Source organism: Antechinus flavipes, chromosome 2, assembly GCF_016432865.1.
Source record: "Antechinus flavipes isolate AdamAnt ecotype Samford, QLD, Australia chromosome 2, AdamAnt_v2, whole genome shotgun sequence".
NCBI classification, from domain to species: Eukaryota; Metazoa; Chordata; class Mammalia; order Dasyuromorphia; family Dasyuridae; genus Antechinus; species Antechinus flavipes.
The window spans coordinates 507,177,504-507,321,682 of NC_067399.1; the positions used below are offsets into that span (position 1 = coordinate 507,177,504).

General features: G+C 35.3%; 1 long non-coding RNA gene and 1 pseudogene across 1 annotated transcript; one reads left to right on the forward strand and one right to left on the reverse strand.

Annotated features, from left to right (window-relative positions):
- The first annotated feature begins 6,904 nt into the window (after nucleotides 1–6,904).
- On the forward strand, nucleotides 6,905–65,042 carry LOC127547078 (uncharacterized). The gene is made up of 4 exons (XR_007950064.1): nucleotides 6,905–6,995; nucleotides 49,195–49,414; nucleotides 64,016–64,094; nucleotides 64,920–65,042. It is a non-coding gene; the product is annotated as an uncharacterized LOC127547078 (long non-coding RNA).
- Nucleotides 65,043–143,489: 78,447 nt separating this feature from the next.
- LOC127547079 (vesicle transport through interaction with t-SNAREs homolog 1B-like) lies at nucleotides 143,490–144,159 on the reverse strand (annotated as a pseudogene).
- Nucleotides 144,160–144,179: the final 20 nt, after the last annotated feature.

Sequence of the window (144,179 nt, forward strand, 5' to 3'; positions counted from 1 at the left end):
GCTTTACATATTGAAATTTATGAGTTTGTTGATGTTTGTCAAGTTCCCAATATAAAGAAAGCTTTATTTTAAAGTTAAAAAAGATTTTTAAAAAGCATATGACCACAAAAAATCATGTTAAAATGCTGGATCTGATGCTTATAAACTATGGTGTCCAGGGAAACCCATTTAAACTCTCTGAAACTATTTCCTCATATATAGCATGGGGATACAAATATTCTTTACAACTTTCCTCACAGAGTTGTTTTGAGAAAAATGCCTTGAACCTGAAAGTGCTATATGAATTTGAGCTTTTTCCTTCCTTCTTTCCCTCCTTCCCTGTCTCCTTCCTTCCCTGTCTCCTTCCTTCCTCCTTCCTTCCTTCCTTCCTTCCTTCCTTCCTTCCTTCCTTCCTTCCTTCCTTCCTTCCTTCCTTCCTTTCTTTCTTCCTTTCTTCCTTCCTTTCTTCCTTCCTTCTTTCCTACCTTCTCTTTTTCACTCCCTCTTTCTTCTTTCTTTCCTTCCAAGTGCAAGTTGTGTTAAGTTTTATGAGGAGACAGAAGTATAAGACAGTATTGCAGCCCTTAGGAATTTGGAAGCACAATCTTTAATGATCCAGTTGCAAGTCAATGATAACTTGAACCAGGACTGGAAAAAAACATTGTGGATGTAGATTCAACAGGATTTGGTGATGTATTGAATATGAAAACTGAGGAATAAAACATTACTGGGTTTCCAGCATTCCAGTTGCCTGGGAGAACAATGTTACCACTTTATAGATGGATTAGAATCTCAGAAAGGTGAAGTTACTTTCCCAGTGAGTCAAGAGAGACAAAATCCAATGCTTTTTTTCACTACATTCAGCTGCCAGAAGCCCAGGGATGAGCTAGAAGGAGAACTAAAAAGGAAGTGAGAAGAGGAAAATGTGGAAACTCTGGTACTGGACTGGCCAGACCTTTGTCATCACATCTTGGGAGAATTGCTTTTGGAAAATCTTCATGGGAAGAGAAAAAAAAAACATGTGATTCTCAGATGAATCAGCCTCCTTATTCTCTTTTGGGAATATTGGAAACCTCTCTTCCACATGGGCCAGCCTTTTGCCTCTTGGGAAAATTTCCAGAGTCATTACACACCCGAAAGTTTGAAACAACCTCAAATCATTCTTATTATAGTTCTTTGAAGCCTGATTAAAAGTTTCTGCTTTCTGTCATTCAACATACTCTAAGCAGCAGGCAGTGGGGTTGGAGGTAGTGGAGGCAGTAAAAGAGCATGAGATTCAAAGTACTTGGCCATTTATTGCCTGTGTGCTTCTACATCACTGCATCTCTCTAGGCATCTGATTCCTCATTTTTTAGATGAGAGGATTAATGTAGATGACCTCAGAAGTCCCTTCCTGCTGGAAACTGTATAGGATTCATTTGCCTCTGTCCTTGAAAATCTCTGTTGGTTTTATCTATAAGTAAAAGAAGCTGATCTCTTTTTTCAGAGCGGAGACTCAGCCAGTTTTGTATCTTAGACCCTAACTTTTGTCAGGCTGGTAACTCCTCAGAACATTATTTTAAAATAATTTAAACTTTATTATTTTATTTGTACTATTCATAATAATATCTTATTACTTTACCTTAAAGTAAAATAGAATTAATAAAGGAAATCAATTATATTGAAATTCAGTTACAAAAAATATATAAAAAAAAAAAAACCAAAACAAAACAGTTTATGGATCCAGTTAAGAACCCTGGCTTTAGAGGAAGGCAGACTCTGAATCTTTCTCAGGGGGGGTCTTTGTACTCTGCATTACAACCATTCTGGTCTATCCTCTACTTGCCTTTGGGTTTTCTTGCATGGTGGTCATGTAATAAAAGTGAAAGGAATGAGTTTAAGTCATGGTTTTGCCATTTATTGCATGACCTTGGGCAAAAAAACAAAACAAAACAAAAAAAAACCCAAACAAACCAAAACAACAACAACAACAACAAAAACTTCTTTCCTTATCTTTAAAATGAAACTGTTATTTGTTTATTTAGAAAAAGTATTGAATAGACTTGATTTTCTTTGCCTTCAGGACACATCCAGTGTGCTTTCAAAGGTGCAAGGTGATAGGAAGAGATTGATTTTGGAGCCTGAACCCTGGCTTTTGCCAGAGCTCTTTGCATTCATATACATCCACATCATCTGTCTACCTCTCTGTACTAAGCACTAAGTACTAAGTAAGTACTAAGTACCCCTGCTTGAGGGGTACTCAAACTACAGCCCGCGGCCAGATGCAGCAGCTGAGGACGTTTATCCCCCTCACCCAGGGCTATAAAGTTTCTTTGTGAAAAGTTTTTGTTTTTACTCTAGTCCGGCCCTCCAACAGTCTGAGGGACAGTGAACTGGCCCCCTGTTTAAAAAGTTTGAGGACCCCTGTAAGAGCAAAAGTGACAAGGAGACATAGCAAGTTAGTGACAGAATCAACTAGAACCCTCTTTCTATTTCACAAGTGAAAGAAGATTGGATTTGGACTCCGAGGACCTGGATTTGGATCTAAATTCTCTTATTAGCTCTCTGTGTGACCATGGGAAAGTCACAATAACCACCTCAGTTTCTACTTCTGCTTATAGGAGGTTTGGCACTGTATATGGTATGTGCACTGTATCTGTACCAAGGTGGCGAGCCCTTGTGAGTGGGAGCCCAGCGAGCTGCCTAAGGAGGGGCAAACTCTCTGATCAGAAATGGAGCTGGACAAACTTCCATGGCAACCAGCAGTGGGGTCAGGAGCGTGAGTGAGGGCTACGCTAGCCCCTGTGAGATTGGGCGGCACCGCCTAAATAAAATATGGATCTTGGAATAGACTCTTTCTGAAGTTTCTCTCCCCATCTCTCCCCCTGCCCTGACAACACCTTCATTTCCAAATACATCTTTCCCATCTCCTCTAATCATGGAACTATTCCTTGTAACAAAGATTAAAAAAGAGAGAGGGAAAAAGGAATTCAGCAAAACCAACAATGCATTAACCAAGTTTGATCACATAAGCAATGATCTATACCCATAGTCCTTTATCTCTGTAAAGATGAAAGGGAGCTGTGTTTTCTTATCCTTTTCTTGGAACTAAGCTCGGTCAATATAATTACCAAAACATCATTCAGTTTTTGTTTTCTTTCCAATTACATTATTGTGGACTAGACTCTAAGAAGTCTATAACTCTATGACCTTCTAGTACAGGCATATGTAAGGCCAATCTGTTTCAATTTGTAATTTCTGGCCTTCATTTGAGGAGCAGCAACCAAGTGCCTTGAATATCCACAGCTCCCTGTAAAGAAGTCGGCATCATCAATCTACAAATGATCTGTAGTTCCTCCAGAACTTGGAAGACCCATCAGAGTAAATGCTCATCTAACTTCAGAACTAAAGTTCACTGGCCCCAGTGTTTATTAAAAACCAACTTGCATCTAATACCCAGAGCCTAATGAGCCTCAGATGGACCGGGAATGCCTCCAGATCTGTATTTTCAGGGTTATGTAAGAGTATTTCCAGCAGCTCCACTGTAGCTGGCAGGAGGGTGGAAGCAGGGATAGGGAAATTCTTCACCGGGACAGCTTGAAAATCTACTGCTAAGATTGACATTTAGTTTCACTGGTCATACAAACTCGTTAGAACATTGCAGTTTTTGAATCCTAGAATGTCTGGCCTAAAAGGGTTCTGGAGACCATATAATTCGATGCCCTCTTTACTGAAGCCTAAGGAACAGGTGACTGGCTAGGGGTCACTTAGTAAGTTTATGGCAGAGCTGGATTAAGGACCAGTCTGGTCTTCTTTCTACTCTATCGTACTTATCATACCCACACCTTCCTCCTTCTCTTGGACAGATTGGGAAAGAACCCGGAGTGAGAAAGTGACTTCATAGAGTCAAGGAGTTGAAAGATGACATTGTAGGTGATCTAAGTCAACCTCATCATTTTTCAGATGAGAAAATTGAGGCCCAGAGAGGGAAGTCCAAAGTCACACAAGTAACGGAATCATCATTTAGACGCAGGTACTCTGTCATGCTCTCCCTGGCTTGCATTTGGCTTATGTAAAGTCCAGATATGGACATGGCAGCCATCTTTCTGGTCATTGCCAATGGCATTTGAAGGTTTTCAAGGGAAGCATATTCTTCCTAGTATATCTTAGATCCCTCTACTGGCTGGTCTCTCTCTGTCTCCTCTCTCTCTCTCTCTCTCTCTCTCTCTCTCTCTCTCTCTCTCTTTCTCCTCTGTCTCCTCTCTCTCTCTCTCTCTCTCTCTCTCTCTCTCTCTCTCTCTCTCTCTTCTCTCTCTCTCTCTCTCTTCTGTCTCCTCTCTCTCTCTCTCTCTCTCTCTCTCTCTCTCTCTCTCTCTCTCTCTCTCTCCTCTGTCTCCTCTCTCTCTCTCTCTCTCTCTCTCTCTCTCTCTCTCGTCTCCTCTCTCTCTCTCCTCTCTCTCCTCCTCTCTCTCTCTCTCTCTCTCTCTCTCTCTCTCTCTCTCTCTCCCTCATTCTCTCTCCCTCCCCTTCTTTGTCTCTCCTTCCCTCCCCTTCCCTCTTCTTCCCTCATTTGATCTGCACAACAACCTTGTGAGATAGGTTCTATTATTAGCTCCATTTTACAGATGAGAAAATTGAGCATCAGAGAAGTTAAATGACTATCCTGGATTATGTAGCTAGCTAGTATCTGAAGGATGATTTATACTCCATTCTTTTTTATCACAGTGTCTGGTACACAAGAGATGATTAAGAAATGCTTTTTAATTCATTCACTCTTGATTACAAGTCCAGTTCTCTATTTGCCACACTAGAGTTGTCAAACATGGCATCCATGCACAGCAATCATCTTAAATTAGATTAAAATGTAACTGAGAAATAATTAACAAAATACATAAAATAGAAGAAAACATACATAATGTTAATAAGTAGTTTTCTGTGTCAATATGCAGCCTACAGACATCTGCTTGTATGACTTAATGGTCCCATTTCCATTTTAGTTTGACACCACACACCATACCATACTTTTCCTCAATAAGATTAATTACACATAAGATGATTTTCTTAGTATAGAGCTGAGTTATAACAGGTGTCCAATAAACATTTTAAAATTAATAAATATTGACTCTATCAGAGAAAAATTAAATGGTAATGGGAAAAGGGTTAGACTTGTCTTCAAATTTTACCTCCAACAAATAAAATCTGTGTGATTATGAGCAGATAGTGCAATTCTTTCTTGAAACTCAGTTTCCTTATCTATAAAAATGTTAAAAGGAACTCATGTAGTCCCTAACTTCCTGGGTTATTATAAAGACCAAATGACATCAGTCTGTAAGGTATTAGGTAAAACTCAAAAGCTGTCATATAGCACTGACTCTGTGGTAGGATTTCAGATATAGGGGAGCTAAGGATACATTGGAGCAATACAAAACAGTTTCCTCCAAGAGATGGGCTTTGAACTGAATCTTGAAGGTTGATTTGGGACTCCTTAATCCTGGGATTAGATGGGTAGTGACATTAAGGTTTATGAAGCTCATCAGCCACAAAGATTAAAATGTCTTGAAGAAAAGTAGATCCAAATCCATATTAGAGAAAAGAAATTTAACTTTTCCACAAATGTTCCAGTGAAGCCTTCTCCTCAGAAAACCCAAATATATTTCTAAAGAATTTTCAAAGTATGAACATTAAAAAAGAGTCCATATGCTTCAGAAATGACTGCCCACACCCTCTAGCAACATCTGCTACTGATTAAGTATCAGTGAGTTCATCCCTAAACACTTGGAACTTCATTGGCTTTCATAATTTCCAAATAAATTATTAGAACTGAAGGCACCTTCCATGTTTTCTTGCAGCCAATCCTATAGGGAATCTGGCCTTAATCTCTTTTTCTCCAAAAGACTCCTGATGATCCCCATTTCTCTGGTTAAGTGTCTTCTGCTTGCTGAGCATCCAACGGTTAAACATAATTTGGAACAAGTTTCCTGAGAAATATTTAGTCAATTAACATCTTTCTCACTCTTTTAATAATACAGCTAGCGTCCTATAGGTTGGCTTTCCTGTGCCTGGTATGTGTTAATGGGATTTCTACTGTCAGATCTGCGAGCAAGCACAGGGGTAAAGTTTGATGATTTCTGGGAAACTTTGTTCCCTTTTGACCTTGTTTTTCATCCAGAGAAACACATCTCAAATTGGACTCATTCTGTTGCAACTGACCCTAAGACAGAACTGTAGGGCATTAGAACTAAAGTCCTCCTTCGAGATTAATCAAGCTAACTCCTTCATTTTACAGAGGGTCCCAGAGAAGGAAAGGGACTTGTTCAAATTCATTGGGTCAATTAATGGCACAACTGCCCTTAGAGGCTAGGATTCCCTGATTGCTAATTCTTGCTGCCACACTCCATGAGAAGGGGTAGGCTGAGTGGGGAGATCTCTTCTGTGAGGTCAGGAGGTGGAGAGGTGCTGGCCAGCGCTTCCTCAGCAGACAATGCAGCTGGGACTCTGATACAGATTTTCCAGCCTGCCTATTCATATTGCCCCTGACCTGATCCCACTTAGAAGCTGCTGAGGGCAGTGCATGACTCATAGGAACAGAGTCTGCATAGGAATGACACTCTAAACAGAAACTGGAACCAGCTGTCATCTTAAGCCTCTGAAAGGCTACTTTTCTACTAAAAAGAAAGAAAGAAAGAAAAATCATTTACATAGACATTCATACCTGCCAACTTTGCCTAGAATGTTTAACCCTGAGCCCTAGGAAAGGCTGGGGTTGTATCTTATAAACATGTATAGGAGGAATACCCTTGGAGTTTGAAGATTGAAGAAACTGAAGCCCTGGCTGGAGTAGATAACATATGGAGTCAGAATCAGAGGGGTGAATAGAATTCAAATGTTTAGACTCCCAGGCTTTCATTGTTCTATGTTGTCCCTGGAGAGAACAATTTAAGAGAATGCATCCTCAGGTTCTAAAGATGGATTGGGGTTGTCTGTGAAGGCTTCAAGGAGAAGATGGGATTTGTGAATAGGAAGTGGATTGGAGTTGTGTGAGTAGAGAATTAGTGTCCTGTAGTTGATAAGCCATATCTTCTTATGGAGTTCTTTCTTAAAAACAAAACAAAACAGGGAAGAATTTAGTGATTTATATACCTTTATATTCCATATATTCTATATTTACTTTTGGTCTAATAGGAAAGAGAAAGAATGTCATGCATTGATCCCATTGTTGCATATTGTGTTTCCATAGGATATCACGTAGTTTCAGGGGGAAGTATACTTCAGGTAGGCTGCCTTTCTATTGAGAGTGTACTTGCCCAGGAGATAATTCAGTAAGAATACACTAAATGCCTACTATGTGCAAGATATGGGGGATAAAACAAAACAAAAGGAGCTTATATTCTACTATATAGAGAAAGAAAAATAAAGGGCTCCTGGAGACAATCTTGAGATGATACTCTTAGAAGATTCCCCCCCCCCCAACTGCAGCTCTAGGAAATGAGTCATTCTCAGTTTTTACCCTCTTTCTCTCATGAGACCTTCATCAGGGAGGTGTACTAACCTCTGAGACCCTCAATGATCCTTTCCAATGCTAGATTTTAATGGCCTATAGATATTTTTGATAAGATCCTAGAGAGCAGCACCATGATATCCCTTTGGAACAAGGGCAGTTGGTGATGGACTGAGACTGTCCTAGAAGGGGCTCTTCTCCAGGACTAGGCATAGTTTCACTAGGTGGTGCTAAAGCTTTGATTTTTCTGGAGGCTCATCTCCCAAAAAACTCACTGAAAATCTACCAAGTACTTCTTGTATTCCTGAGTAAGCTCCTTTTTTCATTTCTCATGGCACTGTGCCATCATATTAGCCAGCATGGCATGATGGAGAGAGTCTGGAATTGTTAAGTTAGGTGACTCAGGTTCAAATTCAGGTTCTAGCAGCAAGTTATCTTCTGATGTTGGTCTTTTCCTTCTTTGGGCTTCAATTTCATCATCATTAAAATGAGGCTGCAAGACTAGATGAAAATAAAGTCCTGTCCACTTGTAAAATACTTTTGTTATGTGGCATGCTTCTTTAACAACTAGAACATAAGTTTCTATATGGGCTTCTAATGCTTTTTATTTAGTATAAATTGGGTTGCAGATACTTAATAAATAACCTTTTATATTTGCATAACATTTTATGCTTTTCAATATGCTCTTAAATAAAATTATTATTTTCTTGTTAGAATATAAACTCCCTGAAGACAGGGATTGTTTCTATCTTTCTACCATCAGCACCTAGGACAGTGCCTGATGCATATTATGGCTTGTTGATTGAAGGTTCACTATCATTTATATTTTACATATTAAAAATTCACACCTATAGAAATAAAACTGCAGGGGCAGCTAGGTGGTGCAGTGGCTAGAGCACCTCCTGAATTCAGGAGGACCTGAGTTCAAATCTGGTCTCAGACACTTAGCACTTCCTGGCTGTGTGACCCTGGGCAAGTCACTTAACCTCAATTACCTCAGGCCTCCTCCCTCCCTGTCCCCTCCCCCCCCAAAAAAAAAAAGAAAGAAAGAAAGAAAAAAGAAAGAAAGGAAGAAAACTGCACCCAAAGTCACATAGTAGTAGAACCAGGGATATAATAATGTAATATAATATGTCAGACTTACCTGGTTTATACTATGGTGGTTCTACTACTTGGCCCTGCTTTTGCATAGATAGATGATGTGATCATCAAGTTACCTTTTAATATTTGCCACCAGAGACAAGTGTTTGACCCTTTGGAAATAGATTTGCCTTTAGCTTTTGGATCAGTAGGAGCCAAAGACTTGGGAAACGTAGGTTGCTTTACTCAGTAGCTAGAAGACCCATGCCAAAAAATTGCTGTAATTTATCAGGTCATTGCCCAAGGTTGGTGCTTAATAAATATTTATTAACCATGAATATAAATTCTTTAAGATCAGGGATTTTCTCTTTGTTTCTTTCTTTCATCTGTGTATCCCTTGTGCTTATGCTTAGCATAGTACCCAACACATAATAGGTAATTAATTTCATAAGTGCTTGAATGATTGATTTGCTAAATTGAGTGGCTCTTCCCATTGATCAATGAATGACATTTTTAGAAAACAAAATTTCCCTTCAATATAAGATAAAACTTTTTTTATTAAAAAGTTTTATTAACAAAAATTTATTTTTTCTCTTTTTCATATCTCTCTACTCCTTGGGGGAAAGAAAGTCAAATAATTCTTGAACAGCTCATGTCTGAAAAATATAAAAACAATCAATTTATCAATGATAGTTGTCTAAAACCAGAATAGGCAACTAAGGAAGTAGCTCTAGCACTTGTGATTCACAAATGAAGGCTGCCAGTCAGGCATTCAATAGTACCTAACATAAGCCTGGTGCTTTGTTAAGTGCTGGGGATACAAATATGAACAAAAGAAAGACTGTTTCTGTCTCCAAGGAGCTTATAATCTAATAGGAGGGGGGAGGACAATCCATGAAAAGATTATAAAAGGAGAATGTGGGGGAAGTATCTAATACAGGGTGTGGTAAAATCCAAAGAATTACAGCCAGATAACAAATGAAGAGGTTACTGGCCCACACCCTTTTTATTTTTATTTGTTTATTACAGCTGTACCTCATTTATTTATTTTTACAGGTTTATAGTTATTTTAGAGTTTTTTACCCTCAATAGCATTTTATTTTTCCAAATACATGCAAAGATAGTGTTCAACATTCATTTTTGTAAACCTCTGTGTCTCAAATTTTTCTCCTTCCCTTTCTGACTTCCCTCTTCCCCAAAGCAGCAAACAATCTGATATAGGTTAAATATGTGCTATTCTTTTAAACATATTTCCATAATTGTCATGTTGTATAAGAAAAATCAGACCAAAAGGAATAAAAAACATGAGAAAGAAAAAAACAAAAACAAAATGTGAAAATATGCTGTCATCCATATTGAGTCTATATAGCTGTCTCCCCTGATGCAGATGGCATTTTCCATTCCATATCTATTGGAATTGTCTTGAATTATTGTTGAGAATAGCCAAGTCCATCATACTTGAAAATCACATAATCTTATTCTCAGTATGTGCAATGTTCTCTTGATTCTGTTCACTGTTCACTTAGTATAAGTTCATGTAAGTCTTTCCAGACTTTTCTGAAATCAGCCTGCTCACCATTTCTTATAGAACAATAATATTACGCTACATTCATGTACGGTAATTTATTCAGTCATTCCCCAACTAATGAGCATCCACTCAATTTTCAGTTCCTTATTGGGCTCCTTAAGAGCTCCTCTCTGACAGATTGTACTCAGTGTGCTAATAAGGAGCGAGTACCTTCATTCCATTTCCTAGTATCTTTATCTCATTTAATTCCTTGTCCAGCCTTTGTCAGAGATGATGTGGCAGGGGACTGTGTTCAGATAGGAGTTGACTTAGAAGTCCTTTGAGGTTGGGTCCAACTCAGATTCTGGATTCTATGTATTAAACAGGAAAACCAATTCCCCTACTAGGGAAATCTAGAGAAGGAGGTGTCAATTTCCATTTTGGTCTTTATACCCCCATTGTCTTGCATAGTACCTGGCAATTGTAAGCACTTAATAAATGCTTGTTGAATTTAATAGAATCAAATTACTTGTCTGGTTTTCTTCCCTGGTGTTTAATAGTAGGTGTGAAACTTTAGCTAGGCCTCCTAAGCTTACTTGCCAACTTTTCCTGTAGTGGAGGTAGAATTTTCTGCCACTTTATTGGTTCAGTGACAAAATTCTGGCTTTCCACTGTGAATGAAGACTTAAACCTGAATTTTGGATTCTGTTTTAGCTCCTTGGTTTAGTCTTAAAAGGTTGATTCGGGATCTTCATTTAGATTGTAGAGGATGGCTTTGCAGTGTGAATGGGACAACGATAATAGAAAATTGATAGAAGTTGGAACTATTGAACTTTTATTTTGTTTCTATTTGTCTTCTAAAAGAATGAAATTTGATTGGTAAAGATAGAAAATATAAGCATCAAAGAGTTGAGATCCAATATATAAGTGAGGAACTCCTAGATGAGTCTAAAGCACCAGGATGGAACAAACTACATCCTGCTTTATGGAAAATGGGCACAACTACTAACTGTTTTCAATGATTTTTCTTTCTTTCTTTCTTTCTTTCTTTCTTTCTTTCTTTCTTTCTTTCTTTCTTTCTTTCTTTCTTTCTTTCTTTCTTTCTTTCTTTCTTTCTTTCTTTCTTTCTTTCTTTTCTTTCTTTTTTCTTTCTTTCTTTTTTTTTTTTGTTGAGGCAGTTGGGGTCAAGTGACTTGGTCAGGGTCATATAGCTAGCAAGTGTTAAGTGTTTGAGGCCAGATTTGAACTCAGGTCTTCCTAACTTAAGGGCTGGTGCTCTATCTACTGCACCACCTATCTGCCCCTGCTTTCAATGATTTTTGCAAGAGTGTGTAAATAGAAGAGAAACTGCAGAATTGGAGAAGAGCAAAATTTTCAATTATCAAAAAGAGAATAGAATTTAGTTCACAAACTATGGAATAGTGAGCTACACTTGAGTTTGGGAATTCAGCAATGATAGACCATAAAATTCTATTTTGTTATTATGTTGATAATAACACCAATAATATCAGTAAAACTCATTGTAAACATTTAGAAAGAGAAATAATAGTGGTCATCAAGAAACTACATGGCTCATTCAACAACAAGTCATATCAGATTAACTTCATTTTTTTTTAATTAATAGGGTTACTTGACTGGTAAATCAGGGAAGGCCATAGACATAGTATATTTAGATTTTTTCCTATGTTCACGGACACATCAGAGATGATACAAGGTAGATGATAGTGTTATTTGGTAGATTCACAATTAGATGAATAATCAAAAGAATGGTCTTTAATGGGTAGAGGTCAGCTTAAAGAGAGATCTTTAATGAATAGCACAAGCATAATGTTGAATATTCTGTATTATTCTATGCTAGAGCAGTTGTTTTGTTTAAGCCCCAGTGAAGGGTGGAACATAATAAATGCTTGTTGAATTTAATAGAATCAAATTACTTGTCTGGTTTTCTTCCCTGGTGTTTAATAGTAGGTGTGAAACTTTAGCTAGGCCTCCTAAGCTTACTTGCCAACTTTTCCTGTAGTGGAGGTAGAATTTTCTGCCACTTTATTGGTTCAGTGACAAAATTCTGGCTTTCCACTGTGAATGAAGACTTAAACCTGAATTTTGGATTCTGTTTTAGCTCCTTGGTTTAGTCTTAAAAGGTTGATTCGGGATCTTCATTTAGATTGTAGAGGATGGCTTTGCAGTGTGAATGGGACAACGATAATAGAAAATTGATAGAAGTTGGAACTATTGAACTTTTATTTTGTTTCTATTTGTCTTCTAAAAGAATGAAATTTGATTGGTAAAGATAGAAAATATAAGCATCAAAGAGTTGAGATCCAATATATAAGTGAGGAACTCCTAGATGAGTCTAAAGCACCAGGATGGAACAAACTACATCCTGCTTTATGGAAAATGGGCACAACTACTAACTGTTTTCAATGATTTTTCTTTCTTTTTTCTTTTCTTTCTTTCTTTCTTTCTTTCTTTTCTTTCTTTCTTTCTTCTTTCTTTCTTCTTTCTTTCTTTTTTCTTTCTTTCTTTCTTTCTTTCTTTTCTTTCTTTTCTTTCTTTCTTTTTTTTTTTTTTTTGTTGAGGCAGTTGGGGTCAAGTGACTTGGTCAGGGTCATATAGCTAGCAAGTGTTAAGTGTTTGAGGCCAGATTTGAACTCAGGTCTTCCTAACTTAAGGGCTGGTGCTCTATCTACTGCACCACCTATCTGCCCCTGCTTTCAATGATTTTTGCAAGAGTGTGTAAATAGAAGAGAAACTGCAGAATTGGAGAAGAGCAAAATTTTCAATTATCAAAAAGAGAATAGAATTTAGTTCACAAACTATGGAATAGTGAGCTACACTTGAGTTTGGGAATTCAGCAATGATAGACCATAAAATTCTATTTTGTCATTATGTTGATAATAACACCAATAATATCAGTAAAACTCATTGTAAACATTTAGAAAGAGAAATAATAGTGGTCATCAAGAAACTACATGGCTCATTCAACAACAAGTCATATCAGATTAACTTCATTTTTTTTAATTAATAGGGTTACTTGACTGGTAAATCAGGGAAGGCCAGAGACATAGTATATTTAGATTTTTTCCTATGTTCACGGACACATCAGAGATGATACAAGGTAGATGATAGTGTTATTTGGTAGATTCACAATTAGATGAATAATCAAAAGAATGGTCTTTAATGGGTAGAGGTCAGCTTAAAGAGAGATCTTTAATGAATAGCACAAGCATAATGTTGAATATTCTGTATTATTCTATGCTAGAGCAGTTGTTTTGTTTAAGCCCCATTGAAGGGTGGAACATAATAAATGCTTGTTGACTTATTTTTTTCTTTTTCTTTTTTTGTCAGAAGGTGTTTTCCAAGTTGTATAATTCTACAATCATTATTACCTAATTCATGTCTTTCTATCTTTTCTGCTTAAGAAAGCATGAAATTTTATCAAATCTTTTAATAAAATATAGGTATACTATTTCTATAGAATTTCCCTGATCTAGCTTAGTCACTCTATAATGAAACAAAAAGAGGTCAATCCATTATTGTCTATACTTGATGAAGCCACATTGTCTGGTCACTGATGTCTTTTCTAATGTGCTCCCTTTAAAAAGATATTCTACAATTTTGCTATCAAGAATTGAGGTCAGGATCATTAGATTATAGTCTTCAGATCTTGTTTAAAAGAATTATTGGGATAACATTTGCCTCTTTTTAATCTGTGCTGTCATTCCTTTTCTCACTATTATTTCTTTCTTTCTTTCTTTTTTCTTTTCTTTTTTTTTTTTTTTGGTATTTTTTAAAATAACTTTTTATTGACAGAATCCATGCCAGGGTAATTTTTTACAGCATTATCCCTTGCACTCACTTTTGTTCCGATTTTCTCCTTCCCTCCTTCCACCCCCTCCACCAGATGGCAAGCAGTCCTTTACATGTTAAATAGGTTACAATATATCCTAGATACAATATATGTATGTAGAACTGAACAGTTTTCTTGTTGCACAGGGAGAATTGGATTCAGAAGGTATAAATAACCCGGGAAGAAAAACAAAAATGCAAGCAGTTTATATTCATTTCCCAGTGTTCTTTCTTTGGGTGTAGCTGCTTCTGGCCATCTTTGATCAGTTGAAACTGTGAGATATCTTTGTTGAAGAGAACCACTTCCATCAGAATACATCCTCAAACAGTATCGTTGTTGAGGTATATAATGATCTCCTGATTCTGCTCATTTCCCTTAGCATCAGTTCATGTAAGTCTTGTCAAGTCTCTCTGTATTCATCCTGCTGGTCATTTCTTACAGAACAATAATATTCCATAACGTTCATATACCACAATTTACTCAACCATTCTCCAATTGATGGGCATCCATTCATTTTCCAGCTTCTAGTCACTACAAACAGGGCTGCCACAAACATTTTGGCACATACAGGTCCCTTTCCCTTCTTTAGTATCTCTTTGGGGTATAAGCCCAGTAGAAACACTGCTGGGTCAAAGGGTATGCACAGTTTGATAACTTTTTGAGCATAGTTCCAAATTGCTCTCCAGAATGGCTGGATGTATTCACAATTCCACCAACAACGTATCAGTGTCCCTGTTTTCCCACATCCCCTCCAACATTCCGCATTATCTTTCCCTGTCATTCTAGCCAATCTGATAGGTGTATAGTCGTATCTCAGAGTTGCCTTAATTTACATTTCTCTGATTAATAATGATTTGGAGCATATTTTCATATGTCTGTAAATAATTTTAATTTCTTCGTCTGAGAATTGTCTGTTCATATCCTTTGACCATTTATCAATTGGAGAATGGCTTGATTTCTTATAAATTAGAGTCAGTTCTCTATATATTTTGGAAATGAGGCCTTTATCAGAACCTTTGGCTGTAAAAATGTTTTCCCAGTTTATTGTTTCCCTTCTAATCTTGTCTGCATTTGTTTTGTTTGTACAAAACCTTTTCAATTTGATATAATCAAAATTTTCTATTTTGTGGTTAATAGTGATCTCTAGTTCTTCTTTGGTCATAAATTCCTCCCTTTTCCACAAGTCTGAGAGGTAAGTTATCCTATGTTCTTCCAATTTATTTATAATCTCATTCTTTATGCCTAGGTCATGACCCCATTTTTGACCTTATCTTAGTGTATGGTGTTAAGTATGGGTCAATGCCTAGTTTCTGCCATACTAATTTCCAATTTTCCCAGCAATTTTTGTCAAATAATGCATTCTTATCTGAAAAACTGGGGTCTTTGGGTTTGTCAAACACTAGATAATTAAAATTATTGGCTGTTTTGTCCTTTGAACCTAACCTGTTCCATTGATCAACTAGTCTATTTCTTAGTCAATACCAGATGGTTTTAGTAACTGCTGCTTTATAATATAATTTTAGATCTGGTACAGCTAGGCCACCTTCATTTGATTTTTTTTTCATTAATTCCCTTTAAATTCTTGACCTTTTGTTTTTCCATATGAACTTTGTTATTATTTTTTCTAAGTCATCAAAACCTAGTTTTTTGGGAGTCTGATTGGTATAGCGCTAAATAAATAGATTAGTTTAGGTAGTATTGTCATCTTTATTATATTTGCTTGCCCAATCCAAGAGCATTTAATATTTTTCCAGTTGGTTAGATCAGACTTAATTTGTGTGGAAAGTGTTTTGTAGTTTTGCTCATAAAGTTTCTGGTTTTCCCTTGGCAGATAGATTCCTAAATATTTTATACAATCAGTAGTTACTTTAAATGGAATTTCTCTTTGTAACTCTAACTGTTGGGTTTTGTTAGTGATATATAAGAATGCTGATGACTTATGTAGGTTTATTTTGTCCTGAACTTTGCTAAAGGTGTGTATTGTTTCTAATAACTTTTTAGTAGACTCTCTGGGGTTCTCTAGGTATACCATCATATCATCAGCAAAGAGTGATAATTTGGTTTCCTCATTGCCTATTCTTATTCCTTTAATCTCTTTCTCAACTCTTATTGCCAAAGATAGCATTTCTAATACAATATTAAATAGTAATGGTCTCACTGTTATTTCAAAGATTCTCAATAGTGGTGCAGTAGTCCTACCTGACACACTTCTCAATATTTAAGGATGTAGTTCATCTAAACCAAATGACCCAAATACCTTGAGGCTTGTTTTCTATTTTCTAACTTGTCTCATATTGAATTTCTGTTACCATTGTCCCTGTCATTTTCTATTTTGCATCATATTTATTTGTGTATATGCTGTATCTACTCCACTGCCTCCATTAGGCTTGAAACTACTAAGATTGCAATTTTTTTTTCTTTTTGAATTCTCAGTCTAGCACAGTGCCTTGCAGTTTCTCAAAAAATTCCTGTTCAATTGAATTGAACTGAATGAAGTGAATCAAATTGACATTACTGATATGAGTCCGGAGAGTTGTTCCCCTTCTAGTCAGAAACTTTGTAGACAGCTGCCTACATGGTCCTGTTTTTGAGTCACCAAGAAGGACTATTGTCTTTCAAATTAACTTCTTCAGGTCTTACTGATGCATGAGATTCCTCTAAGAGGACAAAGATTTCCTGTAGTGTTCTGTAAGAGGCAAGGCTGCAAATCCACTCTCTGAGGTTTGACAATTTCACACTGAAATAGAAAATGATATATATTTAAAATTTCCAATGAGCATGTTTGCAGAGGGTGAGAGGGAAATGGAGCTAGATGCATTAGGAACTTGAAGATAGGAAAAAGAATACTTGAAAAAAAGAAAAATGGGAGAGAAGAATGTTTAGGAGCTTGGAGAATAAACTTTATGCCTTTATGCTTTTGTTTTCCATGGACCCCATTGCTGGGGTCCTTGAAATATGTCTCCAGAAAACTTTCTCTGTCATGCCTATGCTACACTTCTTGGGTGTTTTTTTGGGTTTGTTGTAACTTAAAAAAATATACCAAGGACATCAAGATTGAATGCAAGGGCAGAATAGCAATAAATGGTGGGAGCTGAGGCCAAGTAAAAGTTGTCTTCTCTTATAAAAGTTGGAATAGTATAGAACTGAAGAGGTCCTGAAGGAAGAAAATCTTAGGGGAGTCTTCTAGTCAGTTCCTCTTTCTTTAAGCTTCTAAACTATCCCCTATGGTTTCTGTTTTGAACAGGTTCTAAACAATGAAATCCTCTAACATCCTCTCTGAAGCATATAATGCTCAGAGTCTAAAAGGTCCATTGAAGTAGAAGGAGGTGGGGGATTTTAGGATTTGCCTTTCTAATCAAGAAAACAGAAATACCCACTCATGTGGTAGCTAAATGGGAAGATGAAAAGTTCTTCTCTGTATCCCAACTCTAGTTCTTTCTTCAAGAGCACTGAATATGGAGTAAGAGCCCCTGGCTTCTAGATCTGACCTTGTTATTAAATCCCTGCATTCATGATTATGTTAGTGACTGGATAAGTCACTATCCCGGGGAATCATTTTTCTCATCTTTAAAAGAATATAGGTTAATCTACAGGACAAAATGAGATACTATCATGAAATCTCTTTACAAATTGTAAAGTGCTACATAAATGCTAGTTATTAATTACTACTATTACTACTACTACTACTGCTACTACCATCACTACTATTATTACTACTACTACTACCATTACTACCACCACCACGACTACTACCATTACTATTACCACTATTACTACTACTACTATTATCACTATCACTATTACTACTAATACTACTATCACTATCACTACTTCTATTACTACTACTATCAATACTACTACTACTACTATCACTACTACTATTACTACTACTATTATCACTATCATTATTACTACTACTACTACTATCACTATCACTACTTCTATTACTACTACTATTATCACTATCACTACTTCTATTACTACTATCACTACTATTACTACTACCACCATCACCTATTTCTACTATCAATACTACTATCACTTCACTATTACTACTACTACTATTACTATCACTACTACTATTAGTACTACCACTATCACTATCACTATTATTACTACTATTATTATCATCACAATGACTACTACTACTACAATCACCACTACTACTATTACTACTATCACTATCACTACTTCTATTACTACTACTACCACTTTACTACTATTACTACTACCAATACTACTACCACTACTACAACTATTATCACTATCACCACTACTACTACTACTACTACTACTACTACTACTACTATTACTACTACTATTACTATCACTACTACTACTATTAGTACTATTACTATCACTATCACTACTTCTATTCCTACTACTACCACTCTACTACTACTACTACTACTACTACTACTACTACTACTACTACTACCACTACTAGTACTTACTGGGATGTAGCTGCTGTGTATGCTACAACTTTTTGGAGCCACAGGTGAGTGTTCGTTGTATCAGATGGACCCCAAAGGTGAATGAGTAGTCCTGAAAAGGGCTCAGCAAGCATAAGAGTTGAGAACAATTACAAGTCTCAAATCCATTGGTGAGTTAGGGGGACATCTACCCCAAGCATGTGAAGACTTTCCAGTGGAATGGATGAGTGAGAACAATTTGTTCCAATAGCCACAAAGGTGGCCGGAGCAGGCACTGTAAAACATTTAGAGCTTGACATTGACAACAACAAGGTCATTCACTGCATCCTTAGTCATTGCCAGTCATCTTGACTTTTGTCCTGCCACAGGGCTTCAAGGACTCAGGAAGAGAGAGAGGTTAACGACTTAGTGCAATTCTGCCTCACTTAAATCCAATTTATGCACAAGACATTAATCAGTGACATCATTGCTCCTCTGTGAAAACAAAGGAGATACAATGGCTTCTCTCCTTTTCTTTTAGAGGTGAAACACTAGGGGTGCAGGACACAGCATAAGATAAACTTTTTCAATTTGTTTGTTGTGATGAATGCTTCCTTTCCCTTTTTAAAATTCTTTCTTAGAAGTGGTGTCTTTCTAGGATTAGATAAAAGAAGAGAGAGAGGTAAATTGGGGATGTAGGTAGTGTAAAAAAAAGAAATTAATGAAATTTATTTATTTATTGTGCTCAATAGAATTGTTGAAATGAAAGTCTCTGCCTTGAATTATGATACTGCCCACCTTTCTAGCAGGCAGAGTTGACTGACATGTGATTTATTGATCATCAAGGACATAACTTTTAAATACAAAATAGCAATGGGTAGCCATGGCTTGGCTTGAAAGTTTTTTTTTTTTTAAAAACCTAGATCCCTCTTGACCCAAGGAGCCTTCTGATCGTGTCACCTCTGTCCCCAATGGGAGTCTGTTCTTTGTGTCTATGCTTCTTTCTTCTTGACCTATGATCCATTAATTGAGGACACTCAAACGTGTCCCAAATTAGATGAAGGAACATGTTCTTTCCCCCACCCCACTAGTACACGGTGTTCTTCCCCTTCCATCTGTTACTGGTTAGCTACAACTGCAGACAATTTCTTTCTCCACCACCATATTCTCAGTGCCAACACTTGATACTGTGCCTCTGGTGAGCGGTAGAAAAGAATGTGTGTGCGTATGTGTGTGTGCGTAGCAAGTTTCCAGTACTGGGTCTGATTTCTCTTCTGAAGTCTGGGGCCCAGTGAACCCCAAATCAGTCTCTGGAGACAGGCAGCTTTCTTCTAAGTCACACACACATACACACACAGAAACACACAGATAAATTCCTATTAAGCCTATTCTCTGGCTTGGCCATGGCTTTTCCATCACCCTCCTCCTTCTTTAATGTGTGTTGAGTGCTGACAAAATTTTTGGCAACTATGTGCATGTGTACACAAGACATATAGACTAAGGGAGGGACTGGGGGAACCAGGGTTGCTAAATGAATATAATTTATATTTGGAATCTTCTAGCCAAAAAAACCAGTTAAAATACTAGAGCTGAGCTATAACTATTCATAATCAATCAATTAACCAATAAACATTTATTAAGTGCTTACCATGTGCCAGATTCTATGAATGTAGAGACAAAAATGAAACAGTAAGCTCTCAAGGAGCTTACTTGGAGAGATGTCAGGGACACTTAAAAGTACATACAAAATACACAAAATCATTATGAAATTCTGAGGCATGTAACCCACAAGATGCAGAGTTAGACATTTTCTCTGATCCTCATGATATTTCAAACTTCTTCAAAATAGAAATTATTCACCCAAGGTAAACCATCTTCAGTTATCTCTACGATCTAGGATACTTGAAACCCTTAAAAGGTTAAAAAAACAAACAAACAAACCATGAAATATATCCTGGCCTCACACATCAGGACATTCCCATTGCTCACCACGATACTGGCAGTGAGACTTCACTAAATGACTAAAGTACCTGACCCATATGATTGCAACAAAATCCAATCCTCTACCCTGTTAGACTCCTTCCCAATTCTCCATGCTATCACAGATCTGGTCCAGGCTATGAAAGTTTATTAGCGCCTCAGTGGTCAGTGCCATGGCAACATCTTGTGCTGCAAAAGATCTATGAGGACAGCAGAGGAACAGAGGGAATGGGCAACAACTTTTAGACTTATGGTTGAAATTGGGCTCAACCTGATGTCCCAACATCACCTAACTCCTCTCAGCCTTGGAGACACAAACTCCAAATGACAGAAATTATGCCTGCCTATAGTGGGACCAATATAGCAGTGTTTTAAATTGCTACGCCAGAGAACTGAGGAATAGGACAGGATACCATGAGTTGGGGGCTATGTGGCATTATATACCACTCCAATATGCCTGAGGAAAAGATCTTAGAATCCAATTGAGGCCAGTTCTATCCCCTCAAAAATCCTTTGGAGATAGATCCCAAAGCTGGTGAACCATGAATTGCCCAGAATAAAAAAAGGTTGATATGCTTGAAAATTTAGCTCCTGGGGAGCCCACATCAATGGGGAGGAACCCAGAATTGAGAAATAGGCGGAAATAAAGGGAAAAATAAATATTTAAATTCCCAAAAATCTTAGGAAGAAGAATTCAAAGACCTTGACTATAAGCTGATAAATCAACAAGGAAATCATTGACAGCAGAAGGAAATATGTCCTCCAGATCTAGTAAATGAGTCCAATCATTTATTGAACTCCATCCATAATATCTAATATTAAACACTATAAAACAAAGGAAAATTATCCATTGCTTGATGAAACAAAGTATCCTATGATTTTGAAGAAAACATGGAACCACAGCATCTACTGTTCCCAAGTACTTTAAAAGAGAAATAAGACTTATAAGAGCAAATTTTATGACCTACATAGCAGGAATAATTGGCAGAATAGAAACCTTGGTCTATGACAATTTCTCATTAAAAATACACCCACACCCACAGAATATTTTATTGGAAATAGAAATACACAGAAAGTGAAAGACAATTTAGATGAGAAGCAAAAAGACAAGAACCAAAATTGAACCCAATAACATTAAAGTAAAACAAAATCTCTATACAAGAAAATATAATGATCTCAAAAACAAGACCTGTAGAGACAACTTAAGGACTATAGCTTTCCCAGAAGAAAGCAAGTTAAAAAAACCTTGGACATCATAATACAAGAGATAATATACGGAAACTGCCCAAAGAGTCTGGACATGGAAGATGAAATGCCACTCAAAAGAATTCATATGTTCTCTCTAGAAACTTGCAAGTTCTAAGAGAGATAGTGGTTAAATTTAACAATTCAATTCAAAAGCAACAAGTTCTGCCACCAAGAGAAACTACTGGATGAAATTTGAATGAAAAGATGTTTGAAAAACATAAGATTATTTGACAACTATTAGAAAATGCAGAAGGGAATGGAAAAGCATGCTCCAAACAGTAATAGGAGTTTAGGGTGTAGTCCAAGATGATCTACCCTGCAAATCTGAACTTTACCTGAAATAGAAAAAGATGGATGTTCAATAATAAAGAGTTTTTGATGCATTTTTTAAAATTTTTGAGAGGCAATTGGGATTAAGTGAATTGCTCAGGGTTGCACAGCTAGGAAGTATTAAGTGTCTGAGGTTGTTTTTGAACTCAGGTCCTCCAACTCCAGGACCAGTGCTCTATCCATTGGCCCATCTAGCTGCCCCTCAATGTATTTTTATAGAAAGAAAATCTGATCTAAAGAAATTAATTGCTTCTCAAATACTATAGACAATAGAAAATGATGGAGAAGTTAATGAATGCATGGAAGTGAGGTAGAGTATTCAATGAAGGAGTTAAGGGCAGCAATAGCAACAGAGTGATAATAAAGACACCAGTAAGAGTCTTCTTTTTAAATTTACCCAGGGGTTGGAGTGATGATGGAAGTTGCGTAGTGGTATTAGTGGAGCCTTGAGAGTTATGGACAGAATTCAGAGATAAATTGTGTAGAAGTAGATTAAAGTGGCTTTTTTTTTTTTGGTGGGATTACTTTACAAAGTGGGAAAATACATGTGGTGGGAAAGAGAGTAGAGGAAAAGAGAAATATATGATAATGATTCATATTGAGGGCTAGTGGGGAGGAAAAGGTGACTCCTGTAATTTTTTAGGAAGAGAAAAATCTGGACAGAAGTAGGTAAAGAAATGAGGGAAGGAATGTAAATAGAAAAGAAAGGAGGTGTTTCTTGTTTTGATGGCAGAAAAGAGTTCCACTAATGAATGTTCTTATGGATGAAGACAGCTTTTTGTGAAAGGAGATGGGGACATTATACTGGGTATTGTCTAGATGACTTAATGTCTTAAAACAGTATTTATCCTATCTCATGAGTGAGGGAGTTGGAACTTCTAAGGAAAACTGCCACCTAAAAAAGTTAGAGGACATAGACCCAGGTAGGAATTTGAAGGTAATGAAGAATAAAGTAACTAAAGGAGAATATAGATCAATGGCAGAATGAATAATCAGATACATGAGGAGAGGGTGAACTACTCTCATCCTATCATTTACAGGAAATGGCATTGTTCTTAGAGTGAGATATGATGGAAAAGATGAATCCATGGAGCAAACACTATAACACAATGGCAGAAACTATCTAGAGGAGAGAGTTCAAAATGAAGGGATACAGATAATAGAGAGGAACTAGATAATTGTAGGAGTCACAAACTAGAGAATGAAAGTCAAGGATAAAAAGAGAGGATATAGGAGAATAAAATGAGGAGAATCCTTTCTTAAAAGGGTTGCAAAGATAAAATAAAAAAAAAAACTACTAATAAACAGGATTAGTTGAAAGAGAGAAGGGGGAATCTGTATAACTGAGAGAAAAAAGAAGGAAAGAATTAAATAACCAAATCAAAATAGGAAAGAAAAAGGAATTATTAAGGAAATTCCAAAGGAAAATGTTGGCGAAAATTGGGGGATTGGGGAAGAGTTACAGAGGGAATAGAGACATCTTGAAAAAAGATTAAGTTAAAGTAACTGAATCTAATGCTGTATTTATAATGGAAGAAGGAAAATAATAACTTAAAAACTTAACATTAGAAACAAATGGAGGAAAACATAAATCCAACTGTAACTTTAAATGTGAATGGATTAAACAATCTAATAAAACTAAAAAGAGTGACAGATTAAATAACAAATAACCCCCTACAACTTGTTGGGGGGTTATTTGTTATTAAATAGACATCTGCAAAATAAAACTGAGGGGATAGAAAAAATATTATGCATCAAGTGAATTAAAAAAAAACACAGACATTGTAGTCATACTGGCTGTCAAAGCAATAGCAAACATTTAAAAATTAAAAAAAAAGATAAACAAGGAAACTACATTATGATTAAAGGAAACATAGATGACAAGTAAACATCATTAATGAACTTATATACTCCAGATGCCTTGGCATATAAATTAGCTGAACTACAAGAAGATATAGACAGTAAAATAATAATGACCCAAAACTTCAATAACCCTCTCTCAGTTTTGAATAAGTAGAACTGAAAGATAAATAAAAGGAAAAATATGGAGTTCAACAACTTGTTGGAGAGACTAGAGTTAATTAGAAGAGTTTAACTTTTAAACTAAAGGTAAAAGACATTTTTAAATGTGTAAGCAAAAGAAATTAAATATTTCTCAGTAACACATAGAGATTTTACAAAAATTGACAGTCTTGGGGAATTGAGATATTGTAAACAAATGTAAAAAGGCAGACATAGTTCTTTTAAAACCATGCACAATATAAATAGTCATTGGTTCACGGACCACAAACAAAAGAAACAGACCCAAATGGAGATTTTAAAACTTCTATATATCTATCTATCTTTCTATCCATTCATTCATTTATTTAATAAATGTTAATTTAAAAAATTTTGAGTTCCAAATTCTTTCTGTCCCTCTACTCCTTCCTTTACCCATTAAGAAGGAAAGCAATATGATAGTCATTATCCATGTGAAATCACATAAAATATATTTCCATATTAATTGTGTTCAAAAGAAAGAAAGAAAGAAGAAAAAAAAGAAAGAAAGAAAGGAAGGAAGGAAGGAAGGAAGAAACCCTATAAAATAAAGTGGCAAAAATATTTTTCAATTTACAGTCATGTTTTATCAATTCTCTTCCTGGAGGTTGATAGCATTTTTAGTATTAGTATGTTTTCAAGGATTCAAATTAACTGGGTCTTTCACAGTTGTTCATTGTTTCAGCATTGCTATTACCATTCTCTTAGTTCTGCTCACTTTGAATGAGTTTATATGTCTTCCTAGATTTTTCTGAACCCATCCTACTTGTCATTTCTTATAGCATAATAGTATTCCAACACAATCATATGCTACAACTTGGGCATTCCCTCAATTTACAATTTTTTGCTTCCACAAAGAGAACTGCAATAAATATTTTTGTACATATAGGTTCTTTCCATTTTTACTTAATCTTTTTGGGATACAGATATAGTAATGGCATTGGTATAAAAACCATAGTAATGGTAATGGTAATGGTCAAAGGTGTGCTAAGTTTTATTGCCTTTTGGACATAATTCCAAATTGTTCTCTAGAGTGGCTGGACCACTTCACAGTTCCACCAATGATATATAAGTGTACCTTATTTATTTACATTCCTTCTAGTATTTCTTATTTTTTCTTTTCTTTTATGCTAGTCAATTTGATAGTTATGAGGTGATAGCTTATAGTGTGAAAAGTGTTAGATCCTATGTGTTTGGGCAGGTAAAATCCCAATGCTGCTCAAAGTTATTTTGAAAAGGATGCATTCAGCAATATTACTACTGGGCTTATATCCTAAAGAGATTTTTAAAGAAAGGAAAGGGACCTGTATGTGTGAGAGTGTTTGTGGCATGTGCAAGAGTGTTTGTGGCAGCCCTCTTTGTAGTGGCCAGAAACTGGAAACTGAGTGGATGCTCATCAATTGGAGAATGGCTGAATAAATTGTGGTATATGAATAATTATGGAATATTATTGTTCTATAAGAAATGACCGGCAGGATGATTTCAGAAAGGCTTGGAGAGACTTACATGAACTAATGCTGAGTGAAATGAGTAGGAGCAGGAGATCATTATATACTTCAACAACAGTACTATATGATGATCAATTCTGATGGACGTAAGAGGAACCAAATCAGTTCCAATAGAGCAGTAATGAATTGTACCAGCTACACCCAGAGAAAGAACTCTGGGAGATGACTATGAACCACTACATAAAATTCCCAATGCCTTTATTTTTGTCCGCCTGCATTTTTGATTTCCTTCACAGGCTAATTGTATACTATTTCAAAGTCTAATCCTTTTTATACAGCAAAATAACTGTATGGACATGTATACATATACTGTATTTAACTTATACTTTAACATATTTAACATGTATTGGTCAACCTGCCATCTGAGGGAGGAGGTGGGGGGAAGGAGGAGAAAAGTTGGAACAAAAGGTTTTAGTTGCAAGTCCAATTTATTGATCTTCTCTTTCTCTATTTTATACAAGTAAGCTTCTAAAGATATAAAATTTCCCCTTACCACTTTGGCTGCATCCCACAAATTTTAGTATGATGTCTCATCATTGTCATTATCTTGAGTGAAATTATTGTGTCTATAATTTGCTGCTTCACCCAATCATTCTTTAAAATGAGATTATTTAGTTTCCAATTACTTTTTGGTCTATTTACCCCTAATTTTTTGTTGAATGTAGTTTTTATTGCATCGTGATCTGAAAAGAAAGCATTTACTATTTCTGCCTACCTGCATTTAATTTTAAGGTCTTTATGTCCTATTATATGGTCAATTTTTGGACAGGTTCCATGTACTGCTGAGAAGAAAGTATACTCTTTTCTGCCACCATTCAGTTTTCTCCAAAGATCTATCATATCTAATTTTTCTAATATTCTATTTACCTCTTTAATTTCTTTCTTATTTGTTTTGTGGTTTGATTTATCTAATTCTGAGAGTGCAAGATTGAGATCTCCCCTATTATAGTTCTGCTGTCTATTTTTTCTTACAACTCTCTTAACTTCTCCTTTAAGAAATTAGATGCTATACCACTTGATGCATATATGTTTAGTATTGATATAGCTTCATTGTCTATAGTACCCTTTAGCAAAATATAATTTCCTTTCTTATCTCTTTTGATTAGATCAATTTTTTCTTTTGTTTGATCTGAGATAAGGATGGCTACCCCTGCTTTTTTGACTTCACCTGAAGCATAATAGATTCTGCTCCAGCCTTTTACCTTTACTCTGTATGTATCTCCCTGCTTTAAATGTGTTTCCTGTAAACAACATATTGTAGAGTTCTGACTTTTGATCCAGTCTGCTATCCGCCTCCTCTTTATGGGAGAGTTCATCCCATTCACATTTACGATTAAAATGACTATATTTCCTGCCATCCTAATATCCCCAGATTATGTTTTTCTTTTTTCTTGTCTCCCCTCCCCCCCCATTTACCCTCTTCCCTAGTATTAAACTTATGGGTCCCACTTGCATCACTCAGCTCTCCCTCTTTAGTATTCCTCCCTCCTCCCTTTGAATCCCTTCTTCTTTCTTGTACCCTTTCTTTATTACTCTTTTTTCTTTTCCCTTTTCCTCTCCCAATTTTTAATGAGGTGAGAGAAGATTCTTTGTAAAACAAATATGCCAATTATTTCCTCTTTGAGCCAACTCTGATAAGAGTAAGATTCACACAATGTTCCTCCCCCTCTCTAAGTTCCCTCAGATATGATAGGTTTCCCTGGCCTCATTGTGGGATGTAGTTTCCCTCTTTTTATCTCCCCTTTTCCCTCTTTCTGACACTATCCCCTTTCCATTTCTACTTCCCCTTTTTACGTTATATCAGTAAAAATCAAATTATCCATGTGGTTTTTATGTATATCCATAACAGAAATACACTTCTCAAGAGTTCCTTTTATCTTTTTCTGCTTCTCTTGAGTCCTATGGTTGGAGATAAAAATTTTTGGTTTAAATCTGTTTTTTTTTTCCTTAGAAACAAATGGAATTCCTCTGTTTCATTAAATGTCCATCTTCTTCCATGGAAAAAAAATGCTCAGCTTAGCTGGGTAGTTTATTCTTGGCTGCATTCCTAATTCTTTTGCCTTTCAGAATATTAGATTCCAGGCCCTTCGATCCTTTAATGTTGAGGCAGCCACATCTTGAGTGATCCTTATTGTGGCACTTTGGTATTTGAATTGTTTTTTCCTGGCTGCTTGTAATATTTTTTCTTTATTCTGGAAATTTTGAAATTTGGCCTCAATATTCCTTGGAGTTTTTATTTTAGGCTCTTTTTTAGAAGGTGTTTGATGAATTCTTTCAACGTCTATTTTGCCTTCCAGTTCTATTACTTCTGGGCAGTTCTCTTTGACGATTTCCTGTAAAACAGTATCTAGGATCTTTTTTTCATCAGAATTTTCAGGTAGTCCAATGATCCTTAGGTTATCTCTCCTAGATCTATTTTCCAGGTCTGTTGTTTTTCCAAGTAAATATTTAACATTCTCTCAGGACAAACTTGCTCTGGCGATCTTCCCGATTATCTTAGGGTGTTAAGTTGTATGCTTCTAATCTTCATGAATTTTAGCAGTCAAGTGCTATTTTTGAGGCTGAATTTAATAGTTGGTGTTGAGGGCATGAGAAGAGCTTAGAAAGTCGTGTGTGCCTTCTCTGCCATCTTTACTCCCTCCCCAAATGACTAGATATAAAAGGACAACTCAAACTTGACTTATTGTAGAGATGGGAGATCCACAAGTATTACACACTGCAAATATTTTCATGTTTTTTCCAATGTATCTATAAGTCATGTTGATTTTTCCTTCTTTTTTCTTTTCTTTTCTTTCTTTCTTTTTTTTTAAAAATATAATGATTTTTATAGAAATTGACCCACTAAGAGGAGAAAGAGAGATACTGGGAATAACTAAGATAGTATAAAAATAGAAGACAGTAATTGGACTCTTACTTAAAAAAAAAAAACAAAGTAATTTATGGGAGAGACTCTATTATTGGGGGCATTGGGAACGTCTTTATGAAGGCAGCATTTGAGCACAACTTTGAATGAAATTGGGAATTCCAAAACAGGGGTGAGAAACTTCTTGCTGATGGGCCATATAAGACCTGTAAAGTCATTTGTTAAAGCAACTTTTGATGATGATGAGCTGAAACGTAGGCACAGTAATATTCCATTGCTTGAGTTCTATAAATTGATAATTTTGTATGACCTGACAATATCTTGACAGAAAAAAAGGTTTCCCATTGCTGTTCTCGAAGGTGGAATTGAGGAGAAAGAGCATTCCAGGCAAGGGAGAGAGTTATAAATATCATTTTCCTATATGGGAATGTAAACAGTTTAACCTTTTCAGATCCCTTATGTTTTGTCTTTCTTGTTTATCTTTTAATGTGTTTCTTAAGTCTTTTATTGAAAGTCATTTAAAAAAAATTAACTCTTGTCTTTTAATCAGGAATGTTTGTAAGTCTTTTATTTAATTCAATATCCATTTTTTTCATTCTGAAGGATTTATACTCAATTTTGCTGGGTAGGTGATTCTTGATTATAATCCTAATGTTTTTGCCCTCTGGAATAACAAATTCTAAGTCCTCTGCTTCCTTAGTGTAGAAGCTACTAAATCTTAGAAAGTGTCCCGACTATGATTACATATTTAGATTGTTTCTTTCTGGCTGCTTGAAGTATTTTCATTTTCACATGGGAGCTCTGGAATTTATATCTTCATTTTGGGGATTTCTTTCAGGACAACATCAATGGATTTTTTCAATTTCTTTTTTATCCTATGGTTCTAGAATATCAGAGTAGTTTTCCTTGATGATTTCTTGAAATATAATGTTTGGGCTCTTTTTAAAAAATAGTTTTCAGATAATCCAACAATTCTTAAATTATCTTTCCTCAATTTATTTCCCAAGATTGTTGTTTTTCTATTTTTTCATTGTTTCAATTTTGTTTTTACTGTTTTCTGATTCTCATGGAATCATTAGTTTTCACTTATTCAATTTCAGTTCTTAAGTAATTGTTTTCTTTAGTGAACTTTTAAATCATCTTTTCCATTTAGCCAGTTCCACTTTTTAAGGGGATCTTTTCTTCAGTAAATTTTCAGATATCTTCTTCCAATTCTGCTTTTTCAGTAAATTTTCAGATATCTTTTCCAATTCTGCTTTTTAAGGAATTCTTCTCTTCAGTGAATTGTTGTGCCTCTTTTACCATTTTACTTGTTCTGTTTTTTAAGATGTTGTTTTCTTGAGTATTTTTGTTCCTCCTTTACCAAGCTGTCAATTTTTTTTCATGATTTTCTTGTATCACTGTCATTTCTTTTCCTAAATTTTCCTCTACTTCTCTTATTTGATTTTAAAAATCCTTTCTGAGCTCTTCCAGGAATTTTTTGTGGGTGGTAATAGTGGAGATAATACCTATTCACATTTTTTGGGGTAAGAGGGCTTTGGATAGAGCTATTTTGATGTTGTTTCCTTTTGAGTATTGATTTTGATCTTCTTTGTCACCATGGTAATTTTCTATGGTGGTTGTTCTTTATTGTTGTTGCTATTGTTTGCTCATTTCCCCAATCTATTTGTATATTTGACTTTATGATAAAGTTGGGCTCTGCTCCTTAGGTGAAGAGGATTTTGTCCCAAGTTTCAGGTTTCTGTTTTCAGGGTCTGTAGATTTACAATTCTACCAAGATGGTATGATTTAAGGAGCGGTGTGGTCACTCTTCTCTTGGCCTGTGTTCTGGCATATGAGTTAACACAAGAATATATTTTTTGCACTTGGAATTATGTTTAGAGTTCCTGCTCCTACTAGTGTTCCTCCTTGCCTAGGCACTGTGACCTGGAACTATATATGGGCAATACAACAAGGGTTCTGCTCTTAATGACAGCAAAGTTTCCCTGTAATCTTCTTTTGATTATTTGTTTGACTTCCATCTCTCTTACAGTCTGTAGAGTGAGAGCTCTGTAATCCTACACCAATTCAGTAGCCTTCAAGGATTGTTGCTGGCTTTCTGGAGTAGGGTCTATACTGGCTTGGGCTGTGATAGCTTGTGTTCCATTCTCACCCCTAGTGAAAGAGACCTTTTTTTTCAACCTTCTAATTTGTCTTGGGCTGGAAAACTGTTTTATCCCATCCTTTTGTTGGTTTTGCCATTTAAGAATTCATTTTGAGGCATTATTTAAATGTTGTTTGGAGGGGAATTTCAAAGATCTCAGGGAACTCTGGCCTTTACTCCGCCATCTTGGCTCTGCCTCCCAGACCTTGATGATTCAAAAGTTTTAAGATGGGATATCAACTACCTGTTTGCTCTCTAATGTCTGTCTAGTCCCATTTTATTAGAAAAGACCACATACTTATTATTAAAATATAAAACCCCCAATGATCCATCTAATTTGTATTAATGTGACCAATTATGTGTTAATGTACCTTATACAAGGTATAAGGCTTGTATTTTTGAAAAAAGTTGATAAATACCTTCAATAATCAACATATTGGTTGATGATTTAAAATTCCCTTTGGTATACAGGAACAATACATTATCAATTTAATATTGTATAATCTACCTAAAAAGCGCTGTAAATATTTCTATCTCCTCTATTTATTATCACAAAGTTGATGACTCATTTCCTCACTTAAGGTTTAGTCATATGCTGAAAATGTAGTTTAAAAATCCAAATTTAGTGGGAATTTCAGAATCTTTGATGTCCACATGCAAACCAACATAAGAATGTCAAGAGTAACAGATGTAAAATGTAGCATATTCTAAGGAGACAGTTTAATCCCACTATGTTTTTGCCTAGCTTTCAATCCATGATCATCACTCCTGAAGACAAATGAATATGGTTTTTGAAACAGATACACTAAAACATTGTATTAAGTGACTGGATCTACATGGATGACATCATGTTATGTGACTTTATTGAAAAGCACATTAATTAGTTGTTTCATTTAATAAAAAACTTTTTTACACAACATCAAAGTGCCATTTAGATTCAATTAGTATACTATTCTTATTGTGCAACAAGAAAGGACAGAGACTAACAGTTTAGAACTTGAATTAGAAGACCTAATTGAGCCAAAGAAGGTAATTTCTCCAGACAAGATACGCCTAGCATAAAGCTATAAAAAAGAAAACTGAGAGTTTGTATGCCAGAGCATTGACTGCTAAACTTCAGTCAAAATCTAATGGTAAGAATATATTTAGAGAAATTAACACTGTCGAACATACACATAATGCTCAACCTGGTTCCCATCCATATGGAGATTCCAAGAGCCTATTTCCAGGCATGAGTAATTGCCCTTTTTGTCACTTCAGAGTGGACACAGATATCCTCTTGCTATTTCTTGTTAATGTACTACAAGGTGATGAAAATCATTCTGCTGACCCAGAACTGAGTATATATACAGAAGATTTGAGAGGATGATCTTTCTTCCCTGGTAATTTTAAGTGAGGAAAAAGAACTCATGTAGGCCTTTCAGTTCGGAGCAGAGACTTGTTTCTTTTGTATTCATTTTTTCTCTGGTCTTAGGTGAATGAGTATCTAGACAGATCATGTCCTTGTGAGCTTCAAGAGGAGAGGGGTATTGGGGTGGGGAGAAAACCTCCAGAAAGCAATGACAATCAATAGCCAATGACATCAACACAATTGGACAAAGGAGAAATCTGTCACCTGGCTGTGCTATGTCCAGAACTTTATAGGAACTCCACAAGAGGAGAAAAGGAATTTCAAGACCAAGACATTTTCTCTTCTATCTTTGCAGGTGGAGAGGGAGATGTTTTGTACTAACTGGTTTAAATTTAAGCCTACTATTCCTTGGGATCAAATACATGCAGATGGGAGAGTGCACCCCTTGCTTTGAAAGATATTTTTGTACTCCTGGGCTTTTTCTGCATTCTCAGTAAATATGTGGTCCAGTTGTTTTCAGTCATATCCAACTGTCCATTCCTTCCCCACCCCTCCACTTTTATTGGCAAAAGTACTGGAGTGCTTTGCAATTTTTTCTCTAGCTTATTTGACAAATGAGGAAACTGAGGTAAATAGAGTTAAGTGACTTTCCCAGGGTCCTACAGCCAGTAAGTGTCTGAGACCAGATTTGAACTCAGGAAAATTATTCTTTCTGACTTTAGATCTGGCACTCTATTCACTATATCACCTAGTTATCCCAATAAATACCTTTGTATAAATATATGTATATCTATCTTAGTAAATATCTTCATGTAAAAATGAATTGATGTTAACTAGAGAGATCTTGACTAGTTAATTAAAACTGAAGAGATGTTTTGGGAACTTGAGAGTGATAGAAATAAAATCCTCAATGAGTCAGTTACTTCTAAAACTTTGAAGGAAAGGAGTAATTGCCTTTCTGGGGACTTGCTTGGGGATGAGGATTAAAAGAATGGACTGAGAGTGAGTGCTTTCAAATCCATTATAAATAGAATAGTTAGAACTTATATAGCATTTTAAGGTCTCTGAAGTATTTTACATACATTATCTTCTTTGTGTTGCTTTCATTATTTTCATTTTACAATTGAGGAAATCAAGACCAAGAAGTTAAATAACTTGCACAAAGTCACCAAGTTATTCTCAAGTTCTAAGATAGGATTTGAACTCAGGTCTTCATGAGAGTTAGTTCACAACTCTATTCACAACATTACCTAGGTGCTACATTTGAATGTCACAATAAACCTGTGTAGCTGATACAAGTGATATTACAAGTTAGGAATTGATATTCTTCAATTTTGCAGTTGAGGAAATTGAGGTTCAGAGCAGTTAAAAAATTCTCCTGGAATCATGTAACTACTTACAGCCCAACCCTCAATTTGAATCTGAGTCATCTTGGCTCCAGAATCAATATTCTTCTTTTTTCACTCCTGTTGCCTAGCAGTGAAGGCATTTAAAAAGATTGTTTGATAACTTCCAGTATCTAACAAAGTGCTTAGTATATCATGGATGCTTAGTAAATGTTTTTAATATATCAATTGATGTGTTACTTCCATGTGTGTTCTTATGTAGGATAAAAAAAAAAGGAACACAGCAAAGATCAAACTCTGAGAAGTTTTAAAATCTCTCAAGGCTTGAGAGATCATTACCTAGGGGTCACCTAGAGCAGAAAGGATGTTGAAAAGGAGAGATGAGGGGAGAGAGGCTCCTGGTGCTCTCTGCAGCCCCCAGCCAATGCGCCCGCACATTCAGAGTGAGCTCATTGCAGCCGCCATGGTGCTTGCAAGGGGATTGCCAGTCCCCTAGACATGAAGGAGAGCAATCTGTTTTCACTTAGTCGGGCCTCTTGGGCCAGATGATGTAACTGGAGCTCACCCCTGCATTAAACTGGCAGGCTGCCCCCAGTGACAACTCCAACTCTCCAACTGTAAGTTACTGAACTAATGAGAAAAGGGGGGAGTGGTGCAGGAGAGAAAAAAAGACCAGCAGAAGCAGACCAACTCCCTTGGCCTCCTTAGCATCCCACAGAGTTTTGACTGTTTTAATACCAAAGCAGTGGTCTCATCCAAGAAAGCTTGGCTTGTCTTCCTGAGAGAGAGGGGGAAGATTCAACTGGGATAGGAGTTATGGGGGGACCTCCTTTGCCATACAGCAATATTAGTTGGGGACTTGGAATTGAAAAAAACATAGCAGGAGAACCTTACTTGGTCAAAGAGAGCAAGTCCATAGTGATTCATGGATTTAAAACATTCTTTTTTATTATTTTTCTTTCCTTTATTTTCTTCCTCTATTGAAAGAATGTCTCATTCTCCAGCTCCACACAGCCCCCGCCCTCCAAATGGACCATGCTACAGTAGAACTAAGTGTTGTGTCAGCAAGCATGTGTTTCTCGTAACATTGGTCCAGCTGCAGCCCTGTGTAAGGGGAATTGTTTATCCTATCTGCCTCTTTGGAAGGTTTTCCCCCTTCCTTTTTCCCTCTGCCGTCATAGATCCCTCCCCCAAAGTTAAGATACCACTTGGCACATGCAATGGGAGTTTTATTTGGTGAACCTCATCATCAGATCCATGAGCAATCTAAACCAAGGACTAATAATCCTTTATATTTATTTAAGTACTGAATTCCTATCTTTTCAAAGTAGTTTCACTTGGGTTATTATTTGAATTTTGACAGTCCTGGGAAATAGGAAGGATCATTCCTTCTTGATCTGAATGCTCTCCTGTCTTTGCTTATTATTATCCTCATTTTATAGTTAAAGAAATCAAGGCCCAGAAAAGCGAAATGGCTTACTTCATTACACAATCAATAATGGAAGATCTATAATTTAAATCCAGGTTTTCTGACCCCTAATTAAGAGCACTTTCTACTTTTTCATACTGTCTCCCAATAAATGTACTTACCATCCCTTCAGGGCACAGTAATTTGTAAGAAATAGAGAAGAAATTTGCTACAATAGTTAATTTTTATATCGTGCTCTCAGGTTGGCAAAGCACTTTACTTATATTATCTCATTTAGTAGCTATTTGACTATTATTTTTCCTATTTTATAGGTGGAAAACTGAGGCCCCAGGTTACACAATGAACTCATAGCAGACCTGGAACTTGGATCTCCATCTTCTGACTTCCTCTTCTTCCCCTTCCTGATATTTTCTTCTCCAGCTCCTTTCATAGATGATTCAACTGAGGCAAACAAACAAACAAACAAACAAAAAAACAAACAAAAAAAACTTAACTGAGGTTAAGTGATTTGCCCAGTGTCACATAGCTAGTAAATGTCTGAAACCAGAATTGAACTCAGCAGTTTTTCTGACTTCAGGCTCAGCATTTTAATCATTTTGTTATTAGTTGCTTCAAGTAGATAAAGAGTTTGCCTTAATCATATATACTAGCTACTATTTTAATAATGTTTTAAGATTTATAAAAACCTTTATAAATATCTCATTTGATAATGTAGTTGGTTATATACAATGCCCATGTCAAGGCATTATGTATAATGCCTGTATTTCTAACTAGAGAGTTAGAAAATTATCCTTTTAAATCTTTCTTCATATGTTTCTTCTGAATCCTACAATCTATTTACTAATGGAAATTTGTCTGGTCTGCTAGGTTGCAAAGTACATAGAGTAGACTGTAGACCTGGAGTCAGAAAAACTCCTTCTGAGTTCAAATCTACCCTGAGACATTTACTAGTTGTATGACTCTGGGCAAGTCATTTGACTCTGTTTACCTCAGAGAAGGTAAATGAGCAGGAGAAGGAAAGGGGAGAACACTCCAATATCTTTTCCAAGAAAATCCAAAATGGAGTCATAAAGAATAAGATATGACTGAAATGACTGAACAACAGAAACCATTGAATTTGCTCCCCACATTTTTTACAGATGAGGCAACTGAGGAATGAAGTACTAGTATATTCACCCAAGATCACCTTTTTTGGATCTAATTTGTTTTATTAGTTTTTTATTTAATATTTTCCCCCAGTTACATTTAAAACACTTTTTTTTTCACTTTTGTTTTAAAAATTTTGAGTTCCAGATTCTCTCTTACCCCCACCTATAGCCCTCATTAAGAAACTATCTTTGAAGTTATGCAAAATGTTTCCATAAATGTCATGTCATGAAAGAAAACATAGATCTCCCACCTACAAAATAAAACAAAACAAAAAACCCTCAAGAAAAATAAAGTTAAAAAAAGAGAAAGAGTATACTTCAATCTGTATTCAGACACAATAATTCATTTTCTGAATATGAATAGGGTTTTTCATCATGAGTCCTTTAGAGTAGTTGTGGATCATTGTACTGCTGAGGATAGCAAGGTCATTTACAGCTAACCATCCCAGAACATTGCCATTACTTTGTATACAATACATTTTCCTTTGCTTGAATTTATGGAGGACTTTCCAAGTTATTTTCTGAGAGCATCTTGCTCATCATTTCCCACAGAACAATAATATTTCATCACTAGCACATAACAGTTTATTCAACCATTCCCAAATTGATGGACATTCCGCCAATTTCCAATTTTTCCCCTGAGAAGAGAGCTATTATGAATATTTTGTTTATATAGATTCTTTTCCTTTTTAAAAATCTCTTTTGGGATTCATGCCTAGTAGTTATATTGTTAGGTCAAAAGATATGCATGAATTCAAAGCCCTTTGGGCACAGATTATATCTTTTGATCATTTCTCATTTGGGCATGGTTCTTGTTTTTTATAAATTTGACTCAGTTTCCTCTATCTTTGAGAAATGAAGCCTTATTAGAGAAACTTGCTTCAAAGTTCTTTTTACACTTACTATTGCTAACTGTATTTTCCCCACTTTATTCTATTCTCTCTCTTCTTCTACTCTGTCCATCCTTAAAAATATTTTGCCACTGATCATTCCCTCCCCCAATATGCCCTTTCCTTTTATCAGCCTCTCCCTTTCCCATATCTTATTCCCCTCCTACTTTCCTGCAAAGTAAGATAGATTTCTATACCTATATTGAGTGTGTATGTTATTTCCTTTTTGAGTCAATTCTGCTTAGAGTAAGGTTTATTTACTTTCTTTCTCCTCTCCCTCTTCCCCTGCATTGTAAAACCTTTTTCTTGCCTCTTTTTATGGCAGATAATTTACACCATTCTATTTCTCCCATTCTCTTTCTCATCCCTTAATTTAATTTTTTTTAGATATTATCCCTTCATATTGAACTCACACCTGTGCCCTCAATATATACTTCTTCTAACTGCCATAGTAATGAGAAAGTTCTAATGAGTTACAAGTATCATCCTCCTATGTAGGAATGTAAACAGATAAACCTTATTAAGTGCCTTATGATATCTCTTTATTGGTTATCTCCTTATGCTTCTCCTGAATCCTGTATTTGAAAATCAAATTTTATTTTTTTAAATTTATGATAGCTTTTTATTTTTCAAAACACATGTAACAATAGTTTTCAATATTCATCCTTGCAAAACCTTGTTTTCCCAGGTTTTCTCCCTCCATCTCTACCTCCCCATATCCTAGACAGCAAGCAATTCAGAATAGGTTAAACATACTCAATTCTTCTAAACATATTTTCATATTTATTATGCTGTGCAAGAAAAGTCACATGAAAAGGGAAAATGAAAAAGAAAAAACTCAAGCAAACAAACAAACAAACAAAAAAGATGAAAATAACCATGCTGTGATCCACACTTAGTCTTCTTGTCCTCTCTGGATGCAGATGGCTCTTTCTATAACAAGTCTATTGGAATTGCTTTGAATCATCTCATTGTCGAAAAGCCAAGTCCATCACAACTGATCATCACATAACTTGTTGTTGTTGGATACCATATTCTTTTGGTTCTATTCACTTCACTTAGCATAACTTATTCACTCATTCTTCACTTGATCAGTATCCACTCAGTTTCCAGTTCCTTGCTGTTACAAAAAGGTCTGCTACAAACTTTTTTTGCACTTGTGGATTCTTTTCCCTTTTTTATGATCTATAGTATACAGACTCAGTAGATACTCCTGAATTAAAAGGTATGCACAGTTTGATAGCCCTTTGGGCATAGCTTTAAATTGCTCTCCAGAATGGTTGGATCAGTTTCCAAATCACCAATAATTTATTATCATCTCAGGTTTCCCACAACTGCTCCAACATTTATTATTACATTTTCTTTTCATCTTAGCCAATCTGAGAGATGTGAAGTGGTACCTCAGAGTTATCTTAATTTGCAGAAAATCAATTTTTCTATTCAGCGCTGATCTTCTCATCATGGATATTTGAAAATCCTCTATTTAATTGAATTTCCACTTTTCCCCCTGAAAGATTATACTCAATTTTGCTGGGTAGGTGATTCTTAGTTGTAATTCTAGCTCCATTGCTCTCCAAAATATCATATTCCAAGCCCTCTGGTCTTTTAATATAGAAGCTGCTAAGTCGTGTGTTATTCTGACTGTGGCTCTACTTGTTTCTTTCTGGATGCTTGCAATATTTATTCCTCTTGACCTGGGAGTTCCAGAATTTGGTTATAATACTCCTTAGAGTTTTCATTTTGAGATCTCTTTCAAGAGAGGATTGGTGAACACTTTTAATTTCTATTTTTATTCTCTGATTCTAGAATATTGAGACAAATTTTTTTGATAATTTCTTGAAAGCTGATATCCAGCCTCTTTTATAGATTATGACATTCAGGTAGGTGAATAATTTTTGAATGATCTCTCCTGGATCTATTTTCCAGGTCAGTTGTTTTTCCATTGAGATATTTCACATTTTTCCTATTTTTTCATTATTTTTGGTTTTGCTTTATTGTATCTTAATTTTGCATAAAGTCATTAGCTTCCATTTGCTCAATTCCAATTTTTAAGGAATCTATTTCCTCAATGAATTTTTGTACTCCATTTCTTTTTTGGCAAATTTGCTTTTTAAGGCATTCTTCTCCTCATTAGCTTTTTGTACATCCTTTTGCACCACTCTCAATCTTTTCCTAATTTTTCCTCTATCTCTCTTACTTGATTTTCAAAATGCTTTTCCAGCTCTTTCATAGCCTGAGCCTAATTCTTTTTTTTTTTTTTTTTTGAGGCTTCTTCTGAACATGTGTTTTGATTTTTCTTGTCACCATAGTAACTTTCACTTGTCAGAAACCTTTTCTGTTGTTTGCTCATTTTTCCAGCCTGTTCCTTGGCTTTTGGCTCTTTGTTAAAGTAGAGTTCCATTTCTAGAGTGGAGGATGCACTGTTCCAAGCTTCAGCAGTTTTGTGCAACTTTTTTCAAAGATCCTTCTAGGAACCTGACCACATTCTCTTTTTTTTGCCCTGGAGCTGTTAGGAGTTTCTCTACTCCATTGTAGCTATGCTAAAGCCACAGAGTCCTTCTTCACTGAGACCTTAATAAAGAGATCTTCTGTGAGTAAAGGCTCAGAATACTGCCATTGCCACTGCCACTACAGCCACACCTATTCTTGGTTTGCTGATTTCCCAAGTCCCTTCCACCTCACTGGCAAATCTTTCTGCTTTCAAGTTGTTCTTGGTGTCCCTGGGCTGATTAGTATAGAAACCACCAGTACTGCTGCTGATTCAGAGGTCTATAGACCTGCTTTACTAGCATGGGGCTGAAGCTGTGCAAGTGCAACTAATAGGGGTGATCCCTGAAAAATGATGGGGGTGAACTCTGAAACTCTCCTTTGACAGAGACCCATCCTTCAGGACAGTAAAGTGGTTTCATTCTGTTGGAAATCTTGGCTGTGCCCTCTATTGAGTAGCTGCACCCTCTATTGAGTTGAAGATTAGCCCAGGACCACTTACAGTAGCCCAAATTTAAGTGGTCTTATTCAGTTGGAGATCTAGGCATGATATTCCAATTAAGTGGCTTGAAATTCCAAGATAAGTACTCTCTTTTCAACTTGAAATCTAAGCCTGGGGGCATTGACAACATTGAGGGATTCTCATTCAATTTTGAATGGAAGCTCTAGCCTTAGACTGCTATAAAGGACAATTCTGAACTCCAAATCTTTGCAGAAGTCCGAAGTAGGATTGTGCTTTGCCAACGGACCTCTGTTTTTGCACAATTGCCTGCCAAGACTCTTATTCTCTGTGAAGATACCCTCTTGTCACTGATGACTTTTATTTCCCTAACAAGACTCTTGCCACTAAGAAGCCTGTCTTCATAGCAAAACTGACTTTTTAGTACCAATAAAAATTCCTCTTGCCATTCAGACTTTTCGGATTTGTGAATTCTTTCACATTGGACCTATACGCTGACCAGCGGGGATTCCCACCTCAATTCTCTACCACTAGACCCGCATCACAACCTGTGCTTGGATTGTGCACTAGACTCCCACCTTTGTGTCACAGACCTTTTCTGCTGATCTTTTAAGTGGTCTTCAATTGAAAAATGTTCTACTCTACTTTTTTTGGTGTTCTGACACTAAAATTTTTCAAAGGAATTTGGAGCAGTTTGGGGGAGAGGGTGGGTTAGTTCTTTCTTTTATACTGCCATCTTGGCTCTACTTCCCCAAAATGCTTGTTTAAAAAAAAGTATCTGATATAGAATTTGAATCTAGCTCTTCCTGACTTTGAACCTCCTTTGCTTTGCTGTCTATTGAAATTTCAGCACCTTTGAGAAGGTTTCTATTTGTTAGGAGTTTCCCATTATACCAAGCTTAAATTAGCTTCTGCAGCTTCCACTCATAGCTTCTTAGGTTTCTCACTCATAAGTTCTTCCCTCGTAGCTACTGCTTATGCCTTGTTTTCTTTCCCCTAGTTATATGTAAAACATCCTTTTTTTTTTAGTTATACATGTATATTAATTTTTTTTTTTACATATTTCCATATGAATCTTATTGGGAAAGAAAAATCAGAACAAAAAGGAAAAACCAAAAGAAAAAAAACAGAAGAAAAAAAGTGAACATAGAATATGTTAATCTACATTCATTCTCCATAGTTCTCTTTTTGGATGCAGGTAGTTTTTTCTCTAATGTCTGGAGTCTTCTCTGCATCTGTGTCTGAGACAGAGCTTGAGTACACACTCACTCAAGTCTCTCTCGAGTCTGCTTATTTCAAGTTCTGTCAGTCCTTGTATACCTTAGTACAATTATATCACTACAACATGCTGAGCCTGTGCCAACTGTAGAACCATTACACCACCATACTAAATACTAAGTCTATGTGAACTAGAGAACTATCAACTCATCAATCACACTGAGTTAACACCCTGGTATAAGTATCTTTGTTTCAAGTATACTTTTCTCAGAGTTCCCCAATATCTTTGGTCCTCTATAGTTTTCCATCCAAAGTTTATTGGGATTGCCTTGGATCACTGAACTGCTGAGAAGAACCAATGTATTATAATTGATAATCACACAATTTTGCTGTTGCTATGTACAATGTTTTCCTAGTTCTGCTTGCTTCATTCATCATCAGTTCATGTAAATCTTTCTAGGTTTTTCTAAAATCAGCCTGTTTATCATTTTTTAATCAAACAATAATATTCCATTACTTTCGGATACCATAACTTATTCAGCCATTCCCAAATAGATTCTGGGCATCTATCTACTTATGCTTGTTGCAACCAAACAGAACAAAGTTCAAGTTTATCTGATGAATTCTTCTTCTACTTTAAATTTTTAAAGTTTTCTTTAGAATAAATTTTCTTAGTTCTTCTAAATGATACTCATATGGCACAGCCCCTGGTCCTCTCAATCTATCAATCAACAAGATTTATTAAACATTTACTAATAATAATGAGGTTGTTGTTGAGTATTTTTTTCCATTGTGTCTGATCCTTTGTGACCCCATTTGGGATTTTCTTGGCAAAAATACTGGAATGGTTTACCATTTATTTCTTTGGTTCATTTTACAGATGAGGAAACTGAGGCAAACAGAGTTTAAATAAATTGATTAGGATCACACAGTTAGTGTCTGAGGCTGGATTTGAATTTACAAAGATGCCTTCTAACTCCAAGCTCAGCATTCTATTCACTGCATCACTTAGCTGCCCCCTGATAATAATAGTAGCTAACATTTATGTAACACTTTAAGGACTGGAAAACACTTTATGACTATTATCTCATTTAATCCTCCCAACAAAAATCCTTATTATACTCTAAGTTTTGTGCTTATCACTTGGGACACAAAGTAAGGCAAATATAAGTCCTGTCCTCAAGGTGAATGGAGACAAGAAGTAAATAATTAGGGACATACAAGGTATACACACTATAGATGGGGAAAGGGAATAAGCATTTATTAAGTGCCTACTATGTGCCAGACCCAATATGAAGAACTCTTCAATATGTACTCCTCTGATGTTTATAACAACCATGTGAGATAAGCAGCTAGGTGGCAGAGTGGCTAGAGTACCAAATTTGGAGTAAAGAAAACTGCCTTGGGCAAGTCACTTAATCCTGTTTGCCTCTGTTTCCTCATCTAGAGCTAGAGATGGAAATGGCAAATCACTCCTGTATCTTTGCCAAGAAAATTCCAAACAGGGTCATAAAGACGTAACTGAACTAACTAAACAACTAATATAATTCAGTTCAGGATATTTAGTAATGGAGCTCGTCCCTAAGGAAGCACCTTTTAATCAGCACTTTGTCTGTCCATTTAGATATTTAAGCCCAATATTTCCACTTCATCTGTAGAATGTAAATGTTGGTACCACATAATGTTAAACTTTGAAGAGAACAAAAAGCATGGGATATTAAAACAAAGAACAAAATATTAGAACTGGAAGGAATTTTAGAGGTCCCACTTAAGAAAGAAGTAACTTGCATGAACTTGGTTACAGAGTTGGGACTTAATTGGGGAGAGACCTCCTGTCCTCTCTCAGGCTCTCCCTATTCCATTGTGCTGCTGCAGCCTCTGGCAGCTGAGTCAGTCCAAAATGTTCTAGTTATTTAAGCCAGCTGTTGTGCATCTGGCCTGGGTCTACTGTCACCTTCTAGCGACAGACCTGATGTTTATGGCTTTGCTGGTCTCACTATGGCAATGCCCTCCAAGGTCAGTCATGGGGGATGGTTCTATGTGGTTTCCCAGGCTGGTACTGCAGAAAAGAAGAACCATGACTGATACCAAAACAGCTTCCAAGAGCACTTAGAGAGAACCATGACCTGGATAGGAAAGGGTTAAGCAAGTTAGATTTTAGTCATAGAAATGGAAGGCTTTTAAAATCACCCCAAGTTTGTAAAAGGAGGGACTTTTAATTGGCAAAGGCTAAAGTTTCTTTATGAGCTTTCAGTCTTCTGAAGTTGAACGTATTACCCAACTAACTCACTCAAGAATGAGCATTTTCCCCACCCCCTCACTTTGCAGGGCTGTGCATATTTCTAACCTTGTAACACAGAGATAGGAATGTAATGCATGAAAGAGATTTTCCATTTGTCCCTCTTTAAAGGGAGTATCCCTTAAAAAAAAAGGAAATAAAATTTACCACTGTATTTCATCTGATCTCATAGAAACATACAAGATACTTCCAGGGCTTATACAAATGGAAAAGAACTTATTAAATGCTTACAATGTGTCAAACACTGTACAAAATGCTGGGAATGTGAATAGAAGTTTGAAATATTTCTTGCTATCAAAGAGCTCACCTTCTAACTGGAGGACACAATATATATGGGAGAATTTAGGAAAGGTCTGGTGGACCTCGCTGTGGTATAGCTGAAGAGCTGTGGTCATATCCCAGGGAACTTTATGTTGTACTTTTGGAAACAAAATATCTTCTTAGTGTCTGGGTAGGAAGGGTTGGGAGTTTGGACTTAGTAGGCAGAGACAGAGAAGAGACAGAGAAGAGACAGAGATAACTTTAGCTCTAACCTTGAAAAATGGTTAAGATCTCAATTGGTAGAAAAGGTTAAAAAGATGGGCATTTCAAGCTGAAAGTTATGAGCAAAGGCATGGAGTTGGGAAGTGGAGGGATCAGCTGGAGAAGGGAAAATGGGAGGGAATGACCAAAAACTAGTTTGGAATCTTGAATGTCCTTTGAGAGGTTTGGAATCAATTCCTTGAGCAATGGGGAGCCTTTGAGAATCTGTGAGTGTGCAATTGGTTTTAGGTGAGAAACCTGAAATTGATCCTAAAAATGAGCAGCCAATGTTTGCTGCTTGTCACTGCAGGGCAAAAAGAGCAAACAAGAATGAAGTTATAATTTCAGAATGTCCCCCAATAAAAGTTTCCCTTAATGTTTCTTGAAATGTCAGTGGATCTAAGCCTGAATTTTATTAGTTTCCTTGTTTCTACAGCAACTTCATTTTCTGATTCAAAAGAACTACCCCAGTGCTCTCTGCAGGTCTTTGATGGAACAGGCTTTTTTCTCTGGGTCCTCCCTCCATTTGTGAACTCTCTTAATTCTCATCTATATGCCTTCTGTGGATTTTTAACTTAGTAGGAGAACATGAGATACCTAGAAGAAGGATCAATGTTTTCTTGTGATCACATAGGACCAAATGAGAGTATGTTGTGCACTGTGGGCATCCAGAATGATTTGCTTTCTTGCCTTCCCCATTATATTGTGAACTCTTTGAGGGCAGAGACTGTCTTTTGATGATTTTGTATCCTCAGTGCTTCATATAGTTTCTGGCACATAGTAGGTAGTTAATACAAATTTATTGACAGACTGCCTCTTTCCTAACATAAAAAACACCTTCTAAAGATTTCTTAAATCAGAAGGGTGGTCTTTCTAAGTGCTGAGCCTGTTTTTAAGGGCAGAAGGACTCAGACTAGAAATTAGGTGACATTTGTGTCTAGTATGCCTTCCCTTTCCCAAATGCCACATGCTAGCCTTTCTCCTGTCCCAAGTGCAACTCAAATGATCATTATTATTTTATCTTTCTATCTTCCTCTACTAAAATGAAATTATAGATTTACATAGCAATAAAAGACCTTAGGAATCCATGGCAACACATACTTAAAACTGGAAAGACTCTTTGTTCCCATCTGCTGCATGTGTGGAAATTCTGTGATGCTAACTTTCTTGAGAAAAAGGTTGTTTATCTCAACAGTTAGGGTGACTGCTCACATATGATAGAAGACACATGTATTGCCTATGTGAGTCTAATCCTATATCTTAAGTTCCAATTCTGTTTTGTATTTCTTGCCCTGAGCATAGGTGACTAAATAGTGATTCTGAGATGCATGTTTCAAGACTTTAAGGCAACTTCATGAGTTGAATAATTTGAGTTATATCTGACTAGAAGTAAGAATAGTTTTCTTCAAAAAGAGGATTACTATCAGCCCTAGACTGCTCGAAAGTATGCCTTCTAACTGGGCAGAAGCTATGTAAAAATGACATTTATTAAGCACCTACTATATGCAGGACCTTGTGTTTGGTGTTGGAGATATAAGGATTCTATCAACATATCAATTGTATGAATTTTATCAATGATCTTATATTCAAGTCTGCTAAGGTAATAGAACATATATACAAATACGAATAAAACAAGTTTAAATGATCAATATTTTTTTAATTGAATTGAATTTCAGAGGAGGTAGGCTAAAATCCTTACTGTTTCATGTTTTCGTATTTATAAATCAGATCTAAAACTGTATGTTAAATGTTTTGCAAATCATAAAATGCTATATAAATCCTAGGTATTAATAAAGTATCAACATTTGTGCTTTAAATTTTTGTCAGTCCATTTAGGTCTTTTGAATTGTATATATATATATAGTGTGTGTGTGTGTGTGTGTGTGTGTGTATGTGTGTGTATGTGTGTATGAATGTGTGTATAATACATAACTGTCACAAACCTAAAAATATCTAGAACTGATCTTTGATATCATCTAATCTGATCATTTCATTTTACGGATATGAAAAGTGAAACTACAGAGCTCAAGTAGAAAAAATCTCAGTTTAACAAAACCAGAATTTGACCCCAGGTCCTTTGGAAGACTTCCACTGTTGGAGAATATGCTTCCCTTTAAATCAGTTCATTCTATTTATGGACAATTACTTTTGTTAGGAAATTCTTTCATACATCAAAGTTAAATCTATGTACCTTCCACCCAGTGTTCTTAATTCTATTTTCTGGATCTAAGCAGAACTCTCTTAGAGGAGACTCTAATAAGTGGGAACTACTCTGTCACTACATAAATCTCTTTAAAGAAAGCTTTCAAATCCCTCTGTTCCTTTTTGCCCTCCAAATATTCTCTTCTCAAAGTTAGGAGGCATAGAGGATAATCAGGACAAGTCACTCAGCATGCTTTTGACTCAGTTTCCTCAATTAAAACATGGAGATAATACCTACTTTACATGGTTGTTGTGAAGATCAAATGAGATAAACATATATAAAGTGCTTTGCAAATCTTAAAGCACTATATCAGTGATACTTATTGCTATTATTGTTTTGTTTGTATTATTATATATTCTTTAATGGAATCATTTCTAACCCCTTCACCTTCTTTGTCACCCTTCTTGACAACCACTGACGTTTAGAGTTTCCGTGTTCTTGTTTTACTTTTCTTTGTGCTTTCTGGGAATAACAATTAGCTAATAGGACAAATTAAAATGTATACTAATAGGATAGGAAGTGAGAAAATGGTGCTCTGCCTCCTTCCTTTTCTGGATTCTATCAATGTATCATATTCTGTCTCCCTGGTACTGAGAGGCAGACTAGGAAAGACACTTAATGCACTCCTTAACCTCATTCTTTGAGATTAGAGAAGTAGTTTATATTTCTCTGTAAAATTGTTCGTCCACTTCTTGGAATTCCTGTACTTTGCACCTCTTTTATTCATTCATTCATTTATTTTCTTTCTTTCTCTTTTCCTGGGTAGTCTAAGGGCAGCTAGATGGTACAGTAGATGGAGCACTGGCCCTGGAATCAGGAGGACCAGGGTTCAAAATTATCTTCAGGAAATTCCTAGTTGTGGTCAAATCACTTAACCCTGTTTGTCTCAGTTCCTCATTTGAAAAAATGAGCTGGAGAAGGAAATGGTAAACCATCACAGTATCTTTGGCAAGGAACCCCCCTGACTCACCATGAGGTCACAAAGAATCAGACATGATTGAATTAACTTGACAATGATAAAGTAATCTATGTAGAGGAGAATAGAACATATCCTATATCCTCCACCAAACTGAGACCTTGTTGAGGGCTGGGAACACATTTTATGTGTCCTTAGATTTTCTTAGTGTCCTTCCTCTAAATCTCCTTTGTTGCAGAGATTCCTGCTGAGGTTGGACTAGCTGACCCCTGAGGTCCCTACCACCTCTGAACTCAATTCAATTCAATAAACATTGATCATTTTACCTTGTCCTATAGTTATATGTATGTGCTTTCCATTCCCCTAATAGACTTCAAAGTAGGAACTGCACTTGTCTTTCCTCCTTGTATTTCTAACATCTAACACAAGGCCCTGCACATAGTAGGTGCTTAATAAATGTTTGAATTAAATCCAGGTCTTTACTCAGTATCTAGTAATGGTTTTGCTTAATATATTTTGAATGAATGAGCAAATGGATAATTATTCATACTTTTTTCAGCAATAAACTCTCCCAGACTGGAGGGGAATATATCTGGGGAATCTAGTGGTGAACATGTCCTGTTTGCTCTTTTGCTCTTGAAGGAACAGATAGAGATGAGAAATGGCAACGATCTGTTGATCTAGAAACCTTTTCTTATTGGGATGTGACCACCCTATTTTGGAGTCTCATTAACCTTATCTCAACTTTTATTTGTGCCATGTAGACCAGTCTTCTTTCACTTGAAAAATTCAAACCATGAGGCTTCCTTAACTGGGTGGAATTTCTATTTCTCATAGGTTGAAAATACAAAACAGAGACACAAACTCAGAAAGTAGACAGGTGATAACTTCTGGTGAAAAAACTGCTAGGCTAGTAGGGGAGCAAATTCATTTTTGGATCTGAGTTATCCAGATGGCTATTAGGCTCATGTTTACCAGATAATCATCAGCCCTTTGCTCTATGCTGGGAAGATCTGGGCTCAGAAATCCAATCCTCTGGCTTTCCTTCTTGCCTAAAGGTGCCAGAAAGACATGGATTCTTGGTGTTCTAATAGAAGCCTGGTGGGCTGGGAGCTAGACAAAAAAAATCTTTTTAATATCTCTAGTTGCTTTGCTCCACCTTAAGGAAGAACAATCCCTTAGGTGATGATAATGTTTGAATGGGGTATTTGATTTTAATTAACAAGTCACTATTGAATTCAAAAGTGTTTGGATAAAATGGTCCAGAAATTCTAGTCAATCTCAGAGGCCATCCAAATCCTCTTCTTCTCTTGTGAAAATCTGAATTATCTTGGGCTCAAATGTGGTGCAGAAATATGTAAGGATGGAATGATTTTATGCAGCAAAACAGTATAGGATAGTAGTGTGAGGTATACAGAGCAGATGGTAATTCTGGTCTACAGATGAAAACTCAATTACTATATTCGAATCCCAATTTTGATACCGTTCCAGGATTTATCAGATGTTTCCATTTAGTGTTTGGCAGAGATGCTGCCCCTTAAAAAACAAACAAACAAAAGACAGAGAAAGAAAGACAGACAGAGAGGCAGAGACTGAAAGATAAAGAGACAGAGAGACAGGCAAAAAAAAAAAAAAACCGAGGAAAGTAGTTGCTTAGAAACATATCAAGAAAAAGAAAAGAATTTCTGGGTTCTTTCATCAGCTCCTGGTTCTTCAGCATCTTCATCCCATTTATTCTTGGAATCACAGCAGGGGGGGAGAGAGAACTCAACTGATTCCTCTTTGATTATAGTTCAGAAGTACAGCACCTCCAGAATGTCCTGTTCTGATATCTTTTCCAGCCTTCCATTGGCTTCTATTATACAAAAACTCATCTCCAAAGATGAATGAACAGAACATTCCAGTGAAACCCAGATGCCTGAGGTCAGCCATTGGGGGAAAGTCTGGGAATGGTCCAGATAGACGATTATTTTGGATATTCCCTAAGGGGAGTGATAACTTCTAGAGAGTGTGTACACTAGCAAGAGGAACTATTGAGTATGCTGAATAAGGGAAATGAATAAAAGTCATTTACTAATGATAACCATTTATTAAAGTTTTATTGAGAGAAAGCACATAACATGGAGGACAGAACCTGATACAATCAGTATCTTCTTTCAACATAGAGAGATACAGCAGCCAAATTGGTATAGAGGACAAGCTCATTTATAAAACATTAAAGAAAATCTGTGTAGGGAAAATCACATCAATATAATAAAAGAAATAGTAAAAAGCAGCCAAGGGGAAACTATACTTCAAAGCTTAACATGTGATCTATGATCCCAAGAGTATATATATATATATATATATATATATATATATATATATATATACACATATATATGTATGTATGTATGTATAAGAGGAATACAAATAAACATGAAACAAAACAGATCCGCTAGTATTAAAAAAAACAACAAAAAAACCTAACAATCCTTCTAACGCACAATCTATTCTCATCATTTGTGACAGTATATGGCCTGCATTTGGATTTCATCAACTCCCAATATGATACATAAGGAAACGGCAAGTAAGATGATGTGGAGAAAAAAATAACTATACTTGATCAAACACATAGAGAAGAAATTTGTGCTGGAGGATGGCATAGATTTTGAACCAGTCAATGATCAGTTTTCAAGACAAAAACATCTCATGAATAGTATTATGACTGAAAAAAATGATAAAAGAAAAAGTGAGTAAGAATAAGTCTTCAGTAACTGACTTACTTTGGCTACTTTCTCATGTATCAATTTTCTTATTTCTATAAAATTGTGATAAGTAGGCTCCATACATATGGAACAGAGATTACAAATCTCTCCCTGGAAAGTGAAGCAAATCCAGTTCCATTTTCCTTATTTTTCCTTAATGTTTTCGGAAGCAAATTTAGATGGTGGAATAGACCAGGCCAATTGTCCCAAAGGAAAGGAAGGACGGAAAAACAATAGGAGAGAAAACAGGACACTTTTTCTGAGCTTGGAGAGCTAGGATCAATTAACCAATTAATTATTTAATAAATTGCTAATGCAAAGAGTGAAAATATTCCTCTGGCTTTGAAGGAGGAAAAAAATGTAAATAGGACTTTGTATCCAAACAGAGTTTGTTAGAGCCACTTATTTGTGAAGTTGGGGGATACGGGAGGGGAGAGATTTTCATTATCACATGGAACAATTTGTCTATGAGGTCTGCAGTTTTGGGGAACATTGTGCAAAAAAAATGTTAAGACCCACACTCAAGAACTATAAACTCTTGTTGTAAAGTTGAAAACAAATATGGAGGGATCTTTTCCCCCTATTCTTTAAAAAAATTTTAAATAATAGTTTTTTATTTTCAAAATACATGCAAAGATAGTTTTCAATATTCAACCTTGCAAAACCTGGTGTTCCAAATTTTTCTCCTTCCCTTCTTCCCTTCCCTAGACAGCTCCCTCTCAATTCCTAAAGGAGATGAGCATTATCCATATGTATGCAGTGCCTGAGATTAATAAAGCACATTACAAATACCACCTCATTTGAACCTCACAATAACTCTGGGTATTGGGTACTATCATTATCCACATTTTGTTGTTGTTCATCTTTTATTCTTGAAGAGAACCAATGACATCTGTATAGTGGTGTCTTAACTTGCAAGAGAATAGAATTTAAATGATGCAGAGCTGTGCAAAATCATCAGCTTTGGTCTCTCCTTCAGAGTCATTGAAGTGTAAGACATAGGTCAAAACAACTGATGATACCTCCTCTCTCTCACCCTATTTTACAGATAAATGAAGGACAGCAGATAGATCTTAAATACAATACTATAGCTATTAAGTTCTGAGGCCAAAACTCTCATCTTCCCTACTCCAGGTTTAGCTCCAGAGCCTAGTTTGTGCATTCTGAGCAGATTAAGCAGAATTACTCAATGAATATGACTGATGACCATGGAGTATCTACTGGAACCTAAGGAAAGTTCTAGGAAGTAGATTCAGAAGATAGTAAATGGGACTGTCAATGAAATGGTCATGTGTTGGGATTTTTAGAGCTATAGAATTATTGTTTTCATCCTTCATTCTCAAAGAGGATGATGACATCAGGAGGGTGATGTCTTGCTAATGAATTGGATTTAAATGAGGCAGAGGTGTGCATTCCTCAGTCTTCTTCTTTTCTCCAGGATTATAGGAGACCAGTATAAACACATGGCCCAGGATGGCTAAGGATATGACCTGGGGCTACAGTGAGAAGCTCTGGATTTTATAAACTAAAGTCTTATGATTCTGTTTATCTATCTGAGACAATTCTATTTAGTAATTAAAAGCTAGATAAGATGTGAGGCAAAAAGATGGTCTAGTTTGCCTTCACAAAATAACTAATCTAGGAGAAGACCCTCAGATTTTCTGGCTAGAACACAAACAGTTGCTATTTGTGCTCACTCTGAGCCATCAAACCCCAAACAATGAGCAAATTAGCTACAGAAAATAGAGCTGGGGATATAACAGGGAATAAACCAGTTAGGAACCCAAACCAGGCTCTGTTAAACATTATCTCTTTGCTCTGCTCCCAATTGCTTAAATGGGCAGCTGACTGGTTTCTCTTAATAGACTTGAGTTCTCATATTTCTCCAAAAATAAATTTCAGAACTTTTATGATGATGGTGTTCATGGGAGAAGGACTTGATGTATGGTCATTGTTTAAGAATGTCTGCAAAATGGAGGAATCTGACTAATAAAATTTTGTGATTTTTGTTTAGTCATTCCTTAGTTATGTTTGACTTTCTGTTACCTCATTTAGGATTTCTTTAACAAAGATACTGGAATAGTTTGCCATTTCTTTGCTAGCTCATTTGACAGATGAGTAAACTGAGGCAAGCAGGGTAAAGGGACTTGCCCAGGTTTACATAGCTAGTAAGTGTCTGAGGCCTTATTTGAACTCAGAAAGATGAGTCTTCCTGATTCCAGGTTCGACACTCATCTCTCTATTCATCACCTAGCTGTCCCAGACAATTTATAGATCAACTCTACAGCCTCCTGAAATAAGTGTAAACTCCTTTCCTCAGCATTCAAGACCCTCCACTCTTTTGCCAGGCTTTTCTAAACTAATCTTTTATCTTTTATCAGTCTCTTCAACTCTAAGCTCTAGTTGGACCAGTTTTCTCTCAGCTCTTTGAAAATATCTGGCACCATCCTACTTCTCCTTACAAAAATCTCCAGATGGTGTCAGAGAATTTAGGCCAAACTGACCTTTCTTGACTTGGTGTTTCTGCTTCTCCTCAATCACATATCCATGAGTTAGATCATCCAGTGGGTTAATAATAGTGGTATGGTTCTCTTCAAAATTGTGATGTCACTGAATTCCTAAAAAAGTCCTTAAGACTATGTGGTCCTTTGGATACAAGCTGTTTATGAGCACGTCTGTCCTCCCTGGGTCCACTGCTTATTTCTTGCAGAATCCTCCAGGAGCCACATACTTTATGGAGGCTAAGCAGACCTGGCCCCTGTGAGTTGACAGCTTCAACCTATGTTCTCCAGTCTGTCCAACACTTTGAACAGTCTTTCCTCAACTTCTTCTAATTTTTCCCCCTCAAAGGCATCAATGTCACTCAATATAACAGTGCTTCTAGATTGATGGTGTCTCCAGGTATTTTCCAGGAGCCATTGGTCTTGTTCTACTCCCTGGCTACTGCAGGTTCAGCATTCTTTCAACTACACCATAAAGTTTTTGGAGTCTGAGCAAATATAACAAATTACTTTAAATGATAGTGAATGTCTTTCTTTGCTACTTATTGAGAACATTTCCAGAGACAGGAATGAAAGGATAAGAACCCTGGCCTAGGAGAGATGGAGAGAATATTCTTGTCTCCATTGGTATTGCCTGATGAATCTTGAAGTGCTAGAAAGAAGGAATCACACAGCTAGGAAGTATTCGATGTCTGAGGCTAGATTTGAACTCAGGTTCTCTTGACTCCAGGGCCAGTTTTTATCCACTGTACCATCTTGACTTTTTCTTAACAGCAAAAAATCTGCAAAAGAGTAATGTATACCTCTTAGATCTACTTCAATGAGATAATATTTGTAAAGACTTAATATAATGCCTGGTACATAATAGGTGCTACATAAATGCTTATTTCCCTTTTTCCTTCCTAAGAAAATGAGTTTTCTTTCTCCCTGTCACTGAATGTTCTGCTTCAGTACAGGTTGGACCAGATGACCTCTCAGGTCCCTTCTAACTCTGACATTCAATTTAAATTAGTTCATTTTAGAAACATTTATTATGTACCTACTATGTACAAAGAGGATTTGAGAATTTGAAAGTCTAATTTATTTGTCTCTGTCTTTCATGACTTCTTGGCACTCTGCCTTGGATTTAGTAGACTGTGTATATGTTGACTGTGTGAAGAAAGGAGGGAGAAGGGAGTATCTACTCAAATCCCTTCCCCCACTCCTTTTTGACTAGAACTATGTACAGAGAGAAGTGTGGAGTGAGTTGAGCAATTCCCCCTTGGGCATTTTGCTTAGTGCTGGGCCTCTTGGTCTGGGATCCCGCCCAGATCACACACAATGGGGTCAGGGATGGGGACGTGGATGAACATTGTCCAGGGAATGGGCTAGTACATGCATTTCTGCAAGCTCCCCATTTGCTTGGAGCAAGGGCCTCAAATGGAATCCAAAGTAAGGAAAGCTGCCCCAGTCAGTCACTCAACCTTCTTTTAAAGGATTACAGATGTTTTCATATTTCTGATCCTTGTCCAGGAGAGACTGGAGGGGAGGAAGGAAAAGATAGGAGCTTCAGAGAATATATAGCTTTTTTTTTCTTTCAATGATTTCCATATGCTTCCTCTTCCCTGAAGATAAAACCATTATACTGGTGAGAAATAAGAAGGCTCACTTTCTGTTCTAATAATTCTGTCAAAGGGATGTGACTAACCCAGAGTTCTGGGTCAAGGTGTTTTATTCCCAGTTCTTTCCCTAATTTCCTGGATGACCAGGAAAACCACTCAGCCTCTCTAGTCTTTTGTTTTTTTAGCAGTAAAAATAGAGATCACTATCCCTGCCCAGTTTACTTTACAAGGTTGTTCAGAAGCTCAAAAAAGATGTTGCATTTAAGAATATTTTATAAACTGTTAAGAGTTATATAACTTTTTCTTCCACACTCATCTGTACCAGAGTGAACATGACTGATAAGACTCAGTGTGTTACCTCTACCTGGAGCTTTTTTGTATATTAGCATGCAACAATATCTTCAACCAAAGAAGTTAAAGCACAATGGCAAAGATCTGGGCGCCAATCTTTCTTGAGAGAAATGCTTTCTTTCATTGTAGTATCTTAAATCTCTCTGGCTGCTCAATAAACTAATGAATTAAAATGTATTTATTAAATACCTGTTAAATGTAAGGCACTATGCTAAAGACTGGGAATATTTAAAAAAAAAAAAAGAGTAGAGGCAAAACCAGTTCCTGGTCTCAAGGAACACTCATTCCAATGAGGAAGACAACATGTACATAAGCATCAGTAGGTTTTTGAAAGATACGTACAGAGTACATGAAAGGTAATCTCTGAGGAGAAGAATTTAGTAGCTGGGGGATAGAGAAGGGCCATCTATAGGAAGTACCACTTGAAGAGTTTTGGAAGTAGATAGTAATTCTAAAAGGCAATGGTGCAAAGGGAGAACCTTTTAGACATAAAAGATAGCAAATACACAGTTTCTGTAAAAGAGCTATACATGTAGAAAACAATGAAGAAGTATGGCTGAACTAGAAGAGTGAATGGAAGGAAATAATGAAGAATACTCTGCATCAGGATATCTACCTGGGATTAATCCAGCTATTCCATTTAAAGTTCTTGGGTGCCTGCTATCTACTCAACTGTGTATTCTGTACTGTATGATACACTTTGTGTCTTCATTTTTCCTTGGAGACCATGTTGCAGTTGTCCAGATGGGAGATGAGGAACTGATCTACTGCTGGTATGTCCTTGAAAAGATACTTTTCTGTTCTATGTTCAGTTGCTATAAAATGAAAAGATGGCATGAGATAATCTTTGAGGTCCCTTTCATCTGTGAAATTTGATGATGCAAGATCCTTTTTGCCTCTGACAGTCTATCTTCTGTGGCTGGGAGATGGGGTAGAGAATGGTAAAAGAAAGGTTTGAGACCAGCCCTAATGGGGTGAAGGAAGAACAGTGCAGATGCTAGAGTCAGGGAAATTGGAAAGAGATAATGATCTTTTATTTCTCTTTACAATATTCCTTTTTTTAAAAAAATTTTTTTATTATAGCTTTTTATTTACAAGATGGGTATTTACAAGATGGGTAATTTTTCAGCATTGACCCTTGCAAAACTTTCTACCCAATTTTTGCCCTTCTTCCCCTCACACCCTCCCTTAGATGGCAGGTTGACCAATACATGTTAAATATGTTAAAATATATGTAAAACACAATATATGTATGTGTGTGTATATATATATATCCATACAGTTATTTTGCTGCACAAGAAAAATCAGACTTAGAAATAAGGTAAAAATAACCTGAGAAGGAAATCAAAAATGCAAGTGGACAAAAACAAAAGGAGTAGAAATGCTATGTTGTGGTTCACACTCAAGAAAGAGACAACATTCTTAAGAAGAAAAATGGATTTGGTTTGAGACTCATTGAGTTAGATGTCATGGAGATTAGAGACATGTGTCTGGATTTGGGTATTAAATCAAAGCTGGAAACTGAGGTCCAGGAGGAAGAAAAGTATAGTTGAAAGTGACTTGAATTTGAAGTCTGAAAGCTTACAGTCTGGCTCCTACTGTGTGTCCTTGAGAAAGACATTTTGCTTTAGGTTTCTCTATTACCATAAGTTCATTTCTAGACTTTCTTTTAAACCTCAGAGAGTGGTCCCATTTTATGGTCAGATAAGTCAAACAAAATCCCTAGATTCTTTGAATTTCTAAAATTTATGGTGTACTTTTGTGCATTACTTCATAGAAATGTCATCAACTAGTCAGACAATTATGTTTCATTAGTGGATACTTATGTATATTGCTTATATATATGGAGGCACAAAACCATCAGAGTTCTAGTCTCAACTTTCACAAGATTTTTTAAATCGAGCCACACAAGAGGCTTAAAAATATATTCTTAGTGATACTTTTGATGGCAAGTCCACAGAACCCCAGAATCTCAGAAACTAATTGATAATTGAAATGGAGAAGTATGAGGTTAGTAAAAGTGAACTGCAGTTTGTTCCCAAGCCCATTTGCCCCTATGAATATAGATGAATTGATAAAGAAGTGTGTGAAAGGAGTAATAACAGCTGGACCATCTTCAGGCAGTATTAATGTTTGTGACATATTAAAAGAACCTGAGAAGGCTTCCATCCTGTTGAGTGGATCTTTTATGAATAATTTTCAGAAAGATATGCTCATAAGTTGAATAGAAATATGAAAAAAAGGAATAAAGAAAAGAAGGAAGGGAAGGATAGAAGAGAGGAATGGAGAAAGATGTAAAGAAGAAAAAAGGAAAGAAAAGAAAAGAGGAGAAGGAGAGAAGAGGGAAGGAAGAAATAAAGGAAGGAAAGAGGGAAGAGAAGAAAGTAAAGGAGGGAAGGAAACAAAGAAAGAAAAGAAGAAAGGAAGAAAGGAGGAAAGAAGGGGGAGAGAAGAAGGAAAAATAGAAGGAAGTAAAGAAGAAAAGGAAGGAAAGAAATGAAGAAGGAACATAAGAAGGGAAGAAAATTTAACAAAAGGAAAGAAAGGAGGAAAGAAGGCAAGAGGAAAGAAATGAAAGAAACAAATATTTATTTAATGTTTACTATGTGAGATAGAGCCAATGTGGCAGAATAAAGGCAGGAACTCACCCAACCTTTCTCCCAAATGGCTCCAAATTCCTTTAAATAATGACTCTAAAAAATTGTAGAGAATCAATACATCTAAAAAGACAGAGTAGAACATTTTCCAGCTTAAAGCAACTTAGAAGGTCAGCAGAAAAGATCTGTAACACTGGAATGGGAGTTCAGTGTGTAGGTAGGTATAGACCATACCCTTGACTCAGATCTGGCCTCAGCCAGACCTCTGAATCAATGGTAGTGCTGATGGCTTCCAGACCTCTCAGCTCAGAGGATCTGGAAGGTCAGCAGGAAAGGTCTGTGGAACCAGACCCAGAGCAGGCTGCATTATCATAGTTTCATCCCAGCCCTGGCCCCAGTCTTGGGCCAGACCCCAGCATCAGTGAGGCAGGACCTCTGAATCGTAATGCTAGAAGCTTCTGGACTTCTTGCTGGGGGAACACCAGGGAGGATTCAGAAGGGCAGTGGAGAGGGTCTGTAGCAACTGGGTGGGAGTCCAAAGTTCACTCATAGTGCACTGGTGCAGCCTAGGCCCCAAACCCAGGCCTGAGCATCAGCAAAGCAGAACTCTGTTGATTTAGCACACTAGATCTTACGTGGGGCAAGGACACTTCTAACAGCTCTAGGGCAGAAAAGAAGTCTTGTGGTTAGGTCTCTAAAAGGATCTCTGAAACAGCTGCACAAAACCCCTAAAGCCTGGGACAATGCGTCCTCCATCCTGGAAATAAGCCCTACTTTAACAGAGTTAAAAGCTGAGTAATAGCTAGGAAAATGAGCAGACAACAAAAAAATATTCTGACCATTAAAAGTTATGGTGGCAAGGAAGATCAAAAACACACTCATAAGATGAAAACAAAGTCAAAGCTCCTACATCCAAAACTTCTAAGAAAAATAAAAATTGGGCTCAGGCCATGGAAGAGCTCAAAAAAATCAAGTTAGAGAAAGAGGGGAAATCAGGAAAAATAATTGAGAGTGGTGTAAAAGGAAATCCAAAAAGTTACTGAGGAGAAGAATGTCTTAAAAAGCAAAATTGGCCATTTGGGAAAGGAGGTACAAAAGCTCATTGAGGAAAATAATTCCTTAAAAAATATAATTGAGCAAAAGAAGGTAATGACTTTAAGAAAAATCACAATACAATAAAGCAAAACCAAAAAAGTGAAAAAAAAAAAGGAAAAAAAGTGAAATATCTCATTGGAAAAACAACTGATCTGAAAAATAAATCCAGGAGAGATAATTTAAAAATCATTGATCTACCTGAAAGTCATGATTAAAAATTAGGTCTGGACATCTTCTTTCAAGAAGGAAAAACTATCCTGATATTCTAGAACCAGAGGATGAAATAGAAATGGAAAGAATCCACCAATCACCTCTTGAAAAAGATCCCAAAAACAAAATACCCAGAAATATTATAGTCAAATTTTGGAACTTCTAGGTCAAGGACAAAATATTACAAGCATTCAGAAAGAACAATTCAAGTTCAGTGGAGCCACAGTCAGGATAACACAAGATTTAACAGCTTCTACATTAAAGGACTGGAGGATTTGGAATATGATGTTCTGGAGAGCAATGGAGCTAGGATTACAACCAAGAATTACAACCCAGAAAAACTGAGAATAATCCTTCAGAGCAAAATATGGTCATTCAATAAAATAGAGCATTTCCAAACATTTGCTATGAAAAGGCCAGAGATAAATGGAAAATTTAATTTTCAAATATAAGACCTGGAGAAGCATAAGGAGATAATCAGAAAAGTGAAATCATAAGGGACTTAAGTTCTTTATCTGTTTACATTCCTACATAGGAGGATGATATTTGCAACTCATTAGAACTTTCTCCTTATTATGGCAGATTTATTTAGACAGAGGGCACAGGTGTGAGTTGAATATTAAGGGATAATATCCTTTTTAAAAATGATGAAATTAAGGGGTAAGAAAAGAATGTACTGGGAGAAAGAAAAAGAGAGAAGTGGAATGGCTACAAAATTGTTTCATTCCATCTTTTTGTAGGTTCTGTCCCTCCAGAATCTGTTTAGAGGGTTGATTTAACATAGTTTCCAAAGGAAACTGAGAGAACTCAGAAAACTCCCTGGCTTCTCTCTGCTATCTTGGCTCTGACCATTTGGAGTATACTTGGCAAAGTTACTGGATTTGCTATTTCCTTCTTCCAGATATTTTACAAATGAGGAAGTAAGGCAAACAGGGTTAAATGACCTTCCCAGAGTCACACTGCTAATTACTGCTGAGGTTATATTTGTACTCATGAAGATGAATTTTTCTGACTCCAGGCTTGGCATTCTATTCACTTGCCACCTAGTTGCCACATTTTTATTTTGGAAACCTCTAAATCTCTCTGTTGAGTTCTGATTTTTTATCCACATTCAAATCTTTTTATCAATTATATTTAGTACATAGTATTATAAACTTATCTGAAACAAGTAATTCTTCAGTTCTTCTAATTTAAGTGATATTATTAATGTCCTTTTTCTTATATAGACTCAAAATTTTCTGATTCACTGTTTTCATTTTCCATATCCAGTCATCAAACACTATGAATTTTTACATCTCCTTATCTTTTGTATCTGTCCCCCCTTAATTTCCATGGTCACCGTTCTATCCTAGAATCTCATGCTATTTTATTATAAAAATTTCCTTTCTATACTCTCCCCATTTATTTCAATCCTGCATCTTGCTATTAAATATTTTTTGTCAAACATTGTTTCCATGATCAGAGAGTTACCTTTAAATTGGGATCACAGGATTGAGAAGGTAGATTAAGCTATTTTAAAATAAATATTAGGCTCAAGCATTATAAGAAGCAAGCTATTCGATAAAGCATACATTTACATAGATATTGTTAAATTAAAAAATTTGAGCATAATAAAATAAGTGAAAATTTGTACTAACCGGTAACTGATAAAGAAGTACATCTACTTGACCTAGGAAGTTTATCTCTTGTCTAGAAGAACAGGGAAACGAATAAGAAATATGACCACATCCTTTAGCAACTTCAAAGTCAAATTAACTAATTTTTTGATAGAAACCCCTAAAATTTCCTATATCATGAAACAATGATGACACAATAATAATTAGGCTGTTGTCTATTATCCATCTTGTGTACCATCTTTTCTCCTCAATGTTTCACTCATAGTTTTTTCTAGGGTAAAGACGTTATTATGTGAGTAAGAAAAGGGGAAGAAGATCAGATGAGAGAAAGGAAGGGACACTGTCTTACTGCTGGAGTGTATGTACTGGGGAACACTGAAGGCTTGCTTAACTTGGAAAGACTTAAGATGGTAGGCTTGGGGAGCTAATGAATTTTCAGGGAGTCATACTTCTTGTGGCCTCATTTATGGGTCACAATACATTCTCCTTCTGTTCTGAGGGTTCACGAGCATTAAAAAATGGGTTGGATCAGAGTGATTCAATTCTATTACCATAGCTAGGCATAGCTGGAACTGTTATAAAAGCTAAAACATAGAGATCTGTTTTTATTAGCACAAACCTATGAAGGGTCAGTTCTACACAAAAATAAAACTAACATAAAATTTATCATAGTGAAATAGCTACCACAACTAGGCCTATACCCTAATCTTAAACAAAAGGACCTATGCATTAAAAAAAATGACAAATGTTTTTATAATGACAAATGAATAACAACTCAAGACATTAACAATCAATTAGGGAATGGCTGAACAAATTATGGTATACAAATGTAATGAAATATCCTTGAGTTAGAACATTAAAGAGAATTTCAGAGAAACCTAGCAAAATCTGTATGAATTGATACAGAACGAAATGAACAGAATCAAAACAATTTATACACAAAATCAACACCATAAGGAAAAAGAAACACCAATCTCAACCAGAAAACTGAGGATGTACACTTCCTGACAAGGTGGTAGGCTAAGATATAGGACAAGACAAACATTTTCAGATATGACAAATGTGAAAATTTGTTTTGCTTGACATTGGATTTTTACAAGATTTTGTTTTGTTTATTAGACCCAATATTGGGAAGAGGGAAAAAAAGACAGAGAGACATTACCAAGGGATTGTAGCTGAGCAGGACTGATTAGAGTTACATGTTGAATTTTTACTTAAAAATAGGGGGGAAAAGCTCTGTCATAATACCTAAATCAACAAGAGAAAATAGACCTATCTGGCAGCCTAAATTTCTGACAAACTTCAAATCCAAGCTTTAACTTGTCAGTGTAAGACAGCAATGAAGGTAATTAGTGATTCAACAAGCTTTTATTAAGTGCTTGGTCAGTGCGGAAATAGAACTAAAGGCAGAAAGAAAGATGGTCCCTGTCCACAAGTAGCTTACCTTCTAACACAGGAACCAACACACAAAAGAGATCTAAAACTTGGGGAGGAGGAGAGAGAAATATTCAAGATGGGGTATGGCAGAGACAGTTCTGTGGAGAAGCCACCGTGCTGAAAAGGGAGGAAGTCACCATGGACCAGGGCCTATTCTTTAAATTGGAGGTTCTGGAAGGAATCAGCCAATCAGCTAAAGCCAAAAAGCCTCAAAGGCCACAAGAAGAAGGGACTTCCAGAATGAAGATGCTTCTAGGACATGACAGGGAATGGCCTGTGGAGGTGGAACTGCAGCGCAGCCGGGATAGGAGGGAGATCAAGGAGAGAAAGGTACAAAACGTGGTCCAACTGAGCATGACCCTCAGGCTATGTTGCCCTAGAAGGGTATGAGTGTGAGTGTGAGTGTGAGTGTGAGTGTGTGTGTGTGCGCGCGCACATGCACCCACTCATGCGCCTATGTCAGAGAGACAGGCAGAGGAAGAGAGAACATTTTTTAAGTAAGCTACAAAAATAAATTTTCTAACTTTAATTCACGCTACTTCTGCTACTACCATAACTATCATCAATAAGAACTCACATTGAAGGAATGAGATACACAATAGTCTATGTAATAAAGTAATAACAATCAGTTACATAGTTAAGATTTGCAAAATGCTTTACGAGTGTTATTTCATTTTATCCTGTTAACAACCCTGGAAAGTAGATGCTATTATTATTACCTCATTTTACAAATAATGAAACGATTAAGACTGTACTCTCAGCTTGGAGGTACTTTGCCTAATTTTTGTCCTGGTAGCCTTTTAGTTAGATGTAGTGGCTCATGGCCTCCAATTACAAATAAAGTGCCTCCATCAAAAGAGGTTTTCATGGGACCCTTGTAGAAGGAACAAGAGATGGTTTACAGAGTCCTGAAAAGATAAAATTGAATGAGGGCCATGAGACTGGGAGCCATGAGACTGGAGGTCACGAGAATTGAGGCCACGAGACTGGGAGCCACGAGAATCGAGGCCATGAGACTGAGAACCACGAGAATCAATGTCACGAGAATCAATGTCACAAGACTGGGAGCCATGGGAATCGAGGCCACGAAACTGGGGGCCATGAGCAGTTTCAGCTTAATTGAAAAAGTCAATTTTCCCCATTAAATTAAACATTTGCTATGCCTCTTAATAGTTGTTTAAAAAATAATTTATAGTTAATAGTTGTTTAAACTTAATAGTTGTTTAAAAAAAACCAGAGAATCCTCTCTCACACACAAGAAGAGCCACAAGAATGGGGGCCACGAGAATGGCCATGAGGAGTGCCTTAAATGAAATAAAATTGAATGAAGTCAACTTAATTGAAAATGAATATCATTATTGATGATTAAAAAAGAAAAAGGCAAAAAGAAAGTGAGTTCTTTCTTTTGAAGTGTTTATTTTCTAATGGAAAAATTGCACAGTAAAGAGAATGAAAAAGGAAGTGAAGAAGGTACTCACTGTAGGAGCTTGCTAATAGGACTCATTAATAGAAGATGAAAGAGAGCCTCAGAGAGACATTTCATGTGGAGGAGGCCATAGGGACAGGTGGTTATTTGAGGGCAAAGGGGATCCAGCTACTGAGGGAAGTTCTGAGATGAAACAACACAGTTTGGAAATCTGAGAGCCAAGAACAGGGATAGGAGGGGAAAAAGGATAAAGACAAAATTAGAAGGGAAGCGATAAACTGGGAAAATTTTTTACATTCAAGGGTTCTGATAAAGGCCTAATTTCTAAAATATATAGAGAATTGACTAAAATTTATAAGAATTCAAGCCATTCTCCAATTGAGAAATGGTCAAAGGATATGAAAGATAATTTTCAGATGAAGAAATTGAAACTTTTTTTTTTTTTTTTGACTAAGGCAATTGGGGTTAAGTGACTTGCCCAGGATCACACAGATAGGAAGTGTTAAATATCTGAGGCAAGATTTGAACTATTCACTGTGTCACCTAGCAGCCATTTAGTCATATGAAAAAGTGCTCCAAATCACTATTGAGCAAAGAAATGCAAACTAGGTACCTTTCAGATTGGCTAAGATAACAGGAAAAAATAATGATGATACATTTTTGGTGAAGTTGTGAACTGATTCAACCATTTTGGAGAGCAATTTAGAACTATGCTGAAAGAACTATCAAACTTTGCATACTCTTTGATTCAACAGTGTTTCTACTGGGCTTATATCCTAAAGAGATCATAAAGGAGGGAAAGGGCATGTGCAAAAATGTTTGTGGCAGCCCTTTTTGTGGTGGCAAGAAACTGGAAACTGAGTGATGCCCATTAATTGGAGAATGGCTGAATATGTTATGTCATATGATTGTTATGGAATATTATTGTTCTATGAAATGATCTGCAGGATGATTTCAGAAAGGCCTGAGTAGACTTTCATGAACTCATGCTAAGTGAAGTGAGTAGAACCAGGAGATTATTGTACTTGACAATAGCAATATGATGATCAATTATGATGATTTAGGCCAGTTCTAATGAACTTGTGATGAAGAGAGCCATCTGCATCCAGAGAGAGGACTGTGAGGCCTGAGTGTGGATCACAAAATAATATTTTTACTCTTTTTGTTATTGTTTGCATTTTATTTTCTTCCTCATTTTTTTCCTTTTTGATCTGATTTTTCTTATGCAGCATAATAATTGTGGAAATATATACTGAAGAATTGTACATATTTAATATATATCAGATTACTTGTCATCTAGGGGAGAGGATAATGAGAAGGAAGGGAAAAAATTTGGAACATAAGGTTTTACAAGTGTTAATGCTGAAAATTATCTATGTATATATTTTGAAAATAAAAAGCTTTAATAATAATAATAATTGAGTTGAATTGAAATCCTAATTGTTCTTCAAGTTCCAGTGCAAATGCCGCATCTTTCATAAAGCCTTCTCTCTTCCTCTAGTCAAAAACTATGGATACTGCTTTGGAATTTTCAGAAAATTTGCTCATTCTGTCTTTATCAGGTTATATTTTATATTGTCAACTTGAATATTCTCTTCAACTTTCCTTTTTCTTCCTACCACACTAAATTTCAAGCCTACAAGAGGATAGCAACTTTGTCTTATTTATTTTACTTTCAAAAATCAACAAAATTCTCTGCATAGATTAAGCAGTGTTAACCTGAATTTAAATGACTTTCCGTTTTTTTCTAGAGTCTGGGATTTTCACAGATGAGGAAGATAAAACCTTAAGAAAGCATTAAACAAGCACACGAAGCTAGTAAGTGACAAGGTAATATCTGTTTTCTGTCTGACCAGCCTGTAGACTGATGCCAGAAAAAAGGCATCATAGTGGAGGATGGAGTGTCATACATGATTGAGAAGTCTTAATGTTAGCACAGCAGGAGGTGTTTCCTGCAGCTGCATCCTTGAGATGACCACCGCCAGAAGAAAGAAGTGTGCATGCTTGGCTGGCTGTAATATATGGACCTTGTATGAGTCCATAATCACACACTGTAGCTTAAGGTGAACATGCAATCTGCTGTAGTTCTTCAATTTTCTTAGAAGTCTTTCTGACCTTCCAAGGGCATAGAATAACAATGATAAGCTATATTTTATGCTTTAATTATTTGCTAATGTGGATTAATGTGTATTTGTAGTTGAAGAATTTATTTTTGTGAAGGAAGAAATAAAAAACTGTATGGAGTCTTGTATTGACAACTTTGTACACTGAGTAACTTTTCCACAAGGGACATCTGTTAATCCTTTTTGGAGGGATTCTAGATGTAAGACATAAAATAGTTTCCATGGGGTTCTATTTTGGTGTCGAAACTATAAACAAAAATGGACAAAAACCTAACTCTTTTGCTGAGGGGGGGGATTCTCTAAGATTAAATCCAGTCAATATGAATTGAGAGAAAGTGTCCCTTGTGGTATAAAGTCATAGATTTTATACTTGATTTGTTCAACTGATATTTATAAAAAATTAGTCTGTGGTCTTCCTTGTTAGTTTCTCCCCATCTCGAGGGAAATTATTTTATGTTTTTTTGAATATATTTTGTATGTTTATATATATATAATGGCTGTACAATCTTACCTGCCTCACTTTCTCCTCTAGAGCCATCTGTGTCCGGTGGAAAGATATCAAGATGACTGGAGATGGCCCTGGGTGCAGGGGGAGACTGGCCTTTTTAAGTCCAGGTCTTAATTTGACTTAGGCAACTATCTATTCAGTGATTAAGGCTAGATAAGTAAAAAATGAGGCAAAGAATGGCTTTTTTAATGTACTAAAAAAAATAATCTGGGAAGGTAAGACTCTCTGGGTTTCTGGCCAAAACAGAAATATGTTTTGAGATTAACAAAAAGAGATTAATAAAAGCTGGTAGAATTGAATTGAATTTCACCTTCCACTTCCCCTTGGCCTTATGATCATTCCAAATCATTAAAAAAATTTTTCTTGCTTCATTTCAGGCATAAATGAGCCACATTCACCAAATTATTATTATAATTTTTTGTTTAAAAGGAACTTTTAAACCTTGTGGTTTTCTTTTTGGTGGGGGGAAGGGTTAATAGGTGGCGAGAGAAGGAAGATTCAAAGTGGTGAATTATTGTGAGTTTAAGTCTTATCAAAGCTATAATAGTATTAAAGTTATTTTAGTAATCTTCTTCCCTTCCTTCCTGCTCCCAGCTTTTAAATCTGGGGATTATTAAATAAATAACTAAAGAGTAAACAAAAACAAAACAAATTATGAATGAATGAATAAGACCAGCTCTCTGTACTTAGTTCCTAGGTTTCCATATCTTACAAGGCAGGTCACATAGAACTGAAAATTCCATTATATTATATTAATTCCATTTCCATATAGAGCAGAAAGGTTAGTAAAGTTCAGAGCATAATGAAAAAATTATTGGAATTAGAGTTAGTGTATCTGCCTTTGAATTTTGACTGTGTTACTTACTGGTCAAATGATTTTGGACAAGTTACTTAACATCTCTAGGTTGCAGTTTTCCTCATTTGTAAAATGAGGAGGAATTGGACTGGATGATTTCTAAGAAATCTTTTATATTTAAGTCTTAAAATAGAACACATCAAGTGTTTGTAGCCAAGGAAGAAAGAGGGGATTGGATTTGAATCTTAAAAGAATGGGTAAAAACTAAGTGAATTATCAAGGAGAGGGCAAAGGTGTGGGCAAAGTAGTGAAGATGTGAGATAATCTGGCCCAAGACAAGGATTTCTATAGGACAGAAGAAAGATGAGTGTAAAAAAGTTGGATGGTACCAAATTGCAGCACTTTGAATGCTAGACTAAGGAACTGGAGAAACCTTTTGTAAGTCAAGAGAATTTAGTGAAGATTTTTGAACTGGGATTAACATGGCCACTCCTGCTTTGAGGTGGCAAAAATGGATGTAGAGAAAAGGAAATGTGACTGAATATTTTTCTATCATATTAACAGTAGTGTTTTTGTTCTTGTATGATATCAAGGTTGGAAAATGAGAAGAAATGAAAGAAAAAGAAGTAAATTCTTCAGAGAAGAGATGAGGAAAAGATATAGCTCTCTCTTTGTTGCAGGGTTATGAGGACTATGAGTATGGAATACTATATATACCTCATATACTGTCAAACAAACATGGATGATGTGCTAGTTGACTTTCCTTTACTACTTTATTTGTCCTTTTCTTTTTAAACTATTTTTTCTTGTTTTCCTTTCCAAGGGAATTAGTATTTTATTTTATTTTGTTTTGTTTTTTATTTGTTAAAACTTTTTATTTTCAAAACATATGCATGGATAATTTTTTAACATTGACACTTGCAAAACCTTGTGTTCCAATTTTTCCCCTCCTTCTCCCTACCTCTGCCCCTAGATGGCAAGTAATCCAATATATGTTAAACATGGTAAAAAAAATATGTTAAATCCAATATATTCATACATATTTATACAATTGCTGCACAAGAAAAATCAGATCAAAAGGAAAAAAAAGAGAAATAATAAAATGCAAACAACAACAAAAAAGAGTAAAAATGATACGTTATGGTCCATACTCAGTTCCCACAGTCCTCTCTCTGGGTATAGATGGCTCTCTTCATCATAAGATCATTGGAACTGGCCTGAATCATCTCGTTGTTGAAAAGAGTTGAAAAGTATCAATTATATGATTGATCATCATATAATCTGCTGTTGCCGTGTATAATGATCTCCTGATTCTGTTCATATCACTTAGCATAATCAGTTCATGTAGGTCTCTTCAAGCCTCTCTGAAATCATCCTGCTAGTCATTTCTTATGGAACAATAATATTCCATAACATTCATATACCATAACTTATTCAGCCAGTCTCCAACTGATGGGTATCCATTCAGTTTCCAGTTTCTTACCATTACAAAGAGGGCTGTCACAAACATTTTTGAACATGTGGGTGCCTTTCTCTCCTTTATGATCTCTTTGGGGTATAAGCCCAGTAGAAACACTGCTGGATCAAAGGTATGCACATTTTGATAGCCCTTTGGACATAGTTCCAAATTGCTCTCTAGAATGGTTGAATCAGTTCACAACTCCACCAACAATGGATTAATGTCTCAGTTTTCCCACGTCCCTTCCAACATTCATCATTATCTTTCTCTGTCATTTTAGTCAATCTGAGAAGTACGTAGTAGTACCTCAGAGTTGTCTTAATTTGCATTTCTCTGATCAATAGTGATTTAGAGCACTTTTTCATATGACTAGAAATGGTTTCAATTTCTTCATTTGAAAATTGTCTGTTTATATCCTTTGACCATTTATCAATTAGAGAATGGCTTGAATTCTTATAAAGTTGAATTAATTCTCTATTTTTTTAGAAATGTGACCTTCATCAGAACCCTTGAATATAAAAATGTTTTCCCAATCTATTACTTCCCTTCAAATCTTGTCTGCATTAGTTTTGTTTGTACAAAACCTTTTTAACTTAATATAATCAAAATTATCTATTTTGTGTCCAGTAGTGAATTTTAGTTCTTCTTTGACCACAAATCCCTTCCTTTTCCACCGATCTGAGAAATAAACTATCCATTGTTCTTCTAATTTGCTTATAATATCACAATTTATGTCTAAATCATGAACTTATTTTGATCTTATCTTGGTATATGGTGTCAGATGTGAGTCAGTGCCTAGTTTCTGCCATACTAGTTTCCAGTTTTCCCAGCAGCTTTTGTAAAATAGTGAATTCTTTTGAGTTTGTCAAACATTAGATTATAATAGACATTGAGTATTTTTTCCTGTGAGCCTAAACTATTCCACTGATCAACTTCTCTATTTCTTAGCCAGTACCAAATGATTTTGATGACTGCTGCTTTATAATATAGTTTTAGGTCTGGCACAGCAAGGCCATCTTCATTCACATTTTTTTTCATTAATTTCCTTGAAATTCTTGACCTTTTGTTCTTCCAGATGAACTTTGTTATTGTTTTTTCTAGAGTTAACTATTTTTTAAAATGAGGTATGACTTGATGGGCAGAGGAGGTATGAAAGATATAAGTGATGTAATTATATAAAAATAAGAGATATTAATAAGAATGGAAAACTCAAAATAATCAGAATTTTGTTCTCCCCCTTAAGGCAATTGGGGTTAAGTGACTCAGGGTCACACAGCTAGAAAGCATTAAGTGTGTGGAATCAGATTTGAACTTAGGTCCTCCTGACTTCAGGGCTGGTGCTCTATCCACTGTGCCACCTAGCTGCCCCCAGAATTTTTTTAAAAGAAGTAAATATGGAATGATGATATAAGACAAGTAAGTGCCTATAGGGAAATGTTTTTTAAAACCAATTTTGAATTTCAGGAATTGAGAATTAAAAACACAAAATTAACATTGATCCTTCTTTTGTTTGCTAGGTCACACATAAAAAGTCTATTTCTTTTGCCAAGTAATATGGTACAGTGGTACCAGAAGGCAACACAATATAATGGGAAAGAGGTTTGAATTTGAATTAAAATTTTGTACTTCTCTGGCTATGAGATTCAAAGTATCTTTAAGTCCTTCTGGGGTTTCAGTTTTCTTATTTGTAAAATGAAGAGTTGGATTAGATGTTCTCTATATTCACTTCTAACTCAAAGTCCAATGATCAAATGGGAAGAATATTGAATTGGTTACAGAAAGAAGGGAGAAGGAAACAAGAATTTACATAGCATCTACTATGTGCTATTAAGTGCTTCACAAATATCTCTAATCCTCAAAATATCTCTGGGAGGTAGATGCTACTGTTTTCTCCAAGTTAAGTGACTTGCCCAATATCACACAAGTGTCAGCAGTTAAATTTGAATGCGTTTTCCTGATTCTAGGCTCAGTGCTCTATCTGTTGTGCTACCAGCTGCCTCTATATCTGGTTTCTTCATCTGGTTCTGCTACTTACTCATTGTGAGACCTTATACAACTCACCTCACCTTACCTTGTAAGGGAATTAGATTAAATCAGGAATTTTTTACCTTTTTTATGTGCCACATGCCCCTTGGTCAGTCTGGCTAAGCCTATTATGTCCTTTTTATAACAGATATAACATTATAAAAGAAATCAGTTATATTGTAGATAGTCATCAAAATATTAAAATTTATGTTTGTACCCCACCTCCTCCAATCTAAGTTCACAGATCTTAGCTTAAGAACTCCAGATTTGATTATTTTTATCATTCCTTTTAGCTCTTAAGTGTCTGATCTTCTGAAGAAGATGGCATTCTAGATTGTAGAATCAGATGGAAGATAGAATTTGAATTTGGACTTAAAGGATGTGTAGAAAGGATCAAGAAAGAATAAGACATTCTGGACAAAGGAAATAGCGTGAGTCAAAGAAAAATGAGAATCTCAGAAATGTATAAGGAAGAGCCTTACTAGGTAGGAGGGTTGAAGAAAAGCAAAAGGGTGTAAGAATGGAAAATTTGGTAGGGGCAAGATAGTGGGGGAACTTGAATGCAAGACTAAGGAACTAGATATCATCCTATAGGAAATAGGTAGTTATCAGATGTTTTTGAGATGGGGAGTGATGTTATTCCTTCCACCTTCAGAGGTGGAGGTAATGCTAATACAAAGAGAAAAAATGGTGGAATACTTGTCTATAAAATTAACTATAACTGCTGGTTTTTTATTACTTCTGAGGTTGGAAGTAGAAAGAGAAGAGTGAAGAAGTAAGGACAGGAGGAAAATGTATGACAGATATTTCAGAGAAGTTTCATACTTAGGCTGAAGGGGGACAGGATTAGAGCTAAAGATATAGAATATAAAAGTGAAATGAAAATGTGGTCTAATGGGAAATGGCAAATTAATAAATCTGTATTTCCCCTTCTGAATATTCCACTAAATAATCGTGTGGTCTTGAACAATTCCCTTTTCTCCTTCAAGTCTCAGTTTCCTCAACTATAACATTACAACATAAAGATGCCTTCTCCTTTCAATTATATGATTCCAAGTTACTTTATGTCTGTGACTAGTTTTTTTGGAGAAAAAACGGGATCCTCTCCAAACCTAGCATTCTGTAGGAGAGTTACAAAATAATAATAATAATAATAGTTGACATTTTAAGTCTGAAAAATACCTTAAATTCTTTATCTCATCTGAGCCTCACAACAACAAAGGAGGACAGGTATTATTGACATTATTATCACCATTCCATAGATGAACAAAGTGAGGTTTGAAGAAGCTATATGACTTTCCCAGGATCAGGTAATTAGTAAAAGTCTGGGATAGCATTTGATCTCAGATTCATGTTCCTAATTCTAAATCTAACACTATTGCATTCTCTTTCCTGGGCTACTTAACAGAGTTAACAAAACTTTCTGGCTCCAGTGTTTGAATTGAAGAAAGGAAGGTATTTTCCTTGTTATGTTAAAGTCATTGGTTTCATCAGTATGAGAATGGAACAGATGGAAATAAAATATTTACCATTTGTAACAAAATCCCAATTGGACCAAAATTTACTTGAAGTAAAGGATGTACAGGGATGGAGAAGGGAACAGACAAAAACAGCTGTCTCCCAGCTGCTGGCAGTGGGAAAGAAAGCCTTTGGCCTTTCCCTAAACTGGCCTTGCTCTTTGGGAAGGAATATAGCTGATATAGTCTGCTCTTTTACTCTAAGAAGGAATCCTAGGCTAACCAGGTCTCTTCTTTCATCTACAGCTAGGACCCTGTTACTTAAATGAGCAATTATGTTGGACCAGCCTCTTCATTCACTTGTATTATTCTGTTCCCTGCTTCTCACAATACAGACCTTCGAATGGATCTTCCATGGATCTTCTCCAAGCCCACTTCACGGGTGTTTTCCTCTCCATATTCTCCACCCCAACCCATCTGCTAGTCTTTAACCTGCCTCCTCCCTGTCCTGCTCTATAATCTTGCCCTCTTCTCCTACGCTTTCCACTGTGAACAGCTGTTCTCTATCCCATCATCCACCACGGCCTCTTACCCACTTGAACAGAAGGTGCCCAAGGAAGTATCCTGTTGTCCTTAGAGTCAGACTTAAAGTATTGAAAATTTGGGAGGGACTTCAGCCATAATATAACCCCCCGCCTTTTATATAAGGGGAAAAAAAAGAGTGATGATAGAGTTGCTAACAGAGCTAGGATTGATTCTAGATTTCCCAGATCTCAGAGAAGTGCTTTTCTACCTCATTCCGTTCTGTAGTTTAATGACCCAAGGGAAGAAATTAGTTTACAACTTCTATTGAACTTTACATGAAAGACCCAGAAAAAGGCACTTTTTCTTTAAGGTACCTGCAGAGTAATGAGGAAGGTGGGATACAAATGCATCTAAAGATATTCTTGGAATTTGAAACAGGGGAGTGGATGTGCAATGAAGTGAGTCATTCAGAGAAGTCTTATGAGATGGTGATAGACAAGCATTTTTGTAGGTGAGAAGGAAGGAGACTTACTTGGCTGTAACTGAATAGTAGAGTTGGGGAGTAATAATAGGAAGGGTGAAAGAGATAATATAGGGAGATAACTATAGGAAGTATCTGAATACCTGGCTAAGGATGTATTCCAGGAGAACCTATAGTGTAAGGGCTTGGCAAGCCCTTTTCAGGGCTGCTCATCCAATTGGTCACCCAACTCTCACTTGTGGCTCCAGGAAGCTTAGACATGCGTACAAGCCACACTTGGTAAGACCATTTCTACAGATAGGCTGAATCAGATTGGCAGTAATTGACAGGTTTAAACATGTTGATGAGTTAGGAAAATGTCTACTCCAAGTACATGAAGACTTCCCCTGGTGAAGAGCTAGGAAGATGGTGGAAGGCACCATGGAACTCTTAGAGCTTGGTCAGATATAAAAAATGTCAAGTCATTCACTGCATCCCAGGCCACTAACAGTCATCTTGACTTTTTGTCTTGCCATTGGACGTCAATGAAAGAGTGAAGTTGATGACTTTGTGCAATTCTGCTTCATTTAAATCCAATTCATAAGCAATTCAAGACGCTACCCACGATGTTATTGGTCCTTTCTAAAACCAAGGACAAACAACAATAAGGATTCTAGATGAGATAAAAACATGGTAGTCTCATTATGGACTCTTGGACAAAAAGTCTGAGGTGATACTTTCAGTTGATTTGCAGATCGAGCATTCATAGAATTTCAGAATAGGAAAAGACCTCACAACACAAAATGTCAGAGATGGAAGAGAATTCAAAACATGGACTATCATAAATGGAAGAGAATTCAGAACATGGAATTTCAGAACTAGAAGGAACTGTGGGACATGGAATGTCAGAGCTGCAAAGAACCTTTGAACATAGAGCATCACAGTAACAAGATACTTTAGAGCAGAATGTCACAACTCAAAGGGAGTTAGAGATCATCTACTTGAGAGTTGTCAGCCAGCAGACTTATGGCCATTATATTCCTAGTATAGCTCAAACCAGATTAAAATGTAATTGGGAAATATTTAACAAAATAAATGAAAATAGAATAAAACATAGATAATACGAATTTGTAGTTTTCTAAGTCAATATGCACCTCTCAGTAGTCCTTATGTATAATCTATGGCCCTCTTTTTTCCTTTGAGTTTGACATCACTGAGCTAGTCTAAGATCCTCATTTTACCTCTGGGAGAAATTGAGTCCCAGAGAAGGGCATTGATTGCTTTGCTTGCTCTAGGTTACACAAGTCAAAGTTGAGTCGTACAGCCAGCTCTGTCCTCTTTTCACTAGGAATCAGGCTACAGTGGGCAAAGGTATACTTTAGAGGGAGAAAATTTGTTTGCGTTGAAGTAGAGGCAAGAGTGACAGGGAATAGGGAACTTTGTGAAGAGTTTAGCCCCTTAAGAAAATGTAGCAGAGTAGGAGAAAATAATCTCATCTTAAGGAAAAACCCCAACAGCTCTAAGAGGATTGAAGAAAACCTACTTAAGACTATAGTCTGTAAGCTCCATGGTCTCTCCTTTAGCCAGATGGGATGAAAAGGATTGGTGTGTAGTTAGCCCTCACCCTCTAATAATTTTAGTTTACTTCCATCAGTTCATTGAGTCAATCTAAAAATACCACCAGCATGAGTCACATTCCTGTACCATTCATTACTTGGAGCTGAAAAAACAAAGTGAAAGCAATGTCACACCCTAAAAAGTGGGCTCTTGGAGCCCCTTTAGTCAGCTTATTACCAATACTATTTCAGACTTAATTGCCAATAGACTTCTAGGTGAATAGGGAAGATGGAACTTCTTAGCAACAACTTATTTGGAGGGCTAACCCAATCTGCCAGCTTAAGATTCTGATGATAGGATTTTTCCTGATTGTCATACTGATCCCTAGTAGTTTCTTTCTCTCTTGTTTTCTGCATCAGATTCTCAGTCTTCAGGCAGACACACTCACCCAGTTAGCCTTCTGTGGTTGTCTACATATTTTAGCCATTTGCTGTTCCCACTCTTTTACAGGACCCAGATTGCAGAGCAGAGAATTCCATCTTCAAACAGAAACTCCCCCCAAAATTATAAGAGGGGTTTTTCAGTGAAATTCATTTTTAAGTTGCATATTCTAAATTTGGAAACATCTGGATTTTCAAGCCACAGGAAATTACAAGCTACATTCTGGATATAAAATACATGTTGGTCTATACAGCACATGAATTAAAGATAGAAGTCAAATATGAAAACGTTTTCTTGATGGCTGACCTGATGACATGGCCATTTCAGCTCTGAAATGTCCTACATGATTATTTTTAGCATTTGAAGAGCATCTTCTCCTGACTAATATTTCTAAGAAAATGTGTGTATATGTGTGTGTGTGAGAGAGAGAGAGAAAGAAACAGAGAGACAATAAGAGAAAAAAAGAGAAAGTGAGAGAGAGAATAAGAGAGAGAATAAAAGAGAGAGTGTGAGCGAGAGAAAGAATAAGAGAGAGAAAGTAAGAGAGAGAGAGAGAGAGAGTAAGAGAGACAGTGTAAGAGAGAATAATAGAGACAGAGTGTAAGAGAAAGAGAGAAATAGAGAGAGAGAAAGAGTGAGAGAGTAAGACAGAGAGAGAGAGAGAAAGAGAGAGCGAGTGAGAGAGAAAGAGAGAGCGAAAGAGAGAGAGCGAGAGAAAGAGTAAGAGAGAGACAAAGAATAAGAGAGAGAGAAAGAAAGAGTAAAAGAGACAGTGTAAGAGAGAGTAAGAGAGACAGTGTAAGAGAAAGAGAGAGAGAAAGAGAGAAAGAAAGAGAGAGAGAGAAAGAGAGAGAAAAAGAGAGAGAAGAGAGAGAGAGAACACACAAATGAATGTCTGTTTTCCAGCAAATGAGAATATCATTAAGTGGCTAATGTTGAGAGAAGTGCTTTTTTTCTCACCAATTCAAAATGTACTGAAGTTTTATTCTGGGAAAGTGTAGTTGTTTGATGTGAGAAAAAACAGTCCTGAAAACAGTGAATGTCACAGAATAATCTAGCTTCTATCTTGGATTAGATTTTAGGCAGCCAAGCATCATGGTCTATGGCATGGGGGCTCCTCCCTTAGACAATGAGGGGATATATTCAAGGGATATATTTGGGGAGATCTGTCTTAAATATTCCCAGCCATATTTCTGCTTCTCCACTTGCAGAGGGAAAGGTAGATCTACCACATGAGAAACATTCTCCAGCTCCGGGGAAGGGATTTGGTTTTCTGAGGAAAATGCAGACTCTACTTCACTGGTGGATTCTGCATTCTTTCCTAGTGAAGTATAGTGCATGGAAAAATAAAATATATAGTCAGCATTCTTGTATGTTGTACAAATGTACATTGTTAAAGAATTGCTTAGTGACAACTGGAGACGGTTGCCTTAGTTAGTCTTCATCCATTCCATATAGAGCAAGCATGATGATCTATACATAACTGGGTCATTAATGCGTTGTGTTGATCAGGATAGGTTTATATCTGGTCTTTCCAAATTATAGTATGTATATAATTTATGTATGTAATAAACACACACATATGTATATAATTTAGTACCAATGACAATTAAAAAAAATTCCAAGGTAATCCCAATAAACTTTGGATAGAAAATGTCATTTGCATCCAGAAAAAGAACTATGGAGATTGAATGTAAATCAGCACATGCTATGTTCACTTCTTTTTTCTGTTTTTTTTTCTCTCCCATGGTTTTTTTCCTTATGTTCTGATTTTTCTTTCCCAATATGATTCAAAAAAGTAAATAAAATTAAATAACCCCCCAAAATTATTAATCCATGTGTTTTTAGATGCAATTTTTTTTGGTTCAGTAATTTCAGTTATGTCCAACCCCATTGGGGATTTTCTTGGGAAAGACACTGAGGTAGTTTGCCATTTCCTTCTCCAGCTCATTTTAAAGATAAGGAAAATGAGGCAAACATTTGCCCAGGGTCACACAGATAGTGGCTAAGGCCAGATTTGAATTCAGGAAGATGAGTCTTCCTAATTCCTGGTCTATAATTCTACCCACTATGGTACCTAGTTGCCTTTTTATGTATATATGTTTATGTGTATGTGTGTGTAGTATACATGTATGTATGTGTATGTATAGGTGCTTTGTGTATGCACGTATATGTAACACAGGAAAGAATGTGTATATTTATAACAATATAAATATAATTATGATTTGGAATCAAGACACCTGGGTTCAAATCCTGATTCAAGCATTTACAATGTGTTTGACTGTGAGCAAGTCAGTTAATATTTTTGAACTTCAATTTCCTTTCTACAAAATCATGATAATGATATTTTAACCAACCCCTCAATAAGTCCCACATTGGCTTATTTTGAGGAAATTGCTTCTTAAACTTAAACATCTGAATGTGTGTTACTTCAGTATTTCAATAATTCCTTGATCTTATTGATGTAGGTACGGCTACTTTCTTTACAAGTTCAGATCACAGTCCACCCATGCCTTCACATTGTATATTATTTTTGTGCATGTTATTATAGGGTTTATTTCTCTGATATAATGTTAGTCCTTTGGAGGCAAAGACTAAGTTTTGTCTTTTTATTTTATAAATTTTATATTTTATATATATATTTTATAAATGGCTAAAATATGGTAGACACAGTAAATGATTGCTGGTTGATTGAAATTTTTCATAGATCATTTAATTAATGCACTAGAGTTCTTCCTCTAACTCCTTTTAATATTTTGTGAATATCAATGTTATACTTCATTTGTTATGCATCAGTTCCTTCCTTTCTCCATTCCTTTCTCTTTTCCTCCTAGCTTTCACTTTTCCACTTCTAGTGGAAGTTATTCTTCCACTTCTAGTTCTTCTAGTTTGACTTCTAGTTTGACTTCCTCCTTCCTTTTCTTCCTTTTTCTTTTCTTTCCTGCTTTTCTCTTTTTATTTTTATTTTATCTTCCCTCCTTCTTTCTTGTTCTTTCCTTCTTTTTACCTTCCTCCTTCCTTTTTTCCTCCCTTCTTTCCTTTTTTCCTCCCTTTTTTCCTCCCTTCTTTCCTCCCTTCTTTCTTTCTTTCTTTCTTTCTTTCTTTCTTTCTTTCTTTCTTTCTTTCTTTCTTTCTTTCTTTCTTTCTCTCTCCTTCTCTGTTTCTCTCTGCGTCTCTGCCTCTTTATACCTCTCTCTCTTTTTATTTGAATTGGACATTTATGCTACTTGTACAGAAAACTTTTAAATTATTATGACAAATAGGTTTAATATGTTTCTTTTCCTCCATGGACTCTGGTTTATGCTGTTCATTTATTTAATAAATCTTTTTTTATCATAGAGGTTAAAAAAGTGCAATAAATTAAAAAAAATCCTAAGAAACAGAAATTGCAGAGAAGAAAAGGAATAGGGATCTTAATTAGTTGTTTAATTGACAAAAAGACACATAGAAGGAAGGAAAGAAAAGGGATCAATACGTTACCTATCTAAAACTAGGGAAAGGAATGATAAAAGGTGATTTGATAGGTCAGGAGAAGAACCAATGGGAATACTATTTCCTTCAGGAAAATTAAGCAAAAAATAATTTTAGAGATCAAGCACTATATTAAAAAGAAAAAAATTCTAATTCATTAAAAAATTAGACACAAATGAAGGAAAAATATTCACTTAACTTTCATAATTTTAAATATGAATGATAGGACCAACAAAATAACAAGAATATAAAACTCCACATTCCATTTCATAATTCAGAATGTCAGAACTTAGAGGAACTGAAGGAATAAAATATTAGAATTACAAGAAGTTTTAGAATAAAAAAATAGCAGATCTGGGAGAAATATTTAAATAAGCAATGTCAGAAGAGATCTTAGAATCTACAAGGCTAGAGCTAGAAGAGGTTCTAGAACATAGACATAGAATTTCGGAACTAGTAGAAACCATTAAACATTGAATTTCACACTTGGAAGAGACCTTAGGATATAGAATTTCAGAGATTAGAGAAACCTTGAAACAATGTGGCCTTAGAACACAATGACAGAGGGTAAAGACTTTACAACATAACATGAAAGAGCTGGGGAAGATCTATTCTAGAACATAGAATGCCAGAGCTAAAAACCTTAGAACATAGGCTATTGAAACGGGGTAACCTTAGAGACAAACTAGTCCAACTCTTTCATTTTACAGATGGGAAAACTAAGGTAGAGACAGAGGAATGGATTTGCTCTTGTTATCATGTCTCTAAGCCAATTTTCCTATCTCCCAGTCTAGCATTCTTTCCTATTATTTCCTGCCTTAGTCTCCTTACTGGCACAGCCCTGAATCACTCAAGACAAGAAGTAGTTTTACAGGAGTCTATAAGCTGAGAGATTTTTTATTTTCCCACTCAATGAACATCGGATGTTTGCTATGTTCATTTAAACTGGCTGAGCCAAGTTTTCCTCTCTCTCTGTACCATTGCAGGAGAAAAAGGAGTAGTGTAAGTACTCTGTCAGACAGTGATTACTTTCACTCTGTTAGGTCTGTGGAAGTCATTAGTCCTCTGGTTTGTTCAAGGTACTTTCTAGTGAAGATCATTCTGTGGGTTTGTTTATTGAGGAGAGTCTTTAAAGTTTCAGCCAGTCTCTCTGCCCTTCTCCAATTTCCACAGCTCTCCATGTGCACTTCAGTGTTTTATCTCCTAAAAAAGTCTGCTTTGTTCTTGCAGGTGCTTCCATCACTAATCAACTCTTTAATATTCGGCAAAAATCAGGATTTTAGACTTGGATGGCCTCTAAAGTTTCTTAGGAAAGCTAGGTAATGCAACGGATATAGAGTGTTGGGCATAGTGCCAGGAAGAATGAAGTTCAAATCTACCTTCATGTACTTTCTATCTATATGATTCTGGCCAAATCACTTAGCTTTTCTCTACCTCGGTTTCCTTGATTGTAAAATAGGAGTAATTGTATCTACTTCCCAGGGTTGTTGTGAGGATCTAATGAGATAATATTTGTAAAGCACTTATAATAATGTTTTACACATAGTTATTGCTTGTTTCTCTTCTAAACAAAAATAGACATTAAAAAGATGAGATAAAGATGAAATAAATCTATTTGATGAAATAAATGCTTAACTTTATTAGTTATACAAAACCTTTTGCTCTTCCTAAATAATTATATATACTAGGAAAGCAGTATGATAGAGGATGCTTCATTATGTTTTTTTTTTTTTTTAATATTGGTTTAACATTTTGGGATTTAGTGATTTAAAAGTCTGCTTTTCCGTTCAACTTATTTTGTAACTTGATTGTAACTGGATTTGTGGCTTTCATAACTGAAAAAGATGTATCACAAAGACACTTAGATACAAATGAAGGAAGTATATTGCCTCTGACTCTCATTGTTCATTCCCATCTAGGAATGCTATTATCAGTCAGATAAAAGTTTTTGTTGAAATTTGGCTAGCAAATTTCTATCATCCCTCATGTCAAGCAGGTGTTCTTGCATACCAAATTGAAAGCATTCATTATATTTTTGTGCTTTTAACAAATGCTTTTGAAACCCTCTGAATATTTTGGAAGTTTTTCACACAGGTTAAAAAATTCTGTTTACAAGTTTTTAAATTATTCAGTTTTGAGAATTTTTATAAGTGAACCAATGTTTTTGACAAAAGTTAGTTTTTAGATATTTTGCTGATTGTGAGAGTGAATGAGCTAGGATCTTAAGTTATAATATGTCTATTCTTTGGGTGAGATTTATTCAGAGAAGATATGTCTTTATTCCAAATCATCTACTTAGTAACTTCAAATTTTCTAAACTTATTGTCAGATCTGATTAAATCATCATTGCTTTCATCTCATGCAGCTGAGACAGAGTTTATTCAAGGAGCAGGAGAAATATCATTTCTGCCATGATTTTTCACTGGCTTGCTCTCATATTTTTAATATTATTTCCAATTGGGATTTCTTGACAAGAATCTTTTAAAGCCATTTGTCCATTTTATGGGGGTTGGTTTAGTTAAAACAAGACAACATAATATGTACTTCTATTGAGTTGGCCACATGTTTATTGTAATGTATTGTAATGTGCTGAAAGTGAATAGATGAGGGAGGGCACTTCTATTAATCCCTCAGCACCTTAAAATTCCCCGTTATCTTACAATATCTTGTATATCAATATCTATTCCTATTAAAAACACTAACATGCATAGGGACAAATGGAACTTTCTTTAAGATGATATGTAGTATCTATCTGAAACCCTTAGCAAACCTTTTCTAAAATGGGGATGAGCCAGAAGCCTTCTCACTAATATGAAGGGTGAAGCAAGGGATATCCATTGTCACCACCATTATTTAATATTGTACTAGAAATGTTAACTATTACAATGAGAGACATTAAAATTTTAATAGTATTTTATTTTTCCAAATAAATGCAAAGATAGTTTTTAACATTCACTTTCATAAAACTTTGTGTTCCAAAGTTTTCTCCCTCTCTTCTGCACTCCCCTCCATGAGGTCCTAAATGGTGAGTGTAGTATACAGAGAGAAAGTGAAGCATTAATAAAATTTTTCCTTAGGGCAGGCAGGAAGAAGGTTCTGTTAGAGATAAGCATAGCTCCTGTGGTTCCATTCTCTGTGAAAGTAAAACAGTCAGAAATCCTAACTATGTCATATCCCTGAGGCTAAATGTTTCCTATAAATCAATTTATGGCCCATGCCATGAATCTCCTTGGGTCAGTCTGCCATGGCATTCTGTCTCATGGTGTCTTTCCCCTTACCCTTCCTTCATGTCTCTCCTAACCCACCTTATGGAGTATTTTGACTCCTGAATCCACTTCCTTATAGCTAACTAACTCTTTTAGGGTGCTAAATCCCTTTCAGGATTTAACCTGCCAGCTAAGGACATGCTCCAACCTTATGAGGTATTTCCTTTCTCCTGGTAAATGGCAAGTTCCACTAGGGAACTTGCCCTTTCCATAAATCCCCTTCTTATGGTGTCTATTGTATCTCTTCATTTTACAGATGAGAAATCTAAGGTTCAAAGAGTTAGATGACTTACTTACCCATAGAGATACCACTTATTCTATTTTGTCTGAATAGCCTGTCATATCTCTGTCTCACTGGACAATTGGAGAAACTTTTGGAGAGTAGTGATGAGATCCTGGGTAACTAGGTGAGATTAACACAAGCCAGAAACACCGATTAGGATTATAATACTACCTGAGATAAATTGGAAGGGCACTGATGGGATCAATTCAGCCTTAAATAAGCCTTTTGTTCTTAAGTACATCTTTTGTTTAAGTGGAGTTTAGATTACAATCCAGTCCTAGGTAGAGATTTTTGGAAACTCCACTTTACTATATTCAATCAGAGAAGTCTTTGGAAAACCTATTTTATTGTAGCCAATCAGAAAGCCAAATTATGGTGTCAAACTCCTATAATGCCATATTTTCCCTATAAATCTGCCTGTAGCATATGCCATTTTTTAAAATTTAATTTTTTATATATATTTTTTGAGGGGTGGTCTGTTGCATTTTTTATTTATTTTGTTAAACATTCCCCAATTACATTATTTTTCAAATTTTTTTACAAAAGTTTTTATTTTCAAAACATATGCACAGATAATTTGACAACATTGACCCTTGCATAGCCTTGTATTTCACATTTTCTCCTCTTTCCCCTCACCCCCTTCCCTAGATGGCAAGCATCTTCAAAAAATGGTAAAACTTACATGAACTAATGAAAAGTGAAGTAAGCAAATATAGAAGAAACTATACAATGACTACAATAATGCAGATGAAAAGAGCAACTACTTCAAAATAATTGACAAATAGCAGGAAATTATAAAATCTAGTGTGTTAAACATGTTAAAATAACATGTCATTTTTGCTTAATCACTTTTAGGGTTAATGTTTCATGGTGTCCTGTCTCATAGTGTCTTTCTCCTTGTTATAGCTATCTAACTCTTTTAGGGTTAAATAATTCCTTTTAGGATTAGCCTACTAGTTAATGGTGTAACCCATTCCCTTGATATTGCCTTTTGGGTTTATCAATGGCATATTCCCACGTCATGGTGTATTCCCTTTCTCTGTGTTAATTGTGAGTTCCACTAGGGAACTTGTGATTTTCCTTATTAAGTGTTAAAACCCTCTTTCTTGCTAAGTATGATATTTTTTCTATTGTTCTCCCAAATCTATTTCATATTTATAATCCCTGGTGTCAATTTTATCTCTTCATTTTGTCTATAACCACTTTTAGAAAAATAAAGGTACCTTTTGGCAAAGAAAACACTATTGTGAATTCACATTTGTCTTGCACCTTACAAACTAAGAATTGATACCCCAACTTCATCATTAAGCCTATGTCTTAATCTTTGTGCAGCTGTCAATGTCCATCACAAGACCTTTAAACAGAGGTATTTAATTAGGATTTGTTAAATTAAAAAATAAAAACCAAATAATAGAGCTTCCCTTTGAAAACAATACTTTATAGGACCTAAACTATAGTCTCTGAATCTTAGTAGGCTGAGATGACTCCTATCTAGTCTGTCTGCTCTGGTGGAGAGTCTCCATTCCATCTTACATTCTTCTATTGGATTATCTGACTTGCAAGTTGCCTTCTTTTTATCTTCTACCTGACTAAGCACATTTTAACTTAGTCCTTTTCTCTGATAAGTCACCCTTGTTGCTTGCTTTTCTGACTAATCCTATGGTTTGCCCCCAAATCTTAGTTCTACTACTTCTATCTCTCCCTTAACTCTGCATTTTGAGGGAGATGCTTAGTGATTGGTTAGTCTCAATCCTTTAAGAGAGTTCCTAGTCTCTTTCTGAATTAATTATAGCATTTCCCTACCAGGATTGTAATAAAGATAAAATAAGAAAATATTTGCAAAACACTTTGTAAAACATTATATGCTATATAAGTGCCAGCTATCATCATCATTATCATCATCATCATCATCATCATCATTATCATCATGATCATTATTGTCCCACTGAAGGTTATTATAACTGAGCAACATTTAGGCTATTAGAATTTACCCAGAGAATCTCAGATTTGGAAAATCAAAGATCATTTGGCATTTCCCATAAAGAAGAGTGGTTTCTACAACACTTCTTCCAGAGATTATACCGGGCTGTTTGAAGATCTCCAGTTATGGAAAACTCATCAACTTTTAATTTATTCAACTCCACTTTTGAATAATCCTGAACAATTTGGAAAAGGGAAAGACTGAGTTTGGCCTTGTTGGGCAAAAGTATTTACAATCTATTTCAAGTTAATACTGTTAAATACCAGTATCATTAAATACCTAATGTAGAAGTGCAAAATAAGGTTTTTCCAAGGGCAAATGCACCCTTAAGAAGAAGGGAAGTTCAATTTCCAACTGATCTGAGGTTGTGGAGTGAGTCCTAAATCTTAGATATAATGGTTCATGGCTTTTGTGGTGTTTTTCACCTTTCCATCCTAGTACAGATTGGAATTAACTAAGAGACAACCAAGTCTGGGCAAAATATATATGTGTATATTAAAGAGGACAGGAATGCCATAAACAAATCTATGAATCTATTGGTCCACTCAGATGTGGGAATAAATTCTTCCAATTTGCCTCACACTGGTGCAAAAATTCTTTCCTCTTTTCTCCTGTAGTATTCTTATCTGAATCACTTTTGGGACAGTTCACATCTTATGTTATCCCTTGTGACAATTTCATATGGTAGAAGAGCCCTGGACTTACTTAGGCTCAGCAGACTTGGGCTATCCTGGATATTTACCCTACTACCTTTAAATGTTCTAGGCCACGTTCTAATGTAGGAGTTCTTAATCTGGGATCTTTAAAAATATTTTGGGACCTTTAAGAATATTTTAAGAATAATTGGACCTTTAAGACTTCTTTTTGCAAATTTATTTCAATATAATAAGTTTTGTTTGTAATCCTGTGTACTTTTCCCCTCCCCATTTGTGGAGGGCTGCGTGTACTTGAAACAAATAATCTTAGAACAAGGTGTTAACTCAGTGGAATTAAGATAATGCTTCTCTTGTTTACATGTATTTAGTACTTAGTATAGTTCTACAAGTTGACACCTATTCTACAAGATTGATACTTATGATGATGTACTTATAATAGAGTATATAAGAGCTAAGAGATCTGGGAAGGAAGACAGACTCTGAGATAGACAGAGAAGACAGAGGAATGGAGGCTGAAGGATAGACTCTAAGATAAAGACCCTCATCCTGCCCCAGGCAAAAGAGATAGACTGTGAAGGAGACAATAAAGACTTTGGACTTCATTCCTGACTATTCTTGTGGTGATTATTCTGCTGAAACCAAGGCCCATTTGGAGGACCTTCAGAGAGTTAGTCAGAATGTCACACCATTTAAAACCAGTATTCTAAGAAGGGACCATTAGGTTTTACCAGGAAGCTAAATGGGCTTATGACACGAAATTCTAAAAATTCTAAATTGCAGAAAAGATGCTGTTCTACATTGGTGCAGGGAGCTTCTCCATCCAGGAATTTCCTGGACCAAGCCCTTATGCCAATTTAAATCCTATATTCTGATTTAAATGTTCAGCTTTCTTTTAACAAAACTAAAATTATAAATTGAACTTCCTTCTTCCCATGAATTTCTTTTTTTCCCACTATGAATGGATATTAGGGGTGAGACCATAGTAGATAGTCAATATATATTTTATTTGTTTTCCTCCTAAATGTGTGTTGGGATTATGCAATGAGTCAGGATAAAGGATTTTGATCTTTCTCATTCAATAGAACATCATGTTCAGTCTCACTTCTCATTTTTGGTAAACCTCAGCATCATGTGGAAAATGGACCAAGTACATTAATATTGCTCAAGTCTTCCTTTTCACCATCTAAAAGTGGTCATCCCTTACCACTCTTCCTCCCTCAGTCTCCAAGCCCAATCTTATTTGAGATCAAACTATTCTTTCTCACTTTCTCACTCATAGGAGTGCTAAAAATTAAGTATGTTTCTGGGGTTAAAAAAAAAGAAGAATCCCTCTTTTAAAATATGAATCACAATCTAAAAATGAACTCATTGAATATTTCACAAAGGTATTATGAAGGTATGCTCAGCTTTGAGGTTCTAGATTTTCAATAGAGTCTTTTCCCATTTAAAATATATTCCCTTCTGTTCTTCTGGTCCACCAAGGTGGCTTATATTGCCTTTGTTCAATGGAAACATTGACTCTGACTGATTTTGACTTTTAATAAATCTAAAATCTGAGGAACAAGAGCTCTGTATTCTGATGGAGAAAATTAGGGAGTGGGAACATCTGGAGTGTGGTCTGTGGAAGTCTGGCCCTTGTGCACCGGTGAGAAAGGAAATTACCCTGGGATTCTTAACATGGGGAAAAAGGAAAGGAAAACCCTCATGCCAAGCCAAATAGAGCAGAGTATGGGCTCTGGGCGGGGGATGCACGTATGGAGAAGAATTGCTTAGCCAGGCATCGCAGATGGGGAAATGCTGACTTTGGGAAGCTGATCCAAGTTGGGATGGTGTCCAAAGAGAATGCCATTGCTTCTCCAAATTCGTATGCTTCCAAATGTCAGTTCACAGGCTGAGTGGGCAGAGTGTTTTGGGGGAAAGGGCAAATGTAGGACTTATATTTGCATTTATTTGTGTTGTCCTGTGAATCTGGTAGATGAGAGGTATTGAGGAGATCCTTCCTAGGAATGCTTAAAGTATAAACTTATGGTTCTAATTGTCTTGATTTAAAGCTTCTTATAGCAAAGAACAGACCTAGTTCAAGTACTGTTTTTCTTTTGAATAAATGGTCATGACAGTGCCTGAATTTTGAGAAAATAGAACAAAATGATGTGTATGAGTAATTCCATAAATATTATAAATATTCAAAGTTTTAGCTTCAGTCTTCACCACATCTACTAACCACTACTTTTTCTTTTTTTTTTTTTTTTATCTCCGATACAATGACTCAGCCAACTTGGGAATGTTATTTGTTGTCAAGGGGAAGCTTGTTGTAAGAGACAGAGTGCTAGATTTGGAATAAGGAAAACCTGACTTTAAATATGATTGGCATTTACTAATCTTGAACAAGTGATTGTACCAATATTTCTTTCTTTGCATATAAATAAAGTGAAAATAATCATTTCTGTGAGGCTTGAATGAAGTAATTCAACAAGAATTTGTTAAATATTTATTGTGTGCCAGTTATTAAGGTAGAAATTCTGAGGAAATACATTGTAGGATAGGAAAAAAAAAGAGAGACAGTCCCTGCCCTCAAATAGCTTATATTTTATAAAAGATGGTATAAATAAAACACTTTGCAAATGTGAAAGAGCTATACACCTCAACTCTTATTGTTTCCTCCATTTTAAGCCTGAATCATACACTTACTTGCTAAATGTTTGGCATTTGTCTGAAAATGATTGATAGATATGGTTTATTCCCTTGGACTAGTGGTAAAAAAGAATTGTGAGGCATAAAATTATATCAACTTATCTTGAATAACCTATGATTAATCTCAAGCACTTTTGAATTTTACAATTTTATCTGATTTCAGGGAGTTAGCACCCCTGAAAGCCATATTTTTAGTATAAAAGAAACATCCCATGAAATAATTTCTTTTCCTGATTTTTTTTTTTTACCTTTGAATTGTTGTTGTCAATTGAAAGTTAAACATTTGATATCTTCTTTTCAGATCCTTCAAGTCTTATAATACTTTTTGGATGACATCTTGACTCTTTATTTGCTATTCAGGGATATCGTTAGTCTGATATCAGATATACTCTCTATTCATAATTTACGCTACTACTCCCTCTTTCCCCACCTTTTTTGACTATTCACTCTAAATATAGTGGCTCAATCATCATTTCTTACACTTTTCCTTTGTTTCTCTGTCTCATTTACACCATTCCCCTAAGCTTCTCTACTTCAAAAATATGCCAGTTTAAAATCCTACCCATTCTTCCAAGTGCAGCTTAATTGAACCTAGATTGTAAAATCCTTGAGAGCAGGGTACCACATTTATTTTGATATTCATTGTGACAAAAGAATGCTAAAGAGATATTTAACGAAAATAATTCCTTTAATTCTGCACAGTATGAGAATGAATAAGAGATCTACAAAGTGCTATAAGTTCAAGAATCAAATTGATTCTTGATGCCCCAATTGATGATCAAGAGATATGAAGAGGCAGTTTTCAAATGCAGGAAAAAAAGTCATTTGAAAAAATACTTAATAATCAATCACGATTGATTAGACAATGCAAACCAAACCACTTCATACATATCAGACTGGCTAATATTATAGAAAATAAAAATAATAAATTTTGAAGAGAATATGGGAAAATTGGGACATTAATACATTATTGATGGAGTTGTAAACCAATTCTCAAGATTCTGAAGGACAATTTGGAATTGTGTTTGAAGGGCTATAATACAAGACATACCCATTAAGCCAGCAATACTATTATTAGACCTGTATCCCCAAGAGATCATTAAAAAAGGAAAAAAAAGAACTACATGTACAAAAAAATAGCACCTCTTTTGTGGTGGTATAAATAATTAAAAATTGAGGAGATGCCCATCATCATTGAAGGGAATAGTTAAATAAGTTTTGGTATATGAATATAATGGAATACTATTGTGCTATAAAAATGATGAGTAGGCAAATTTCAGAAAAACCTGGAAAGATTTACATGAACTGATGCTGAGTGAAGTGAGCAGAACCAGAAGAACATTGTGCACAGTAATGTAATATTGTGTATTGATCAATTATGATAGACTTAGTTGTTCTTAGCAATGCAATGATCTAAAACAATTCCAAAAGATTAATGATGGAAAATGCCATTCATATCTAGAGAAAGAAATGTGGCATCTGAATACAGATTGAAGCATGCTATTTTCACATTTTTGTTTGTTTTTTCTTTCTCATCCTTTTCCCATTTTGTTCTTTCTTCTTCTGCAACATGACTGGTGTGAAAATATGTTTAAATAACCATATGTGTATAACCTATACCAAATTGTTTGCTGTCTTGGAGAGGTGGAAGGGAGAAAAATTTAGAACTCAAAATCTTATAAAAAACAATGTTGAAAATTATATTTACATGTAATTGGAAAAATAAAATACTCTTTAATCACTTCTCATGGAGAAAGAGGAGTGGTTAGAGACTTTTGGAAAAAAAGTGCTATATGAGCTACTATTTAATTTATGGGTAGACATTCTTCAGATAGTGGAAAGGAGGAAGAGGGCTTTGATTAAAACAGAATCAGTTACAGAATGTAATTTGTACCCATTGCCAACCATCATCTAACATCTGTTGATATGTGGGATGAAGCTAAGTGGGAGATTGATAGAGTTGATTCATTAAGTTTGATTCCTGACTTCACATTTGGTTCAACTAATACAGAAGTGGCAATGAGCCCAGGAGGAGACAGTTGCCTGGGAGATTTAAAAAGTCTCTCAAGGGACAGGCCATTCTTCCTCAGGCTATCACATGCTCCATTAAGACAAATGGTTGACCAGGAAAAAAAAAAAAAAACTGCCATGATAAGGGACAAGCTGTGGTATTTGCTTTCAGGCAAAGATCAAAAGATTGCCTGAGAAGAGCTCAGCAGTTCTTGCTCTTTGCATCTGGAGTCCAGACAAAGAAGAGTTCATTTACTTAAATGCCATACCAGCAGTTTTTCATGAAGTTGCAGGGACTCAAATGGTGACACATTCAGTAGGAAACAAGTCCAAAGCAAGAGTGACATTTCATTGTTGATCAGCTGCAAAGGCAGGACTGATGGATTTCTAACTCCAGGTGGCTTAAATTGTATCAATGTAATATTTTGGGATTATAGCAAAAAAACAAAAAACAAAAAACCTCTGAATGCTAGAGAATATACAGGACATGGCTGAGCCAAATTTTGAAAAACTGCCAAACAGTTGTGAAATTACTGACAGAAAACGGCTTATATGTGTGTAGTACTTTCCTCACAATTTGATGAGTAAGGTAGTATATTAATGTATCATCATTGTCATCATCATCATCATCATCATCATCGCCATTATCTACATTTTAGAGATCAACTAATCAATAGACATTTATTAAGTACCCACTATTTGCCATATGTTGTGTAAGATGCTGAGGATGCAGTAACAAAGGTGGGGAAGTTCCTGGCTTCCAAGAGCTCACTTTCCAATTGGTAATACAACATAGATAAGAGAGTATTGGAACAATTGATAGTACAGTGAATAGAACCATGGAGCTGGAGTTGGAAAGATCTGAATTCAAATAGGATCTTATACTTACTAACTGTGAGGTCTGGGCATGTCACTTAAGCTCTGTTGGCTTCAGTTTCACCACTAGCAAAATGGGGATAATAATAGCACCTATCTCCCAGATTGTAATAAGGCTTAAATGAGCTTTATTTGTAAAAAGTTCTTAGCACCGTGCCTGACATGTAGTAAGTAGTATATAAATGTTAGTTACTAGAGAAAGGATTATAGATTTGAAGCTGGAAGAGACCTTAGAGGTTATTCCATCCAACCTCCTCATTTTTACAGATGAAAAAGCTGATTCCCAGAGTGGTTATGTTAATTTCCTCATGTCATATAGGTAGAAAATGGTAGAAACAAGATTTGAATTAAGTTCTTTTGATTCACAACTATAGCACCATGATGCTTTGCAAGTTTTGGCCTAGCAGTCATAGGGATTAAGAATGGAGGAATAAATAATAAGTTATAAAGCCCCTCTCAGTAGCAATAGTAGCATTGATTTGGCTTTTACTCCCTCAGTAAGAGCAAGGGATTGTGGGAAGAGTATGTATACAGAAACCATAGCAGGCCTGATAAGGAAACAGAGATTCAGCAAGGTGACATATTTAGTATTAAAGGTCTGAGTCTTACACAAATACATATTTATATAGTTATCTTGCTGCACTAGAATTACACAAATTTATTGCCCTGTGCTCTGTTAGCTATCAGGAGATGATCCTTGGGGAAGGTGAAACTAGCGGGACATAAGCATGTGCTGAATTTAGCTCAAGTGTCAAGATGGTTATTTTTTGATAATTGTATTTTATTTAACATTAATTTAAGCAAATTTTGAGTTCCCAAATTATTCTCCCCTCTAGTCCCTCTCCCATCTACTGAGAAGGCAAGCAATATATCAGTTATACACTGTGAAGTCATGCAAAATGTATTTCCATATTAATTATGTTGCAAAAAAAAGGCAGGAAAAATGAAGTAAGTGAAAAATGTTTCAATTTGTATGCCAGGTCCATCAATGGATAGTCTTTTCATCAAAAATCCTTTGGAATTGCAGTGGATCACAAATAAAGTCAGATATAAACAATGGGAAAGCAAATGAAGGTGGCCTAGCTGTGCCAGATCTAAAACTATATTATAAAGCAGCAGTCATCAAACCATTTGGAACTGGCTAAGAAATAGAGAACTTGATCAGTTAGGTTAGGTTCATAGAACAAAATAGTCAATGACTATAGCAATCTAGAATTTGACAAACTCAAAGACCCCAGCTATGGGGATAAGAATTCACTATTGAACAAAAACTTCTGAGAAAATTGGGAACTAGTAGTTTCAATTTCTTCATCTGAAAATTGTCTGTTCATATCCTTTGATCATTTATCAATTGGAGAATGGCTTAAACGATTATAAACTTGAGTCATTTATCTATATATTTTAGAAATGAGGCCTTCATCAGAACATTTGGATGTAAAAAAGTTTCTCCAGTTTATTGCTTCCCTTATAATCTTGTCTGCATTAGTTTTGTTGGTACAAAAACTTTTTAACTTAATATAACCAAAATTATCTATTTTGTGATCAATAATGATCTTTAGCTCTTCTTTGGTAATAAATTTTTTCCTCTTCCTCAGATCTGAGAGGTAAACTATACTATGTTCTTCTAATTTGTTTATAATCTCATTCTTTATGTCTAGATCATGAACCCATTTCGACCTTATCTTGGTATATGGTGTTAGATGTGGATCAATGCCTAGTTTCTGCCATACTAGTTCCTGATTGCTTGACCTATCCAAGAGTATTTGATATTTCTCCCATTGTGTTCTGTAAGAAGTAACCAGCAGGATGATTTCAGAGAGATTTGGAGACCTACATGAACTGATGCTGAGTGAAATGAGCAGAACCAGGAGATCATTATACACTTCAACAACAACACTATATGAGGATCAATTCTGATGGACGTGGCTCTCTTCAGCAATGACCATGATTCAAATCAGTTCTAATTGTTCAGTGATGAAGTGAGCCATCTACACCCAGAGAGAGAACCATGTGGATCACAACATAGCATCCTCACTCTCTCTGTTGTTATTAGCTTGCATTTTGCTTTCTTTCTCAGTTTTTCTTTTTCTTCCTTCTTGATCTGATTTTTCTTGTGCAGCAAAATAACTATATAAATATATATATACATATATTGGATTTCACATGTATTTTAACATATTTAACATGTATTGGACTACCTGCCAGTTAAGGGAGAAGGTGGGGGGAAGAAGGGGAAAATTTGGAACAAAAATTCTTTGTCACTACAAAAGGAATTGCCACAGTCATAGAAGTCCCTTTCCTTTTTCTTTGATTTCTTTGGGATACAGATATAGTAGTGGTAATATTGGGTCAAAGAATATGCAGTTTTATAGACCTTTGAGTATAGTTCCAAATTGTTTTCTAGAATGAATGGACTCAGCAGAGATGTTATAATGGGGAATTTCTATTCAGAAACAGGCTGTATTACATGACTTCCAATCCTGAAATGCTGATTCTGAATCTAAGCTTTGTTGATATTACAAATGTATTAGAACAGAGTGAGGAGAGGAGAGGTGAGGCAAAAAGAGGAAAGGATAACAGAGGAGAGGAAAGGAAGGAAGAGGGAAGAAGTGTGTGTGTGTGTGTGTGTGTGAGAGAGAGAGAGAGAGAAAGAGACAGAGAAAGATACACAGAGGCAGAAAAAGAGAGAGAGAGGGAGAAAGAGAGAGAAACACACAGAGAGAGTAGAGATAGAGAAACAGAGACAGAGAGACACACACAGAAAGAGAGAGAGACAGAGACAGAGACAGTCAGACAGACAGAGACAGAGACAGAGAGAGTCTAATATTCTTTCTGTATGCAATGCTGGAATGCGTTGAAGATCTTCTAGGCTTTCTTTAAGAGAGAATTGAAAGAGAATTTCTCAAATGTGGGAAAGATTTGCTTTAGCACTAAGGAGATGGCCAGAAATCTGTACTACAAATTTAGCATGAGTAAAGGTTCAGAGACAGCACCCAGGGGAGAATCATTTTCACTGCTAATCCTTGGAATGTGAGCTGAATGTGAAGATGTGTTAACAACACAATACCTAGCAAGTGGGGACTGTTCTAACTACAACATCAGCACTCTGTTTGGATCAACACTTGAATACCCAGGGATTCCAGTGCATATGGTATAACTGCTTGAATATATTATGTGCCTGCTGGAGAACCCAGTCTGAAAGGGAGCAGGTTACAGTAGAATTGTGGGGGCTCTGGAAGGATCCAGATAACAGATGTTCTTCTTGAGGAACAAAATCCACTTTGGATTTGGTCAACACATCTCACATTACGTGATTAAAGAATGCCAATGGCTGAACCAATCACGTTTCTGGAATGGCCAATTGGCTCAGTAACATTTGCATGAAAGAGAAAGAGTCCCTTGTCAGGGGAATGACATATCAGAGAGATGAATTTTTTTTTCCTTTGGAGTCTCAAAGGCATAATTTTTTAAGGGGTGTCACATCACAGTCTCAGAGGAGCAATAAGACTTATATTTGCAGTTGTATCACTCAAAGTACTGAGATGGGGCTCCCCTTCCTACCTTAAACCCCTTATTTCCCCTAGATTTTATATTATTCCCATGACTTAGTTCACAAGATGAGAATATCAAGGACTACTTTTAATATACAAGAAATTTTCTAAAAAGTCTATGAGGATTAAAATTGATGCCTTACTCTTAATTCTCAACATGGATCCTTTGTTCCTTCTGTCTTGTTCATTTCTAACTCTGTAGAGCTCGGTATAACAGAAAATTCTGCCTTGTCTTTGACATTTTGTATGTCCTTTTTCAGCCCATCTTTGTCCCTTATTTGCTCTTCTTCTCATGACCAGATTTAGATTCCCATGTCCTGATCCTTACCAGGCCTTGCTCTCTGTTAAGCATCAGAATCCACTCACTTCTGAAATCCTAAGTAAGAAGCTATTATTAGAGGTACTTCTAGATAGCATCTAAGTCTCCAAAACTCAAGATATCATATATATTTGAACTAATTTTATCACCCAAAGCCTCATCCCTCCGCCAAAATTCTCTATTCCTTTTCATAATACCATTATACTTTTAAGTCATTCAGATTCTTCAGCCATCCTGGGCCAAAGACATTGTTCCTCTCTTTGAACTAGACCACAACAAAAATCATGGCCACAAACATGAGGCCTTCAGGAGGTGAACCTCTAATCACTCCTTGAGCCGTCTGGATTGTGACTCTTAGAGCTTTGGTCCACAAAGACTAGCTACTCCTCCTACTTGACATTCCCTTCCCACACATCCCACAAAGGTGGGCTACACACCTTTGCATAGGCTGTCCCTTTACTTGAAATTCTATCTCTTTATCTCCTGGGATGTTTATCTCCATTAAATGTAAACTCAAAAGCCAACATCCCCCATGAAGCTTTTCAAGACCCTATAGTTGTATGTGTTCTCCCTCACTCCAAATTACTTTGTATTTATTTTATTTATGCACATACTGTTTTTCCCAATAAACTATAAATTCTCTGAGAGCAGGGACATTTTTATTTTTGTCTTTGCATCTTCAATGCCTGGCACAAAGAAGGGATTTAATAAATGATCATTGAATTATATACCTCAACAACGATACTGTTTGAGGATGTATTCTGATGGAAGTGGATCTCTTCGATAAAGAGAGCTAATTCAGTTTCATTTGATCAAGGATGGACAGAAGCAGCTACACCCAAAGAAAGAACACTGGCAAATGAATATAAATTGCTTGCATTTTTGTTTTTCTTCCCGGGTTATTTATACCTTCTGAATCCAATTCTCCCTGTGCAACAAGAGAATTGTTCATTCTGCACACATATATTGTATCTAGGATATACTGTAACCTATTTAACATGTAAAGGACTGCTTGCCATCTGGGGGAGGGGGTGGAGGGAGGAAGGGGAAAAAATCAGAACAGAAGTGAGTGCAAGGGATAATGCTATAAAAAAATTACCCTGGTATGGGTTCTATCAATAAAAAGTTATTTTAAAAAAATGATCATTGAATTGAACTGAGTTTTACTTCTCTCTCAAACTCTGCACCTAATTAGTTGCCAAGTTTTATTGATTCTACTACGATTCTCACATTCACTCCTCTTGTGTCTACTTAAACAGCCTCTATCCTAGTTTATACCCTTATCACCTCAATCTTGGATTATTTTAATACACACCCCACCCACACCCAGACACATACACAGACACACAATCACATATATACCATACCCCATGCCTTCCCTCCTACCCCCATACACACACAGAGTTTTCCTTCACTAAGCCAATAATCATTCCACACTCATCACAAACACACTCATGGACTTTATCTTGTACTATCATACTCATTGTGGACATTGAGCTCTTCCCATACAGATTTCTATTGGAATTTCCTGAAGACTTAACTTTACCAGACAGATGGTCTTGATTTTCTCAGAAAAAAAGTTGGAAGTAAGGGTATTTAACAATATAAAGTGAACAGGGATAGCATTGCAGACTTGAGGAGAGAGGAAGTTTACAACAGAAATTGTGAGATGTTTGAAAGCCAATCTGAGATGAGAAAAAGAAGTTCTACGCACAAGGAACACTTGGTTGAGATAAGATAACACAAACTTGAGTTGGCCCACTTATGTCTTTTTTTAAATCTTCTTCCATCAGTGTTCAATGGATCAGAAGTAATAGAAAAAAATAAACAAGTGGTGGTGGTAGGTGACCCAGTGAAAAGAATAGAAGGGCTAATGAGTAAGACTAAGATTATTGAAGGCTAAAAAGACTAACCAAGAAATATACCTCTACTGATGACATTTTTTTTATGTAATAGTACTTTTATTATTTTTTTTTATTTAATAATTACATTATATTGACACTCATTTCTGTTCCGATTTTTTTCCCCCTCCCTCCCTCCACCCCCTCCCCTAGATGGCAAGCAGTCCTTTATATGTTGGATATGTTGCAGTATATCCTAGATACAATATATGTTTGCAGAACCGAACAGTTCTCTTGTTGCGTAGGGAGAATTGGATTCAGAAGGTATAAATAATCCGGGAAGAAAAACAAAAATGCAGATAGTTCACATTCGTTTCCCAGTGTTCTTTCTTTGGGTGTAGCTGCTTTTGTCCGTCATTTATCAATTGAAACTCAGGTCTCTTTGTCAAAGAAATCCACTTCCATCAAAATATGTCCTCATACAATATCATTGTCGAAGTGTATAATGATCTCCTGGTTCTGCTCATTTCACTTAGCATCAGTTCATGTAGGTCTCTCCAAGCCTCTCTGTATTCATCCTGCTGGTCATTTCTTACAGAACAATAATATTCCATAACATTCATATACCACAATTTACCCAGCCATTCTCCAATTGATGGGCATCCATTCATTTTCCAGTTTCTAGCCACTACAAACAGGGCTGCTACAAACATTTTGGCACATACAGGTCCCTTTCCCTTCTTTAGTATTTCTTTGGGATATAAGCCCAATAGAAACACTGCTGGATCAAAGGATATGCACATTTTGATAATTTTTTGGGCATAATTCCAGATTGCTCTCCAGAATGGTTGGATTCGTTCACAACTCCACCAACAATGCATTAGTGTCCCAGTTTTCCCGCATCCCCTCCAACATTCATCATTATTTTTTCCTGTCATCTTAGCCAATCTGACAGGTGTGTAGTGGTATCTCAGAGTTGTCTTAATTTGCATTTCTCTGATCAATAATGATTTGGAACACTCTTTCATATGAGTGGTAATAGTTTCAATCTCATCCTCTGAAAATTGTCTGTTCATATCCTTTGACCATTTATCAATTGGAGAATGGCTTGATTTCTTATAAATTTGAGTCAGTTCTCTATATATTTTGGAAATGAGGCCTTTATCAGAACCTTTAACTGTGAAAATGTTTTCCCAGTTTGTTGCTTCCCTTCTAATCTTGTTTGCATTAGTTTTATTTGTACAAAGGCTTTTTAATTTGATGTAATCGAAATTTTCTATTCTGTGATCAGTAATGGTCTCTAGTTCATCTTTGGTCACAAATTTCTTTCTCCTCCACAAGTCTGAGAGATAAACTATTCTATGTTCCTCTAATTTATTTATAATCTCGTTCTTTATGCCTAGGTCATAGACCCATTTTGATCTTATCTTGGTATATGGTGTTAAGTGTGGGTCCATGCCTAATTTCTGCCATACTAATTTCCAATTATCCCAGCAGTTTTTATCAAATAATGAATTCTTTTCCCAGAAGTTAGGGGCTTTGGGTTTGTCAAACACTAGATTGCTATAGTTGACTATTCTGTCTTGTGAGCCTAGCCTTTTCCACTGATCCACTAATCTATTTCTTAGCCAATACCAAATGGTTTTGGTGACTGCTGCTTTATAATATAATTTTAGATCAGGTACAGCTAGGCCACCTTCATTTGATTTTTTTTTCATTAATTCCCTTGAGATTCTCGACTTTTTATTGTTCCATATGAATTTTGTTGTTATTTTTTCTAGATCAATAAAATATTTTCTTGGAAGTCTGATTGGTATAGCACTAAATAAATAGATTAGTTTAGGGAGTATTGTCATCTTTATTATGTTCGCTAATCAACGATCCAAGAGCACTTAATATTTTTCCAATTATTTAAGTCTGACTTTATTTGTGTGGAGACTTTTTTATAATTTTGCTCATATAATTCCTGACTTTCCTTTGGTAGATAGATTCCCAAATATTTTATGGTATCAACAGTTATTCTGAATGGAATTTCTCTTTGTATCTCTTGCTGTTGGGTTTTGTTGGTGATGTATAAAAATGCTGAGGATTTATGGGGATTTATTTTGTAGCCAGCTACTTTGCTAAAATTATGAATTATTTCCAATAGCTTTTTGGTAGAATCTCTGGGGTTCTCTAGGTATACCATCATATCATCTGCAAAGAGTGATAGTTTGGTTTCCTCATTGCCTACTCTAATTCCTTTTATATCTTTCTCGACTCTTATTGCTGAGGCTAGTGTTTCTAATATGATATTAAATAATAATGGTGATAGTGGGCAACCTTGCTTCACTCCAGATCTTACTGGGAAAGGTTCCAGTTTTTCCCCATTGCATATGATGCTACTGATGGTTTTAAATATATGCTCCTGACTATTTTAAGGAAAAGTCCATTTATTCCTATGCTCTCAAGTGTTTTTATTAGGAATGGATGTTGGATTTTATCAAATGCTTTTTCTGCATCTATTGAGATGATCATGTGGTTTTTGTTTGTTTGGTTATTGATATAGTCAATTATGCTAATAGTTTTCCTAATATTGAACCAGCCCTGCATTCCTGGTATAAATCCTACTTGGTCATAGTGTATTATCCTGGTGACAATTTTCTGTAATCTTTTTGCTAATATTTTATTTAAGATTTTAGCATCAATATTCATTAGGGAGATTGGTCTATAATTTTCTTTCTCTGTTTTCAGCCTACCTGGTTTAGGTATCAGTACCATATCTGTGTCATAAAAGGAGTTTGGTAGGACTCCTTCAATCCCTATTTTTTCAAATAGTTTATATAACATTGGAGTTAATTGTTCTTTAAATGTTTGGTAGAATTCACATGTAAATCCATCTGGTCCTGGGGATTTTTTCTTAGGGAGTTGATTGATAGTTTGTTCTATTTCTTTTTCTGAGATGGGACTGTTTAGGATATTTACTTCTTCCTCTGTTAGTTTGGGCAAGCTGTATTTTTGGAGGTATTTTTCTATTTCATTTAAGTTGTCGAATTTATTGGCATAAAGTTGGGCAAAGTAACTCCTAATTATTGCTCTAATTTCCTCTTGTTAGTGGTGAGTTCTCCCTTTTCATTTTTAAGACTAACAATTTGATTTTCCTCTTTCCTTTTGTTAATCAGATTTACTAAGGGTTTGTCTATTTTGTTGGTTTTTTCATAGAACCAACTCTTAGTTTTATTAATCAATTCAATAGTTTTTTTACTTTCAATTTTATTGATCTCACCTTTTACTTTTAGAATTTCAAGTTTAGTGTTTGACTGGGGGTTTTTAATTTGTTCCTTTTCTAGCATTTTTAATTGCAAACCCAATTCATTGACCTTCTCTTTCTCTATTTTATACAAATAGGCCTCTAGAGATATGAAATTTCCCCTTATTACCGCTTTGGCTGCATCCCATACATTTTGGTATGATGTCTCATTATTATCATTTTCTTGGGTGAAGTTATTAATTATGTCTATGATTTGCTGTTTTACCCAATCATTCTTTAGTATGAGATTATTTAGTTTCCAATTATTTTTTGGTCTACTTCCCCCTGCTTTTTTGTTGAATGTAATTTTCATTGCATCGTGGTCTGAAAAGGATGCATTTACTATTTCTGCCTTACTACATTTGAGTTTGAGGTTTTTATGTCCTAATATATGGTCAATTTTTGTATAGGTTCCATGAACTGCTGAAAAGAAAGTGTATTCCTTTCTGTCTCCATTACATTTTCTCCAGAGATCTATCATATCTAGCTTTTCTAGTATTCTGTTTACCTCTTTGACTTCTTTCTTATTTATTTTCTGGTTTGATTTATCTAATTCTGAGAGTGCAAGGTTAAGATCTCCCACTATTATAGTTTTACTGTCTATTTCTTCTTGCAGCTCTCTTAGTTTCTCTTTTAAGAATTTAGATGCTACCCCACTTGGTGCATATATGTTTAATATAGATAGTGCTTCATTATCCATGCTACCCTTTAGCAAGATATAGTGTCCTTCCTTATCTCTTTTAATTAGGTCAATTTTTGCTTTAGCTTGATCTGAGATCAGGATGGCTACCCCTGCTTTTTTGACTTCACCTGAAGCATAGTAGATTTTGCTCCAACCTTTTACCTTTAACCTGCATGTATCTCCCCGCTTCAGGTGTGTTTCCTGTAAACAACATATTGTAGGATTCTGGCTTTTAATCCATTCTGCTAACCGCTTCCTCTTTATGGGGGAGTTTACCCCGTTCACGTTTATGGTTAGAATGACCAATTCTGTATTACTTGCCATCTTGTTAACCCCGTTTTATGCTTTCCTCCCTTCTTTCCCCTTTCCCCCCCTTCCAAGTATTAAGCTTGTGAGCACCCCTTGCTTCTCACAGCCCTCCCTTTTTAGTATCCCTCCCCCCGCCTTAGAGTTCCTCCCCCTATCTTACCCCTTTCCCTCCCAGTTCCCGTATTCCCTTCCGCTTAGCTTATTCCTTCCCTTTCCACTTTTCCCTTCTCACTTTTCAATGAGATGGGAGAAGTTTCACCATAGATTGAATATGTCTTAAGATTTTTCACTTAAAGCCAATTCTGAAGGCAGTAAGATACCCACTATATTCATCCCCCTCCATTCTTTCTCTCAGATATAATAGGTTTCCTATGCCTCTTCATGAGATGTACTACCCCCACTTTACCCTTTTTCTGGTACAATGTCCTTTCCACATCAATTTCTAGAACAAGGTATACATGTATTCTTTATACATCTATATAGTCAAAATATAGTTCCCAAGATTAATCTTTACCTTTTTAGATTTCTCTTGAGTTCTATATTTGTAGATCAAACTTTTTGTTAAGTTCTGGTTTTTTCATCAGAAATAGATGAAATTCGCTTACTTCGTTGAATGTCCATCTTCTTCCCTGGAAAAAGATGCTCATTCTCGCTGGGTAAGTTATTTTTGGTTGCATACCAAGTTCCTTAGCCTTTCGGAATATCATATTCCAGGCCCTTCGATCTTTTAATGTGGATGCTGCCAGATCCTGGGTGATCCTTATTGTGGCTCCTTGATACTTGAATTGGGTTTTTCTAGCCGCTTGCAATATTTTTTCTTTCATCTGAGGGTTCTGGCATTTGGCCACTATATTCCTTGGTGTTTTGATTTTAGGATCCCTTTCAGTGGGTGATCGATGAATCCTTTCAATGTTTATTTTTTCCTCTGTTCCTATGACTTCTGGGCAGTTCTCTTTGATAATTTCCTGGAAGACAGTGTCCAGGCTCTTTTTTTCATCATGTTTTTCTGGGAGTCCAATGATTCTCAGATTGTCTCTCCTGGATCTGTTTTCCAGGTCTGTTGTCTTCCCCAGAAGGTATTTCACATTTTTCTCCATTGTTTGATTTTTTTGGATTTGCTTGACTGATTCTTCTTGTCTCCTCGAGTCATTCAATTCCACTTGTTCAATTCTGATTTTCAGTGAAGTATTCTCTTCACTCACTTTTTTAAAATCTTTTTCTAATTGTCCAATTGAGTTCTTTTGTTCTGTGGAATTTTTTTCCATTTCGCCAATTTTGTTTTTTAGAGAGCTGTTTTCTGTTTCCAGTTCACTAATCCTATTTTTTAAGGATTTTACTTCTTTATCCACTCTCTCTTTAACTTTCTCCAGGCTCTTTTGCCAAGCCTCCCTCTCCTTTTCCCAAGCTTCCCTCTCCTTTTGCCAAGCCTCCCTCTCCTTTTCCCAAGCTTCCCTCTCCTTTTGCCAAGCCTCCCTCTCCTTTTCCCAAGCTTCCCTCTCCTTTTGCCAAGCCTCACTCTGCTTTCCCCATTTTTCTTCTAGCTCCCTTGTGAGAGCCTTTTTAATCACTTCTATGAGGTTCATCTGTGCTGAGGAACAGATGATTTCCTCCTTTGGGGAATCACCTGGGGACTGCCTGTTTTTAGTCTCCTCAGGATTTAGAGTCTGCTCTCTATCTGTATAGAAGCTGTCAAGGGTTAAAGTCCTCTTCAGCTTCTTGCTCATTCTGTCTATTAATCAGAGACAAACTACCAAAGAAAAACAGAAAAAACTGGAGTCTTTCTTTGGGGGGGGGGCTGGGTGTGTTATCGAGCTTCCTCTACAGACTGCAGGGGGCAGCAGTGAGGCACTAGCAGGACTGTGCTGCGCCTGCGCTCTGAGATCCCAAAGCGTGCTGAGTCACTGAGGGGGGGGAAGGGGGGGGGCCAGGTCCTGAGAGACTCCAGCTGTTTGCGGTTGTGTTCTTCAGCCCCGGTGTTTTTAGCTTCTCTGCTGGGCTGTTGACTTGCTGCAGGTTCCAAACCTGTAGCGAAGCTCTCCCCGCAGAGACGGCTACGATCACTCCCCACCCCCTCTCAGCTCTGCTCCCGTGCTCTCACTGCCGCTGCCCTCAGCCTGCGCCCGATCTAAAACCGCCCCAGCCCTCCAGTAAAGACAGACCTTTCTTGGCGGATCTCAAGGATGGCTTCTCTTGGTAACTATTTGTGGGTTTTTTTCAGTCAAGCATTGATTCAGAGGCTTGTAATGAAGTGGATAGTGAGAGAAAGCGCGGAGCTTATGCAACTGTGAGCCTCCTCTCCGCCATCTTAACCGGAAGTCATACTGATGACATTTTAAGAACTCTGTAGAGAAAGGTAATAATGGGGGGACAGAGATGATCTGAGAGGGGATCTATATGTATTGCTCATTACATAGTTCAGGAAATCTTTTATATATAAAATTCCTTTATTCTATGTCAAATTTTGAACAATTTTGATGAGGTTGGTAAGGGCAAATGTAAAAAAGACTCCTTTGTGGATACAGGGGAAACTCACTAGTGTAGATTTTTTAAGTCATCAAGAAAAGTTAGAAGCAAGGGCAATCAAGGGAGATGAATACAATTGAATGCCATGGTACTTACTATGATGTTAAGTATTAAAGCTCAAAATGAGCTGAGACTGGTGAATAAAAATATATACAACAAAAAGAGAATAACTGTAATATGCAACCAAAAAAAATAGAAAAATTAGGCCTCATTTTGCTTCTATTTTTGCAAAGAGAATAATTTTTAGGCTGGATAGGATAATATAGAAATGGCTAATAGGGAGTTGAAACTCTAAATAAGTAAGGAGATAATAAGAGAATAAGTAGCTGCCCTCAGTTCAAGTCACCAATGCTAGGTAAACTGCATTCTTGGGTTGAAAAAACTGACAGATGTGATTGCTGAGCACATTACCTTTTAGACTGTGAAAGATCATGAAAAATAGAAGAGGCATTGTAAAACTCAGGGAAAATATTGTTTCAATTTTTTAAAAAAGGAAGCTCATGAAGAGTACAAAATAAAGACCAGTGATGTTGACTTCAATTCTGGTAAAACTTTAAAATGTTTTATTTTTTCAAATAAATTTTATTGGTATGTTTTGATTTTATAGTGCTTAAATTTCTCCTTATATCCTGTTTCCCATTCTATTCTACAAGGTCATCCCTTATAACAAACAAATTTTTAAAAAGAAACAAAAGGAAAAAAAAACAGTAAAACTGGTTTATACATTTTTTAAAATGAAAATATATATGGCATTCCATATCTATTGATTTTCCAAGTATATAAAGGAATAGGGAAAGTTTTCTTCTTGTATCTATTCTTGGGGACCATCTCCTTGCACTTTTGAAAATATTTATTTTTAGTTGTTTTGTGATTAGTTTTCTTTCCATTTACATTGCAAAAGTTATTGTATGTATGTGTGCTTGTGTATGGTTTTGCTTACTTTATTTTGCATCAGTTCATATGACTTTCTAGATTCTTCATAGTGTTTTTTATAACACAGTAAGATTCCATTATATTCATATCCTCTAAATTGTTTAGCCATTTATCAAATGACATACATTTACTTTGTTTTCTGTTCTTTGCTGTCACAAAAATTTCTGCTATTAATATTTTGCTTTATCTAGTTTTCTTTTTTATCATGTCCCTCTTAGGGTATATGCTGAACAGTGGAAACTCTGGATCAAAGAGCATGGACATTTTAGTCTCTTCATTTACATAATTACAAATCGTTTTCCAAAATGTTTGTCCTAATTCATAGCTCCGTCAACAATTCCTTAATATGCTTATCTTTCCACAACCCATCCAACATTAATGAGCACCACCTTTTACTGTTTTTGTCAATTTGCTGAACTTGAAGTGGAACCTTGGAATCATTTTTTTCCCATTAACTCTTTATTAGAAAATAATATATCTCTACAAAAATGCTCAAAAGATACAAAAAAAGGGGATCAAAGAGTTTGTGGGAGGGAATAAGGAAGGAGGAAAACAGAGTAGGGGAAAGGGAAACATTGTTTTACCTCATTTTTTTATCATTAGTGTGTTCCTGAGAATTTGGCTAGAACTGGGGTTCTTAATTATTTTTGTGTCAAACCCATTTAGCAGTCTGATATCTTTCTGTCCTCTTCCCCACATTATCAAGCACACTTACATGAATGTGTAAATGCTTTCTAAAATAGCAAAAAAAATCTCATAATAACAACTCCAAGAAATCATCATAGCACCAAGTAAAAGCTCTTATCTTTTTAAAAAAATTATTAAAGCTTCTTATTTTCAAAACATATGCATAGATAACTTTTTAACATTCACCCTTGTATTGTGTTCCAAAATTTTCCCTTTCCCTCCCCCTACCCACTCCCTAGACAGCAAGTAATCCAATATATATTAAACAGGTGCAATTCTTCTATACATATTTCCACAATTATCATGGTGCACAAGAAAAATCAGATCAAAAAGGAAAAAAAATGAGGAAGAAAATAAAATGCAAGCAAACAACATAAAGAGTGAAAATACTTTGTTGTTTTTTTCACAGTCCTCATAATCCTCTCTGGGTACAGATGACTCTCTTCATCATAAGACCATTGGAACTTAAAGCCTCTTATCTTAAAGAAAGGCAGTATGATAGAATAGAAAGAATGCCCATTGCTATGGAGATCTGGGTTTAAATTCCATTCCTTATTTTCCCCCTGAGACTTTGCTCCTAAAAGCTCAGTTTCTTCTCCTGTAAAACAAGAAGGCCTTTGAGACCCTTCCAACTCTAAGTGTATGGATCTAATGGTTCTAAGGTTTTCATTCATAATGCTTTTCTCAGATAGCACTACCCCCTGCCCAACCACTTTGTTTTTAATTTTAATTTTTTAAAAACAATGGCCTTTTATTTTCAAAATATACGCAAAGATAGTTTTTAACATTCACCTTTGCAAAATTTTATCTCTATACTTTTCCCTTCTCTTTCCCCTACCCCCTTCCCTAGACAACAAGCAATTCAATGTATGTTAAGCATATTCAATTCTTCCATATATATCTTCACATTTATCATGCTGTACAAGAAAAGTCAGATCAAAAAGAAAAAAAAAGAAAAAAAGCAAGCAAACAACAAAAAACAATGGTGAAAATATTATATTATGATCCACATTCAGTTCCCACAGTTCTCGTTCTGGATGCAGATGGCTCTCTCCATCTGCCCGAATGACCTCATTGTTGAAAAGAACCACATCTATCAGAGTTGATCATTGCATAACCTTGTTGTTGCTGTGTACAATGTTCTCTTGGTTCTACTCACTTCATTTAGCATCAGTTCATCTAAGTCTCTCCAGGCATCTCTGAAATCATCCTGCTGATCATTTCTTATAGAAAAATAATATTCCATAACATTCATATACAATAACTTATTTAGTCCTTCCCTAACTGATGGGCATCCATTCAGTTTCCAGTTCCTTGTTTCAACAAACATTTCTGCATGAGGTCCGTTTCCTTTTTTTGAATGATCTCTTTGGAATACAGACCCAGTTGAAATATTGTTGTATCAAAGGGTATGCACAATTTGATAGCTCTTTGGCATAGTTCCAAATTGTTCTCCTAAATGGTTGGATCACAACTCTACCAACAATGTATTAATGTCCCAGTTTTCCCACATCCTATCCAATATTTATCATTATCTTTTCTTGTCATCTTAAGCAATCTGAGTGGCTTGTAGGTTCAATATATGAACTATTGAACCAGTGTTGTTTTAATTTGCATTAATCAATAGTGATTTAGAGCATTTTTTGTATGACTAGAAATGATTTTAATTTCTTCATCTGAAAATTGTCTATTCATATGAATTTGACCGTTTATTAATTGGAGAATGGCTAGTATTCTTATAAATCTGAGTCAATTCTCTATATATTTTAGAAATGAGCCTTTATCAAAATCCTTGGATCTAAAAATTTTTTTCCCATTTTTCTGCTTCCCTTTTAATCTTAAATATGTTGATTTTGTTTGTATAAAACCTTTTAAATTTAATATGATAAAAGTTATCCATTTTGCATTTCATAATATTCTCTAATTCTCCTTTGGCCATAAATTTCTCCCTTTTCCAAAGATCTGATAGGTAAACTATCCTTTATAATATCACCCTTTATGTCTAAATCATGAACTCATTTCAACCTTATCTTGGTATAGGATGTTAGGTGTTAGTCAATGCCTAGTTTCTACCATTCTATATTCCAATTTTCCCAGCAATTTTTGTCCAATAGTAAGTTCTTATCAAAAAAACTGAAGTCTTGGGTTTATCAAACACTAGATTACTGTAGTCATTGACTATTGTATCTTGTGAGCCTAAAATTCCACTGATTAACTACACTATTTTTTGGTCAATACCAAATGGTTTTGATGACCACTGTTGTGTAATATAGTTTTAGGTCTGGTACAGCTAGGCCACCTTCATTTTTTTCATTAATTCCATTGAAATTCTTGACCTTTTGTTAATTTGTTATTATGAATTTTTTTATTATTTTTTCTAGTAGGGTAAAGCAATTTCTTGACAGTTTGATTGGTATGGCAGCCCAATCACTTTTAGAGGACTCTAAAGTGTTGGAGAAAAACACAATGGAGAGGAGGCTGAACAGAGTTAAGGCCAGTCTCTCTACCTAATTTATCTCTTGTTTAGTGAAAAACAACACTATTTGAGGCTTCAATATTCAAGATGAAAGGGGGAAACCTAGATGTTGGAAATCTTCAAAAGTGAGAATTTAACAAAGGAGTTGTATGTGGGAAAAATAAATAAAAAGTCTATTAAGTGATTATATCACTTGGAATTAGGTACTTCATTTTCCATTAAAAGTAATTTGTCTTGACAGTCATTTGCCTTATACTTTCATTGGCTGGAGTATGGGTAATTTCCCTTAGGCTCTTTCTCACTGTGAACATCTTTTAGTTCTAAGGCTTAATTCAGCTCTTGGAGCAGCTCATAGAGATGGCAACTTCAGATCTGGAAGAGGAAATATTTTTCATCCATTAGTTTTTTCTTAGTCTTGGGAATATTGCCAGGTATTGTAAGCACTGTATACTTATTGCTCTCAGAGGATGGTTATGGGTTGGGATCTCTCTCCTGGTGAAATATTTTTTTCCCATCCACAGATCTCTTCCAGGGAAAGCTCCAACCCCCACACATCTTAAAGCATCTACATATAAGGAGCTGACCATTTTTGTCTTCCAGGATGATGATGGTAGGTTTGGATGTCAGTTTATCTCTCTTCCTCCCCTCCCCCACATCATGCAGCATTTCAACTTGCTCTTTTAGCTTTCTACTATGTCTCAGCAAAAGTTTCTCCTGAGATGCTTTCTTCTCTGCCACTTTAATATTTTAAACTCTATCTACTGAAGATGCTGTAATTAGTAAGCCTTTCTCCAACATGAAAAGACTATAGCTTTCCTTAATCAATAACAAGCTTTTTATAGCTATTCTCACATTGTCTTCTCAGTGCCTATGCAGTTTAGTATGAGCTATTTTCAGTTAAATTTCCTAGTCAATAATTTTGAAGTTTTTTTTTTCCTTTCAGATCAGCTGCAATAGAAGGTAAAAGAGACCAAGCTAAAAGTCAGATCTGCTGTTAGAATCTTTCATTTCTAGTACTCTATTTAACTGCTTTCTCCTGTATTGTATCTTCTAATTATCTCATTACAAACTGTCATGCAACTTACAGAGATAAATTCACTTTAGTTCTTACATTTCATAATAACATTTGGCTCAGATAAATATCCATATCACTCTGCTCATTCAAATGAAGAAAGAGCTGAAAGATACTGTGGTTTGGAAGTAATTATACTCTCCTCTCAACACATTTCTTTATTCTATTCAAATACCAATGGTTTTGTTGACTAAAAAAGCTGAAAGCCCATTGTTCTTGGTCCCATTTTCTCCTAGAAACACATCAGAGCTTGCCCTTTTTCAGATCTCCTTACACTTGGACAAAGCGTTTGAGGAAAAAAAACAAACCTCTTGAATTTTCTGTATGGACAAAATGGAGAGATATAGATTATATAATAATATAGCTAGTGGATGTAAACTGTTTGAATGACCACACACATATATAATCAGTTAAAGCTCAATGCCAACTGAACTTAAAGAAAGATAACTAATGGAGTAGGCTAGAAATCTCTGGAGCCTCATCTGTTTTATTTAACATTTTTACAAGGAGTTGGATTAAGGGATAGATTATGTGTTTATCAACTTTTCAAATGGACAAAACTGAGAGAGATAGCAAACATAATGAAGGACAGAAGCTAGATTCAAAAGGTTCTCAGTAGGCTAGACCATTGAGACAAATTTAATGAGATAAAATTGTACAATAACAAATGTGAAGGTTTATACTTAGGTTCAATCAATTTTACAAGTATAAAATGGGGAAGACGTGATTAGTTGCAATTCTGAAAAAGATCATCAGGATTTAAGTCAACTGTATCAATTATGGTTCAATAACATAATATATTTCAATGCTTTAATACATCAATAAGTTAGTTATCTTATTAATGTGGATACTTTCAGCGATACAGATCTTAAACCAATCTAAACCTTCTTATTTTATGGGATGCTTTCCCACATTTTGCTATAAATCTTCTATAGAGCATTCAAACAATGTGTTGGAGGCATTTCTCTAAGTCTTTTAGTATTCATTTGGTAGACGTAAACATTTGAATGGACCATCTGCTATCCTTTGCTTTTGTTAACTGATTGTTCTGCTATATTTTAGAAACTCATTTTTTGGATATTATCTTTTAAGCCAGTTCTTTTTCTCAAGTTTTTGTTTGACTTTCTCAAGTCAAGGTAAAATACTGCAGACTCCGAACCCCCACTACTGCCTAAGCCAGAAATGTCAAATATGTGATCTGTGGGCTATACGTGATCACAATACTCAAGTACTGCTAATAAAATGAAAATGTAATTGAGAAATTTTTAAAATTAAAAATAAATAACAAATAAAATAAAAAAATAATATCACATTTTAAAACTAACTCAATATGTAAACTGCAAGCATTTTAATGTATGGATCAATGGCCCCAATTTTTATTTGATTTGACACCACTGATTCTAAACCTTATTCCTTCTCCTGGGTTATTAAAAATGTGAATTTCTTAAAGATTGTGGTATGTGGTATGTGGTATGAGTAGATCTCAGTGTTTTTTGTTCTATATTCTTTCAATAATAACAAAATATATTATGAAACCCTAGAGTAATTTAATATACTTTTTATAATATTCTATATTTATTTACCATTCAAGATGCCATTAAAATTTTTTATCATGAACCACTGTAATACTGTATGATTCCCAGATATATAGCAAAACTCAATAACATCAGTGTTAAAAAAAAAGTTTTCCTGTTTTAGGGAGTAAACTATAATTGTTGAAAGCACAGAATAATTTTCCAAATGCATTTTTCTTCATGCATTTCTCCTATTTAACTTTGGGCTCACTTCACTGTCTCATAGTAGATGAAATGTACTAATTCAATGGATTGAAAATCCATTACTTTCTACAGTCTGGATAGTAGGAACTTTACCTGATTTCTCCCATGTAGATTCCTATTCTGAGGGTTTGTTTTTTTTGTTTTTTTTGAGGGTGATTGTGATTTTCATTAAAGAGATTCCATGGGATCAATTCTATCCACAGAGATATCTGAAGAATCTTATCATACATAGGGATGCCCTTGTCCTTTTTAAATCTATAACAGAATTCTCTATGATGGTGGGAACTACTTGAGGGACATGTTTCCATTTCACACTAGCTTTCATATTGATATTCAGAGAAATACTTTACAGGGTTATGTCTGTAGTTGTGTCAAAACAAATTTGATTAAGACAACAAAACAAAACCCAAGTATATGTATATCTTATTGAAGGAAAAACAAGACCTCATTTTGCTCTCCTTAGGTGAATTCTTTTTTTTTTTTTTTTTTTTGTATTTTCTTTAACATTATATACAGAGAATGCAATCCACTGTGTGACTTTTAAATTGTGATCTACCGTAGAAAATAATGTGCAAATACCTATCTGTTCTCATTTTATTTTCATCAAGGATATTGTCAGTACATGTATAGACAATTCTAATACATCTTTGTAGATTTAAAGTGCTAAGCATCTTTAGGTGATATATCAGTAGTTTATTAATGTCCTCAATTACCATTTTGGATGATAATCCCATATGTGATTTTTAAAAAATCTGTGATTTTTGGTTTTTGCATCTTTTAAATGTATTTTTATGATTGATTTTTAAAAATGTTTTTCAAGTTATTCACTTCCAGCATAGATTTCCTCCCTATATAGTTTGTATGGTCAAGATATTTCTCCAAATTTCATCTTCTTTAGTTCCATTTCAACTTCCTCATATGCTCCATTGCGGGTTTAGTTATTAGAGTCCAGATTGTTTTTTTTTTTTTTCTGCTTTCATAAGTGATGGAAAGATTGGTTGTAGAAACATTGACAAATACTTCATTTTTGGTGTGATTTTTTGATATTCTACTTCCATTTTAACCTTTAAATACCATCGGAATAGTTCAACCTAATTAAGTTCAATATCAAGTTCTTCTCAAATTCACTTTTCCATCTATTGCTACTCACTGTTTTATGAGGCAATACATATTCAGATCATACTCTTCTATTGTCCTGTTCTGTACAATTCTGCAAATCATTTTCTATTTTAGCCCAGTGTTATACTTTGCTTTCATACTTCTAGGTATAATAAGAAGACCAAGTGACTAGTTGTGGTGACTGTTTCAATGCTCCTTTGCCTTCTTTGTGGTAGAAATCATTATATATAAATTAAAATTTGGCAGAAAATGCTAATAGTTTTTATATGTTTTGCTTTGCGCAATTCCATTTTGGGAAGACTATTCATAGGTCATTTCCCCCTCTCCATTAATTTGGTGTTGATTTTGGATCTATTCTAAGGAAATTAATGGTGTGACTTCACATAAACAGCTAATTTGGAAAATCAGTTGTGGGTATACCTAGGTATCTCCTGTCTGGTATTTTACATAAATAAAAATCATTAGTCCCAAATTTTTTTTAGTTTTTGTTTTATCCAAAATCTTCTGATTCTCTTCATGAAAATAGTATTCATGTCCCATTGTTCTAAAAATTCCTGATTTGTCTACAAACATTTGGCCTCTTTCATCTCTTAATCCTGAACCATATTTCCAGGATGTTCTTTATCATCTTCCCAATGTGATATGGAAACTAAAAAAAGCTAATGTGATTGCAGGTTACTTTGAAACAAGCATAATGTCTTGTATTGTAGTAATAGGTATTTAATAGTATGTAGAGTATATAATGATTTAGCATATATAATATTTAATAACATAGTATAACAGTTTAAAAGCATAACATATACTATAGTATATATAATAGTGTATATATAACATATAATAATACAGCAATAGTTATATATAATCTTTGAAGGTAATACTCTCTCTGAAATTTCATGGGGTCAAACTACATCTGTAATGTTGTTTTCATTTCTGGACAACAGATTTTAAGAAAAACATTGGCAAGCTATAATGTACCTGGATTATGAGAGGACTAGAGGCCATGCCTTAGGAAGATTTGTGGGGAAAATGATAACTATATTGGAGTACCTGAAGATTTTTATTTATTTATTTATTTCATTTGACTCTAGAGGATGGAACTAGGAATACTGAATAGAAATTTAAAAGAAGTTTAAGCTAAATATAGGGAAAATCTAATAATTAGAGGGGACAGAAAGACTAGCTTGGAATGAAGTGAGCAGAACCAGGAGAACATTGTACATAGTAACAACAGCATTGTGCGATGATCAATTATGATAGATTTAGCTGTTCTCAGCAATGCAATGATCCTAGATGATCCCAAAAGATTCATGATGGAAAATACTATCCACATCCAGAGAAAGAATTACAGAATCTGATTGCAGATTGAAACTTATTAATTTTATTTTTTTCAGGTTTTTTTTCTCATGGTTTTTCACTTTCTTCTTTCACAAATAATCTGGAAATATGTTTAACATGATTGTATAATCTATCAGATTTCTTGCTGTTTTGGGGAAGGGAGAGGAGAGGGAGACAATTCAGAACTCAAAAGCTCATAAAATGAATGTTGAAAATAAAGAAAAAAAGGCTTTTAATGTAAAAAAAAAAAGCTAAATGATTAGAAAAAAAAGATATGATAGGCTGTCTGTGGAGGTATTGGTTTTGCCCTCAACAGAAGAGTTCAAGTGAAATCTGGATGAGTTCTTTTGGGAATGTTGCATGAGGAGGGGATTCTTAGTGAAGTATAGATCGGATTGGATGGCTTCTGAGGTCTTCTGAGAGATTTCCAACTGAGATTCCATGACTGCCTACTTTCCGTTGTAAACTTATAAACTTCTTATGGGCAGGAACTATCTGCTTTTTTCCTTCATTATTCTTTTGTTTTCTTCCCAGGATGCTTACAATAAGGCTAGAGGCATAGTAGACTTTCAATAAATACTTGTTGACTTGAGAAACAAGTTCATGGCCATTGGGTAAAGAGCCCTTGGTTTGCCAAGGGTTAGGAGAAGCTGTAATGATTAGGGAGTGAAATCCAGCGCCACCAAGAAGTTAGAGTTTTAATCATCATCTTTGATATAAATCTTCTGTCATTCGTTATTTTGATGATGTGTAAGCTTTCTGTTTTGTATTTTCTCTCTTTTTGTTTTTCATTTTGTTAAACTTTTTTGTGACTATTTAAATAACAAGAAATGTTTTACAATTTAATTCTTCAGGAATTCTCACTCCCCTCTGATTTCTTTTCAAGGCTCTATGGTCAAGTTTTTGGTTGATGTCAAACTGTTTTATTCTTTGTACGACATTCATTTTTCATATCCCCTTAACCTTTTGACTTTTGTTTGTAATCCCTAATTAAAGGAATCTATAGTTTCCAATATACTTTAGCATTCTGGTTTCTATATTACATGTTTCTTTTTTACTGGCTTTAATTGGTGGTATGACATTCGAGTTTTTAACTGTGATTGACACCAAATGTAACTTTTCAATAGTTTTCCATTGATCTTCCGTGACATTCTCAAGTCACTTCTGACATGTTCATGTTTGTAATATGTCTAGAAAAATTCCCTGATAACTTCATCTGTCCTTCTTAATTAGTAGCCTCAATTTGTACAATTTTGTATAGGTTCTGAAGTGTTTTTACATTTTTAACAAATATTGTGGGAGAATGTGTGCATTCATGATAATTCATCCCCAATAAACCAATTTTATTTTATTTTCAATTCCATATTCTTCCTTCTCTTTTTCCACTTAATGAGAAGGCAAGGCAAACGAAGTCCTTTACAAAAATGTATAGTTGTGCAGAACAAATTGCCTCATTATCCAAGAAACAGAAAAAGGAGAAAATATACTTTAATTTTTACTTAGTCCATCAGCTCTCTGTCTGGAAGTAGATAGCTACCATTTTGTGATAGCTGATCTGATGAATGAATTTGGGCTATCAAACTCTAAAAGGACTTTTCAAAATTTTACACTATGTGGACTTATCTCCTCTTCATAATAATTTGGAATATTGGTAATATTTTTGGTCACTCACTTTTTATTAAATAAATTTTCTAGAATTTGTGTTAAGTTTTCCAATAACCTTAAAGTCTTCACATCATCTTCTAGATTTTAGCAGCTGCTTAATATTAACTCTTATTTTGCCTAATCTGGGTTTGGGGTGAATTTATTTCTTAAGGTTATTCTGATTAGTTAGAAATACTTTGTGGTGTGCCTTTGAGCTGAGAGTACAGCCCTTGCTTATAACTGGTAAGATCTGCTTCTACTTTTGTTATGATATGGAAATACCAAATTATGAAAAACATTAATATCTTTAGTTTGTTGCATATACATCTTATGTTTTGCACTCTCTAGAGGTCAGTGCCTTATTTAATGAAGGGAGGGTTAGTTAATAAGTATTTATATAATACCACTACATGCCAGATACTGTGCAAAGTGTTTTACAAATATTATCTCATTTGCTCTGAAGCATTTCCAGTAGGGAAGGGCATAGAAATTTCTTATTTGTTTGATTGGGATTGGTGAACTTCTTTGTAGTATTTGAAAATGAAGAAGTGCTATTTATTTCTACTTTAAACTGATCAACATGATGGTTTCAAGTAGGTATATACTTGATAACTTGTGTGTTTCTTGTTTTTTAGAGATAGTAGCATCATACTGATTGGAATGCTAATCCAATTAATGATAATTCCAGAACTTGATTTGCTAGTGTTTTATCAGGGCATGGATGATGGACTATACTTTGAAGAAGTTATTATCACCATCACTATCATCATCACTATCATCATTATCATCATCATTTTTAGAGAAATAGCATTCTGTAAAAATAGCAAGCTTGGCTTGTAATCAGGAAGGTGTTGGTTGTTGTGTAACAACGAGCAACTAACAACTTTTTCAGAAAAGCAAATGATTTAATCTTTCCAGTTCTGTCATCTATAAAATGGGGGAAATATTATATGTAGTACCTATCCCATAGGGTTGTGGTCAAACTCTAATAAGATAATATATGCAAAGTACTTTGTAAACTTTAAAGCTTGTGTTATTATCATTATATGGACAGAAGTCTTCACATCAGAATTGAATTGATTGACTTGGGGAGTACCATACACATGATATAGGACGGGGCAAGATTATCAAAAACTTTAAATGTCAAGCAAAGATATTTGAATTTGAAACTAAAGGTAATGGAGAATCTTTTAAATTTATAGTGTGTGTGTGTGTGTGTGTGTGTGTGTGTGTACATGTGATATTATCAGAACTACATTTTAAGAAAAATAAGTTTTTCAGCTTTGAGAATGAATTTGAATGGGTTTTGAAGCCAGAAGACAAATCAGAAGAGCATTGTAATAGTCTATGAGAGGTAAGAACAGCTTACATAGTGCGAATAGTAGGAAGGGGACATATACAGATATATATCTATATATGTACAAAAGTACCTATTTGTGAAGGTAGAAATGGCAAGATTTGATAATGGATTATGTAATAGGATGGGTGTGAGGAGATGAGGATAACAATAAATTTATGAACTTGTATAATTGTAAAGACTGGTGAATTTAGAGTAAGAGTTACTGCTCTTTTATCTTTCAAAATTCTTTCTATTCAGGTGGTCCTGGCTCCTTCTATTTACTAGATAATTGCTATCACTAGAATTGGGAGAGGGACAATGGTCAAAGTAAATGGAAATGGCAGAGCCAAGAAGACCAGTCAAACCCTCCCCATGTTCTCTTCTAATCAACTTTAAAAAAATGCCTCAAATTGAATTTTGAAGAGGTGAAGTTAAAAAAAAAGTTAGGGCGATGCTTTTTCCCAGCTTAAGATAATTTAAGAGATCAGCAGAAACGATCTGTGCAATAGTGGAAGCAGCTGTATCTGCTTCTAGGACTCTAAGCCCAGAGGTGTAAGGGGACAACTGGTCAGAAAAAAGATTATAGGGGACCCTTTGCTGGCACTATGAGCAGATTGAGAACTCTATTGCCTAATGTAGTACTATAAAAAATGAGGAGGATGGCTTTAGAAAAAACAGACCTATTCACTGATGCAAAGTGAAGAGAGAAGAACTCAGAGATCATTATACACAGCAACAGCTGTATTATATGATGATCAGTTATGAAAAACTCAGCCTGCCTAATTCATACAATGATTCAGGAAAATTCCAAGACATATGAAAAATGTTATTCACTTTTAGAGAAAGAAATGATAAATTTTGAATATAAATTGAAATAACAATTTTCTCACTTTATTTTATTTATTTTTTTTTTTTGGTGAGTATGATATAGCTAGTATGAAAATACATTTTCATGATTTCACATGTATAATTGATATCATATTGCTTGCTTGGGGGAGGAGTGGGAGGTGAGAGAGAATTTGTATTGAAAATAAATAATTATAATTAAAAAAATAAATGGATGGGGCTGTTAGCCTTCCTCTGTCCCCATATTTGGCAGGGTCCTTGGTTCCAAACTCTATGTTTTACTATATTAACTTCCTATTCTGCCTCCTCTTTTCTCTTTTCTCATAGGCCCTGCTGTATACACCACATAAAGTGAGACCCTGTGGGCAATTATTTTAAGCAGATTGTGATGGACCAGCCTGTACAGTTCAGAGCTATTCTGTTTTAGAGCTATGTGATTTTAACTTATGTTACATTCTAGAGATAGTGACTAGATCTGTGATTTCACTGAGATAACAATTCTCTTACCAATGGTGGTTGTCATCTTTTCTGCAACTTGTAATCTTAGAGAGTAGCCTAGAGTACAGTTGAATATCTTGCCCAGCATCACATAGCCAGGATATGTCAGAGATGAGATTCCTGATTCAAAGGGTAGTTCTGTATCCACTGTGCCATTGGCTGCCTCTAGGCCTTATCAAAATCTACTTCAAAGAACCAGGTTACAATAGTACACATCTCCTTGGATATTAGATATATTTTTGGAAAGCTGAGTATAAGCAAAACTTTTTTTTTAAAGTTCCTTTAAAATGTGCTAGGAAGAGGACAGAAGAAAATACCTTTTAAGATAGCTGAGGTAAAGATTCCCACCAAATCTATCATTGTGTAGTTTCACTTCCAAGACTTTAAAAAATGTGCCAAAAGGAGCAAATAATGACTTTTGTAAGAAGAGAATGAAAAAAATCCTCCTCCAACAAGGTAAACTATGAAAAACAAAGACACATTAAAAGATTATATTATATACCCTTCCCCTTTTGTACTACATGGCTTAGCTTGTGAGAGACTTTAGTCTCTGCTGAGCACTAAGGACCTTACTTACTTTTTATTGCATCTCTGCTCATCATCTTCTTTTGATTTGGGCATCCATAAGCATTTCAGACTCAATATGAGCAAAACAAAACTTATTATCTCTTCTCCACAAATTTCTCTCCTTTTCTAAGCTATTTCTGTCAGAGACATCACCATCTTTCTATTTACCTAATGTTGCAATTTCTGTGTCATCTTTGTCTTGTCCTTCACCAGCCCCACCTCAGCTTTCAGGGATTATCATTTCTACCTCTACAATATCTCTTACATCAGTCAGTCCCCCTTTTCTCCATTCCCATGATCACTATTCAAATTCAAGTCTTCTTCACCTATTGCCTGGATTACAGGTGTTGCAGTAGATACTTAACTGCTCTCTCAGCTTCAAGTCTCTCTTTATGTCAATATATCCCTCCACATAGCTGCTGAAGTCATTTTCCTAAAATTTAAGTCTGATTATATCATTTCCTTACTCAATAACTCCAGATACTCTCTGTTACTTCTAGGGTCAAATATAAACTACTGTTTGTCATTCAAAATCTTTTGTGAGCCAATTCCAATCTACACTTCCATTACTATTACATAGTCTTCTTCTTCACACACACTCTATATCACAGCCAATCTGGCCTTCTATATAGATCTGTTCTTCTTTGCACTACCTCTGTCTCTCCATCTCACCCCCAAATGCCAAATGCCAGAAATGCATTTCTTTTTCACTTTCATTTCTTAGAATCTTTAGATTCCTTCAAGATTAAGATTAAGCACTATATCCTCCATGATGCCTTTCCAGATCCCCACATCTGCTAGTTCACCCAAAGTACCTTGTATTCATCTTGTATATATTTATGTAAAGGTTGTCTCCCTCATATCCACAAGTCATATTATAGTGCCTGAAACATAGTGGATACATAACAAATGCTTGGTGGACAATTAATACCTTATTTGAAAGAAATCTAATAGATAAAGGGGAGGGTAGCATATATATATATATTATGGAGGTAATATAAGGAAAGGGAGCTAACAAAAGAAAGTCCTGGAACCAGAAAAGATAGCACAGTGGAATGCATTTGGATAAATATTGGTATTGTATTTGGCATACAGTGAGGACTTAATAAATGTGTGTTAATTAACTGAATGAATGAATGGAGTCAGAAAAGAGGTAGTTTAGTCATCTAAATATATTATAGATGATCTAGAAAAAAATAAACCAGATGAATAGTTTGGAAAATAGATCACAAACTTACCATAGAGATATGATGTAGGAGTGATAGGAGACTTCAAATGCTCAGACATTCCCAGAACTTTTTTTCTGCCAAAAGCAAAGCAGTTAATCAGTTCTTGACTTGCCTTAATGATAATTTCATCCTTCTTAAGTAATCAAAAAAAAAGTAAATTTTATTATGGATCTAATTTTTACCAACATTGAGGAAATGCTTTCTATTGTGACTATAATCATGAATTTTAGGGGAAATGACTTCTAAGAGTTCCAAGGAAATATAGTAGAGTCCCATGAACTTGAATTCTACAAAGGAAAGCAACTTAGAAGGAATAGGAAATTCTAAAGAATGAAATTTTAAAGCTCTAAGTAGACCTAATTCTGGAAGAGGAAAGAAGGCTAGAGAGATGGATTTGATGGGCAGAGAACTTACTCATTAACTTAGAATATATGTGTCAGAAGACCTAAGATTATAGTCCACTTCTGATAATTACTAATTATTTGAGTTTAGCAAGTCAGTTCTGTTTCTACCTGCCATTTCATTCAGTGATCAAATACCCCAAATTAGTGTAAAATGGAAGATGTGAATTTTCTGTTCCCTTGGTATGTCTCAGTTCCCTTATGCCTCTCATGGTATGGATATTTTGCCATGCTAAGAATGAGTCCAGAAATTTTTCTTCATCATATCCACACACCATCTATTTATTCTGATTAGATTAGTGGAATTGATAAGGAAGACTTTGTTCATCTTCATAGCATTCCTGGCCAGCTGCAGTGTCCCTAATGTTTTTTCTCTGATGTGTTTTTTTTCACTTTATTTATGGTAATGAAGGAAGAAGGAACAATTATAAAATGATGTATTAATTCTCTCAATATAATCATAATTATATATAGCTCTTTTAAGGGGATGGGCAGGGAAGGAAAGAAATAAATATTTCTATAGTGCCTATTACGTCCCAGGCACTTTGCTATGCATTTTATAAAATTATCTCTTTTGATATTCACAATAAAACTGGGAAGGATGAGGGAAAATAGTTATATCAATGAACTGTTGGTGGAATAGCAAACTGATCCAACCATCCTATAGAGCAATTTGGGAGTATGCTGAGAGAGCTATAAAACTGTGCATACCCTACTTAGAGAACCCCAGAGACTCTACTAAAAAGTTATTAGAAACAATCCACACCTTCAGCAAAGTTGCAGGATACAAAATAAACCCACATAAGTCATCAGCATTCTTATATATCACTAACAAAACCCAACAATTAGAGTTGCAAAAAAAAATTCCATTTAAAGTAACTACTGATTGTATAAAATATTTAGGAATCTATCTGCCAAGGGAAAACCAGAAACTTTATGAGCAAAACTACAAAACACTTTCCACACAAATTAAGTCTGATCTAACCAACTGGAAAAATATTAAATGCTCTTGGATTGAGTGAGCAAATATAATAAAGATGACAATACTACCTAAACTAATCTATTTATTTAGCGCTATACCAATCAGACTCCCAAAAAACTATTTTGATGAACTAGAAAAAATAACAACAAAGTTCATATGGAAAAACAAAAGGTCAAGAATTTCAAGGGAATTAGTGAAAAAAAAATCAAATGAAGGTGGCCTAGCTGTACTAGATCTAAAATTATATTATAAAGCAGCAGTTACTAAAACCATCTGGTATTGGCTAAGAAATAGACTAGTTGATCAATGGAATAGATTAGGTTCAAAGGACAAAACAGCCAATAACTTTAATAATCTAGTGTTTGACAAACCCAAAGACTCCAGTTTTTGGAATAAGAATGCATTATTTGACAAAAATTGCTGGGAAAATTGGAAATTAGTATGGCACAAACTAGGCATTGACCCACACTTAACACCGTACACCAAGATAAGGTCAAAATGGGTTCATGACCTAGGCATAAAGAATGAGATTATAAATAAATTGGAAGAGCATAGGATAGTTTACCTCTCAGGCCTGTGGAAGAGGGAGGAATTTATGATCAAAGAAGAACTAGAGATCACTATTGACCACAAAATAGAAAATTTTGATTATATCAAATTGAAAAGTTTTTGTACAAACAAAACAAATGCAGACAAGATTAGAAGGGAAACAATAAACTGGGAGAACATTTTTACAGCCAAATGTTTTGATAAAGGCCTCATTTCCAAAATATATAGAGAATTGTCTCTAATTTATAAGAAATCAAGCCATTCTCCAATTGGTAAATGGTCAAAGGATATGAACAGACAATTCTCAGTTGAAGAAATTGAAACTATTTATAGACATATGAAAATATGCTCCAAATCATTATTAATCAGAGAAATGCAAATTAAGACAACTCTGAGATACCACTAAACATTTGTCAGATTGGCTAGAATGAAAGGGAAAGATAATGCAGAATGTTGGAGGAGATGTGGGAAAACAGGAACACTGATACATTGTTGGTGGAATTGTGAACACATCCAGCCATTCTGGAGAGCAATTTGGAACTATGCTCAAAAAGTTATCAAATTGTGCATACCCTTTGATCCAGCAGTGTTTCTACTGGGCTTATACCTTAAAGAGATACTAAAGAAGGGAAAGGGACCTGTATGTGCCAAAATGTTTGTGGCAGCCCTGTTTGTAGTGGCTAGAAGCTGGAAAATGAAAGGATGCCCATCAATTGGAGAATGGTTGAGTAAATTGTGGTATATGAACTTTATGGAATATTACTGTTCTATAAGGAATGACCAACAGGATGAATACAGAGAGGACTGGTGAGACTTACATGAACTGATGCTAAGTGAAATGAGCAGAACCAGGAGATTATTATATACCTCAACAACGATACTGTTTGACGATATATTCTGATGGAAGTGGATCTCTTTGATAAAGAGAGCTAATTCAGTTTCAATTGATCAAGGATGGACAGAAGCAGCAATACCCAAAGAAAGAACACTGGCAAATGAATATAAACTGCTTGCATTTTTGTTTTTCTTCCTGGGTTATTTATACCTTCTGAATTCAATTCTCCCTGTGCAACAAGAAAACTGTTTGGTTCTGCACACATATATTGTATCTAGGCTATACTGTAAGCTATTCAACATGTGAAGGACTGCTTGCCATCTGGAGGACGGGGTGGAGAGAGGGAGGGGAAAAATTTGGAACAGAAGTGAGTGCAAGGGATAATGCTGTAAAAAAATTACCCTGGCATGGGTTTTGTCAATAAAAAGTTATTTAAAAAAAACTGTGCATACCCTTTGATTCAGTAATATCTCAAGAGCTGTAACCCAAAGAAATCAAGAAAAAAGGAAAAGGACCTATATTGCAAAATATTTATTTCAGCTCTTTCTGTAGTACTTAAGAATCTTAATTTGAGGGGATGACCATCAATTGAGGAATGGCCAAACAAACTGTGGTATATAACTGTGATAGAATACTATTATGAGAAATGATGAAAGGAATGGTATTTAAAAAAAACTTGGAAAGACTTACATGAACTGATAGAAAATGACGTGAACAGAACTGGAAGAATATTGTACATAGTAAAAGCAATATTGTGTGATGAAGGATTATGAATGATTTCACTATTACAATGATGTAAGACAATCTCAAAGATCTCATGATGAAAAACACTACTGCAGTTTTCAAAGAATAAAACAAAACTGTTTATAATATATGAAATAATGTTCTAAATCACTATTGATTAGAGAGAGGCAATTTGGAAGGAACTTTGAGGTATCACTTCACACTTATCAGAAATTACAAATGCTGAAGGGAATAGGGGAAAATAAGAACATTAATGAGCTATTGGTGGAGTAGTGATCTCATTCAGAAATTCTAGAGAACAATTTGAAACTATGTCCATGGAACTATATGGCTGTGCATTCTTTTTGCTTCAGAAATTCCATTACTAGATTTATACCCCAAGGAGATCAAAGAATAGGATAAGATGCAAGGATATTTATAGTACTATTTTGTGATGGCAAAGAATTGCAATTTGAGGAAATACTTATCAGTTGGGGAATGATTATGAATAGATTATGAAGGAGGAGCTATATAGGTTATGTGATTGTGGAGTATTATTGTATTATAAAAAGTGATGGGGAAGCATGGTTTCAGAATAATATGAGAACATCTATATGAACTGAAACAAAGTGAATTGAGAAAATCTTAGAGATCATTATGCATAATAAATAGCAATATTGTAACGATGGTCAACTGTGGAAGTGAAAGACTTGACTACTCTGACCAATACAATGTTCCAAGTTAATTCCAAGGGACTAACGATGAGAAAATGCTATTCTTCTCCAGAGAAAACTTAGTAAAAGTTGAGTGTAATTTTCTTATTTCTTATTTATTTTTTGTGATATAGCAAATAAAGAAACAAATTTTCCATGATTTCACATGTATACTTGATAATGATATCAAGTATGCAAGTATATCAAGTTATATACAAGTATATATGATATATAAGTATACGAATATATAAAACAATATAAATTGCTTGCCTCCTCAGTAGCTGGAGGAAGAATAGAAGAGAGGGAGGACTATTATAATTCAGCATTTTAAAAGGAAATAATCTTTAAAATTTATTTATTTATTTATTTTACTATAGCTTTTTATTTACAAAACATATGCATGGTAATTTTTCAACATTGACCCTTGAAAAACTTTCTATTCCAAATTTTCCCCTCCTTCCCCTCACCCCCTTTCCTAGATGGCAGGTATTCCAATACATGTTAAAATATGTTAAATCCAATATATGTATATCCATACAGTTATCTTTCTGCACAAGAAAAATCAAATCCAGAAAGAAAAAAAAAACCTGAGAGTGAAAATACTATGTTGTGGTCCATACTCAGTTTCCACAGTCCTCTCCCTGGGTGTAGATGGCTCTCTTCATTGCTGAACATTTAGAACTGGTCTGAATCAATTCATTGTTGAAGAGAGCCACATCCATCAGAACTGATCATCATATAGCCTTGTTGTTGCCATGTACAATGATCTCCTGGTTCTGCTCATTTCACTTAACATCAGTTCATGTAAGTCTCTCCAGGCCTCTCTGAAATCATCCTGTTGGTCATTTTTTACAGAACAATAATATTCCATAACATACATATACCATAATTTATTCAGCCATTCTCCAACTGATGGACATCCATTCAGTTTCCAGTTTCTAACAACTATGAAAAAGGCTGCCACAAACATTTTTGCACATGTGGGTCCCTTTCTCTGCTTTAAGATCTCTTTGGTATATAAGCCCAGTAGTAACACTGCTAGGTCAAAGGGAATGTGCAGTTTGATAACTTTTTGAGTATAATTCCAAATTGCTTTCCAGAATGCTTGGATCTGTTCACAGTTCCATCAACAATGTATCAGTGTCCCAATTTTCCCATATCCTCTCCAACATTTGTCATTATCATTTCTTGTCATCTTAGCCAATCTGAGAGGTGTATAATGGTATCTCAGAGTTGTCTTAATGTACATTTCTCTGATTAATAGTGATTTGGAGCACGTTTTCATATGACTAGAAATAGTTTAAATTTCTTCATCTGAAAATTGTCTATTCATATTCTTTGACCATTTATCAATTGGAAAATGGCTTGATTCCTTATAAATTTGAGTTAATTCTCTATATATTTTGGAAAAGAGGCTTTATCAGAATCTTTGGAGGTAAAAATATTTCCCCCAGTTTATTGCCTTCCTTCTAATCTTGTCTGCATTAGTTTTGTTTGCACAAAAACTTTTTAACATAATGTAGCCAAAATTATCTATTTAGTGATCAATAATGATCTCTAGTTCTTCTTTAGTCACAAATTCTTTCCTCCTCCACAGATCTAAGAGGTAAACTATCCTATGTTCTTCTAATTTATTTATAATATCATTCTTTATGTCTAGAGCATGAACCCATTTTGACCTTATCTTGGTATGTGGTGTTAGGTGTGGGTCAATGCCTAGTTTTTGTCATAGTAGTTTCCAATTTTCCCAGCAGTTTTTGTCAAACAGTGAATTCTTATCCCCAAAGATGAAGTCTTTGGGTTTATTAAATACTAGATTGTATAGTTATTGACTATTTGTCCTGTGAACCTAACCTATTCTACTGATCAACTTCTTTATTTCTTAGCCAGTACCAAATAGTTTTGATTACTGCTGCTTTATAATATAGTTTTAGATCTGGTACAGCTAGGCCATCTTCATTTGAGTTTTTAAAAAATTAATTCCCTTGAAATTCTTGACTTTTTGTTTTTCCAGATGAATTTTGTTGTTATTTTTTTCTAGGTCAGTAAAATAGTTTCTTGGGATATGGTTAGTACAGCATTAAACAAATAGATTAGGTAATATTGTCATCTTTACTATATTCACTTGACCTATCCAAGAGCATTTGATACTTTTCCAATTTCTTAGATCTGACTTTATTTGTGTGGAAAGTGTTTTGTAGTTTTGGTTATATAGTTCCTGACTTTCCCTTGACAATCGATGGTTATTTTAAATGAAATTTCTCTTTGTATCTCTTGCTGTTGGATTTTGTTGGTGATGTATAAAAATGCTGATGATTTATGTTGATTTATTTTATATCCTGTTTCACTCCTGATTTATTGGGAATAGTTCCAGTTTATCCTCACTACATAGATACTGATGTTTTAAATAGATGCTACTGACTATTTTAAGGAAAAGTCCATTTATTCCTATACTCTTTAGTGTTTTTAATGGGAAGGGGTATTGGATTTTATCAAATGCTTTTTCTGCCTCTATTGAGATAATCATATGGTTTTTGTTAATTTGGTTATTGATATAGCCAATTATGCTAATAATTTTCCTAATATTGAATCAGCCCTGCATTCCTGGTATAAATCCTACTTGGTCATAGTGTATTCAGTAGTGAAACAAGGTTGCCCACTATCACCATTACTATTCAATATTGTATTAGAAATACTAGCGTTAGCAATAACAGATGAAAAAGAGTTTAAAGGAATTAGAGTAAGTTATAAGAAAACCAAATTATCACTCTTTGCAAATGATATGATGTTATACTTAGAAAACCCCAGAGAATCTACTAAAAAAATAATTAGAAATAATCCACAATTTTAGCAAAGTTGCAGGATATAAAATAAATCAACATAAATAAGATAAATAAACTGGGGAGGAGGGAAAGGGGAAAAGGAAAGAGAACAGTAAAAAAAAATAAAAGCAGGGGTAAATTCAATTTTTATATAGGTTCCATGAATTGCTGAGAAGAAAGTGTACTCCTTTTTCTCCATTCAATTTTCTCCAAAGATCTATCATACTTAACTTTTCTAGTATTCTATTTACCTCTTTAACTTCTTTCTTATTTATTTTGTGGTTTGATTTATCCAGTTCTGAGAAAGCAAGGTTGAGATCTCCCACTATTATATTTTTGCTGTCTATTTCTTCTTGCAGCTCTCTTAACTTCTCCTTTAGGAATTTAGATACTATACCACTTGGTGAATATATGTTTAGTATTGATATTGCTTCATTATCTATGGTACCCTTTAGCAAGATATACTTTCTTTCCTTATCTCTTTTAATTAGATCAATTTTGGCTTTTGCTTGATCTGAGATCAGGATGGCAACCCTTGATTTTTTTTTTTTTTTTTTTTACTTCACCGGCAGCATAATAGATTCTGCTCCAGCATTTTACCTTTACTCTGTATGTATCTACATGTATACTCTGTATGTATATTGTAAACAACATATTGTATGATTCTGGCTTTTATTCCAGTCTGCTATCTGCTTCCACTTTATGGGAGAGTTCAACCCATTCACATTTACAGTTAAAACTACTAATTCTGTATTTCCTGCCATTTTATTATACCCAGTTTACACTGTTCTCTTTCCTTTTCCCCTTTCCCTCCTCCCCAGTATTCAACTTATGAGCACTACTTGTCTCAAGCAACCCTTCCCCTTTTTTATACCTTTTCCCTTTTTCTGTTTCCCCTTCTATTAGCCTACCCCTTTCTTTTTCACTTTTTACCTTTCTCTTTTCAATTAAGTGAGAGAAGTTTTCCTGCAAACCAAATATGTTTAATTTTTTCTTTTTAAACTAAATCTGATGAGATTCACACAGTGTTCATTCCCCTCCATTCTTTTCCTCAAATGTAATGGATTTCCTTTGCCTCTTCATGCGATGTAATTTTTTTCTTTTTACTTCCACTTTCCCCTTTTTCTGGTACATTCCCCTTTCCACCTCTAGAGCCTTTTTTATAACAGTAAAATCAAATTGCATATGCACTCTCTATGTATGTATAATACAGTTCTCAAGGGCTCTTTTTACCTTTTTATGATTCTCTTGAGTCCTATATTTGAAGGTCAAATTTTTTGTTTAGCTCTGGTCTTTTCATCAGAAATAAATGGAATTCACCTCTTTCATTGAATGTCCATCTTCTTCCCTGGAAGAAAATGCTCAGTTTAGTAAGGTAGTTTTTTCTTGGCTGCATTCCAAGTTCCTTTGCCTTTCAGAATATCAGATTCCAGGCCCTTCGATCCTTTAAGGTGGAAACTGCTAGATCTTGAGTAATTCTTATTGTGGCTCCTCAATATTTTAATTATTTTTTTTTCCTCGCTGCTTGTAATATTTTTTCCTCAGTGTAATAGTTCTGAAATTTAGCCACAGTATTCCTTGGAGTTTTAATTTTGGAGTCTCTTTCAGGAGATGTTTGATGAATTCTTTCAATGGCGATTTTTACCTTTTGATTCTATGATTTCAGGGCAGTTCTCTTTGATGATTTCCTGGAAAATAGTGTCTAGGCTCTTCTTTTTATCATTGTTTTCAGGGAATCCAATAATCTTTAGATTGTCTCTCCTAGATATATTTTTTAGATTGATGGTTTTCCCAAGTAGGTATTTTACATTTTTTCCTATTTTTCTTTGTTTTGGTTTTGCTTGACTAATTCTTGATGTCTCATCGAGTCCTTCATTTCCATTTGTTCAGTGTGATTTTTAATGAATTACTTTCTTCATTTACTTTTTTTTACCTCTTTTTGTATTTGTCCAATTGAATTTTTAAATGAGTTGTTTTTTTCTATGGAATTTTTTTTTTTTCATTTCACAAATTCTGTTTTTCAGGGAGTTGTTTTCTTTTTCCATATTATCAAATGTATTTTTAAATGAGTTATATAGGCTTTTTACCCTCTTATTCCTTGTTAAGAAGTGATAGAAGTAAAGAGAGGGAAATTATAAGAAAATAAGATAGCAGAAAATACATAATGAACAACTATGAATAAGAATGGAATTAATTTGTTCATAAAATCAAAGGGGAATTAACATAATCTGACAACATGTTGTTTAGAAGAAATATATTTGATATTGTATTTAACATATACTTTAACATATTTAACATGTATGGGATTACCTGCTATCTAGGGGAGAGGGTGAAGAGAAGGAGGGGAATAGGTGAAACAGAAATTTTTACAAGGGTCAATGTTGAAGAATTACCCATGCATATGTTCTGTATATGAAAAGCTATAATAAAAAAAGAAGAAATATATTTGAAATGTAAATATTCACACAAATTAAAGTAATAGAATGGAGCAAAATCCTTTGTGGTTTATATGATCTCAGAAAAGCAATCATGATCTCAAACAAGATAACAGCAAACAGGATTAAAAGAAATAACCAAAGAAATACAATTCTAAAATGTTCCAATGTCAGATGGTATAATATTACCACTTACTATATATATATGTGTGTGTGTGTGTGTGTGTGTGTGTGTGTGTGTATGTGTGTGTATACAGAATAACAACATCTAACAACTTAAAGAAAGGGTAAATTATTTATTGGGAAAGTAGGCAATAAAACTATTATTGTGGAAGACTTCAATATAGCCCTTTCAGATTTAGCTAAATGAATGAAAAAGAAAAGAAAAGAAAGTGAAGGATTTGAATAGAATTTTAGCAAAGTTAAATATGCTAGACCTCTCGAGATGACACAATTGAAGCAGTAAGAAGTATATACATTTCTTATCTGTATGTGGCGCTTCTAAAAATTGGACTGTATTATGGATTAAAAATTTTACAAATAAATGGAAAACTATGGAAATATTTAAAGCATTCTTTGGAGACTATAATCCAAGAACTTATATTTGTTAAAGGACTAATTGGAATCTAAATAGCTTATTCCTAAAGAGCCAGTGGATCCAAGATTAAATCAAACAAATAATTGACAATTTCATCAGAGATGAATGCAATGAGGCAACATATAGAAATTTTGGGCTACAGCCAAAAAAAAAGTTACTTAGGAGAAAAACTTAGTCCCTAAAAACTTTAGTCAATAAAAAAGAAAAAGAACAGATACCTTGTTTGGCACACTATTTAAAAAAATTTCTAGAGAAGTAACAGATTTAAAAACCCAAATAAACCCCAAAATTTAAATTCTGAAAATCAAAGGGGAGATTAACAAATTAAAAGCAAAAGTAAAATTGAATTAGCAAATAAAACCAAGAGCTGGATTTTCTTGAAGGGAGTAAGCAATATTAAAATAGATAATCCATTAGATAACTTTAAAAAGAAATTATTAATATCAAAAATGAAAATAAGTCATAACAAGGAATAAATTATCAGAAACTATTTTATCCAATGATGTTAAATAAAACTGAAAAATTATATAATTAGATATTTACAAAAATATATAAAATTCCTAGTTTACCAGAATAACAAGTAGAAGATTTAAATAGCTTAATCTCAGAAAAAAAGAAATCAAATGCATTATAAATGAACTCAAAAGAAAAACAAGTTGCAGGACCAGATAGATTTACAAGTCAGTTCTATCACATTTGGAAAACAATTCCAATACTGCAAAAACTGTTTGTGAAAGAGAGAAAAATAAAGGAAATCATTAAATGTCTTCTCTGATACAAATAACATCTTGTTTTCTAAATCAGGGATATAAGCCAATATCCCTAATTAACTTTGATGCAAAAATTCTGAATGAAATATTAGCATAGAAACAAAATTAACAAATCACAAAAATTATACATTATTTTCCTTTAATCATTTCAGTCATGTCTGACTCATCATGACATGATTTGGGTTTTGTTGGCAAAGATAGTAAATTATTTGCCATTTGTTTCTTCAGTTCATTTTATAGAAGGGGAAACAAATTTGAACTCAGGAAGATGATTATTCCTGATTCTAGATCTATCTCTCAATTCATTGTGCCATGTAGGTGCCCTACACATTATTACCTCTGTTAGGATTACTTGTGCAGGTTTGGGGCAATATCCAATTGCCAAAATAATGACCATTTTCATAACAAAAAAGGCAAAAATCATATACTTCAGAAAAATTTTTTTGTCAATATGTGATATCCATTACTGTTTAAGACATTAAAAAATATAGGAATAAGTGGATATTTCCTTAATATGATGTATAGTATGTATCTAAAATCAAGAACTAAGATTGAATATAATGACAACAACAAGGAGGCCTTTTCAGTAAGATCAGGGATAAAACAAATTTGTATATTAATACTGCTACTATTATATGTATCATGAAGCATTATTAAAACTATATGATTCTTGTGTTGTTTTTTTTTTTTTTTAAGAGGTAGTTCATTGGAACAAATTAGCTTCACAATACAGAGGAATAAATGAACATAGTATCTTAATGTTTGCTAACCCTAAAACCCTAATCTAATAATTTATTTAAGAACTCATTTTACAAAATTGCTGGGAAACTGAAAAGCAGCCTGAATAAACTAGGTATAGAACAATACCACATACCTTATATTATGATAAACTATAATAATGGAGTTAGGGAGGGAGAAGAGAAAAGTAATTTTGTTGATGAAAAAGTTCAAATGAAATTTTAAACAACTGGTATTGGTTTCCAGTCTTTCCATACCTATAATTTAGAAATTGTTTATTTTGGGGACTTCCGGCCAAGATGGCGGAGAGGAGGCACACTGCTGTGTAACCTCCGCGTTTTTATCTCACTATCCATCTCATTTCATGCCTCTGAATTAATGCTCGACTGAAAAAAAACATACAATTACTTACCAAGAGAAACCATCCTTGAGACTCGTCAAGAAAGGTCTGTTTTTGTGCGAGGGCGGGGATGGTTATTGGATCGGAAGCAGACTGTGGGCAGCAGCGGCAGTGAGAGCACGGAAAGCAGCTCAGAGCCGAGCAGAGCGGAGAGGGGGTGGGGCGTGATCGCAGCCGTCTCTGAGGGGAGAGCTTTGCTACAGGATTAGATACTTTGCTCCGGCAGCAAGTCAGCAGCCCAGCAGAGAAGCTAAAAACACCGAGGGTGAAGAATACAACCCGAAACAGCTGGAGTCTCTCGGGACCTGGCCACCCCTCCCCCACAGTGTCTCAGCACGCTCTCGGATCTCAGAGCGCAGGCGCAGCACAGCCATCGCTGTCCTGTTAGGGCCTCACTACTGCCCCCCGCAGTCTGTAGAAAAAGCTCCGTAACACCACCCAGCCCCTCTCCCAAAGAAAGCAGCCTCCATTCAAGGGTTTTTTTTTTCTTCTTTTTCTTTGATAGTTTGTCTTTGATTATTAGACAGAATGAGCAAGAAACTGAAAAAGACTTTAACCCTTGACAGCTTCTATACAGATAAAGAGCAGACTCCAAATCCTGAGGAGACTAAAAACAAACAGTCCCCAGGTGAATCCCCAAAGGAGGAGATCATCTGTTCCTCAGAACAGATGAATCTCATGGAGGAAATTAAAAAGGCTCTCACAAGGGAGCTAGAAGAAAAATGGGAAAAGGAGAAGGAGGCTTGGCAAAAGGAGAGGGAGGCTTGGCAAAAGAGTATGGAGAAGTCATCCCACTCAGTTAAAGAGAGAGTGGATAAAGAAATCAAATCCTTGAAAAATAGGATTGGTGAACTGGAAACAGAAAATAGCTCTCTAAAAAACAAAATTGGCGAAATGGAAAAAAATTCCACAGAACAAAAGAACTCAATTGGACAATTAGAAAAAGATCTTAAAAAAGTGAGTGAAGAAAATACTTCACTGAAAATCAGGGTCGAACAAATGGAATTGAATGACTCGAGGAGACAAGAAGAATCAGTCAAGCAAATCCAAAAAAATCAAACAATGGAAAAGAATGTGAAATACCTTCTGGGGAAGACCACAGACCTGGAAAACAGATCCAGGAGAGACAACCTGAGAATCATCGGACTCCCAGAAAAGTATGATGAAAAAAAGAGCCTGGACACTATTTTCCAGGAAATTATCAAAGAGAACTGCCCAGAAGTCATAGAAACAGAGGGTAAAATAGACATTGAAAGAATTCATCGATCCCCTACTGAAAGGGATCCTAAAATCAAAACACCAAGGAATATAGTGGCCAAATGCCAGAACCCTCAGACAAAGGAAAAAATACTGCAAGCAGCTAGAAAAACCCAATTCAAGTATCAAGGAGCCACAATAAGAATCACCCAGGATCTGGCAGCATCCACATTAAAGGATCGAAGGGCCTGGAATATGATATTCCGAAAGGCTAAGGAACTTGGTATGCAACCAAAAATAACTTACCCAGCGAGATTGAGCATCTTTTTCCAGGGAAGAAGATGGACATTCAACGAAGTAAGCGAATTTCACCTATTTTTGATAAAAAAGCCAGAACTTAACAAAAAAATTTGATCTACAAGTACAGTACTCAAGAGAAATCTAAAAAGGTAAAGATTAATCTTGGGAACTATATTTTGGCTATAAAGATGTATAAAGAATACATGTATACCTTGTTCTAGAAACTAGATGTGGAAAGAACATTGTACCAGAAAAAGGGGAAAGTGGGGGTAATACATCTCATGAAGGGCATAGGAAACCTATTATATCTGAGAGAAAGAATGGAGAGGGATGAATATAGTGGGTATTTTACTGCTTTCAGAATTTGCATTAAGAGAAAAATTTTAGACATATTCAATCTATGGTGAAACTTCTCCCACCTCACTGAAAAGTGAGAAGGGAAAAGTGAAAAGGGAAGGAATAAGCTAAGTGGAAGGGAATATGGTAACTGGGAGGGAAAGGGTAAGTTAGGGGGAGGAACTCTAAGGCGGGGGGAGGGATACTAAAAAAGGGAGGTCTGTGAGAAGCAAGTGGTGCTCACAAGCTTAATACTGGGAAGGGGGGAAAGGGAGTAAGAAGGGAGAAAAGCATAAACCAGGGTTAACAAGATGGCAAGAAATACAGAATTGGTCATTTTAACCATAAATGTGAACGGGGTAAACTCCTCTATAAAGAGGAAGCGGTTAGCAGAATGGATTAAAAGCCAGAATCCTACAATATGTTGTTTACAGGAAACACACCTGAAGCGGGGTGATACATGCAGGTTAAAGGTAAAAGGTTGGAGCAAAATCTACTATACTTCAGGTGAAGTCAAAAAAGCAGGGGTAGCCATCCTGATCTCAGATCAAGCTAAAGCAAAAATTGATCTAATCAAAAGAGATAAGGAAGGGCACTATATCTTGCTAAAGGGTAGCATGAATAATGAAGCAATATCAATATTAAACATATATGCACCAAGTAGTGTAGCATCTAAATTCTTAAAAGAGAAATTAAGAGAGCTGCAAGAAGAAATAGACAGTAAAACTATAATAGTGGGAGATCTCAACCTTGCACTCTCAGAATTAGATAAATCAAACCACAAAATAAATAAGAAAGAAGTCAAAGAGATAAATAGAATACTAGAAAAATTAGATATGATAGATCTCTGGAGAAAATGTAATGGGGACAGAAAGGAGTACACCTTCTTTTCAGCAATTCATGGAACTTATACAAAAATTGACCATATATTAGGACATAAAAACCTCAAACTCAAATGCAGTAAGGCAGAAATAGTGAATGCATCCTTTTCAGATCACGATGCATTGAAAATTACATTCAATAAAAAGCCACAGGAAAGTAGACCAAAAAATAATTGGAAACTAAATAATCTCATACTAAAGAATGATTGGATGAAACAGCAAATTATAGACATAATTAATAACTTCATCCAAGAAAACGATAATAATGAGACATCATACCAAAATGTATGGGATGCAGCCAAAGCGGTAGTAAGGGGAAATCTCATATCTCTAGAGGCCTATTTGTATAAAACAGAGAAAGAGAAGGTCAATGAATTGGGCTTGCAACTAAAAATGCTAGAAAAGGAACAAATTAAAAATCCCCAGTCAAACATTAAACTTGAAATTAAAAAAATAAAAGGAGAGATCAATAAAATTGAAAGTAAAAAAAAACTATTGAATTAATTAATAAAACTAAGAGTTGGTTCTATGAAAAAACCAACAAAATAGACAAACCCTTAGTAAATCTGATTAAAAAAAGGAAAGAGGAAAATCAAATTGTTAGTCTTAAAAATGAAAAGGGAGAACTCACCACTAACGAAGAGGAAATTAGAGCAATAATTAGGACTTACTTTGTCCAACTTTATGCCAATAAATTCGACAACTTAAATGAAATAGAAGAATACCTCCAAAAATATAGCTTGCCTAAACTAACAGAGGAAGAGGTAAATATCCTAAACACTCCTATCTCAGAAAAAGAAATAGAACAAACTATCAATCAACTCCCTAAGAAAAAATCCCCAGGACCAGATGGATTTACATCTGAATTCTATCAAACATTTAAAGATCAATTAACTCCAATGCTAAATAAACTATTTGAAAAAGTAGGGATTGAAGGAGTCCTACCAAACTCCTTTTATGACACAGATATGGTACTGATACCTAAACCAGGTAGGCTGAAAACAGAGAAAGAAAATTATAGACCGATCTCCCTAATGAATATTGATGCTAAAATTGTAAATAAAATATTAGCAAAAAGATTACAGAAAATCATCCTCAGGATAATACACTATGACCAAGTAGGATTTATACCAGGAATGCAGGGCTGGTTCAATATCAGGAAAACTATTAACATAATTGACTATATCAACAACCAAACAAACAAAAACCATATGATCATCTCAATAGATGCAGAAAAAGCATTTGATAAAATCCAACATCCATTCCTAATAAAAACACTTGAGAGCATAGGAATAAAAGGACTTTTCCTTAAAATAGTTAGGAGCATATATTTAAAACCTTCAGTAAGCATCATATGCAATGGGGAAAAACTGGAACCTTTCCCAGTAAGATCTGGAGTGAAGCAAGGTTGCCCACTATCACCATTATTATTCAATATTGTATTAGAAACACTAGCCTCTGCAATAAGAGTCAAGAAAGAGATTAAAGGAATTAGAATAGGCAATGAGGAAACCAAGCTATCACTCTTTGCAGATGATATGATGGTATACCTAGAAAACTCCAGAGATTCTACTAAAAAGCTATTAGAAATAATTCATAATTTAGCAAAGTAGCAGGATACAAAATAAATCCCCATAAATCCTCAGCATTCTTATACACCACCAACAAAATCCAAGAGTAAGAGATACAAAGAGAAATTCCATTCAAAATAACTGTTGATAGCATAAAATATTTGGGAATCTACCTACCAAAGGAAAGTCAGGAATTATTTGAGCAAAATTACAAAAAAGTTTTCACACAAATAAAGTCAGACTTAAATAATTGGAAAAATATTAAGTGCTCTTGGATAGGACAAGCGAATATAATAAAGATGACAATACTCCCTAAACTAATCTATTTATTTAGTGCTATACCAATCAGACTTCCAAGAAAATATTTTAATGATCTAGAAAAAATAAAAACAAAATTCATATGGAACAATAAAAAGTCGAGAATCTCAAGGGAATTAATGAAAAAAAAATCAAATGAAGGTGGTCTAGCTGTACCTGATCTAAAATTACATTATAAAGCAGCACTCACCAAAACCATTTGGTATTGGCTAAGAAATAGATTAGTTGATCAGTGGAAAAGGTTAGGTTCACAAGACAGAATAGTCAACTATAGCAATCTAGTGTTTGACAAACCCAAAGATTCTAACTTTTGGGATAAGATTTCATTATTTGATAAAAACTGCTGGGATAACTGGAAATTAGTATGGCAGAAATTAGGCATGGACCCACACTTAACACCACATACCAAGATAAGATCAAAATGGGTCCATGACCTAGGCATAAAGAACGAGATTATAAATAAATTAGAGGAACATAGGACAGTTTATCTCTCAGACTTGTGGAGGAGAAAGAAATTTGTGATCAAAGATGAACTAGAGACCATTACCGATCACAAAATAGAAAATTTTGATTATATCAAATTAAAAAGCCTTTGTACAAACAGAACGAATGCAAACAAGATTAGAAGGGAAGCAACAAACTGGGAAAACATCTTTACAATTAAAGGTTCTGATAAAGGCCTCATTTCCAAAATATATAGAGAACTGACTCAAATTTATAAAAAATCAAGCCATTCTCCAATTGATAAATGGTCAAAGGATATGAACAGACAATTTTCAGATGAAGAAATTGAAACTATTACCACTCACATGAAAGAGTGTTCCAAATCACTATTGATCAGAGAAATGCAAATTAAGACAACTCTGAGATACCACTACACACCTGTCAGATTGGCTAAGATGACAGGAAAAAATAATGATGAATGTTGGAGGGGATGCGGGAAAACGGGGACACTGATGCATTGTTGGTGGAGTTGTGAATGAATCCAGCCATTCTGGAGAGCAATCTGGAATTATGCCCAAAAAGTTATCAAACTGTGCATACCCTTTGATCCAGCAGTGTTTCTATTGGGCTTATACCCCAAAGAGATACTAAAAAAGGGAAAGGGACCTGTATGTGCCAAAATGTTTGTAGCAGCCCTGTTTGTAGTGGCTAGAAACTGGAAAATGAAGGGATGGCCATCAATTGGAGCATGGCTGGGTAAATTGTGGTATATGAATGTTATGGAATATTATTGCTCTGTAAGGAATGACCAGCAGGATGAATACAGAGAGGCTTGAGACCTACATGGACTGATGCTAAGTGAGATGAGCAGAACCAGGAGATCATTATACACTTCGACAATGATATTGTATGAGGATGTATTCTGATGGAAGTGGATTTCTATGACAAAGAGACTTAACTGAGTTTCAATGGATAAATGATGGACAGAAACAGCTACACCCAAAGAAGGAACACTGGGAAATGAATGTGAACTATTTGCATTTTTGATTTTCTTCCCGGGTTATTTTTACCTTCTGAATCCAATTCTCCCTGTGCAGCGGGAGAACTGTTCGGTTCTGCAAATATGTATTGTATCTAGGATATACTGCAACATATTTAACATATATAGGACTGCTTGCCATCTTGGGGAGGGGGTGGAGGGAGGGAGGGGAAAAAGCGAAACATAAGCGAGTGCAAGGGATAATGTTGTAAAAAAATTACCCTGGCATGGATTCTGTCAATACAAAGTTATTATTAAATAAAATAAAATTTAAATTAAAAAAAAAGAAATGTAAAAAAAAAAGAAATTATTTATTTTGACTAAAATGGACTAATATGTTTTGACTAATATGGAAATATGTTTTACATGATTGCACATATATAAACTATCAAATCGCTTTCTGTTTTAGGAAGGAGTAAGGGGAGAGAGAAGAAAATTTGGAAGACAAAATTATGGAAAAATAAATGTTAAAAATTATCTTCACATGTTAATTGGAAAAAAAATGGCATTAAAAAATCTTTTGTTTTTTTTATTTCCATTCAGGCCAAATTGAAGAGAATAAAAAAAGAAGGCAATGAGGATGATATATTGAGAGACAAGCTTACAGAAGCAGATCTGTGAATGGATGTAGATTGTGGAAAGTCTTGAATGACATATTAAAGAATTTCTCCTTTTTCTCATGTCACAAGAACAAATTATAAATGCACTGACACTGATGCATTGAAATTGGAGTCATCAGATCTATGCTGAAATTATAATGTCACCATGTGTTAGCTTGTGCCTTTGGGCAAGCCACTTGCCCTCTTGGGATCTGAGTTTCCTTATCAGTAAAATGAGGAGAATAGATAAGATGATCTCAGCAGCCTCTTTCTACTTTTGATTCATAATGCTATTACATAACACTGATGAGATCAATGCAATGAAGAGAAGCTTTTGATGTCCTTAAATCCTTCCCCATCATTCTGATCACTCTCTAATTTCCCTTTCTCTATATCCTATGCCTGTCCTATGAAGGGACAGCAGAAGAGACTTCACAACCTTCCTTATCTATGGCAACCTTCAATTCCCTGAGTAGAGTTGAGGTCCTAGGTTAGAGGGATTATGGGGATATTTCAGGTAATGTGACTGTTGCTTTTCTGTTCTTGTGACATGAGACTAAAAGAGAAACTCCTTAATATGGCAATCAAGATTTTCAAAAGTCTAGATCCATCGACAGATTTGCTTTTATAAGCTTGCCTCTGATCACTTTATCATTTTCATTCCCACTTTTGTTTATACTTTTCTATTTAGCCTGCATATATCAGAAATATACCTAATTGTTTACAAGTCGTGTCCTTTATTAGAATATAAGATACTCGAAAGAAGAAATTTTAGTTTTTTGCTTTTATTTGTATCTCCAGCATGGAACACAAAGCCCAGGAGTTAATAAGTACTTATCAAATGATCAGAGGCAACTAGGTGGAAGAATAGCTAATCCTGGAGAAAGGAAAACTTGAGGTCAAATCCATTCTTGGACATTAATAGCTGTGTGACTCGGGGCAAGGAACTTAATTTCTTTTTGTCCTAATTTCATCATTTATAAAATGGGAATATTAGCAGCACTTGTATCTCAGTGTCCTTTTGTGAGACTCAAATGACATAATTATTGTAAATCATTCAGCATAATGCTAAGTGGTGCTAAGTAGAATAGTGGATAGAATGCCAGGCCTGGAATCAGGGAGATTCATCTTTCTGAGTTCAAATCTAACCTCAAAGACTTATTAGTTGGGTGACTCTGAATAAGTCACTTAATTCTGTTTGCTTCAGTTTCCTTATCTGTAAAATAAACTAGAGAAAGAAATCTCAAACTATTCTAGTATCTCTGCCAAGAAGAGCTGAAATGGGATCACAAGAGTTGGATATGACAGAAATGACAGAACAACTATGACTCCTAATACATAATAAGTTCTCTATCAATGTTAGCTATTATTATTAATTATTAATATCACCATTAGCAAAGTGGGGGAGTAAATGGAATGCAGGACTTGGAATCCAGTTCAAACCCTGCCCCAGAATCTTACTAACTATGTAATACCAGGCAAGTCACTTAATCTCTATTATCCACAGAATAAAGATAATATAACCTAGCTCTTAGGTTATATTAGGATTATTGCCAGGATTAAATGATAAAATATTTCCAAAGTACTTTGCAAGCTTTAAAATACTATGTAAATGTTAACGATGGTGATGATGATGATGGATCTCCTTACCTATGAGGACTTTGCATTTCTATCTAGGGACTTAAATTCTACTTCAAGTCCTTGCTCAGATCTCACTTATGCTTGGAATGCTCTAAATTCCTAAAGCAAGAGCTTATCCATATTACTTCTTCTTCTATAGAGTAGACTGCAAGTTTTCTATATTTTTTCAACTTGGGAGATTAATGTGCATGCCTTTGGAAAATTCTCTATAAAGAATTTAGTCAGTTTTCCAGTGGAGATTTTAAATACTTTAACATTGCGTGGGTATAGTTTGACATGTTTTGCTTTCAAAATATGACTGGCTTAATTTTCTATTCAAACATAACCTTAATGAGAATCAAATGAAATAACATTTTAAAATAACACATAGTATTACTTAATAAATATTTTCTTCTTCCCCTCCCTCCCTCCCTTCTTCCTCCTTTCCTCTCTTCCTTCCTTCCTTCCTTTCTTCCTTCCTTCCTTCCTTCCTTCCTTCCTTCCTTCCTTCTTCCTTCCTTCCTTTCTTCCTTCCTTCCTCCTTCCTTCCTTTCTTCCTTCCTTCCTTCCTTCCTCCCTATTTTCCTTCCATCCTTCCTTTCTCGCTCTCTTCCTTCCATCCTTTTTTCCTTCCTTCCCTCCCTTCCTCTCTTCCTTCCTTTCTCCCTCCCTCCCTTCTTTCCTTCCTTCCTTATATTTAGATTTCCTTTGCCATTTGGGTCACTTGTAATTTTCACTCTTCTGAGATAGTAATAATCCATAATTGCAGCTGTACCAAATCACTGGGAGAAAATGTTTTAAAAAATAGACTTCATGAGAAGCATGTGACTTAGTATCATTGAAGCTGCTGTTTCATTTCTGAGATTGGACCTCCACTGAGGCTCCTATTTGCTTCTGACTCTGAGGACCCCCGGAATTAAGTCTATACTTTGCTTCTGCCCTGAATTCCCAGCTTCCTTCAAAGCATATTTTAAGTGCTGTCTCCTATGCTAGACCTTTCTAGTATCTAGACTAGAATTAGAACTAATAATTAGGACTGTCACCTCATTGAAACTGCTTTCTATTTACTTGTTTATGCGCACAATAAAAAGTAATAGCTGGTATTTATATAGTGTGTTAAGGTTTGCAAAGCACTTTACATATGTTTTGATCTCCACAAAAACCTACTGAGAAAGATGCTATTATTATCTACATTTTATAGATGAGGAAATTAGATTGAAATAAATTTATTTATTTGCCCAGGGTCACAGGTAAGTGTTTAGGATCAGGATTTGAATTCAGGTCTTCCTGACTCCAACATTAGTACTTTATGGTTATACCACTTGCTGCCAAAAATTAAAAGGATGGCACCTAACCTATGATTTAATTAGTATAGGGAGCTCCCTAGTGATGAACTCCCTCTATAATTGCTGACTAACGTTTTCTCTGCAATACTGTATGTACTCTTAGAGAGTTGCCTAAAATATGGAGTGGTTAAGTGAGTTCCCCAGGGCTTTCCATTTTTTTTTAATAGTTCACACATGTAGTAGCTTTTTATTAAACAGAGCTTTAGCTCTAATACTTCCAGTTAAAAATAATTATTAAAGAAAAATTTAAAAGTTAAGAATTGAAACAAATTTCATACAATCAGTATATAGCAAATCTTTTTGCTACGTTTTAGCAAATGTAAAATGTAAAAAGGTTATTTTAACCCTTCCTGATTTTTGAGGCCAGATCTTTATGTACTATGCTGCCATTCCTGTCTTTAACAATAGATATAACCCGTATGAGGGAAAAATGAACTTTTCAGTTTTATCTTTATATCCACTGGACTAAGAAAAGTGCCAAGCATATAATCAACATTTAGAAATTCTTGTTGATCTCATATTAATTTAATTTAATCTAACAATATAATATAATAAAATATAATTTTTCTAATGGGTAGAGATTCCTTCATTTCTTATCTTTCTATACCTACCCTAAAGCAGTGCCTTGTGTACAATAGAAGATTAATACACATTTATCAAATTATATTGAACAATTGTTAGATATTGTGTATTGTTCACTGCCTACTTCATATACACGTAAGCCTTGTCTTTCCAACTAGAAGGCAAATAATGTTATCTTATAGTGTAAATCTCCCTCCCCATCCTGAGCTTATAATGAATACTCAATATCTAAGTGTTGATTGGTTGATCAGATAGATAGATAGAAGGATCTATAAGGAATAAGACCTCTTATTCCTAAATATCAACCTCTCCTCCATCAATCTCACTCTTGTGAGAGACTGTGTAGAGAGCACCAGAAGATCAGCAATATTTCATGGTCTCTCCTCTGGTTCTTTCTTGGTAAACTCAGAAATTTTATAAGCTTCTTAACTTTGCCTTCTCACTATTGGGCTTTACTTGAGAATGTTTATCTCTGGACATTTCCACAGCCAGAATCTAACTTGGCGGCCTGCATGGAAACTTTTAGACATTTGATCAGAGTCAGGGCAAGCTTCTGGGAGTAGCCTGCCAGTTCAAAAGCCAGAAAAAAGTATTTTCTTAGCAGCAATAGTCACTTTTCTAAAAAAAAAAAAAAATCAGGCATCAATCAGATTTTTAAACTCTGGGTGAATTAATATGAAAAGTTGGAGAACAGGAGGGTCTTTAAATCTGATCTCTATGCATACAACTTCCTGTTTTCTTGGCTTTTTTTTTTATTCCCTAAAAGCAGCATGTCATTCTTCATTGCAGATTTTTCTCTCCTGTGCTCCATTAAATTCTCTTCAGAAAATATAGTTTTGGAATCCTGTTATTAGACATAGCTAAAGCAGGCACAGATGAGCAAAGAACGTTGGATTCATAATTAAAGGACTTTTGGGCATAGCATCAGCTCTAACTTGGGTGACTGGGCATTCTTAGGCAAATTCAGGACTTGGACCAGATGATTTCTAAGGTCCCTTCCACTTCTAAATATATAGTCTCGTGATTTATACAAGCAGTTGCAGTCTGGTTGTCCTGGTACAGTTGTATTTATAGATCATTTCAATAGCCCTTGTGGTTCACAAGAGTGGATTATTCCTCTTATTCTTCTAGTTTCTCCCTGGACCTGTACAGTATGGGAAAATTATATAAAAGGATAGAGAGGCAATTTATGCAACTAAAAATGATAGAAGTCCTGTTAATGATTGTGTTGACAGAGACTAGTTGGTTGTGTGGAGATATACCAGGCCATCATATGGTCCACCATGAAAGAGATATTTTGGATGAGGGTCTTTGACAATGGGTTCCTTAGCTCTTTGTTGGTAGTTGATTAGAAGGTAAGGCTGCTTGAGAAATTGGGAAGAACCTTACTAGAAGATCTCAATTGTAGGATAAATGGAGAAAAAAGACAGTTGCTAAGGGGAATTCTGGGAGAGAAGAATGAGACAGCTCTTAATTCTGTTCCTTTGGATGAATTTCATCTAGACCAAGCAGACTATGGTGAAGATACTATATTTCTACCACTCTATGATTATGTGATTGTTTGGAATGGAATGAGAAAAGGGATTTTATTTTGTCAGTATCTTCTGAAAGACTTAGTTTTCTTGGGAAGAATAAGTATATAAACTCAACTATTAATTGAAGAAGAGACACTAATGCAAAAGGAGATGCTTTTTTTCCTCACCAGGAGAAGTGACTTGGGGAAGCTAAATATTGTATTTTTAAAAAATATTTCTATTTTACACATTAAGCATATGCTAAAACATAATAAAAGTATATTTTTTGTGGGGCACAAGGAATAGGGCAGTAGATAAGAATAATAATTAGAAATGAGACCTGAATTATCATCAAGGGTAGGCTGGAACCAGCTTCAACTACTTTAAAGAGCCAAATGTTAAATTTCCAATATGATCATCTATTTCTTGGAAATTAGTTAATTCTACAAATCAGGGCCTGATTTGGATTTGTAGATTTGAACTTAAACCATCTAGTTCAAATAACAATTAATTTAATTTACTTGTCTAAATGTTCTTTCTGAACCTCAATTTTCTCATTTGTAAAATGAAGGGTTTAGACTAATTATAATAGATAACATTGTTTATTATCTGCTAGGTACTATGCCAAGTGCTTTACAACTATTATCTCATTTTATTTTCACAACAATACTGGGTAGTAGGGGCCATTATTGTCATCTTCATTTTATGTATGAAGAACTGAGACAGAGATAAAATGACTTGTTCAGGGTCAAACATAGGTAATCTCTGAGGTCATATATGAAAACAAATCATCCAGACTCCAAGTCTTGTGCTCTGTCTATTGTACCATTTGGCTGCTTAGATTATTTATAAGATCCCTTATTAAAAAACAAACAAACAAACAAACAAACAAAAAAAAAACTTCATTCATTTGTAATCAATCTATTTTTCTGAGTTGGAAAGTGTTATTCTAAGGGTCTGGTTATTAATTATTAATGAATGACATTAGGGGAATACGTCAATCGGGTGTAAGAAAAAGACACTTCAGTAAAATTTAGTTCAACTGGATTATAGTCCTAGTTCTACCACTTACGGTGTGATCTTGACCAAATAATTTCCATTCTCTGTGGTTTTGTTTTCTTCTCTAAAAACAACCTTAGTTATTACCTGTCCCATCTACATCATTTGTCTAGTCTGAAAATCAAATAAGATAGCTCATGCTGTAGAACTTTAAAAATACTAATATACTATATACAATTAATAAGACACTATATAATTAGTATAATAATAATGTAACAAAAATGTCAGCATAATAATGACAGTATCAGTATTAGTTTAATTCAAATCAAAAATATTTATTCGGGCTTAATATGTAATTGTATTAAATGTGAGGGATCCAAAGGAAAAAAAATAAAAATCTCTGCCCTCAAGGTGTTTACTTTCTATTACAGTTATGCAATGTGTACACAAATTATTTGAATATGAAATATTTGAATACAGAATAGGCTATACTGTTCTGATACAAAGTAATATAAAATAGCTTCAAGCAGTCAGCTTGAGGATGGAGTGAGGAGGTAAGGAGATTTGGCAAGGCTTCATGCAGTAGCTGTTAGCCAAGTTATGCTATGAAGAAAATTGAGGATTCTATGGATATTTTTCACTTCTCTCATTATTCCCATGAAGGAACTGAGATTTAGAGAGGTGAGTGATTTTTCTAATGATTAGAACCAGGACTAAAAGTATCATTATCCCAAAGACTGTACAAAATAACAACAGCCTTAACATTAATTCTTACTTCTATTATAGGAAAAATGTTCTTTCATACTGCCTTAGAAAGCCCTTCAGAGATTTGACATATGGTGGATTTGGGATGGGGGTGAGGTTATAACAGGTGCAATGCTTGGAGTGTGACTTTTGGAAGAGACTGTATTTAAAAAGCCCTAATATCCATGCAGAGAATTAGTGAATCTGGCTGCCCAGCACGAGGATTTCCTGGCTCTCTAAGTTGGACATTCATTATGAAATGGATTTCAGACTTTTCCCAGAATCCTCTGGGGTATTGAAGAGATCCACTAATAGAGTTCTTTGTCCATCTCTGGCCTCCATGCTTTAATTAAATAGAGGGTGGAGAAGCTGGAGAACATTCAGGAAAGAGCTAGCAAACTATGAAAGGGAAGGGAAATAGGTTCATATCATTCTCCAAATCAATTCAAAACAGATTTTTTTTTTTTATTATTTTATGGATTGTCCCAGACTTGAAACCCTGGAAGTAATGAGTCCAACTGTGACTTGTAACTATACCTAAGATCAAGATGCATCATTGCTGATTGGATGTCCTCACAAGGCCTTTTTTTATAGAGGGCAGAGACTAGACTCTCAGCTCAGTCCATTGCTGGGCTTGGTGTCAACTCCAAGGAACAAGGTAGCCCCACTTTGGGTATCTCCCAATCTCTCTTCTTCTTCTTCTTCTTCTTTTGAATTTAGAGAGTCTGCATTTTTTTCCACAAGTTTTTCCAAAATGGGCATTCCAAAGTTCTACAGAGGCACTTAAAAGGATATTAAAATTGTTAATGTTAATACTGCTTTCATAAAAGCATAATTGTTTTAAAAAATCTCTCCTTATTTTTGTTGACCAATGTTACTATATTCTGTAATTGGGTTTATTTAGTTCATTGTGAGTTAATATGTTAGATTACTCTATAAATTTAAAGAACTAATATAAATCCAGCATTTGTTATCTTGGTATAGCACCCCAGCTTTGTTACCATTACTTCACATTTCCAATCGTCATCTTCCTTCTTTCTTACACAGTCTGAGTGTTTAAACTGCTAGGCCCTAGCAGTAAAGTTGGTCCTTTAGCTCTTTGATTTAGGGATCCACAACGAGAATAAAGAGACAGGGATTTTCCTTATTATCGAAAGAACTTGTAATAGATTAGTCCTCCCAAGATGGCCAACTCCAGAAGGATAATCATGGAAAGCAGCAGTTTATTAGTTGCCACTTTTCTAGACATAGAAGGCAAGATCTTTCGACTTTTGCTCAAGTTTTCATTTGTGTTCACCAATCGACTCTTTGTGCGTTCCAGCTGGTCTCTTTGGTTTCCTAATTCTTCAATGATTTCAGAACCAGTCTGATCCGTCTCAGTGGCAATATGGCGGGAGTGTCTGAGTGGCTCATTTAGGCTTCCAGAGCCTTGTAGAATTAAAACCCTTTGAGACTGCAGCTAATTCATGTGATCATTCTCTAAAGACATTTCTACTGTCTCCTCTGCTTGCAGGCGGCACCATCAAAAGAGTGCTCTCACCTCTTGCTGGAGCTTGGCCAAGTCTTTGCGATAGGTCCGAAGCTTGGCCATCATAGGGTTGCGAAAAGACAGGGGGCCATAGAACAGCTCCTCTTCCATCTCTGCCAGCATTTCATTTGCTTCCTGTTGTTCCATCAAACTCTCTGAAGAACGTCTTTTTCTCTTCCATCCCTCCAGTCCCCAGGAGCCTGTCAGGGACCCCTTGCAAGTCATAGAAGAGCCCGCGGAAGATCTCGTGCAATTTCTCGAAAGGCTCCAAGGACAAGGTGACTGCCATGGCGTAAGAGGCCCTGGGCT